Consider the following 144179-nt stretch of genomic DNA (forward strand, 5'->3'; position numbering starts at 1 on the left):
GAAGAAACTCCAACTTCCTTTGTAGGAAATGAAGTACCAGGATGGTCCATGTAGGCTGTGTTTCCTATGTTTTTATCCCTACAGCCACATTTTTCATGGAGGGACTGGCTGTATTTCATATATGCTAAATGCCCGACTGCTTTTTCAAACAGTAATGCTAATATAATTCTTTTTTTTTTTTTTTTTTTTTAGAAATGGTCTATGTAGTTCACTGTTCAATACCACACACAGGAGAGCCCAGAGGCAAAGGTCAAGGGCTTCACCTGAAGAAAGATCTTGACTAAAGCTTTACATTGATTCAGAGGGGGCTGGCTCATGTAAGTAGCTCCTAAATAACTCTCCCAGCTCCAGAATGTCCAAACCCACCTCAGGCCATCAGTGACCAATGGATGTGAATCCTTGTGTTCCAGAAGGGGAAACACTGGGTGATCAAGAGAGGACAGAAGGAGAAGGGGGAGGTGAAGAGAGAGAACAACACCAGCAGGGAAAACAACACCAGAAAAGAAGAAACACCAGAAAAGAGCAATGCCAGAGAAGAGAGACCAAGGCTGGTGAGCAAGAAGAGTGAGAAGGTGCCTGAACAGAGTTTTCTCTACATCCCATGGTGAGATGGCAGCTGTCCCCTTCACCCAGGGACAATCACAGTGGAGCAGACCTTGAAGGGCCATGGCAGAGCTGGTGGTGTGGACCTGGCACCCGTGTGGAATTCTGGTGAAGCAGCTGTGGACCTGCAGCTTGGTGAGGATCAGGGAGCAGAGGTTGTGTCCCTGCAGCCATGGAGGGGACTGTGCCCAAAGCAGTCTGTACCTAGTGGGAGGGACTCATGTTGGAGGGGTTCCTGAAGGACTTTCTCCCATGGGAAGGAGCCACGGCGGGGTAGGGGCAGATTGTGAGGAATCCTTCTCCCTGAGGAGGAAGGAGGGGCAGAAAACAACCTGTGAGATCTGGGCTGTAAACCCCACTGCCTGTCCCCCCATGCTGCTGGGGGGAGGAGGTGGAGATCCTGAGAACAAAGTGATTTGGGCTGGGAAAGAAGGGAGGGATGGGGAGGAAAGTATTTAAGCTATGCTTGTGTTTTTTATTTGCCCTGTTTTGGTTTGATTAATGCTAAATTAAATTGATTTTTCCCCAATTAGAGACTGTTTTGCCCATGTCTGTAACTGGTGAGTGGAACCCTCCCAGTCCATGTCTTGACCTGTAAGGTTTTAGGTGGGTTTCCTCCTCACCATCTCAAAACGGGGCAGGGGAGTGAGTAGCTGCCTGCTCCTCTCTTATCAGCCAGGCTCAAACCATGACAGTAGAGAAGAGGATATCACAGTCCTTCCCCTGTTCAAGTATTTATGAAATTTCTCCTCAATCCTAAACCTTCATCCCTCTGCAAACTCCTCAGTTCTTCATGCTTTCCTTTTTCATCTTGGGACAGTACTGCCCTTTTCAAGAAAAATACTCCTTGTAGTTTGCATATGAAAAGGACACGGTGGTAATTTTCAAATATATGGAAAGCAGATCTAAAAGAAGGAAGGATTAATGTGTTTTGCCTATCTGCAGTAACTAGGATATCATGTAATAAACTTCAGCAAGCATGCTGTTGGATACTGCACCAAAACCTTGGTCCTTGTCTTGACCCACAAGTTTCTAGGTGGTTTTCCTCCTCTCCATCCCAAAATGAGGGAGAAGGAGTGAGTGGCCATGTGGTCCTTTGTTATCTGCCAGGCTCAGACCATGACATTCACAGTTTCTGAAAGCCAGTGTCCCTTTGTGCTGCCTGCTAGAGGATTCTTCAGAATTATGTATCACCTTCAGCTATATTCAATTTGCTCCCCTATGACTTGTGTCTGACAACAACAAAAATGCGTGCTCTTAAAAGCATGGCTACTTTGGCATCATCTTTTATTGTCTGGTAGTTGCAGTGTGTTCTATTGCATTATATAAAAATGGAGCCTGCCCCCTTGATGCCTGGATAGAAAGGAAAGATGGGTGCTGTATTTTGTCAGAATTTACAGGAGCTGATAGAGGTAAATGAATAAAATATTCCAAGTGTTTACCTTGTGCCTTCCTTTGCCAACAACTGAGATCACTTCATATTCTTTCCTTTTAAATAACAGATGTAGCCAATAGCATAATCTTTACTGATCTTCATCATATTTGCTTAATGTGGAAAATTTACAGCAGGGAATCTACATCTCACAGTGGATGGCTGCTTTCTGGATGGGCTGCAGGGAGGATTTTTCTTTCACTCCTTGAAATGGGCCAGTTAACAAAAGGGTTACAACTGGTGACTAGTGTTGACACTTAAAATCATATAAAACCATCACTGAGGACCATTTTCCTCTGCTGCTCTATTCCTGTGTGTGGGAGTGGAGAAGTCCTGCAGTGGGTAAATCTAAGGGCAAGAAATAGAAGTGAAGATTTTCCTCCCCAGAGTTTTACCCATGTATCTGCTTCCTGTTTCTCAGAGGCTTTGGAGATCTTTCACATTAAAACTGCTGTAGAAAAACCACCATAGGAAAAATGTATGAGTAAAGCATTCCTGGTATCTGTTTCTAACTCCACTAAAAACCAACCAACCAACCAAACAAACAAAAATCACAACCCTAGGGAAGATCATGGTCTACCTTTCTAAAGGAGAACAGTAGTTTTGTGAGGCCTAGTTTTCAGACAGCAAATGCAAGTGAATTCTCTGAGAACCATTCTTGTCACCTCACAAGTCATCCATCTTCCTTTGGTCATGGGACACTTTTTTCAAGTCTGAAAAACAGATACAACTTTGGAAATGTAAGAACTTTGGTGCATTTGGGAGAGAAAGTATTCTATTCATGCAAAGCAAAGACAAATGAAACACTCCTCTTCGGATGAACCATAATCCATCTCTCCAATTAACATGCCAATATATCCCTAGCCTGACTTATGTCTTGGCTTAAACTCAGCAGTGCTAAAAGAGCATTCCCAATCTGCACCTCTTCCCTGTACTGGCATTCTTCTTTCCTTTTGAGTCATTCCAAAAAAGAACACCATGGTTCTTGTCAATCAGGCATGATATTCACCCAGATAGATTTCTCTCCATCACATCAAGCTGTTTTGAAGTATCACTGACACTCAAAAAAGGTAGAGATTTTCTAATCCATCCATCCGGTTAAATTGTATCCAGACCCTGAGCACCTGATGTCTCAAGCCTCAATAAACATACTTGGGTCTTATTGATGTCTATCAAGAATAGGGTGTGAAAAATAACTTTCCTACCATTTTCCTACCACCTAATTATATGATTTAGATCATATAATTAATTTCTGTATATTTCTTTAATAATTATGTGTCTTTTCTGTTGCATTAAATATAAGAAAGTTCTCTTTTTCATGGGTTTATGTAGCTCTCTCTATCTAACTTGCTGTCTCTTAAAAGTGAGAGATCTGCTTTCAAGCCTCTGCTTCAAGCACAGTGGCAACTCACAACTTTATTTTTTTTTGTTCTTTTCCTTGTTTGCAACACACACCCCCGAAGCAACCTTTAATTTAACATTAGTCTGAATATCAGTGGAAGTCCAGAATACCAATTTGATGCAAGTCAACAGTTGACTGATCAACACTGGGAAGATTGTGACCAAACAGTAACATAGATTATAATACCAAATTCTGGTCTGCTATGTACTACAGTGATTGTAAATGAAAACCAGTTCTAGAAACAATCTTGGACATAAATATTTTCTGACATTGAGGTTACTAGAATGATCTGGTTGCTATCAGTCTAAATCAAGAGCAAAAGTAAAAAGTATGGGGGTAATGAAACTGTAGGTTTGATACTCAGAGAAATCATTATTCAGTAGTTCTTAGCTGGCCAGCTGAGGTAAAAGGCTATGAAAAAAATTTAACTGATCTCTTAGTATAATTTAAATGTAACACTGTGCAGACCATCTGCTAAGCAATGAAGCTAAATTAAAATAACCAAATAGCATAAACTGTAAATAATTTGCAAGACCATGTCTTCCTTCTCCTTCATATTTTTTCTGATTTTTTTTTTCTGTGCTGTCTATAAAAACTTGATGACATTCAGATTAGTTGAGTGCTGCAAACCAATGCCTGTAATATCACCAGTTTCTTTATGACTGCTTTTTTTTTTTTTTCCATTTTCTGCTCACCTATTAGAAATTACCCACTTAAGTCATTCTGAAAAAGAAATATTTTTTTCTTTTATATTTCTACAGTAGCTGTAGGGACATCAGTAAGATTTTGGAAAAAGAATAGCTACTCTGCTTAAAAACCTTTCTAAAAGGCAACAGCTTTAAAAAAATGCTGTGAAACAGATAGCTCAATTCTAGTTAAATTCTAGTCAAATATCCAAGGAATCTTGTGAGTGCCATTCCAATCTTTCCTGAAGGTAATGATTTTCAGATAAAAGTAAATCTGAAAGCATTTAGAACCATCCTTCTCTATAAGACTCCAAGACACACATTTTAAGTGGGATCAGTGTTTACTTCTCATCTTTACTGAACTCATTATTTACTTTATTCCAGCTTGGTTACTCTGCAAAATGAAACTAATGCCTTTTAATAAGGGTTGGCACAAAATGCTGTGCTACTTGGACATTTTTACAAGAATTTTACATAAATTAATAAGTAAAGTAATAGTGGCTGTCAGTGTAGTATTTATCATTACTTTCTGAGCTGCTAGTCCCTAGTTTAAAGGACATCACTTACTAGCAATGTGAACCTGCACAGGTTTCACCAGCAAATACTGTCTGGGATTTTAGCTTCAGCTGCAACCTAGTGGCCAGTTGCATTAGCTGTAATTCAGCTGTCTGTAAAAATTGAGTTGTTCTGATATAAAAAGGTCTGCAGCCTCACTGCTCTTCAGGGTTGTATAACTGATCCTGTGCCAGAAGCACTCAGGCAGGGACAACTAAGTGAGGACCCAAGGTGGCCAGCAGCATCCTGGCTGAAATCAGCCATGGTGTGGCCAGCAGGACCAGGGCAGGGATCTTGGCACTGGTGAGGCTGCATCTTGAACCCTCTGTTCAGTTTTGGGCCCCTCACTACAGGAAGGACATTGAGGTGTAGGAGGGTGTCCAGAGAAGGGCAATGAAGCTGGTGAAGGATCTGGAGGATTCTTACAAGGAATGAGTCAGGGAACAGGGGTTGTTTATCCTGGAGAAAAGAAGGCTGAGGGGAGAACTTTTTCCTTTCTACAGGAGGATGGAGTGAGATTGTGGTTGGTCTTTTCTCCCAAGTTACAATTGGTAGAAGAGAAATTGGCCTCAAGTTGTGCTAGTGGAGGTTTAGGTTGGATATTAGGAAAAGGTTCTTCACTGAAAAGGTTATTAAACACTGGAGCAGGATGCCCAAGCCATCCCTGGTGTTGTTTAAAAGACATAGTGGTGTGGTGCTTACAAATATGTTTTAGCACTGAGCTGAGCAGAGTTAATGACTGGAGTCAATGATCTTAAAGGTCTTTTCCTATCAGAATGGTTCTTCAATTCTGTGTGACCCTGTCCCTGTGAATCCCTCCTGGAAGCAGATGCTGGAAGGCACCGATGTTCCATTGGGTCTCTGTCACATCAGCCAGAGCCAAGCGGGTGTTTCAGATGCTCCAGTGCACTTCTAAATGGGTTAAAGCCTGATGTGTGAGCAATTGTGTTGGGACACTGGGTTATATTTCACCTAAATTGTAGACATCTGTAATTGGATGTAAATCCAGACTGGAATACCATTTGAGAAGCAGAGAAAGGGAATCAGTTCCTCTTCCAACACAGGAAGGAAATGATCTCTGTACGTGCCTTAAAGCTCTTTCTATCTAGTTGAGCAGTCTGAAGTAATGACATAACAGTTACACATGTAAAATTTAGGGAAAGAATTACAGCACCATGCTGCCCACCCCTCAAAAAACAAAACAAAACAAAACAAAACAAAAAAAAACCCACAACAAAAAACCTAAAAAATCCAAAACCTCACAAACCAAGGAAATACAGCTCACAATTTTTATGTAATAAAACTTGACTGCTGACACAGAAATGGATATTAGTGGAGATCACACTCACTGAAAGTGCCATGACCCTATCAAATGGGCCGCAGAAATAGCTAAAGGGCCATGCGTGGCAGTCTGAGAATCCTGGAGCCTTTCTGCACGTGCTGAAACTCAACATAATACTCTTGTATTTGCTTCATATTGTTGAATTTCTCAGGTATTTACAGAAGTTTCTGAATGGGGACTGAGCTTGAGAAGTAATCCTTAGATCACAAGACATTCCTGACATACAAAAAAAGGTAAAAAAATCTACCATAAGGAGATTATTTCTGAATCTGCATGTGCACAATTTGAGGATGAGTGTGACCCTGACTCACCAGGTATGAATCCATCAAAATATGACAGAAATTGGTACCTGAACCAAACCCAGCCTCCAGGAACACAGTAAAACTCACTTCAGAGGGAAAAAAATATTGCTAAGTGAAGCCAGCTACCCATGTGGGGTTTTGTAGAATCATAGATTACTAGGTTGGAAGGGAGCACAGGGATCATCTGATCCAACCTTTCCTGGCATAAGCATGGTCTACACAAGACAGTTCAGCACCCTTGCCAGCTGAATCTTAGAAGTGTCCAGTGTTGAGGATTCCACCACTTCCCTGGGGAAATTATTCCACTGGCTGATTGTTATCATGTAAAAAAAATTGCCTCTTGGGTCCAATCAGAATCTCTCCAGGAGCTTGTACCCAATAGGCCCCACCTTTTTAGTCTCTTTATTTTCAGTTTCATACTCTAGTGCTTGGTACCTGACCCAGATCCCAGAGTATAGGTTTTCAGAACTTGATTCATTTTCCTAGACTTCTGCTATCCAGCAGCTAGCCAGATGGCCTAAGGTTGTTATCTTCATTTCTCCTGCATTCAGCACACTTCTGGGGATGGGTTTATCAAACTTGTTTTGACACCTGCCTGGGGACGGGATGAACTCATTTCAGGAGTTGCCCATCTCTCTCTGCTCACCACGAGGGTTTTAGACCAGGCATCCCACATGTGAAAGCCAAAGTCAGACCCTCCACACAAAAAGTCTTTTCAGCAATTGAAGCAGAGATGAACCAACACCTGCAGTTTTGTTTTAAAGTATATATTATCATGTAGGAAGTGACAAATAATGATAGGTTCAGACTAATAAGATTTCCTTTGGCAAATTTCCAAACTGCACAGCCCAGCATGGTGTCAGATCCCAAGCTTATGATGGTAACTCCACTGAGTTTCCTTTCCCCACAGCCTGTTCAACCCCACTAAATCTGCATTCAGCCTTATTGCTCAGGCTTAAGTTGGCTTAATTAGTGGCATTGATTTGAAGTAAGAACCATGGGGGTGGGGGAAACATACATAAAAATTATTCAGAACTTTTTCTTTATTAAATTCTGGGTTGCCAACCACTGGGAGGACAGACTGGGAGTCTCCAGCACAATAGAATGGATTTATAATTGGAACTTTGGAACTTGGCCCAAGTTCTACCCTATCCCTATATATATATATATAATATTTAATATTAGATGAATTTAATATTAGTTAATAAAACAGGAGCACTGTTCTAAAACAGCCTTGTCAAGGCAGCTGGTTGGCATGCAATTTCTTATATCTGCATAAACTGAAGCCCTCCTGGCTGTATGTCAGAGACACATTAGATTCTGGACTGGTCTGTCCTCTGGGAGGGTGTTTACATCCATTCAGAGCTTGTTGACTGAACAGAGCCGCAGTCTCCTCTTCTCCAAGAGAACTCTGATGACTTGGACTTGGTAAGGTTTTCTCAGATGCTTCCCTTGTATCAATGGACTTCAAAGTGTTGCTTCTTATCTATGAATAAAATCATCACAGCTACTAGGTTCTGAGTGGTTAGGTTTACAGTTCCAGTTCACACAAGAAATGTGCCTGGGGCAGGACAAAGGTTTTTCACCCTTCTCAGAGAGGAGATGCTAAAAAGGACTGAGTGGTAGACAGGCACTCTGTAATTTCCCTTGCATGCAAAGTGATCTCTGTGCTGAGGTGGTTTAGCTGAGAGATCACATTCAACATACAGAGCCAATGTTTGATTATGCAGTTTATCACACCCCTGAGTTTAAATCAGGAGGAACACTCCCCAGTGCTTAGCAGGGTCACTGTGCTGCATGTAAAACCCACCAGCACTCCTCCCCCATCAAGAAAAACTGTATAAACATCAGCAATCATGGTGGTAGACACAACTGTGCTACAGCTCCCTGATTAGATATGTAACTATAGCTGAAATATAACTATATTATATATATAACATTATGTGTTAAATGCCTGCAATATAAACTGCCTTTTCTCTGGGAAGCACCAGGAAGTTCAGCCTGGAGAGGAGAAAGCTCCAGGGAGATGTTAGAGGAGCTTTGCAGTGTCTAAAGGGGACAAAGGAAAGCTGGAGAAGGATTTGTTATAAGGATATGGAGTGATAGGATGAGGGGGAATGGTGTCAGGATGAAAGAGGGGAGACACAGGTTAAATATTAAGAAGAAATTCCTTCCTGTGGGGGTGGTGAGACACTGGCACAGGTTGCCTACAGAACCTGTGCCTGCCCCATCCCTGGAAGTGTTCAAGGCCAGGTTGGATGGGGCTTGGAGCAACCTGGTCTAGTGGAAGGTGTCTGGAGGAGGGTTGGAACTACATGATCTTTAACATCCCTTCCAACCTTAGCCATTCTATGATTCTGTGATATAATAATATAATATAATATAATGTATTCTGTCTATCTAGTTAAATGCAAAGAACATCTTCACCAGCTTTTTAGTTCACTCACCTACATACTTCCCATATGCTCTGGTCCTCAAGGGGCAACCATTTTGTGTTTCAGTCCAATTTGCACAACATGCACTGCTGTCTACAGCAGTTTTCTTCTGCAGAGATTGTGTTTTGTCATGATTTTCACTCCAGATAAGAAAAAACATAATTTTTTGAGATTCTCTGACTACTTTTGTGCACGGAGCAGTATTGCAATGATTACATTTTTCCCAATGACCCCTGAGGCAGCTGCACTCCCTGGAACAGCTGGATGTTCCACAGAGTGTTCCTGTAAAAAGCCAGAATAAATCATGAGATTCAACTGCTGGGGAAGTAACCTAATCAACAGACAAGGTCACATTCAAAAGCTTGAAGTTTGCTTCCCAATTAGAATTGTGAATCAGATGGAAAGCAAGAGATTAAATATTGATGATTTTCTCCACAGTGATCTTTTTGTTCCAGGGAATCATTTACAGTTTCCCAGCCCATGTCTATGTACAAGGTACATTCTTCCACTAGGTATTTTTTCCTCCCTTAAGGCAATAGAATAAATATCAAGTAAAACTTGAAAATTCTCAGAAAAACCCAAAGGTGGACTTTTTTTTTTTTTCCTATTATTCACATTGAGAACTGAAATTACAGAGATAACTGCCTGCATTCTGTTTCCAATTACCCCTATTTCTATTCCACTGGTACCATTAGGGATCCCTGAAGCAGAGGTGCTGCAGAACAGAACTAAGTATAAGTCTCTTCAAGGTGGTAGGTGCTTCCAGGTGATGGGCAGGTTGCTGGACAGGAGGTGTTTCTGGACAGGAAACATCAATGAGCAGAGCTTCTCCCTTCTTCTGCACATAAAGAGTGCTATGGCAAACTGTTTCCATGACCAGAGGAGATCTTCAGGCTGTTCTGTTCATCACACCTGTGCCCTGGATGTAGCTGTCACCCATCCCATGCATCCCTGGACTTGTGGTTCATTGTTGTTCTGTTTTCTGTTACCCCCAGTAACTCATTGCCTCCTCTCAATATCACATTTGCACCCCAGAAGACCTGGGCTGGATTTGTCAGTGAATTAGAAACTCCTTGAACAAAGACTCCAGAGCTGTTTGAAAGTTTGCACTCTGGAGAACAGTTGTTAGCTACAGATGTTGACATCTGTTTGAAACTAAGTTTTTGCTTTTAAACTGAAGTATCCTCAGCCCCAAAAATATTATGCTCCCACATCATTTGTTCTTATGAAATGGCCTGAGGGGAACAAAAAGAAAAATACTTAAAAGTTTCATGTCAAGTCCATCTCCACTGAAAATGTATCATAGATATCACAGGGCAGTAACTGAATTGAAAAGCACTTTTCGCAAGCTCCCATTCTTTACCTAGACTCTTCATACTTGTTGATTGCTGGATTTTCTTGCTATAACAACTGCTTCATTGTGTAATTAATTTTATCAGAGAATTCATTCATGCAGCTATTGCTTTACATTATTCAGTGATTAATTCCCTATAAACAAGTTCACATTCATACATATTATTCCTGAATTTTCCTAATTTTGTTCAGGTGACTGCAACAAACTTCTTCCCATCCCGTCCTTCTCTCATCCCCCTTTCTCTCCTTCAGTCCTTCCTTTTTTCAACAAAGACAATTTCCATTCCTTCCATCAAGCCAAGGGAAGCCAGCTCCAGGACACAGAAAAGCAGGAGCTCCAATGCTTTTTGGAGGATGGTTCCAAGTGAATGACTGGCTGGTTCTGGGCTTCTGAGCACTGGAAGGGTGGTCCCAAGGATGACCATGAAGTGGGCAGGAAGAGTTTCTGAGGTCTGATGTTAAGGACTGGGAAATAAGGAAACTCCTTAGATGCCAAAGACTTCAACTTGTAGGTACTGAAGGAACCTGAGAGGAGATTGCAAGGTGCCCAGTGAGGGGGAGCATAAGATGAGACCATTTAGTGAAGTTTCAGAGGGCTGTTGGTAGAAGCTTTTGATTCCATCCTATGATGGGTCTCATAATAAATAGAACAAATTTGGCAAGCTCGTGTCTCCTGGGATCCTCAGCAAAGATCCTTTGGTGTTTCTGCATCATAACACTCACACAGTATGCTACATTGTGGCTTGGTTTTGAATTCTGATATTCACAAAACTCACTTTTTTTTCACAAGTTTGTTCTTTCTCAAACACAGACTTATCTCAATACTGTTTTCTTAATTTCTGCACTGTTAGATTGTTTATTGTTGGTTCCCTTCCATTTGTAGTGCTTGAGCAAACAAATCTGTGGCTGGGAAACATTTAAAATAATTTTTTTTTGCGTGTGATACATTATGCTGATCACTGTAAATAAGTAAATGGCTTCTTGAAACAATTTTGACTTGGCAAAACTGAATGCAACTCTATGCTTTGTCATCTTGGAAAGAAGTTATACCAGTGGACTTTTTATACTCCTTAGGTAGATAAGGTTAGATGAGATGGAACCTCTGTATGGTCTCTTAAAAGAATTTCTTCAGTGAGTATTCATGTTTGCAGGTTTTTGAATTTGCTTTTGCAAATATTTTCTATTTCCCTTGATCTCCTTTTTTATTTTATTTTTTCATTTTTATTTTTATTTCCAAGTAAAATTTGTTCCACAAAACTCATTTACATCAACATTTTTCTAAAGGAAAACTCAAAAACTTAGCACAACATTATTAGTTAACTCCTTTGCTCAGTCCATAGGGAATAATCCCAACATTCCAGATGACTTCATTTGCCTTTGGATTAATTTCTGGCTGAAAACTTTGTTTTTCAGACACATTTCTGAAGTACAAGACACTGTTCAAATCAGCAGCCCAAAAGAGATCAGTGCTTCAGGGGAAAGCAGTCAGAGCACAATTAAATGGTGATGTCTGGATTTGTCAGGCTTATGGAGACTTTTTGCATCAGAGTAGAACTCACATCCTAATATGTCAGGGCTCATCTAACTTAAATAGTCCATGATATTCCAAATATTATCTTCTAAGTTGCTCATCTGAAATATCTCAGTAACCATGGTTAGAAAAGTAATATAGCCTTTAGGGAATAATCCAAACATTTCTGGAGTTGCTAGGAGCTTTACTTTTAATACATTGGGTCAGAGATACTCGTGATTAATCTGCTTTCAATCTGCTTGTTTTGCAGCTGATTTCATGGCTTTTTTTTTGCAGGCTGGTATTGGTTCATCCAACCCACAAGCTGCAGTGGCTGGAAGCTATTGATAATGGCAGTAGGACACTGACTTTGAATAACAAAATTTGCTTTTTCCTCCTTAGAGCATCTGAGCTGGTGTCTTGATGACCCTGACCATGCAGCGTCTTGTCACCTTGAAGTGTGGACACTGAGTGAGATCAGTGGCTACAGAAGACTCTGGCATATTGTCCTCCATCAGGATAGAACTCAGCAACAGAGGGAAAGCAAACATTTAGACCTCAGTCATTCAAGTTTCATCCTTTGAAAGGCTCTGGAAGGACAACTTTGTGACATTTGCTGAGGGTAACAACACACCTGATACCCAGCCCTGCTGGAGGCATCTGGAACCTCTGCTCTTTGTGCTCCTTACGAAGGCACAGAACATCAGGATCAGATGGGATGGACTCAAGATGGTCTTCCCTCTGCCCTTTTTTTTCCCTGTCATTAAAACAAGATTTAAACTTGAATTTGAATGCATTAGCATGCATATTTTGCCATTATTTCTTAATATTTTGTCATGAGAACTTGTTAAGATGGCTACATATAGGGTCTGAGCCTCTGCTGGATGAAATTTACCTGTATAATGCACTGACACAGGATTCAAGCTTCCCTCTCTGCCACCAGAAGGTGCTGATAATGACATTATATATCTATATTTTAACAAAGAATCAAAGACAGAGGTTTAGTGACCCATGGCTTCTTGCTATTGAAACAGAGAAGAAATTAACAGTTAGGAAAGCTTAAAAAAGAGAAAGAGAAAGGGAGAGGGAAAGGGAAAGGAGAAGGAGAAGGAGAAGGAGAAGGAGAAGGAGAAGGAGAAGGAGAAGGAGAAGGAGAAGGAGAAAGAGAAGGAGAAGGAAAAGGAAAAGGAAAAGGAGAAGGAGAAGGAAAAGGAAAAGGAAAAGGAAAAGGAAAAGGAAAAGGAAAAGGAAAAGGAAAAGGAAAAGAAAGGAAAAGGAAAAATTCTCAATGAAGTGACAGTTTCAATTTTAAGCATCAGTTACATGATAATCTGTTTGAAATTTTTGTCCTCAGTTATGATGAAAACATTTGATAAAATAGTTTCCAAATATGTAAATCTCAGTATTTCCCTCAGGATGAAACCTTAGGTTTAGTACTCGGTTACTGATTCCATCAACCCTATGGGCACATGGTTGAGAAGACCATGTCTTCAGCCAGAGAAAGAGGGAAATATCCTCACTTGGCTACAGGCCTAGCTCCAGACTCAGTATAGATCTGCAATGGATCTCCAGTTCCACACCATTTCTTGCTCCTGTGTCCATAGCCCATGGGCTCAGCCTGATGCTGGACTCACTCTGATGATGATATCTCCTGTGACCCTACATTATTTTGTGAACCAGTGATGGCATTCATTCTGATCCTTAAAAATCAAACCTTGCCAAGCAGTTTTCTGGTGACATCCTAATAATGAAGATAAAATATGTGCAAACAATGCTTCCCTTGGTGTTTCAGAGAGTTATTTCTATGAGATTGAAACTACAAACCATTGCACTTGAGAACCTCATGTCAGCTTTAACCTGAGAGCTGTGCAGATTTTATATGCTCAGCCATTTCTATCATCAGAGTTAATAACTTTTCCAGTTGCTGCTATTTAGAGTTTACAAGTTCTATAAGTTCTTTCCTTCTTAAGAAAGATCCTTTTGGGAAGAAGCCTATCGCGATGACTCTCTTCAATAATGCTTTTCCTGTGGAGGAAACTCCCACTTGCCTTGGCAATTGGGAAGCTATGTAAGCTCTTCAGAAGAGTGCAATTTTCAGGAGGGGATTATTTTCTTCACTGAAATGGATTGGTTTGGCAGGCTGTATTAACACTGATTCGATTGGATTCTATGTTAATGTTAACAAAGCCACGTATTCCAAAAGAAAAATTGTTCCTAGTAAAAAATGTTGATCAGCTTTGGTATTAGCTGAAGAAATGTATCTTGCTTTTAATTTCTAGATGGCTTTCAGGTTAAATTACTCATTCTTCCTACTATTCAAACCCACTGAATCTAAGAAGAGGAGCTGTGACCTCCAAAAATATCAAAACAAATATCTGCTTTGTTATTAAAAAAAATCCCTCCTTCTTACCTTTTCTTCTAATTCCCTTACATTTTATTAATATCTTATGAAGCTATTTGTTTTACATGTAAAGAAAAAATACATCTCACCCTCCTGCTTCTCTCCATCACTTATATTAAGTGTTGCTGTTCTCTTCCCTCAGTTTTCTTTCTGTCTTACATCTGCCTGCTCTTTACTTGCCATTACAAGAGAAAACTGATTTGTTATACTTAGGCTCACCACGAAGATATGAAAACTTATCATGGTTTATATTTTTGGCAAAAATGCTGACATAACTTTGCATCTGATTTTTTTTGACATGTATTCATCTGTAAGACTTGGTATTAATGCAACTGTCACGCAAAAAAAATCAGCAGAAAACAGGGATTGGTGGCTTAAAGCTAAATTGCATTCTCCCACACCTGCTTCCACCAGATTTGTTTTGCATTATGTACTAGGTTTGTTTTTTTTTAATGCACAGAATCTTTAATGTCACTGGAAAGTTAAGGAGGAAGAAAAGTGAACGTGTTTCAGTGTTGGATGGCAGCCAAAGTTTTTTTGGCAGGATTGAGTTATGAAAGCAAGAGTGAAGTTTTCAGAATCCCCTTTTGCAGATAGGTGTTCACCAAGATAAAACCATACCAGGTTACCTCACTGTATTCTAAATCATCAAAACTTTTAGAAGTGAAATCCTGACTCAATTGAAATCCCTGGCAAAACTCCAACCTGTTTCAATGAGGCAAAGGTATTTGTTGTAAACTCTCTGGTCTTGAGGGATTTTGGCTGATGGAAATGATTGCAGATGATCTGTTACAATCAGTTAAATGGGGAGGGACAGCATAATGTTCAGCAGCTGACTAAAAAAAAAAAACAAAAAAAACCCCCCAAAAAAACAAATCCCAAGTCAGGCAGGCTTGCTGTACAGGACAGGATTAATCTCACCCAACCTTTTATCTTCAAAAATCATTTCCACAAGGTTTTTCTCTGAGCTTGTTATAGAAAGCTGGGATTCAGCTCCAGCTTCAGACATCTACGTGCTGGCCCCCACATCTCAGTGGATTCATGCAAAGGTTTAAATTGCTACTCTGCTGGCTGGGAAATCTGGCAAATATTTGTGGCAGGCTCATGTGTCAATCAAGTTGATTCCTAATCATTACAGATGTGCTACTTGACTCCAGTAGCTTCTTGGCAAATAGAGGATCATGTTGGGATAATTGCCCAGGGTGAAATTTCTGGCTGGAAGAAGAAAAAAATGTCAGAAAACCACTGGCATTAAAACTTTGGGGTCAGTAAAGTAAGATGCTTGAGATTTCTGTGGATGAAATAAACCTTATTGTGGATACCAGCCTTGAGCACCATAGTCATGTGGCAGGATACCTGATGCATGGAAATATCTTTTGGAGAATGTTCTTGGCATGGGACTTTTTTTTGAGTTTTGACATCATCATACCTATGAATGATTTCTTAGTGTGTTTCGGAAGGGAAGATAACTGAAAATAGAAGGAATTCTGCCTTAAAAATAAGAAGGCCATTAAAAACAGGACACTACATCTTGGGGGAAAAAAACCAGGAATGGCTGTTTTTCAAAAGGCATTTCCTTTCCATGAGCCTAACATTCACAAGCTCTTCAAATCCAAAACTTTGGACATGACAGGATCATAGTGTAGAAAGATTATGCACTTTGAATTAAAGAGAAGGAAAAAATGGAAGCTAGATAATGATTTCCTGGTCATTGGAAAACAGCAGATTTTTATGTGTGTTATGGTGGCCGTATGTTAAATATTACCTGATATTGATCAACAACTTGTTTATATTTCTCAAAGAAAGTAACACAAAGCCCTTGGTGCCCAACTTCCTCCTTCCAGAGCTGCAGAGGAGCATTTTGGAGGTGATCAAAGAAAATGTGAGGCATTGGAAATTAGAAAAGATGGATGCAAGCACGGCAAGGTTGCCAACTTCAATACCATGAAACTCTAAAAAAGAAGAAACAACAAAGCTGCCTGATTGATACCTATGGCTCCTTTGCCACAGCTGCAAATCAGACACTAGAAATTCATTCCCTCAACTGGAAGTAAAGCCTTTTTAATAAAACTAAAAATTTTGCTTCTAACAGACATGGAAATCCCAAAGGTAAGGCTTCTGTTCTCCATGTAAAGGCTCACAGGAAGCTTTTATTCTTGGGTATGAAGGATAACAAGCAGGAGTCTTAGGCTACAGATAGAGCATAAATAAAAGTGGTCAAACTAGGAGTAGGATCCATTGTACAGGAGCTGTGGTGTGTTTTATAAAGGGAATTGAGCTAGGTGGTCAAAATGCTTCTACAGACTCTCAGCACTGAAATATTTTGATCACCTCTCTGTCCTGGAAATGGAGTCCATGAAATTTATTAATTGGCTGCAAAAAAGCTATGCTCACTGCTTTTCTTTTTATTACAATGTAAGAAATTATTAATTAGGCTAACAAGTGTGATGGTTGTCATGGATTTCTGGATACAGGACTTGTCAGTTCCCCTAAAACAATACATTTTTGATATATTGGGAAAGTGTCTCTGTAGTTTGTTCCAGGAAGAATGTACTTGAGGTGTTAGCAGATGACAAACTGTGGTTTTTGCCTGGATTTGAATTCTAATAAGTTCACTTGAAAGATTTTGCTTTTTTGAGGTTGGAAATACTACAAAACACTCTGGTGGAATGAACATCATTTTCATGTTGCATTTGGTTGGTTTCACTGCAGCTGTATCTGGTCTTAGAATCTTTATCTTCATACAGAATTAAATAGATATAAATTCACATGGGTCTGTTTATATTCTATTTTAAAATTTCATGTCTGAGCACATGCTTAGGGTGACAAAGGATATTACCAAGTTATTCTCTTACTTTTTTTTCCAGGAACAGTAGAAGAACTATTATCATCCTCTGATAATAGTGATGCTGGGGAGACAGCTTGTCCCATGCTCTTTGTCCATATAGCAAGCCCTGCTCAAGAGCAAGGAAGGAAACAGGTCTCTGTCTGTACAACTGACAGGAATTTTCCCTTCAGCATTTATTCTTCTTTACCAGGTACCCCAATGGTCTACCCCATGAATCTGGGAGCAAGCAATCCCATCACTTGTGTGTTCAAAGATCTTTCCTAATGTGTGTTGAGCCTTCAGCAATGTAAGGCTGGAATTATCCACAGAACTGCAAATTCAATACCAAAATTTACTTAAAAGATAATGTCAGTGCAATCCAAAGCTGTGACAGGATAATGGTCTCCTGACACAACACAACTGCCAAAAAGAAGCCAAGCAATTTATAGATAATAAGCATCAAGATGGAGATAGATGTTTTTATTCAGAGCATCACAAGCCTATTATCCTGTCAGACTCTCCTGTTTATATTTCTTTATTTCCATTATACTAAACGAATGAAGAACACTGAGGAACGGCATATCCCACAGGCCAATCATGAGCTCATTCAGCCCAAAGGCTCCAGCCAGGCATTAACATCACCAGGAGTCCTTATTGAGGAGCTGCACTGCTATGGGTCACTGACACAGGAGCTTCAGACAAACAGAAACTACTCTGCTTCTACCAGGAGGTTTCTATCTGCCAGTTACAGAGCTCTTGGGGATGTTAAACCACCTTAAGTTAAGTGGAAGAGAGGACACATGAAGGCAACAAGACATTTGTCCCTGCATTACACTGCTGGTAAATCTATCGTCATCTCCTACCTTGACATCTGTATCCCCAGATGAACATTTTGTATTGTTTGCTCATCTTTGTTGTTGCTGTTAATATTATTTAACAGTAATTATGTGATTTATGAAATGGAGTAAAAGGCAAATGACCCTCATAGGCTGTACAACTACATTCACCTTACCTGACTTCAGCCACCTGAGGGTTAGATATCTGGTCTGAACCAACCATCAAGGAGTTATCATCAGTTCCTGGAGGCAGACTGTCATGTCCAAGGGCCATTTCATCCCATCTAGAAAAATTTCAAGGGAAGCCTAACAATAACCTCCTGGAAAAGATGTCTTTTAAGGGACCAATCTCACCCCTTTAATTAAGGGACCTATCTCCTAGGTGAGAACCAGTACGTAACTGTCGCAGCGCGAGACGGGGACCCAGTTTGATGCAAACAAATGTCCAACTTTATTGAATTAGAAGGCAATATTTATACACTAATCTAAGAGCTAATGCCACGTATACATATTGCTGATTGGTGATTTCTACATCTCGTTACACACGTTTTAACTTGATTGGCTACAAAGCATTTAGCAACAATTAACTAACAAAGCTTATCTTTCACACTTTCATACTAAACAGATAACATTAAGTGGAGTGGAATCCATCACAGCAATTTCCAGACATTGCTGTAGAGAAACAAGACATCCAGGTGCCTCGAGTTGCCAATGAGTGGGTGTGAGTCCACCTGTGCCTGGTTAGGACAGGCTCCCTGTTGAGCATGAGCAAGACCAGGGGACCAATAAAGGTGGGACACACACCCACAGAGAGAAGCTCACTCTTGTGTGAGGCAATGGAGAGGCCAGCAGCTCAAGGAGTCTCAGGAGCAAGAAAGGCTCCTCCCTGCAACACATTGCATATTATTTTAATATTGCAATACAAAGTACACTGTATAAACTGAAATCACAGGGAAAATAGATAATAAGATGTTAAAAAATTAGTATCAGTTGAAATATTGAGATTTTCAATTATGTTTCTATTTCAATAATGTCTCCTTAATAGTTAACTTTAAATTACACCTCTGTTCATCTACTTAGAATAAAATAGAACTGATCATTACTACCACTTATATAAATAATTTAAATTTTTAAAATTTCAAGCAGTTCAGGGTTCTTGCCAAAGTTTTAAAAATATGAAACCATTTAACTTGTGAAAAGCACTGAGCAAGTAGCAGGTGGAATTTGTTAAAAAGCTAAATTAATGGTGATAACACTAAGCTCTGTCTCAGTGCATATAAATACCACTGATACAGTCAACTTGTTTAGGTGCTGGCATGTTCAAAGCAAAGAATTCAACTGGGAATCAAAGAAGTGGGAAAATTCTTTATTCCCATCTGGAAGGATGAGATCTGCTACTGTAAGGCGGTGGTAAAATCTTCTGGAGTTCTGAAGCAATCTGTTCAATTTATTTGTACAGATTATAGTTTTAACTTCCCCCTAGATGCAAAACATGTAGTTAAAAGCTCTCCAATGCTGCTTATGCATCTAGGACATTTAAGATAATTTTATTTAACTAAGAAAAATTATTTTAAAAACCCTTGGTTTCTCTACTTTAATTAAATTCCTGGATCCATGTGAAAGTTATTTGGCACTTGACTATGTGGGGGCAGGGAAAGTTAATTACATCTTTAGAAAATAAGAAGTTTGTCATTCACACTTTTTCAGCAAAACAGAAATTAAAAAAATAAAGAACATCAATGAGGTTATTCTAGGTTATCCTGTGTATTTGCCTGTGTAAATGTATATAAATAGAGAACAGCAAATATGTGCAGAAGTGTGTCCCAGATTCTGCTGACCGCTGAAGGTGAACATAAAAATGTATAAATTATACATGGGGGTTTTTTTGCTTTTCTCATTTTAGGAAAAAAATTCCATTCGAGTTTTTATTTCTTCAATTTCTGAGGAGGGTGAGGCTGGAAAAATATGATCTGCTCCACAGCTGATGAGATTTTCACCCATACTTCACTATTAGGAGGAATTTCAAAGTAAGGACTACCAGAAAACTCATAGCAGGCTCATAAAACCTTCCTGTGGGCACCCAGTGTCTGTGCTTATCTGTTCCCTGGGTCAGAAGATTTTCTTGCAATATCCAACAACACGTTTCCTGAAGTTTATTACATGATATCCTAGTTACCACAGATACACAAAACACATTAATCCTTCCTTAATTTATATCTTCTTTCCATATATTTGAAAAATAACAGCATGTTCTCTTTGTTCTTTGCCTTTGCATATGCCAAGTGCAAGGAATATTTTTCTTAAAGAGATCGGTACTGTTTCTCGAGATAAAATAGGTAAAGCATGAAGAACTGAAAAGTTTGCAGAGGGAAGAAGGTTTAGGATTAAGGAGAAATCTCATAAATACTTGGGAAAGGGAAGGATTGTGATATCCTCTTCTATCCTCAAAGGAATATGTTATATTCTATAAGTTGGTCCTAATATGCAAAGCACTTTGTGATCTTGGCATGGCATTCCTAAAAGAAAACCTCATTTTCTCCTTTTGGCAGGGTGGAGCCATTAACAGCAAGGAGTGGGCAATTGGTCAGCTCATAGAAGAGCCCTGTACAATTAGTTTACTGAAATTCTACTTCATCCTCCCTCACCATGGGACAATATGTCCCTGGAAGCAACTCAAAAAAAGGTAAAAAAGGCACCTAATGGGTTTCACAACCATTGACATTTCAGCTGAGCCACTTGACTTCACAGGAGACAGAACCAGAAATATTTGAATAGAGATAAGATTTACTTCTGCAAGACTTTGCTTATCTTTTATTACAAGTTAATTAAATGCCATTGGTAGCAAATGATGTGTTTTCTGGTGCAGTAAGTTACTCAGGTGATTATTTTCATGCTGATGGTGACAGAATCTTGAAGTCAAACCCAGTAATTAAAGTCAAAAAACGTCAGAGGTAAAATATTGACTGGACCATAAATTCATGCTTTGTAGAGGGACAGTATCTCATCCATTGCAGTGGAACCTACTTGTAGTGAAAGAGTAAGAAACATGTTGTTGTTTCTTATGGAAATGGTGGGCACTGATTTCTGAAACTTCTTATCATACAGATGGGAATTTGTGAGGGAGAAAGGAAGAGGGCACTATGGCAATGACAGAGATTTCCACAGCTGGAGGAAAGTATGGGGGCAGTGATGATTTATTTCCTCTCTGAGGTGGGAGAAAGGTGGGGGTCACATTACATAAAAGTAAATGTCAAACTTATCTTGTCTCCTTATCATTTCTAGTGTATAAGCAATGGAAAAGATCAACAAATGAAACAGAGATGATCTTTTTGGGGGCAATAGGTAAAAACTAAAGCTCAAAGCCAACAGAGCTATCATGAAACGGCACTGAAATAGGATCTTTCAAAAAGCATCTGGCCCTTGAGTTGTATCTTCAGGATTAAAACTTCAAGTTTTTAGAGGAGGTTGATGGGAGATTTAGACATTAGGAAGAAATTCTTTCATTTAAGGGTGGTGAGACACTGGCACAGGTTGCCCAGGGAAGCTGTGGCTGTCCCATCCCTGGCAATGTCCAAGGCCAGGTTGGATGGGGCTTGGAGCAACCTGGGCTGGTGGAAAGTGTCCCTGCCCATGCAGGAGGATTGGAACCAGGTGATTTTTAAGGCCCTTTCCAACCCAAACCATTCTATGATTCTCTCAAGTCTGGATGGCACTTTACACAGGTTAAGTATATTTCTGGTTCATCTCTTTATAACTTGTAACAACCATATCAGGGCTTCAAGTGTAAGCAGAAGGATTATGTGACATTTCTCAGAGTCACATCCCATATGATGTTTGGCTATTTTGGAAACTGCCTGATTTTGTTGAAACATGTCCAGATTGTGAAGCACTGAAAAACATTTTTCATTAGAAATACCTTTCAAGGCAGACATTCCATATCCTCTCTTAAGGTAATTATTATCTGACTGTACAAATGTGCATTTAGTTGAACCACATGCAATTTCTTCCACCCTGCTCTGATTTCTGTTCTCTCACCCCATTTGATCCCATTTGCAAGTGTAATATTCATATTCTATTTTTGATCACCAGCATAATTCAAAATATTTGGCAGATCAAAGAAGAGTCTTGGGAAATCCATCCCAGAACATCCATTTGGAAAATGAACCAATTATAATGGCATTCACACAGTCATTCTCCAAGACGTTTTCCACCCACCTTACTTTAGTTTTACCAGGACCATTTCTCTCCAGCTTGCTTGTGAGACAATAATATGAAGCAATGTCAGTAGGCACTTTAAGTCAACTATTTAACTACTTCTTCTTAAGAATCAACCTGAAGAGTGATGTAGAAGGAAATAGCCCCTTTATTTGCCTTAGCGAAACCACCTTACTTCTCATTTCTGTTCTGTGAGCTTTCAGGTAGTTATTGTTCCATTAAGTCTGGTTGGTTGGCTGGTCAGTATACTTTGACCTTCTATTCCTTCTTTTCCTTTTTAAAATTGTTCATTTTATTTGCTTCTTCTTATCTTGTGGGACCTCTTCAGACCTGCAGGAGTTCACAGACACCTGAAAATAGTGCCAAGATATTTTTCCAGAAATTAACTGAGAGTCCAATTTAAATTCACTTAACTGTTATCTGCAACTTCTATTTTTATATTCTTTGTTTTTGGCAATAGCTTTTTTAACCACTTGATTTGATTACAGTTGACCCTCTTGCTGAAAATGGAAGCAAAAATGCTATCAAATATTTAAACTTTCTTAAAGCTTTTAACATTTAAGGAAGAAAAGTGTTTTCAAAAAATACTCATCTTGCTGACGGATCCATAGGATCCAGCCTAGGAAAATATGGCATCTAGCAGTGTCCATTCTTTTTTTGGATGATGTAAACCATCAGAGATTTCCATTCTCCTGGCCAGGGATAGTACCAGACTCTTGCAACAGAGGATGTGGGCTGAGAGTAAGGACTTGGTCCTCATATACAACAGCTCGTAAAAACTTGAGGTCTTGGCTGAGAGCAAGGAGCTCTGAAAGGCAGAAGTTGGTTCAAGTTGGCAATTGTAGAGAACCACTAAATGCACATGTGAAAGGGAGAAGAAGGAAGGGGAGAAGCATTTCTATGGTGGGGTGGGATGTGACTGAAATGACCATTAAGTTTTCCATGAGTAGGCACAGTTCATGTCAGGTCATAATTGCCTGTTCATCTTCTCCCTGTTCCAGGTCTCTGTATTCCTTCCCATATTTCAAAACTACCAGGCTCCTATGGAACTGAAGTATTTTTCCTTCAGGTTCTATCTCTCTCCTTTCCTCTGATTCCTCATTTCCCACAGAATTTGTCTGTAATGACACTGATACTCAGCATAATCACAAAAAACTAGAGAGGCTATAAATCAAAACACTGGAAAATTTGCAGATTAAAGAAATTTTCATGCCCCAAGAGTTCTAGAAAAGCATTTTCCACAAGAAGAGAATCCAGGAATTGTTCCAAAGGCTGGGAAACCTGCTGATGTGTGCCCATAATAACAAATAATGAAGGATATCTCCTGGGAAAGCCAGTGTAATAGCAATAACAGATACAAGGGGAAAAAAGTCATCATTAATAAAGAATGAATAAGTAAAACTGAACATAATTAATACTAGTCACCACAATTTTGTGGAAAGCATGTCTCATAAAACAAATGCAATTTAAATATTTGATTATTTTCCAAGGCTGGCTAATTAAAGTAAAAACAAGTAATCTATTTAGGCTTCTGCATACTGGCTGATTTTTTGCTGCATAGTATTTTTATTTTACAATTAGTTCAACATAATAACAATAAGGTAGTTGTTAAGGAGATTAAGAAGAGAAGGAGATTAATTCACAAACCTGCAAAAGTGTTTGTCAATAGGAAACCATGAGAAAGAAATCTTAGTAGGGATCTGCAGAGACTGCCCTGGGTCTGTTGCTATCCCATGTTTCTGGCAGGCAGTTTGCAGTCACCATTGGCAGGATTTGCAGATAGCACAAAGGCTCTCAATAATGTATAATAGTATGATAATTATTATATATAATATATAACAGTATAATAATAAATAGTGCAGAGAATGGAGCCACACACATCAGTCAAAGAGTTGACCCCAGGTGAGGCTGTGAAGCTCACGAGCAGGAGGAGTAGGGGGAGGATTCTCAGGGCTCAGCATGTGAATGACCCAAGATGAGCAGTGACATGTCAGGAGAGGGACTGGCACCTCCTTTGGGAACAAGCTAATAAACAGAGCAGGAAAGTCAGTCTCTGATGAAGGACACACTTTTTTCCTTACACTGCCACCTCAGCTCTTGCATGGCATTTTTCTAATCTTTTCCTCAGTTTACCTGACTCTCTAAGCAACCCCTGTATTTTTGGCTCCTGTTGGAGCAGTCCTAAAGTACCCAAATTCCCAGGCAAGTAGTGCTGACTGATGATGCCTTGAAGGATTTAAAAGCCAGCTCCAGTTTATCTAATTTAGGTGAGGAACATCTTGGAGGCTTTCAGGCCCCTCATATCCCCACCAACCATGCAGGGAATTCCAGCTCTTCTTTTGAGAAGAACTTGGCACTGAGCCTGACAAGCTGGATCACATTCCCCGTGAAGCCACTTTACCTATGTAAATCTATATTGTCCCTTCTGATAGGGGAATCTGTCTTATTCATTCCCAGGCATTGGCTGAGCAGCCTGCCTTGCTATTAAGGCCATTAAATAGTCCTGTGAAAGAAAAACCTAACACCACACACAAGAACCACCCTTAGTCTATATAATGCATACACTGTGTCAAGAGTTAAGAGCATCCAGAGTTTCCATTAAGGTGAAAATACATCCTGAATTAAATTCATGCTTTGCCAGGAGTTTGGGACATGAAAATTGAAATCCCAGCCAGTGCAAATTGGGTCAAAATCACTGAGTTCCTGGTTTTATGGAGAAGTAATGGTGCTTCCTTTTTCTAATAGTAAGCTTTGCTTTCCTCTTTGCCTATCTCTCAGTGCCATTCATTCATAATCCACTATTGTATTTTTCTATTTTATAGCTATCCCACAGCAGTAATATGTGAAATATAATCAATCAGTATTAGCAAAGCACTCTGAGGCTATCAGATGGGAAGAAGTGTATAAATGCAAATTGTTACCATTGTTACCATTGTTCCTCTGTTGCTGCCAAGGGAGCTGCAAATGGGATCAGTCCCCCATATACTCAGATATACAGAGACTTAGTTACATCTTGTGTAGGCAGCCAGAAGATAAAACCTGAGGAAGCGTAAGAAGACAGAAGTGTAATAAAATACAAGTGAAGATGGTTCAGGGATTGGTTACGAATTTAAGGCTGAATCTTTGTTCTGCCACAGTTCACAGAATCATAGAATCACGATCCTGTGAACTGTGGCAGAACAAAGATTTAAAGTTTTAACCAATTTTTCTTCTAGCACTGTCTATATCATCTACATTTGGAGTATAATTTCTCTGGAAATTATATTGGTGTTCATTGTTCATCATCTTGTGACCTCATCTTTCTGGGATATTCCTATAGTCAGTGTTATCTAATACAGCTTTTATGGGGCAATCCATGTGACTATTACTTGGTAATAAATTGATCTCCTGTGATGAGAGATATTACAACTAAGGGTTTCTCTTCAGACTACACAGGGGAGACCTCATCGCTCTCTACAACTCCCTGAAAGGAGGTTGTAACCGGGTGGACATTGGTCTCTTTTGCCAGACGACTTTCAACAAGACAAGAGGGCACGGTCTTAAGTTGTGCCAGGGGAAATTTAGGTTAGATATTAGAAAGAATTTCTTTACGGAGAGAGTGATCAAGCATTGGAATGGGCTGCCCAGGGAAGTAGTGGATTCTCCATCCCTGGGGATATTTAAAAAGAGACTGGATGTGGCACTCAGTGCCATGGGCTGGTAACTGCAGCAGTAGTGGATCAAGGGTTGGACTCGATGATCTCTGAGGTCCCTTCCAACCCAGCCAATTCTATGATTCTATGATTCTATGATTCTATGATACACATTGTCTGGGGTAGACCCAGACAACTGTCTCAGAGGTAAGCATCTATATTTGATTAGCAATTCCCATCCTGTAATTACCTCTGTCAGTAAACTGAGCACTGCCAGGGAACATTCCTGAACACTGGAATGCAATCATCTGTATTCTAAAATTTTTAGAATGAGGCCTGGAATGATTTGGTCCCCAAATCATCATCACTTTCCCAACTCAATCCTGAGTGTGGGTCAGGATCCAGCACCAGCCATAAACATATCTGAGCTGTCAGTTTGGATACTGCTACTTTATCCCAGAGATACTATCAGGACATATCCAGGCTGTGCCAGCTGGCCTCAGGGTTAGAAAATGGGCCCTGGCATGGCTTAGTTTACCTCCAGAGTCATATCCACATCTCAACACCCATCACAAGTGTGGCTGGGAATGTTCAGTGGATGGAGCTGGAGGTCCAAGTTGACAGGAGACTTCCAGCCTTGACATTTGAGTAACATCCAAGAGGAACCATGTGGCAGAAGAAGAATTTGGACCAGACTCTCACAGCAAAGCATTCTAATACTTCACACTCTTGCAGACTCAGTCCTGGGTTTTGGGGTTTATTTTGCTTTGGTTTGGTTTTGTTTGGGGCCTTTCTGTTGTTTCATAGAATCATTTTGGTTAGAAGAAAAGATTATCAAGTCCAACCACTAACACAGCACTGCCAAGTCCACCACTAAACCATAATGTCAAACACCACACCTACATATCTTTTAAATACTTCCAGGGATGGTAACTCCACCACTTCACTGGGCAGCCTGTTTTAGTGTCAGACAACCCTTTCAGTAAAAAAAAGATTCCTAATATTCAAATTAAACCTCTCTTGGTGCAACTTGAAGCCATTTTCTCTTATGGTATCACTTGGTACGTGAGAAAAGATTTGGGCTTTTTCTTGTTTTGTTTTTGGTTTAAATTCTGCATTACTCTTTAAAAGACAGAGGGAAAGAAGCTAGACCAAGTTATTTTGCATGGACTCATAACCACGTAGGCTTGTTCTTCACAGAATGTCTTCAGGCAATGCAGCTTTTAGGAATAACAAACTACTTTATTTTGAAATTCTTTTCCTATATAAATTCCTTAGTTTTCATACTCCTCATTACTTCTTGTTGAAACTATCAAGTACTTCATACCATAAAGAGCCAACAACATCACTAAGTGAGATTTATTGTATGTGTCTTAACTTCATATCTGTCTAAAGTCCTGAAGCTGACAACACTTTGCTCCTTGCCATCCTTTTCTCTACCAACTTCTCCTCCTGCATTCAGCTCTGTCCTCACTCTCCTTTGCTTTTTTGAGCAAAGACCATCACAGGCCACTTCTGAAGAAGCAGACAAAGGATGACACAATTTGCAGCAGTAATCTGCAGTGAGGGGGAAGCAGGAAACCTCTTAGGAGGACCTTTTAGAATCATAGAATCTTATTGTTGGAAAAGGCCTTTAAAATGGTCAAATCCAACCATTAATTCAGTACTGCCAAGTCCACCATTAACCATGTCCCTATGCATCAAATCTACACATTTTTTAAAATACCCTCAGGGATGGTGACTCCAGCACCCTTGGGCAGCCTGTTCCAGTGCCTGACAACCCTTTCAGTAAAGAATGTCCTTTTTTTCCCTACTATCCAATCTAAACTTTCCCTGGCACACTTGAGGGCATTTCCTCTTGCTCTAGTGACAGTGATCTCTACTACAAGACCTATAACATTACCTTTCATCTCTGACCCCACCTTTGTAAACAGCAAGTAACACTGCCACTTGGTACCACCTTCTGATTTGGGCTAAATAATAACATTATCTTCCATTCCTAGTGAGGAGGTGAAGCAGTGCAATTGTTATCTGTATTCTTACTGGGATTCCTATTCTTTGGAGTGTCTTTCCCAGTTTCCTTTAGCTCTGTAGCATTAAAAATATATCTCAGTAGCTCCACCAGTCAGCTTGAAAACCCACAGGATAGATAGAGAGTCTCTCTCTATAAAGATCTTAAGGAGAGCATGAATAGCAGGTATAATTTACAGTTCCACAGATATCCACCCAAAAATGAGTTGTAGCAGACACCTTTGTTATCCAAATACTTTTCCAGTTAGGCAAGGACATGAAAATAAAGACATATGGTGATGGAGGATTGAATATTCATTGTGTGCCTCTTATAACAGTAGGAAGCTGAGGAACAACAGCTGACAAGATGGGATTTAATTTTTGGAGAAGTGATAAGGAGGAACACGTGGGAGTGTATTTGTTTGGGGTTTTTTCACTCATCTGAGGTAGTTTCCACAGTCATTTCCATTTTCTCCAGCTGAATCAATATTTTCTATCTCACAAAAGAAAACAAAACCACAACTTAACCTCCCCACCCACACAAAACATCACTTAGCTTGCGATGTGCCTGCTGCTCCCAGCTACCTCTGCAAGCCATCTGCTTTTTCTTTAATTTTTTAGACCTCTCAAGAAGTTTAATACATTAACATTAAGCATTTTATGATGCTCTTGCTTGTCACAGATCTTGCAGCTCCTTGATAACACTGGAGGCTTTTATCTGGTGAGAGTGTGAACAAGATACAGTTGCTTAGAAAAATGACAAGTATATTTTTGCAAATATAAAGCCACCCAAACAGGAGCAAAGCCAGCTTATTTTTATCTAAGGAATTTCTGATTTTCAGTGAAAAACTGAAATTTGAAAAGATTTTCAGAATTAAGCATGAAAAAAACCCACATTTCAAACCTGTTCCAGAAAGTTTGATCATAGTGATGTGGTTTTTTTTGCATTTCAAAGCTGAAAGAACTCCTTTGCTTCAGGAAAAACAAAACAATGCCATAAATGGAGACTAAAACAGCAGGGTTATGCTCAATATTTTTCAAAACCCATTTTTCATATGTGAAATATTAACCAGTTTTATTCAGCAAATGTTCAGCCTGGTTTGACAATCTTCATTTATGTGAACAGAATTTTATCAACCTCACCAACTGCCCTGTAGCTACTCATGGAAATAACAACAAACTGGGGTTAAAACTATTACAATAAAGCAGAAAATCTAAAATATCTAGAAATATATATAGAATTTGATACTTCCTTCTTTCTTCTCAAGAGTTTCCAAGACTCTTTAGCACCTACTCCTTTTGTTACTACTGCTACAACCTCCTGTGTCTTTACTATCTGCCTGACTGACCATTCTTCTCATACATCTCAGGTGTTGATGTTTAAGATCTCCAAAGTCTATGGGTGAGAGTTTCTGGTCCTCAGGGCCTGATGTCCTCCCCAAGGGGCATGAGGCACCTCAGTCTTTCACACCCTCCATTTCTCCAGGTGCCAGAGTTTTCTCAACTATTTTCAAAACGACCACATAGCACAAAAACATAAAACAGAAAACATAGCACAAAAAAGCAAAACAGAAAATTTAATCACGGTAACCACAGTTTTTGATGCTGAAGGGTTCACCCCAAGTCTTACATCTTTCATCTTGTGCCCTCATCCCCCAGTTCTGTTCATAGACCCACTGGCTCCTGTGTGGTGCTGGTCTTGTAGGGAAGTTGATACCTTAATTGAGAACTGCTAAGAAGCGATTTTCTTTTAAAATCCACATTTCTAAAACTAAAGTCACTGCCACATTAGAATTTTTCTTTCCCATTTTCAGGTAGTAAGACATGAACTGCCAGTCAGTCTGAAATCTGTTTTATATACTCTCATATACACAGCCTCTGTGGGTATTCTAAATTATTCTTCTGTTTTTTTCACTACTATATCTCTTTTTGAACTATCTGTTTTTTACTATAGCTACACAGCTATTAAAACAGAACTTAAAATCACTATGTCAAGAGTACAGTTTGTAGGTTTTCTTGACTGTGAATCAACATATGGCAATCTGCCTCTCTGGCATCCAACTCTACCTTCTTCAATACCCAATTAGTGCACCTATGCCAACCCCTTGAGCCCACTAATAATTTTTTTTTAAACCATGGGCAAGTTTACTCTGCCTCGGTGACCTCCCAAGCAGAGCAGAGTTCCCCAGTTCAGCCACAGCAGAGTTGCACAGAGGGAAGTTTCCTTCCCAGCTTAAGGAAATCTCCCCAAGTAAATTTGTATTGCTTCTACTTTCTGCTGTGTAGTGTCTCTTCTAAAATCTTGTCTGCCCCACTCTGTGCTGTAATCTGTTGGGTTATTTTTTACAGTTATTTTTTCCCAAAGTTGACCCCTTTCTGGGAGTTGGCATCTCCAGCTATTTTCCCCATCACAGCTGCATTTTTTCCAAGCTGAATCTTGTTTCAAATATTTCTGAGTGTTTTGAATCTCCGTGTGGTTTGTTATTTCTCTGGGCTCCAGTCTCTGTGAACCATTATTCAGTTCCCCCAGCTAACAAACCTGATACGTAGGTTATTCACCTTTAAAGAGGATTCATTGGATGACACTAGGGAAGAGATAAATATCAGCAACATTGTTCTCAGAAAAGATGCTGATGTTCTACTTGTTTCTAAAATGTACTTCAACCTGGCTTTTTAGACCCTCCATGGATTCTGCCATTTGAGCTGACCAACATAATGCACTTTATCATCCATGGAATCTGTGGGGAACTGATGCCAGATCACTCTTGGTTACTGTGTACTCCAAGGGAGAGGCAGGACCAGCTGCCTTTTGGTAATGTTGCATTTTTCTGCTCAGTGTGTGCTCAGTCACACTGTTCATTGCACATATTTCTTTGCCCTCTCTTTTCATGGTCTGTGCTTCAGCAGTGCCCTGGATGAATGCTCCACTGCAGCATCCTGGCAGACAGAAGTTGTCCAAGACTGGGAGAAGCTGCAAAAAAAAAACACCAAAAAAACAAAACAAACAAACAAACAAAAAAACCCCAACCACAACCCAAAAAACCCCCACATTTAACATATCTTAACATATCTTATTTAGGCATCAAAGAGACTTGCTCCAGACTGGGCCCCTCACTACAAGAAAGACAATGAGCTATTGGAGCAAGTTCAGAGAAAGGCAACCAAGCTGGTGAAGGGTCTGGAGAAAAAGTCCTTTGAAGAGAGGCTGAGGGAATTGGGAATGAATAGCTGGGAGATGAGGAGACCTTATTGCTCTCTGCAGATATGAAAGGAGGTTGTAGGGAGGTGGGTTCTGGCCTTGTCTCTCAAGTGAACAATGATAAGACCAGAAGAAATGGCTTGAAGTTGTACCAGGGGAGGTTTGAACTAAATATTAGGAAGAATTTCTTTACTGAGAGAGGACTCAGGCCCTGGACCAGGCTGCCCAGGGAGGTGTCAGAGTCACCATCCCTGGAAGTATTTAAAAACCATGTAGATGTGGCACTTCAGGACAAGCTCCAGTGAACATGGTGATATAGATATTTTTATTTGATTTGACTGTGAATGGGGGGTTGATGATGGTTGGATTCAGTGATCTTACAGGTCTTTTCCAACCATGGCAATTCTGTGATCCTGTGGTTCTGTGAGTGCTTGTGCTGTGCTCCTGAACTTTTGCTATGATCAGTAGGAAGTCCTGAGCAACAATGAGGTTTTTAAAGGGATTACTGGGCAAGGCCACAGCAACCAAAAGAAGTCATTACAGCTCTGTCACTGCCAGACCAGGTCCCAGCACCATATAAGCCACAGAAGAAATGAGCACCAAGGACACAGAAGCTTCAGGTAAAGCTTCTGCAGCTTGTGCAGAATCCCCCAGTGATAAGGTATCTCTGCCAATGTAGCACCCATAGTTTAGATAAGGTGACAAACTGCCAAACTCTGGCTGCGTGTGTGAAAATGAGGAATTAGGCTCTCACTTCCCACTCAAGGTCTTGTTGTGTGTGTGAGTACAAAAGCTCAATAAAGCTTTTGCATTTAGACTTTATTCACTGGGAGCATTCAACCATCAGTATAAGTGCATCATAAAGTAGACAAAGAGCTATAATTGGTACCAGTGGAGCTTAGTGTTTCCTGAGGTTGTTGAAGCAGATTTTCGTCATGGTCAATACTTTAAGATGAGCAAATAGGAGGCTGATAGGGTCTTTTCTACAGAATTTCCCACTCCCAACCTCTCCTTCCTGTTGCCTGTAAGAACTCCCACATTTGCAAGTCCCTCCAGCTCATCATTATCTAGGTCACTAAATAAAAACAGCCTCAATTTGGAAGGTGTGATGTGCTCGCAGCACCCATTCAAATGCCCAAAAATTAAGCCTGTTTTACCAAGGTAGTTGTGAATCTACTGATTTCAGTCTGGTAAGTTTCCAACCCAATGCTCCAAGAGTCTCTGTTGCATCCTTTGGAAGAATTCCATATTTCCACACTTCTGCAGGACCTCAGGCACCCAACCTGAACCACTGCCTCTGCAACCTAACCCAGGCCCCCCAAGCCCTCAAACATGGGCTCCTTCTTTGAATCTCTGCTTGATACACACAGTGTGTGAGGGGCTGTGAGCATGAAAGGGATTGCTGAATATTCTGGTTTTCTCCAATGTTAATAACTGCATCAAATTGAGCAGAGCCCACTGTTTGCCTAGACCTGACAGCCTGGAGCTTCTCTTATTTCCACTCTCACTCTTCTTGTTTCAGAAAGGGTTTATTATGAAAGAACCTCGTTCTCTCAAGCTTTGCACAACATCCTCGGCCCCATCCCAAAATAAATCAATTTCTGCTTGATCCAACTAGCTATAATACAGCAGGAACTTGGTGAAGGGGCAGACAGTGAGCAGAGATCTCCATCCTTCAGGGTTGTTTTTTTTAATGACATATCTGCAATTTAGACTTAGGAGTTAAGTATAAAGCTCCTGCAAAGCAAAACTGCCTTTTCTCCTGCCTTGCCTGCAAGGGGTTGGTCAGGTCTGCCAAGGCTGGATCTGCTGTCCCAAGCAGTCCTGGCTGAAGCTCCAGGAGGAGCAGAGCTTGCTGCTGGGGAGAGTTGGTGGGCAGGTCTCCTGCTGCAAATGAATGCATTTCCCTGCTGCTCTCCTTTTGGTCCGGAGAGCTGCAGAATTTTTCTCCTCTTATGTAATGGTCTGCTGGTATCTTTGCTCAGAAAACCTCTTTTTTTTATTTTTTTTTTTTTTTTCTCCATCTGGAGGGTGTCAGGACCCTCATTGTCTCTCTTGGGTCACTGCTCAGGGAGCTGCTGGCAGCAGAGGGGATGGGGGTAGAGGTGCTGCAGGACAGCAGGAGGGAGCATCCAACTCCCCCTTGTTCCCCTTACCCCAAACCCGGAGTCCCTGTCCCCCTCGTCGGAGCACGGATCAGCTTCCTTTGGGCCACCTCGGGCTGTAAATGAGGGAAAAGGAAGAGGTGACAATTCGGAGCTGGGAGTTTGCCCAGTGGGAGTTTGACGCTGGGGTCGGGGTACGGTAAAATGCAGCATCATCCTCCCTCCCGGGGCAAATTCCCGTGTGTGCGTGTGTGGATGGGGAGAAAAGCAAGAGGAAGGGGATGAAGGGGGGTGTGCTGGGGACCGCTGCCGGCGGTCACCGCCCCGACCCGCAGGAGCGGAGCCCTCCGCGGGGCTGTGCGGAGCAGCGGCGGGATCGGAGCGGGTACTGCAGAGCCGGCAGCAGCCGGTGCAACGCCTGAGCCCGGCCGGAGAAAGGGGGGCACCGGGGCGGGGAGGAGAGGACGGAGGGGGGGGGGGTGTGCGATGCCATCTGGGGGGGAGGAGAGAGGGAAAGAAAAAAAAAAAAAAGAGAGAGAGAAATAGAAAAAAAAAAAAAAAAGGCAAGGACCCCCCCACTCCTACCACCACCTCCTCTCCCTCCTCCCTGCTCTGCCCGGTCCCTTCCACCCCCGGCACACACACACACACACACACACACACACACACCCGCGCACACACACTCCCCATTGATCAATATTTGGCTGTCTTGCTGCAACTTGCTGCAGTCTTTTAAAGGAGTAGTAGAGAGAGAGGGAGAGAGAAAGGGAAACTGACAGGAAGGGGTAAGGAGCTACACATGTCACATGTGCTTTCTAAGACGGCCAGGAGCATCTGCAGGCTGGATCTGGTGGAGGATGCTGCGGCAGGTGATACACAGAGGGCTCCAGTCGTTTTTCTACAAGCTGGGCTTATTCGTGAGCAGGCATCCGGTGTTTTTCCTCACTGTGCCCGCAGTCCTGACCATCATCTTCGGCTTCAGCCTGCTCAACCGATTCCAGCCTGACACTGACCTGGAGAGCCTGGTAGCCCCCAGCCACAGCCTGGCCAAGATCGAGAGGAGCTTAGCCAGCAGCCTTTTCTCCCTCGATCAATCCAAAAGCCAGCTGTATTCGGACTTGCACACCCCGGGGAGGTATGGCAGGGTGATTCTCCTCTCCAAACCCGGAGGCAATATTTTGCATCAGGCTGATGTGATCCTGCAGATCCACCGAGCTGTGCTGGAAATGAAGGTGAACTACAAAGGCTATAATTATACTTTTTCCCATCTGTGTGTGTTGAGAAATCAGGATAAGAAATGCGTGCTGGATGATATTATTTCAGTGCTAGAGGATCTGAGGCAGGCTGCCCTCTCCAATAAGACAACAGCCAGGGTGCAAGTGAGCTATCCCAACACTAAATTAAAGGTATGCTCTTACTGCATGCTTTTGCCAATTAAAGAGGCAGCACTTCATTTCTTGTCCTAAACAGCAAAGAGAAATATATCTATCTCTCTGTATCTAAATGTGTGTGATCTGGGTTTTCCTCGGGGAGCATCTGAAACTGGTGCCTTGCTATTGTTCTGGATGAGAAGGGGTGCTGGGAGGGGGGGAATCTGTATGGGAATGAAGCAGGAGAAGCAGGGAGTGGAGAACAAGCTTGGGACCAGGAGACCTTGTGGTGCCTTGAGGGGTTAAAACAGGGGGGGAAAGGGACAAGAGGTTGGTGGGGACTTGGGATTTCACTGTCAGCTTTTCCAGTCTCACTGAGGTGGAGGGATAATTGCTCTTTAATACGGCCAGAAAAGTCTTTCCTGAAATGCACAGTGAGCTTCTGTATCTCCCTGCCTCTTTGAGTGCCGAAGGAGCAGCAGGAGGTTTGGGCCAGAAGGGATTTCAGGTGTTCTGCCTTCTTTTTCTTTCTCTGCATGCAAAGAAGGGGGAGGGAGGTGGAATTTTTCTCTCGGTGTGAAAATAATTAACTCTGCCACTGATGAATGGGCTGGAGTTTTGGGATGGATTCTATCAGCTAGAGGTTTCCAGCAAAGGCAAAACAAGGTAAAAGGTGAAAGAAGTTTCAGTTTCTCCAATTAATAGAATAAACAATTTAGCACAAATTATCTTGGGAATATTTCCTTGGCACATAATCACCCAAATGTGTTCCCTATCATCTGGAGCAATAGAGTTCACCAGGACTAACCTGCTATGAGCAGATAAGTTTGCAGGTGGCTGCTGAAAGAAGTTTCTGAGAATTACAGTAAATCTGTATTGCATTACATCAGAGCCAGAGGTTATTCAATAGAGTGTAACAAACAAGTGTAGTTACTCATGGCTCAGGTCATAGGGAAAAGGATATGGTACTTCTTGCAAACCAGAGAGGCTTCTTGGGGTTACCTGTCCACCTTTTTTCAAAGAGAACCTCTTTGAGGGATGAGAGAGGAAGTACTCTTGCAAGTACTGGCCAGATCTTGAAGTTATCAATTGCTTCTTACTGTTCATTTTCCAGGGGAAAAAAAAAATTAAAAAAAAAGAATAAATAAAACTGTTCCTGTCCCCAAAACTGCACCAGTGACATAGATTATTTGGTCTTTTTGGTTCAGTAAAAGGGCCAAATGGGACAACTGGTATTTGGTCCCATTGTTTTAAATGTAATTGTTTTGTGCAGACTTGTGGCTGTTTGAGTTGAGTGTGTGGAAATAAAAAAGTGTCCTTACTGGAAAGTCCTGAGTGCAAGGAGTGCTCAGGAGAATGAATTATTCTGGATCAAATGTCCCTGAAAAAAAAAACAAACCCTGTCTTTTAGTTTACTAAGAGTTTGCTGTTGCTATTGTAGAATTAAAGTGTTTTCTTTCCATTTTAATTATTTTCAAAGTCAAGATTAATCTGCTTCACTGGAGAACACTGATAATCTAGACTAACATAATTATACACCATTTTTATGCAGAAATACTCAATCCAGATTAATTTTCTTGTGTAGAGAAACTTTAACTGAGCTTGATAAAAGTAGGATGGAGTCACATGCAATGTGTGGTTTTTCACTAGGACAGTGCCTACAGCTCCACATGCAAAAAAAACAAACCAAAGGAAATAATAATCTGGTCTGGATTAGAGATTTATTGGAATAATTGATTGCTAGATAATTCATTGGAATAATTGATTGCTAGATAATTCAAACAGAGAAAGGTTTTCCCAAATCATAGATGTTTGACTTTGAGAAGTGCCAAATACCAGCCCAGGACCTCCAATCCCCCAAGCAGTTGTTGTGTACCAGCTTCTGGATAAGGGAATAAATGTCCTAAGTACCTACATTTAAAGTTGGATAGAGCAGGCAACTTTCTACTCACTTCTCAGTGAAAGGAAGTGAAGCCATCAAAATCTGATGAGATTTAAGAGAAAAGTGATCAATCACCACCCATTTCTGTGAAGAGGGAGAGAGCTCCTGGTGGTATAGAGAAAGAGGAACACACTTTACCTTTTTTCTGATATAGTATAATATATATAATATAATTATATAATATAATATATAGTAAGGGCTCTGTTGTGGGACTGTGGTCAGCTTTGAACCCTGACTGGGCTTCAGCTATGGTGTGTCCTCAGACACCCACCACCTCTGGCCTCTTTGGCTCCAGCTGCTGGGAATAAATTACTGCTGTGTATAAACTAATTCATCAGGTGAGCCCCACTCTGGCATCTCTGTTGTCTCATTTACCAAGCTACAGGGTTAGGAAGTTGTGGGCAAACATATCTTGCTCTCCTTCATGCCATGGCACAAACACTGATTTAGTTTAGGCTCCTGGGCTGTTTCCTGACCTCACTCTCCCTGCATCTCTGAGCAAAGACTGCAGAAACCCAGGCATTTGTTGCTTGTTTTGGGGTGTCTGTATATGTTTAACCAGAAATACCCCAGATGCTGCACTCTCTGGGTTCTATAATTTTCTGGGTGTCCAGCAAAGGGAACAATCCCTCTGTGGCTGTAGCTATGAGGATTTTTATTTCTTTTTACTTGAGTCACAACAGGAAGGAGTGGATGTGGCTTGGACCTCGTGAGAATGCAAACAAAGGAGTCAAATCTGGCTGCCCTGATTCAGTGTGGACCAGGGTCCATCATTCTCACCAGTCCATGTCCTTGGGAGCTTTCACAGATAAACTTTCCTGCAGTAGAATGACCCACCAGGATCTTCTAGGTTCCCTCACTTTCTCAAAGGGTACTTTCCTGGTTAAAACTGGTAGATTCTGCTCTCTTTTGTTCTTTTAATGATGGAGTCAGAATTGGAACTGAATAGAATTCTAAATACAATACAGTGGGTTTACAAACCATGAAGGTGTTCCTGATGCATCTAGTCTGCAGCTGACATGAGTCAAGTGTCACCCTGTCCCTGGTTTGGGACTCATGATGACAAAACTGAGCTGCTCCAGCTCCTGCTCTCCCGCTCCATCTGGGAGCTGCAAAAACATCTTGTAGTTTTTTCTCTTCTCAAATCCTGTGAGCAGCCCTCACTCTGTACCTCTTCTTTTCTCCTGCTGGAGCCCAGGCTGGTTCAATTCTCTCAGGAGAGGCTGACTGAAGAGCTGATATGGGGGAATTCTTGTCCTATCTTTCAAGGAGCCCTATGAGCAAGTTTCAGCAAACTGCTCTGATTGTGAAACAGCTGCTACTAGGCTGCAAAATCTAATGAAACCACTTGGCTTCTCCCAAGAAAATCTGGCTGTGAAGGGTAATGATTGTTTAATGTTACTTGCTGTAGTGTTGGAGAGGATTCTAACCTTGAACACATCTGCCTTCAGTGTCCCTAAGTCTCCACCCGCCAGAGAAGGAGCAGAGAGAAGGCACTTACATCCCAAGTGCAGACTGCAGAGTGGTTTCAAATGCCTGGCATAGGTTTAAAACCCACTGTGGCAATACAGGAGTCATTTTGGGCTACTTGACTCTTCTGAAAGGCCAGGTGAATGAGGCTGTATGAAAATGCCCCTTCCCCAGGCTTTGGGGACACTCTTTATCCCTTTCATAGTTATTGCTACACCACGCTGCAGTCTGCAGCCCAGCCAGAGGAATGACTTGCCCAAGGTCATACAGACAGACTGTGGCAGAGCAGGAAAATAAAGCTGGATGTATGAAGTCTTGATGAAGTCTTTTGAGATACATCCTAGAGCAAGTTTGTCTATGCTTTCCCCAGTCCAGGGGAAAAAATGTTCCTGTGTTTGGTATCGGATTGTGTCCTAATGGCATAGGCTGGGGCGAGTCCACACTGAGCACTGACTCTCAGACAATAACCTGTTAAAAATCAAATTTTAACAAATCCCAGCTTTTTTTTTTTTTGGTCAATTTGCATGTCCAGGACATTCTGGAAAATAGGAAAAAAGTCCATTCCTGGTTGGTGTATGTACTTTATTCTGGGCATAAGAGTGTGTGTTTCCTTGGATATGTTGTGCCCTTGCCACCAGGGTGAGTGTAGGGGCTAAACATTTTATTTATTGGTATAGACAGAATTATTTATTACATGGCGATTACTTCTTGTATTCTGTCAGTTATAGAGAAGGAGACTGGTTTATTGTCCTGAATTGCCAATAACCCCAGCAAATTTACTGTCTTTATCAGGAAAAAAAAAATCACTACAGAGAATGAGAATGAGAATGATTTCTGTATACAGTCCTTGCCTGAAGAAAAAGAAATAAAAATAATAATAATAAAAAAAAGAAAAAATAAAAGCAAAAAGCATTTTTTTCAGGTATTCCACCTTTACTGTTTTGGGTTTAGTTTTGTTTTTTTTTCCATTTGTCTGAGAAAACATAATAACTTTGAACTTATCTCTCCAGGATCAGAATGAATGTAACAACTTCTGGCTAAAAGGAGCTTTTGTAAGCAGATTGGTTTTTGTAATGCTGCCTTCAGTTAATTAAGTATCAGTCATTTATGAACAGTAGCATAAACAGCAGCCAGTGAAACAGACATCTCTATTACCACATTTGTGATAAGCACATCAGCTGGATATTGAATCCTTTGTTGCTGAGGCAGAAAAGTTACTTGAATTCACTTAGCATCTTGAAACCTGAAATTGCAGACTTGCTGCTGACCAGATTCTCTCTCTCTTTCTCACACCAATATTTGTACTTCTAAATTTTCTCTGTTTGCATCTGTGGACCCTTTCCCAGTGCCCTAAGATTAACCCTTCATTACATGACCCTGAGGCACCAACCACAGAGAGGATGTAAAACCAGAGCCCACCTACAGCAGAGAAGGCATCTGCATATCAATAATATCCACAGATATTTTATTCTTTCAGTAAAATTGGTTCAAGTACAAAATTGCTGTGACTCCAAGGACCAGCTGCTTCCTCAGAGGCTCTGTACCCATGTGTGACACCACCTGCCCCAATCCTGTGGCTCAGGATCCTGTGAAGTGCTCTGGGGCTGGCAAAAGTTCCTAAATCAAAGGAAAATAATAAAACATGAGCAGGGAGAGGATCAGAAGAGGCAGGCTGGAGGCTGCAGATAGTTTTCAGTCTCTCAGATCAAGACAGGATTGGTCAGGCTGAGGTCAAGATAGCTGCTGAGGATCATGAAAGCAAGCTGATAATGTCTGAAGGCAAATAGCCTCTTCTGGATCACAAGCTGGGAAAACATATTTAGAAAAGAAAAAAAAAAAAAACCAAAATAAAATCAACACAAACCACAACTCTCTTATTCTTCCAGGTGTGTTCTCATAGTGTCAGGAAGGACTGGGAAGGGGTCCTCATCCATCTTGGCCCCGGGGGGGCTGTCAGGGGGGGTGTTTGCAGCAGGTTTGCTGTGAACTTACTGGGGGATGTCCCTGCAGCTACCAGTTCTTGAGGGCATGTTCAGACAGCAAGAGATGAAGCAGTTCCTTGCATTTTTTAGGAAAATTCTCCTCTCCTTCTGCTTACTACATTAAGAACAGGTTTTTTTCTCAGCTCTTCTAGAGCAGGTGTTAAACCTCCTGCCTAAAAGGGTCCAGACTTGAAGCCCTGACTGCACCAGGGACATGACAAGAGGTTGACCCCTAATAGGACAGGCTGTCCCAACATAAACAGCAGAAAGAGAGCAGAAACCTGCCAAGGTGGGATTTAGGGTATTCTTTTTGCATCATTCCTCAGTTATGAAGCTAACTTTCTTAACCAGCATCCGGGGTAAATTTGACCTTCACTCTTTTCAGGTTTGTTGAGTGTGGGGCTCATTCCTTCCCAACAAACTGTTGGGAACTGAGAGCTGTGACCATGTCAGAGTCTGCATTCTTTGCAGAATGACCTCCTGGGTGACCTTGGTCAGCTGCTTCATGCCTTTCCCTCCCAGCTATTCCACTCTTCAGTTTTGTCAGCACTTGCTGGGAGACATGGCCTTTTATGCAGTGCCAGGCCTTCTGGAGACCCTGCCGTGCTGTGAATAATAATAAAGAAGCAATTGGAAGGTTGTTTGGGTAGACAGAAGAGGAAGATGCAATTGCAAATCCCTTCAGTCAGTAACGACTGCTCCTCACTGTGGACCTGAGGTGGATGGCAACCACTTGCTAAAGGCAGAAAGTCCAGTAGCACTTTGCCCTCTTCCTTCAATAGCTACTTCTCTGTGGACAGAAAAACAAAATTACATTTTGTTTACTAAATATTTATTTAACTCTTGGCCATGTTTCTGTGCTGACCTAACATCTCATCTCAGCCATCCCTGCACCTTTCCAAAATGTCTTTCAAGAGTCTTATACTGGCTGCTGTTGGAGGGCTCTGAACTGAATTAAAAATGGATGGGTATTCTTGTTATCTGTAACAAGATTTAAAACAAAATCTGATGTCTCTCTGCTGGCAAGGTGAGAGAATACAATCGATGAGCCCGAGTAAAGATGTGCCATCTTCCCAGCCAGAGAAAGATGCTGTAACAGAGGGGAGATACTTAAAACAGCACTAACTGATCACAAGTATGTGCTGTGGTAGAAGTGGAAGGAACTTTGTAAGGATAAAAGAAGTTCTTAAATTATTTAATGCCCTTTATGTGGATGTGAGCATGCTTACTACATGCTTATCTTTCTTGGTTGCTAAAAAACGATGTAGGTGAGGTTGATCCAGACATTTTGAAAATGCTAAATTAAGAACAAAACCTGTATTAAACATAAGAGCCCTATGCAGATCTCTACACAGTTATTACTACAAACGTTCTGACAAAAAAACCCATGATGACTGATTTTCCAAGAGGAAAATGAATTGAGTTATTAAAATTATTCTTGCATTTCTACAGAATGCCCTTAATTTATGCAGATGCCACAGATGCATTGCACACTCCTGGTGCAAACAGTGAGACACACTGTGCCTGGCTGGGACTGGAGCTGAAAAGCAGCTTTAAATACAGATGGAACAAAGTTTTCAACAGTGCAGGTAAAGTGGTCCTGCCTGTGATGGAAAGAGAAGGGAAAAAAAGGGGAGGCAGAAAGGGCAAGCTACAGAGTCTTTTATACCTCTGTGGCTCACTATACTGGTCCTGTCCTCCATTTTCCTGCTCACCAAGGTGAAAGACACTTATGTGGAGAATAGATAGTAAAGGGAGTTGTTGGTAGCAGAGCTGTGAAGGATCCTACAAAGGGAGAGGGCAGTGACAGAGCTCCTGAGCATCGTAGGGATGATCCCATGCAGTAGTACATGTCATTGCCCTGGGTGCACTGGATGTGAATTAGCTTCATTTCCACACAGGTTACACCACTTGGGAGCAGGGGCTTTGGGTGAAGTGCTTGGAGATGTTTGAGGCCATCAGTCAGGGTGATCTGGGTGCAGCAGCAGGATTTCCAGCTAAGAAGAATTACTGTGGAACCACCTCAAGGGAGAACAGGGAATAATTTGGGGGTAGGCGACTCTGGTATGGCAATGAGATTTTTCTGCAGCCTATTTTTTTCTCCTTAACCCAGCTCACACTTTGGGGGGTAATTCCTGCATGATGCCCATTCTGCATGCCCAGAAACAGCTTTGTGAGATGTCAGAAAAGCCCTTCCACAGCCATGAGCTGGCCAGATCAGGTTTATTCCCTTGTTCTGCATTCTGGCACCAAACACACCCCTCTCCAGCCCACTCTTGGTAACAAACTGGTACCACAGGCATGGAGCTACTGGGGGGATTACAAGTTGTGAGACAAGCATATCATTCCCTGGATAATGTTGCAGGAAGGTTTTGGTACAATAATAATCTGTAGCAAGGCTGGAAAAGTCAGCACCGTTGCTGTATAATGTTTCCTCAAAATATAACATGATAAATTTTTTAGCAACTCCCAGAATAATTCTCCTTTTAAAGCTTGACTTGGACAAACCCTAAAGCCCACTTGTTTTCTCTAAGGGCATACAAGAAAGCAAAGGGCAGTCTCAACTACCTATCCCATGCCTTGGAAGGCAATGCCACTGATGTCTCCGACCTAGGGTATGCAATTTGGGATTAAAGAGAGAGTTCCTAATTAACGATTAATTTCCTTGTGTGGCTGGGGGGAGACCTGGGAGGTAACATTGGGAAGCCCAAGCCCTTCAGTTCCATCCTCTTGCAATATATTAGGAACATAAACATCACCTATAGGACGCACTCTGTGGGCACCTAAAACTTATCCCTGAGTTAGGTACCTAAGCAAGACAGGAAAGTTGCTGGTGTGTAGGACAGGGTCTTCCTTTTCTTACACCTTGTGTAACTGTTTCCCCCAGTGTTACACAAGTGCTGTCAGTCTGGCAGGAAGGTGTTATTCCTACCACATTCATGGTGGATTTTTTTCACCTGTGTCAGCAGCTTCGTACGGGGTGCTACGATTCAGAAGTGGCCATGGAGCGTTGTGCTGCTTCTGTCACCTGTGCTAAACCATGCACTACCTGAGCTGGGCCCATAAAATTTCAACTTTTTCTATCAGAAATCATAGTATTCTTGAAATCAAAAGCATCTGTGAAATGATGTCTACCTTTCCCTTTTCTCTTGGAGGAAGAAAAGAGAAGTGTGTGTTTCTGTAGTTTCATTTTGAAGTGTCTGCCACAAAACGTTTCTGTTTTGGTGTTGAAATGATTCTTTCCAAGTATTCTTTCAAAATTCCTTCAAAATATTTTGCTCACACTTTATACTGTAGATTAGAAAATAAAGGTGAAAAAAAAAAAAGTCACTTTGAAACGAAGCATTTTCCCATGTAGAAACTTTGGGGCAGGAGAGGTCACGGATAAATGAAGTCACAGCATCAGCTCTGCCTGGCAGGGTCCCTGTGTGCTGGGGACACAGCCTGATCCTCATGGACACAAATTTATTTATTCCCCAGGAGGGTGCTCTGGCTCTTTTAATGCCATTTTTCACTCGTAATGGGCCAAGTGATCCTCAGTTCCAGCTTCCAGAGCAGGTTCACTTTGTAAAACAATTTGCAGTTCGTTAAGAGGAAAGATGCTGTGAGCTGCAGTTTGTTATGCAACACAATCTCCTGTTTGACAGGGCCTGTGACTTAAATCGGCTTTCCGAACCGTTTTATGGGATAGTTTCTTAGAGCAGATTTGGATTCTTTAAATAAATACAGCAACAAATTCAGTACTGAGCAGGCAACGACATGGAAAGTCCCATGTGCATTTTTTTGTCCTGAAAATCCACGCTTCAGTTTGCTCATGTTCTTCTTGGCTCCTGTCCTATGGAGTGATTTTTTTATTCACAAATAAGTATAAAACATCTTCTAATAGAAAGTGTATTTTGGATCCAGATGACAAACACACTTCTGTTCAGGAGTGGTTGGAAGGTGTGGTAATAAAGGCTCTACCAGTGGTTATTTCTTTGTTAACTAACCATAGCTCTCCTGTCCAAATCTTATTTTCTATTTGGACAGAAAAAACACTCCTCACACGATTTACAACACAAATTTACCTTTGTAAACTGTTTAGAATGTTGGGACACCAGCAAAGAAACATGAATCTTTCCAAATATTCACAAATGTCTCTCCAATCCTTTCTTTCCCCAAGCTTCAAGATTAGCACAAGTATTAGGCATTAGCTATATAGTAAAAAATAAATTCCACAAGCATGACAAGCATAAGAGCTCCTTTGGTCTCATAAAACATTTCATGATGTTTCATTTTGGAGAAAAAAATAATTTTAAAGAAAAGGGCCTTTTTTCTCCTAAAAGAAAAATGCTTCTAACCTTATAACTTCTACATCTTCTTGCCTCTAATATAAGATTTTGGAGGTGGGAAAAAGAGGACATCCTTGAATGGAAAAATGAATTATATAAATGACAAATACTGTAATTGCATATGCTCAGTGGCATTTTAATCAGAATATTCACCTCAAAAGGAAGATTAAAGCAGGTCATTTGTCACTACTTAATAGATCTGAACAATGCTCCTTTAGGAATGATTTTGATACTTTTTTTTTTAACCTTTTTTTTTTTTGTAGAAAGACAAATTACTCTGTGAAGTACCAAAAATTATAAGGAAAAATAAAGGAATATGACATTTTTTTCACTTCCTTTAGAGTAGCTAAATAAAAGGTAACTAGGATAGGAGAATTTTGGGGTGATAGATGGTGATTTTTGGTGCAGGACCATGTATTCAAGAATTCATATTCTGCTGTAACTCAGATCTTCCTCTTCCTTACACTGATTTTCCCATCATATCGGAGTGCTGGAGTGCAGCTGAAGAAATTCAGGCAAAGCACTGTTAGGGTGTTATGAGCAATCTCATGCCTCTTCCATGTAAAATCAAGAGGTCAAAGACATAAAAGGTTTATAAAATCAGTCTAGCAGATTCCCTGGCTTGTTCAGGATTATGAGGAAATCTTAATAAAAATATTAATTCAGATTGGCTTGAATGAGAAGCCAGTCATGTGGGTTGGAAACTGGCTGGAATATTTTAAATGAAGAACCATGAAAAATGATACTGTAACAAGTTTATAGAAGGTATCTTGCAGGGTATCTGGAGAATTTGTGTTGGGTCTGGTCTCAGCTAACATCTCAATTATCGGGAAGTGGAATTGAATTGCATAGGAATGAAATTCACAGACAGTATTAAACAAGAAGGAGATGTCAGCAGCAGCTGAGTCAGAAAATTTACACTGGTACATCCAGAGCAATTAGAAACCTGAACAGAAAACAAAATCATTTTCTGACGAGTTTTGATTGCATTCTGGTCCCCAAAGGGCAATCTAGGGTCCTCCCTTGGAACAGATTCCTGTGAGCTGAGTTTTTGCAAATGTCAAACTGAAGATTTGCTTAAATGATAAACCCAAGGTCAAAGAGAAATTTGATGTTAAAGCTGGGATTCTGCAGCAGAGTTTTACTTCTGGCTCTGGCACTGCTTTGCAAGTATGGATATTTCACTAACTGGTGTTGCCCTTCATCCTTCACCTTCTTCCAGATCAAGTACTGCAGGACCAAGACAGCTCCAGATGCTGAGTTTGAGTGGTGCTTTGGAGGCTGCAGATGATGTGATAAGCAATCAGTGGTGGTTGCCTTGCCTTGATCCTTTTCCTTTCTTTTCTAGAATGAAATCAGTCCTATTCTGGATTTTTGTCCTGTGTTGGTTTTGGCTGGGCCAACCCTAAAGCTGTTTTGCCATGTTGTGCATCATCTAATTGTTCCCCAGCACTTCAAATTTGAGTAGCTTCATACCCCTAATGTCACAAATTGGCTCAATTTTCACCCGGTTAAATTGTGTCCTTCATTAATTATGTTCTAGTTGTGCCAGGGAAAAATTCTCCTAGCAGACAGTCTTAAAACTCAGTTGATCAGGACAGCAAAAAAAAAAAAAAATGCTCAGCTGGATCATTCCTACAATTTTTTTGGCCCACTTGAGTGTGATTGCAGACCAAGTCTCTAGGAAGAGGCTGGTGGTGGAAACACTGGGGTCAATGATTTTGCATCTTGTGGATGCTCATACAGGCAGTCACAATCAGAAGACCCATGCCAGAGATGTGGGATATATTTCTTCTAATTTGACCCTTTTTACGTTTGCCATCTAATCTAAACTTGTCCCAGTGTGCAATCAGAGCAGAGAAAGGAGAAACTCCAGAAGCAATAAATTTCACTTCTTCTAAATAGCCACATTAAACAGGGATGAATTCAGCCTTTAAGATGTCATGGACCAGAGAAAAAATACTCAGTTTATGCAGTTGCCTTTTAACTGGGTAAAATCAGATGATCTGAATCCCACCATGCCTCAATTTCATATCACCAAAGAAAAAAATCCATAACATTTTCATAAGCATAGAATTTTAAGATCTTTATAGCAAATACTTATGTCAGGTGAAGTGTTTTGGAATGACCTCAGGTCATCTGCATTTCTACCAACATGATAAAAAAACTTTACTGAATAATTTCATGGGGAAAAATCAAAGCTTCTCCTCATTGCAGCTTTGTCTAACACAAAATCTCTGACAAAATTTTGAAAAACTGTTTTTGGAAATTATTGCTAGACAGTTGCAAAAGAACTAAAAAAACCATTAATATGAATAAAGAATTTGATTCCACTGAAGGAATTGGAATTAAATGCCATCCTCCTACAAAATAGATTGCCAGATATTGGCAGTTTATTGCAGCAGGGAGACTGAGATTTTGCAGAGTGCTCACAAGACAAATGCTGAAGTTCTATCCTCTGGAAATGCTTTACTATTTGGCTCTTTGATCATTTATCAGAATTTTTCTCTAAATATGTATTTTTTTTAATCCTAAGGTAGCTAGATTTCACGTGCTCCCACCATCAGCAGCACTTCTGTTTTAAAATTAGGAGCCCAATCCTTCCTGCTCTGTCAGAACCAAAATCTTTCCAAGCAGGTTACATCCATGTAAACTGGAAACTTCTGTACTCTGTACAAGAGACTTTGGAAAAAAAAATATATTTTTTTATCTTTATAAAAACCCAAAACATTAAAGCAATTGTAAAATATCTATTTGGAAAAAAAGTTTTGTTGCCTTGCAGGAAAACACCTCAGATAAGTCAAGATGTTGTTGCTGTATTATTACTATTATTATTATTATTATTATTATTATTATTATTATTATTACTATTATTTGCAATTGATATGCTAAATATTTTCAGAAGTGCTTTTACACAATAAATATGAATCCTTCTTGGTATCTTGAACTCACTCCTAAAAATAGCACTACCTTAACATATAAATCTAGGAACACGTATAACCTTGCTTTAAGCATTTAGTGAAGGTTCTTAAAATAGGACTTGGGTCACTGTAGGTTTTAGGAGGACTGAAGACCCTAAAAAGTAGATTAAGTTAATTTAAGACCAAATTTGCCCTCTGGAGGTGCCCCATTTTTTCTCTTCTTGAACAGGCAGCCCAGCAGTCCTGACATTTCTAACCTGGCAGCTTTGGTTCTCACTTTTCCTGTTTGGAGTCCTGTTCTGGTTGAAGAGGCAAATCCAACCTGGAAACTGCTTGAAGTTAATAGCTCCTGTGTAAGGAGCACAGGAAAGGACAAATGCTTGGCCCTGAAAATCAGGCACCTTGACAACAGAGGGGTTCAGGTGTCACCTAGCTGACACCACCACCAGACCACGGGGGCTGAGCACAGGAATTAAAGAAACTGAGCCAGCTGGCCAGCAAGGGGGGAATTAAGTCTTGTCTTTTCTTTTCTTTTCTTTTCTTTTCTTTTCTTTTCTTTTCTTTTCTTTTCTTTTCTTTTCTTTTCTTTTCTTTTCTTTTCTTTTCTTTTCTTTTCTTTTCTTTTCTTTTCTTTTCTTTTCTTTTCTTTTTTTTTCTTTTCTTTTCTTTTTCTTTTTTTCTTTTCTTTTCTTTTCTTTTCTTTTCTTTTTCTTTTCCTTTCTTTTCTTTTCTCTTCTTTTCTTTTTCTTTTCTTTTCTTTCTTTTCTTTTCTTTTCTTTTCTCTTCTCTTCTCTTCTCTTCTCTTCTCTTCTCTTCTCTTCTCTTCTCTTCTCTTCTCTTCTCTTCTCTTCTCTTCCTCTTCTCTTCTCTTTTTTCTCATTGACTTTGCCTGAGCCTGGGTTTTGCCTGAACCAGGCCATTCCAGCATGTGGCACAGGAACTGCTGCTCTCAGACTTGGCAGGGAAGAGCTGCAGGCTCAGAAAGGGAAGGGAAGGGCCCAGTTCATACTTTGAAATCCAGTCACTAAAGAAACTCCATCATCAGGTGGGAATATCTCTGGAGCATGAGCAGCTTCTCCAGCTGTGCAGCTGCACACTGAGAGCCTGGGCCATGCCAGAACCTCATTGCTGACCAGTGATTTAAGGTCTGAGCTGAGATTTAAGCATCTTTTGTACCTTGTGTGGGACCTCCCAGATCTCAACATCAGAAAGGCTCCATCAAGATTAGTTTCTTCCAGCACATGGAGCTGGATCAGCTGCAGCTGTCAGGAACTCTTGCAATCTCTAGGTGAAGGTTTTGGGCTAAAGTGAAATTTCCAGCTTGTCACATGCTGTTGTTTAACACTTGCTTATCATTGCAAATGTGCTCTGTGCCCTCTGAAACAGCATGAGACACCCTCTCCCACAGAGTAGGGGTGGAAAAAAGTGAACAGCTTGCCCTTATAATGTCAGCAAACGTCCAGTGGGAGAGTGATGGGAGGGAATGAGAAATCCAAAGTATAGATGATGTCCTGTGCTTTACTTTTTGGACTGGAATAAGAATTAAAGAAAAGGTGTTAGAGAATCACACATGAAAACACCTTCATCTCTGTGGCTTAAGAACATAAGATTTTATCATGAATGGCACAAATTACATGATCTTGAGGCAGATTTTACAAATATAAAACATACCCGCTGATGGTCATATGTGGTGGTGAAAACCTCTTTAAATATACAGAATTCAGAAGCACTTTGGGTGGAAGTCAGCTGTCTCATATGCAGATCTAGAACCCTTGCTGCAGTTATATTTTAATGCATAAATATAGGCTTACTTAAATGTCCACTTTCCCTTTCCAGATTCTGGTTCAACATTATGAAAAATCAAAAAAAGAAGGAAAAACCCTCTGAAACTAGACATACTTTTTGCTCTATCCAGTTAATGAATGGTCAAACTTATTAAAATCCTGTGTGTGTGCTGGAGAGATGCTTCAGGGTAAAGAAATTGTTTCACAGTGCTAAATTTGAGATTAAAAAAAAAAAAAAGAGGGAAGACTGACTAATTATATCTTAAAAATGGGTGTGTTAAATGTAAACATCCTTAACTATGATTGCTTTGTATCTAGTTTTAGCTTACTGAGCACCATGAAAGCTCCTGATAGGGCTCTGGTAAGAGTGCAGCAGCATCCTGTATTCCAAGGCTGAGCTTGGTTAAGACTTCAATCTGCTTAGCTGGAAGTTAACCTCAGGATCACAGTAGCCCTAAAATCTTGCCACATCGTGCTTGGCTCAGTCTGATTCTCAGTTATTCCTTTTGTTTGATAAAACATTATCACAACGTTTCAGTACTTCGGTCACTGAAGCAAAATGCACAATAACTGTGAGGCTCCCAAAAGCATCTTCCAAGTTTGTTATAGAAGACATTGTGTTGGTGTTTCATACCTTGGAAATGCACAGAGACTGAAAATTGACCTAGTCAGACCAAAGGCCTGCTCTGAAAAGAACATTTCTTGTCTTCTTACCCTCTTTGTGATTTTCTTCTTTTCCTTTCAACATTCTGAACATTGAGTTTGTTGGGGCTTTTTAATATGGAGAAGACTGAGAGAGGATCTAATTCATGTATATAAATATATGAGGGCTGGCTGTCAAGAAAAAGGGACAACCTCTTCTCACCTGTGTCCTGTGATAGGATGGGGGGAAATGGATTCAAGATAAAGTACAGGAAGTTTCACCTCAACACGAGGAAGAATTTCTTTACTGTAAGGGTTACAGAGACCTGAAACAGGCTCCCCAGAGAGGTTTTGGAGTTTGCTTCTCTGGAGACTTTCAAGACCCATCTGGATGTATTTCTGAGTGACCTGCCCTAGTTTTGGTTCTGCTCTGGCAGGGGGATTGGACTCAATGATCTTCAGAGGTCCCTTCCAACCCCTGACATTCTGTGGTTCTGAGGCTGAGCTGTGGTGCAAGCATAGAGCACTCTTTAATGTAAAATATTCATGCTATAGGTTCCTTGAGTTTGCCAAGTGTGAGAGATGGTAAGACTGCTCTGTCCTGCATGTGTTAGTGTGAATATTTATCTGCATTTATCCCAATATTGGTGTTTTGCATGTATCCCTTGAGACACTGCTTAGTAGTGAGGGATTCATTTGTACAATCCTTCTTGGCACAAACCAGATCCTATGGGATGAACACGAACAGTGCTAGGGAGACCCACTCAGCTTTTTGCAATTGGACCTGGGCATACTTCATCATTTAGGTCCTGGCAGAGACCTAGATGTTGTCCCAGTTGTCACAGGTGAAGGACCACAACTGTACCATGCAATGCTGAAGCTTGGCACCTCCTTGGGAAAGTCTGTCATAGAGGATTTGAATATATGAAAAATATGAACGATGTCCTGCTTGATTCTGTCAAGAAGCATGGAGGTACTGAGGTAGAAAACCAGTTTTTGAGAAAATTCCCACATTTTAGTGCAAAACTCCTGGTTAGGTGGATCAGCTCATCATGCTTTGGAACTGACCTGCAAACAGTGCATGTGGGGCAACCAAAAATCCCCAGTAATCAGGGCACAGTCTTGTGCATGGTGAGGGGAAGCCAATGAACTGCAAACCAAGAGGCAGAGATAGAGTCTCATGCTAACCTCTCCCTCTTCCCCCACTGCTCACCCTTTTCATGTCATAAAATCATAGAATTGTTTTAGTTGGAGAAGACTTTAAAGATCATTAAATCCAACAGTTAACCCAGCACTGCCAGGCTCACCACTAGTCCATGTCTCTCAGCACCACATCTCCATGGCCTTTAAATTTTTCCAGAGATGGTGACTCCACCACTTCCCTAGGTAGACCATTCCAGTGCCCAACAACCCTTTCAGTGAAGAATATTCAGTTTTTCTTAATATCCAATCTAAACCTTCCCTGACACAACCTGAGGTCATTTCCTCTTGTTCTATTGCTTCTTACATGAGAAAAGAGCCTGACCCACACCTTGCTACACCTGACTTTGAGGTAGCTGTATAAAGCAAGCAGCTCTCCCTCATTCTCCAATCCTTCAGGCTAAACAACCCCACAACAACAACCTGACCCATTTTAGGCAGTGGAGGAGACTTTCACAGCTGGGGATGGGTTTTGAAACCCCCTGTGCTGGAAGGGTCCCTAGGGCAGCCCAGCATGGCCATGCAGCCCTTCTAAACCAGGTGCCCAGGAGCAGATCAAGAAATAACATTTCTGCTCCCTGGGCTGAAAAATGACTTTTGGGTTGGAAATGTTTGAAATTTTCCATTCTTCTGGTGGTTTGGGGGATCACTTTAGGATAGCTAAACCCAGCCCTGAGGTAAACCCTACTCAGTGCTACAGCCTGATCCGGGTCCCTGTGGGGAGGTGGGAAGGAGGGAGGCTGGAAGGGGATGGGAAGGTGGTGAGAGATGAAATAGGGATTGCAGTGCAGGGCTGTGCTCATCTGCTGCCACCAGCACGGTGGCACAGAACACAGGGGAGAAAGCTCTCCTGCTTGCAGGAGGATGTCAGAGCAACTTTGCTCCCTCTTGCCTTCTGCCATCCTTCTGACCAGCAGAGTGCAGTGAGAACTGCTGCTTCATTACCCTCACCCTGTGTTTTCTCCTTCTTTTTCACACTTCCATTCTCTTCAGGGCACCCCGCGCCATTGCCCCACTTTCAGTCACAACAAACTCTGCTTCTTTAGCATCACTGACCACTTTCTAGCTACATAAATACCCCCACAAAGCATCCTTAGCTTGTCCACAGCCACCCTTTGGACAGGCAACCTTTCATGGATGGGCTGGGGAAGCCACACTGGTCTGCAGTGGTTATTTTTACCCTCATGCTTTATCCTTGGGGCTTTAGGGATTAGATGCAAATTGGGTTTTGTTCAGTGATACCAGGGAGGCTCCACAGGCAGGAACAAGCAGTGAAAAGCAGAGGGCTTAGACCAAGGTGACTGTCTGAGGGCTTTCATTCCTGGACAGTGATGAACACACAAATCAAAGGGCAATATAAAGTGGGGAGAGAGCTGTGGCTCTGTGCCTGCTGGAAGCAAGAGAACAGCAACATTTTAAGACCTGACCTGGTAGGTTTACTCACCTGGACTTACCTACAGCTCCAGAGGTCCTGTGTCCAGGACCTGTGTCCAGAGACACAAATCTCTTCTGGAAGGTAAACTGTTGTAAAAGACAGCAAGTTTTGCTGAGACACTCACTGCAGGGTTTCCTCTTCTGCCATCTTATCAGTCTCCAAACCACTGGGCACCCATAAGCCACCTGCACCCTTTATCCTTGGCTCCATCTCTCAGGGCATCAATTCACCTGCTGCTGCTGGAGCTGCCAGTGCCAAAACAGTGTCATTGCTGTGCCTGTGATCCTGCTCCTGCTGGAGCAGAGAAAAAGGATAAAAAGTTCTAGCTAGATCAACTGTGCCCCCAAATGACTTCCCAGTGCTTTTGGTCCTCTTTCTGATGTTTGTAACCTCCATCTCCCACCAATACCCTTCCCCACACTGGGGAGATGTGTAATCCCAGCCAATATGGGTACCACTCAGCATCTCCAAGGACACCACTGTGACCTTGGGTGCATGGATGCAGCTTAGGACAACCATGGAAAAAGCTGTGCTGGGAGTGACCAGGGCAGAAAATCCACCCCTCTTTCCCAGAAGAATTGGAGTGGGATCTGAGGACTGAATGGGCATCTGACCTTGAGAGTGAAGGAGTCAGTGGAGTGATGAAGAACTTGAAGGTAGGAAAAAGAACACAGGAGGCTTGAAAAGGATGTGAAGGTGAAATACAGCCTAGGAGGGAAGGTTTAGTGTGGAGTGATCTGGTCTGGAAGGGAGAGGGCTTATCCTGTGTTTTCATTCCTGAGGGTTGTGAAGGGAAAGCAAAGGTAGAGGATCAGCCTTTTCTGCTTTTCCTCCAGCCTTCCCCTCTCTTGACAGCTGAAAACCTGATGGGGTGACACTGCAGCAGCAAGGCTGGGACAGCCACTCAGAAATACAACATGTCCCACACCAGAAGCTTCTCCACACAGAGGGTGTCTGCATTAAGAATCACATTCTGCTATTGCACTCTTACGAATTCCTCCATAATTTGATTTTCTTGGAAGGAATAGATCTGTCTTAGGAACACCTTTCTTATTCTCTGTTATTAATCCTAGAGTATATAAATCTCTTGAAATACTTTTCTCCTGCTCTTGTCTTTTTTCAAATTACTTGATCAAAAACTAGAAACCCAAAGCAGTAAAGGAAAGGAGCATGAGCTGACTCATCAGAAAGAGGTTCCAGATGATTCTGATTGCCTTCTGAATGTTCTGGGTACACATCTCCACTTAAAAGTCACCCCAGTGATCCTTTGTTTCTCAATGAGGTGACCCAAGGTCTGCATGTTAATTAATGTGCAGGACATGCCTGTGGAGAAGCCAAGATGAGCCAGGGATGAGAAGACAAGGCAGCTAGTTTTGTGTTTGCATCTGCCACTGAGGGTGAGTTAATGTCTCTCAGTATTTCTGCCTGGTAAAACCTGGGATCTTGTGCTTATGCTGCAAGCAGGCACCTGCAGAGGGCAAGTCTGGTTTTTAGCTGTACCTTAGGATGGGGCAGATCATCCTTTGCTTGTGCCTGGCTCTTTCCAGTCACTATAAAATAAATCTGTTTTGCTGGTTGGTGAGCTGAACCTCCCCATTGCCAGATAGCTGGAAACAGCTGATTTCCTCCTTCATGCAGCAGATCCAGAGGATTATTCTTGGATAGCTTCTCACAGCCACTTTCATACATTTCATTTTTGCTGAGTGAACAGACCACAAGGCCATTGCTGGAGCCCTGTTCCCAGTCAGCTGAGGTGCAGTTTTATCCCAAATGTGTTGCCCTCAGGGCTCACTTGCCCTGGACTGTCTCTCCATCACTGAGCTGTACAGAATAGCTCCACAGGGACAAGCAGAGCAAGAAGTCTGGTGGGTGTGCAAGAGCACCTACACAGCTCTGAGGGCAAGAAAACTGCTGCCTTGACATAAATCAGTGTCTGTGAGACCATGTGAAATGGGTTATTCAGGAATTGTTGGTAATTCAGAACTGTGTATTAGGGATCAATTGGTATAAGGTCTCCATGGATAACTATACTAGGGAGACAAATCATTTCAACAGAGAAAAAAGAATAAACCCTCCAAAATTTTACAGGGAGGAGGAATCAAATGTCTTAAAGCTTAAATAGTGTCTCGAAGAAAAGAGATTTTTATTTTATGTAAGAGTTAAAACTTTAGGTGAACTAAAGCACCTGATTTCATCCTAACCTTCATGAAATTCAGTGTAATTCTTCCTATGACCTGCCCTTGGTAGAGTCAGAACGTCCTTGTCATGGGAAGAAGCAACTGCATCGATCTCATTAGGATGTTTATCACACAATGCATCTTGACAGACATTCCTGGTTGCCCTCTGCTGAACACCTTTAAGCTTTTAAGATAAAACAGAGTTTAACTAGGATTGCATACTTTATCCCAACATTTCTAGAATGTAGCTTGCTAATTACCCAAACCTCCAGTAGCTAAGAAGTAGCAGTTAAAGAAAAATAGAAATAGATATAAATTTTCTGGCAAAAGTTGTGTAGATTTAATTGGGTGTGAGTAACATGGCAGGACGGCACGAGGACTCCTCTCCTCCTTGTGAGTCTGAAAGCACTTTTAAACCTCTCCCCATAGAGTAGGATGTTGGGCAGACAGGAGTTATGCCATCTCAGAAATACCCTAAACCCTCTCTTTGTCCCTTGAGAAAGAAGTCAGTGGAGGCTGGTGCCATCCAAAGCAGGGAAGAGAAGGTGACCTGCCCAGGGGCTGGTGTGACAATGGGCACTGATCACAGAGAACCCCAAGGATGGGAGTCAGTGCTGCAGCAGATGCACTGAAATTATTAAAAAAAAGCCAAAACATTCCAGATCCTTTAGGGGGGATATGTCTAGTATTCCTCTGGGATGCATGCAGGGATGATCTATGCCTACATTAGCACCAGAAAAAAAAAATACTAGCTCAGTAGGAGCAGCTGGGTTTTTGTAACACAAAAGGTCCTGGACTCAGATGTTTGGAGCAATCAAAACATCCCCATCCCATTTCCACATCTTTTTAGAATATTGAGGGCCCAAGGATCTTTTACAGATAATTTTCTATCCTGAAATATGGTAGGGGTTTATTCTGCATCCATTCACTTACCTCTAGTGATTTTTGCTGCTGAACAGACAAAGTGTTTGGATTTTCAACCACATGTAAGTCTAGGCTGGCATAAACACAAGTGGAAAAACTCATCATCTTGAGGAAAAAGGCCAGTGATGTTGATGTCTGTCATCCATCGGTCCTCAAAGAGTCCTTAGTTCTCATTCTCCTCCTTTTCAAAGTCTAATCTACCAAATGGCTTTGGGGTATCTAGAAAAAGAGAAAGTAGCACACACAAAAACAATTTAGTAGTACCCATCAAAGCAAATATTTTTGTTTGGCCCCTGTTTAAGATCAAATATATCATGCCCAGCCACTGATGCATATTTCATGCCATTTTTAAAGATGCTCTGTTCTGGAGAGAACTGGCTGCCATTAGAATGGATGAGGGCCCTTTTTGTCCTCTGGGAGAACAGACACTGAAGTTTTCCCTAGCCAAAAAAAAAATTTAAAAAAAGAAAGAAAAAAAGATGAAGACACATAAACAAAGCCTTGAATCTGAAATTCAGGCTTTAACCATGTTAGTGACCTTGCTAAATGCAGTTATCTGCCTCCCACATCTTGTGTAGTATAGTATTTGGAGATATATGGGTTTAGAATGGTGTAGAACCAATAAATATTAGTCGTGCTCAATTTAGGGGTTTTCTTTTCTGTGTATAATATCAGAGAGTAACAATATTTGTATGTAAAATAAATAAGGGATCTATGGTCAGAAATACTGAACTTTAATTGTTATAAAATTTAAAATGTCATCACATGAGTTTATACCAGGTAGGACATACTAATTAACAAAAGAAAGTGTTGGTTGTTTTTTTTTTCTTATATTGAGGAACTAGAATGAAGGATTTAGCTCAAAATCTGCCTGGTTTTCAGTCCTCATTTATATAAGTCACTGTGGCCTCAGACCTTAGGCTTAGTCCAGGAGCTTAGCTGTTCATGCCTCATTCTCTCATCAAGGCCATTGGAGGATAATAGAGAAGTTGGAGAGATGAATAACACCCCAGAAGACACCAAGAGATAGGTCCCTGACTTGGAGGTCTCTAAGAAATGCTAAAAGTCACATTGGCAGCTGGGTCTTCTTTTTCCCACACTTCAGCATCCACCTCTAAAATGGGATGGAAAGCAATATTTTTTCCCGTTTGTCTTTCTTGCTGAGAAATTGTAAGCACAGATGTGACAGCCTTGCCTAGCATGACCAGACCTTTATTTCACTTGAAGCATTTGGCAAAACCAACACAGGAACTGTATTTAGAAAAGGGCCCCATTTTCCCAAATGCCATGGTGGCAGGTTCATGTTTCCCTGCTTTAAAAGCAGCAAAGTCAAGCCCCTCGGGTAGATAGGAAGGAAAAGGATGGACAAAAAGACCTCAAAACTATTCAGCACCAGTGATTGCTTTGATTCTATCAGAAAACTCACTCTTTATTTCGCCAACATATGAGCTGGGTGCCCTATTGTACACCAGTGTAACAAATAGCTCTTATCATCTGTTTCATGGGAGATATGGCAGAACATGATTTATTTGTGCTTGCTCTGTTGCCTCTGTTGAAATGTTGCCATTGTTTGGGGCACCTTCTGCAGGGGAAGGCAGATGGTCACCCTAAAGTTTGCCCTAACCTTGCCGTGCGTGCTGCAGAGTGAATCGATGCGATCTGAATTACAGCCCATTGCCTGCCTTTGGAGCTGTGCTGCTAAAGTATCCTGCAGTGGCTGAAAAGTGCTTGAATGTCAACGCTGAATATATATACATGGGGAGGAAAGATGACATTTCTCCCTCAAATTTCAAAGCTGTGCTAAAGGGGATTTTTAACTGCGAACTCAAAGCCAATGCGAGCAGGGACTGCATTGCTCAAACCTTAATTATCAGCTTGGAAATTTACCTTTTTGTGAGTGTCTGAGTGGTAGGTGTGACCCATCCTTAGAAGAAAATATAAATGATGAGTCAAAAGAGGATTCTAACACAAGATGCCAGAAGAGGGGTTTGTTTATGTTTGGGGTTTTTTTGAGGCTCCACAGCACCAGCTGCCCCTCCGTGCTGTCTCTGCATTTGCAATAAGGCTTCAGGTGATCTGGGAAGCTGGCACTAGGCTGCAGTTCACCTTTCATGTCAGCCTGTGCCAGGACACCTCGCCAGAAGCCATTATTTCACTGGGAAGTAACAACTGGGAATAGGGAAAAAATGAACTTCTGAAAAGCACTTTGTCACGTTCCCTGGGCTGTGGCAGGCAAATGCTGGAAACAGTGTGAGCTCCTGCCTTGAAAGCAGGAGCAGAGGCAGAAATTTCTCAGTGGGAGGATTGCCTCCTTTACATACCAGAGACAAGGCAAGGTGAGTATATAAAGCATTTTCAGTGCTCTCTCTCAATTCCTGATATTTATTTGCTCTCTGAGCAGACCTTGTGGAAGACATCTATGTTTCATAAAGCCTGCTTGGTACCCTGCTTCAGTGATTTTTCCTTAGGATGGGCATCATTATAGTGAGCAGGTCTGGCAATTTCAGATAAAGACCCATGTGCAGAAAAGGTGTTTCTAGAAATGGTTAATGTTGGATGTTATAGATGTCAAATGTGTCTCCCCCAAATGTTTCTGGCCTTTTGCAGATGACTGCTTCCATCTGTGTGTGTAGGGCAGAGTGTCTCCCAAATCCAGGCTGTCAGTCAGCTCCTTACCATGGAGCATCTAGGCAAAGAATGTTATCTTACTTCAGCTCATTGCTGCAAGATGTTCTTTACAATAAATGGCTTGATAATTTAATGCTTTTATAACATACAGGAGGAAAGAAATCTGAAAACTTTTAGCCCAATTTGCACAAAAAAGGCAGAATGTTGGATTCTGGCGTGTGACATTAAATCCCTGGGTTTAGAGTTTTGATCAAAGAGATTACTTGTGCTAGACATTTTTATCCAGTCTACGGAGTGTTCTTCCTCAGTTTACAACTAGGTTTGAACTAAATCAACACAAGCTTCCCCTGTCTTGAATCCACACAAGATAGCCCCCATCTCTGTTCTAGAGAACTAGAATAACCACTGGCTAAAAAGCAAGAACCTTTTTCATAAAACCTTTCTTACAAAAAAAGAAAAGGAAATAAAACCTCTAAATGGGACCAGATGTCTCAAAAAAAATTTTTAGTCTGGTCTTGTAAATAGATGGGGGATGATCCTGAGTGTATCTGATATATCCTTTACTGATTGTCATGGAGTTTTTATGTATATATAAATATACTGAAATAGGGGAGACCAGGGTATGGTTTGTATTCTTGAAATATAAAAAAATCTATCATGGCTAAACTGAGGTGTAAGGTAGCTTCTTACCTCAGTGTTACTGACATCAATCCATGAAAATTCAAATAAGTTATTAGAAAAGAGTGATTTTATTACATTCTTCTAGAAGCAGAGAAGCTACTAAACTGGATCTCCCTACATTTAGATCTGTGTACCAAAGAACCAGGCCTCCTTTTCTGTACATTTCCAGCTTTTTAAAAGCATTTCCAAAGTGTCAGAAAATCACAAATCTTTGAGAAACTGATCTTCATCTCAAACATTTCATACTTCAGTAATTGGATATTCGTCGTTGTCTAGCACAGTCAAACTGCAGGAAAAAAATCCTCTCCCATGGGGTGAGGAGCTTGCATGCTTCTTTTCAATTCCTGAACATCTGGGAACAGAGTGAGTGTCTGGGAAGTCCCTGAACTTCAGCAGAGAATTGCAAATGATTCTATAACAAGTAAGGAACAGGGGTGTGTCTCAAAGCCCACTGAACAGAATGGCACAAGTGCTGTTTACTGAAGTGGCCTTTGGGTTGAGCTCTTGGCATGTCTGTGAAATGGAGGTAGAGTCAAACATTATCAGTGTATCACATCTTAACCAGGATAACTACATGCTCATTTTTTTTACTTTTCCTCCCAGGATGGAAGGAGCAGTTTTATTGGCCACCAGCTCGGAGGGGTCATGGAAGTACCAAACAGCAAGGACCAGAGAGTCAAATCAGCCAGAGCCATCCAAATCACTTACTACCTCCAAACGTATGGCTCTGTCACCCAGGACCTCATTGGGGAGAAGTGGGAGAGTGAATTCTGTAAACTGATGCACAAGATGCAGCTGGATCACCAAGATCTGCAGCTCTACTCCCTAGCATCCTTTAGCCTCTGGAAGGACTTTCACCAGACCAGTCTCTTGGCCAGGGGCAAGATTTTGGTGAGCCTGATGCTGATTCTCCTGACTGCTACCCTCTCAAGCTCCATGAAGGACTGCCTGAGGAGCAAACCTTTCCTGGGACTCTTGGGAGTACTCACTATCTGTATTTCCAGTGTCACTGCGGCAGGGATATTTTTCATTACTGATGGAAAATATAATTCTACTCTGTTGGGAATCCCTTTCTTCGCTATGGGTAATTATTTATCTTCATAATAATAGGATTAACAGAGCTTAATGACAGGATTGTAAATTACATTCTGGGTTATAAAGTGCAGATTTTACCTTGAGTGAAAGTCTAAGTCATTTTCATCTTGTTAAATTGATCTGTGCCTTGCCAAAAGAGAAAAGAGAGAAAAATAATTTTTAAAAAAGCGATAAAAAAGAAAAAGGGAAACTAAACAAAGCAGTAGCAACAAGAAAGAGCAGATGACGTTGATGGAAACTTAGCCAATATGAGAGAGGGGCAGTTTTATTGATCTCTGTTACAAAACAAAGGAGAAATTGTTATTGAAAACTAGTCAGCTCAGCAAAGGAAATGGATTTGTGATGTGCTGACTTTGATGGGATGCCAGCTGAGAGACTCTGTTAAAATAGGAGGGTGCTGAGGAGAGAGAGCTTTTAGCACCCTTACTGAGGAGGGCTGCTCTTCCAGCTTTGCCTGAGGGTCAGAGGGGAACAGGTGGGTGTGTGAATAAGATTGATGGACATTATCTCAGAGAGCAGATTACTGTTGTGGTGTTTGCCAGGCTGTAAGTGAAGGGACCTGTCAGTATCTGTAGTGCATAATCCCTCCATTTGTGAAGTCCCAGATCAGCTGCAGAGATTTCCTTTGTGTTGCACTCTGGAAGGGGAAAGAGCAGACGAAGAACAAACACAAACTCCAGCTCTTTTAGCAGAATTATTTCCTTTCCTTCTGTTTTCCTTTCTGCTCCAAGCACTTTCAGTGCATCTGTGTGGTTAATGAGTTTTCTGGGAAGCTTTGGGAAGGAAAAGGGAAGCGTACCCTCAAGAGCAGCCTTGTTCAATGCAATCACATCCAAGATGCTCAGATTTTCACCATCTCCTGTGTCTGAACCCCCGTGATGACTTTATGAAAAATCTCAGCAGCTGTCTTCCAGCCCCAGGAACCTTCATGCTGGCTTTTTGGTGGCAGGAAATATTGTCTGTGGACAGAACTCTGAATCTTTACGGTTCATTTCTTAAACTACACTCATCCCTCTCACACTCAGTCCCAAGTCCATGGTGGGTGATAACTAAATATGCAAAGCCATTTGAGTCAAGGTTTAAAGAAGGGGCTCATATTTTTCTTAACAGCCTCCCAAAAACCTACTCCTCCTTGCTCTTCCCCTCAAGAAAAGTCCTGTAGGTGTATGAATCCCCCAGCCCCACCTGCTATTTTGTCTATCCGGCACCTGTGTCATTAACCAAGCTGTCACCTACTCAGTTCTGCATCCAGTATCCCTGGAGCAGCTGCCAAGGTGAGCAGGAGTGGGATGGTTGGGATTCCAGAAGGGAAAAGGAGGAATGAGGCAAAAGACTCCGAGGAATTTCGTGTTTGGTTCAGCCTCATTAATGCTGGTAAACAAAGCTGTGCCAAAGCCTCTAATGCAATCATCTGTGCTGTAAAATTGTGGTGATGGCCTCTGGCATGGGCTGTCCTGTGCCAGCTCTTCAGACTCTGTGCACAACTCTGACATGTAAGAGGAAAAAGTGCTGAGAGGGAGAAAGGAACAAAGGCAGCAGAGGAGCAGAGGATGTGCTGGGTTGTGACAGGGATGGATCCTCCTGACTGAAGGGTTGTGGGCTTAGAAAAGAGTTCTGCATGGCAGAATGGAGACAAGGGGGAGAGTGGGGAAGGGGAGGCTGCTGCTGGTTATCAGACCATGGCAGCCTTTCTGTTGGGTGTCAGGAGGTGCATGCCAAAGACTGGAGCCAAAGGGCACTGCCTTGCCTGTGCAGCAAGCTGAAGTAAAGGCAAGAAACCACTGAAGTGATGAAAAAGCACTAAAACCACTGAAGTGATGAAAAAGCACTCCCTGCAACTGTTTATTCCTCTGCAGGTGTCCCTTTTCAGACAGCTGTAGATATGGGTGGCACAGACCCTTTTCTTGACAGGTCCCAAATTTGTCACTCCCAAGGAACCCCAAACAGTGCCTGTGGGTGAAGCTCATCTTTGGGCTGACCTCAACAAATCACCATCCCTAGAGGCCAGGAGGATAAATGAGATGCTCCAAATGAGATGATGGTGCTTCAAATGCCCAAATGAGATGGCAGTAGCATTGTGCTTCATCTGTACCTAGCCCAGGGATGTGACAAGGGTGGGGGTTCCTGGAAGCAGAGTGGCTCAGGTTCCCACCTAGGTAGTAATAATCCCAGAGTTTGTTTGCTGTCTGAGGAAAAGTGATGTTTATAACTTTCTGTTGTGTTTTGCGCTGTCATTCTTGTCATAGCCACTGCCAAGAGCCAAAGAAAAGAAAAAAAAAACCTCTCTTGAAGTGAGATATTTGCAAGGATTACTTCTATAACATTATATTGAACCAACTCCAGACTGAAAAAGAAAACATTTCAGTAACCGTTCTAAAGAAATTTAATTCAGGCATCTCAGGCTGAATTGGAAATATCATTAGAGAACAGCTTGCAATGCATAGGAACTGCTGCAGGGAAATATTAGGCAACAGTTTTACAGTTTGGTGGACTAAAAGACAGGAATCATGTATTACCAAAGTCATTCTGGGCTACATCCTGCTAAGTGTCATGTGCGTTAAGTCCCTTCAATGGCAGAACCAGTTAATAATACACTATAATTATATTTTTATTTATTAATAAATTAATATATATATTAATTTATTAATAAAATTAATATAAAAATACACCCCAGGCCTCACAGATGTTGGCTTCTCAGAGAGCAGGATTTTCTTTTGAATCTGGTTTATAGTGAAACTGATCTGACACCTCAGAATAGATCAGTTGAAGACCCCAATGCTGTTAATTCTGTCAGTCAATATGTAACTGGTTCATGTTGCACCAGTGCTGCTTACTGCTAGCATTGGAGAAAATAAACCACACATCATTCATTCATTCATTCATTAGGTCATGGAATTCCTAAGCAAAATTACAGGCTGGGAGAGTTGGGAATGTTGAGCCTGGAGAAGGCTGCAGAGGAACCTGATAGAGGCCTGGAGGGGGCTTACAGGAAAGCTGGAGAGGGATTTTTTATGAGGTCATGAAGTGACAGGATGAGGACTGATGGCTTTAAATTGGAAAAGAGTAGCTTTATGAGGAAAGTCTTTCCTGTGAGGGTGATGAGACACTGGCACAGGTTGCCCAGGGAAGTTGTGGCTTCCTCCTCCCTGGAAGTGTTCAAAGTCGGGTGGGATGGGGCTTGGAGCAAACTGGTCTATAGTGGGAGGTGTCCCTGTCCATGAAAGGTGAGTTGAAACTAAATGACCTCTAGGTCCTTGCAACACAAATCACTCTGTGATTCCATGATAGATGGAAAAGTGTGCAAAGTGGCTTTCCCCAGGATTACAAATGCCATGTTTGCAAGTCAACCTTTCAAAGTCAAGTTACGTAGATTAAAAGAAAAAAAAAACAAACAAACAAAAAACAAAACAAGTAATAACAGCCCCAAAGTCTCTGCAAGTGCAATGCTACACAGGAAGCAGCTCCTTACTTTGGAACACATCAACCTGACATTTGCAAACTGTCCATTTAAAGTATATTTGTTTGGGGAAAAATATACAGTTTCTTCTGACATTGACTTTTCAAAGGATTAATTTTAATGGAAATTCTGTGATGTTACTTTGAACTTTTCCTTGCAGAGATGGCAGGATGCTGCCATGTGAATGACAGGAATAACCCTGGACCTGTATAAATGTTTAGAGCCATAATTCCTGTTCAAGTGCAGAAGTTCTGTGGGTTTTGGTAGGCGATAGAAGCCTATATGAAAGTGAAATGTTTAGTATTTTTGTAAATTTGGACAGAGTGACCTACACTAATTATTTACTGTAGTCCTGCTGTGAGAGGATGGTCTGCTGGGATAAAGCATCTCTCTGCTAGACTGGGGGAAGAATGTTAGCTTGGATTGGCTTTGTTCTTCTTTATACTTGAAGGTGAAAAACTTGTCTTAAGTTAGGCATGAGGACACTGGTTGAAAATCCTGCTTTCATCTGACTTCCTCTTCCCAACACCATGGTCTTCTCAGACAGCTGCTCCAGTAAAAGCATTTTTCCAAGTAGAGTGGTTGCCACTGATTTTATGGAGCCAGTGAGTAGCAGGTTTTCAGAAAGGTCCTGTGCAAATGATTCCCTGGCTGCAGGGATGTCTTACAAACACATCCTTTTTAGTTTGAGGAACTGAAATGGACCTAAATGTTTCATTTGTCTCTTTCTATTTTTATTTTTTTTTTAAATCAGGCTTTAGTAACCACCATGTGAAGTCAGAATATGGGACAGTTCTGCCTTGGATTTCTCTTCTGGGACAAATGTGGATGTTATCGATCTGGATTTTAGTAAAGCCTTTGACACTGTCTTCCACAATGTTCTATAGAAGCTTGTGGCTCGTGGGTAAAGTTTTAGGCCCCTCCCTACAAGAAAGACATGGAGGTGCTGGAGTCTGTCCAGAGAAATAAAGCTGGTGAAGGGTCTTGAATATGAGTTTTAGGAAAAGCACCTGAAGGAACCAGGGTTAGTTATATTGGAGAAAAGGAGGCTGAAGGGGAGGCCTTCTCACTTTCTACAACTACCTGGAAGGAGGTTGTAGTGAGGAGGGAATTGGTTTCTTCTCCCACATAACTGGTATAGGTTGAAAGAAAATCACAGAATCATAGAATTGGCTGGGTTGGAAGGGACCTCAGAGATCATCAAGTCCAACCCTTTTACCACCGTTGCGGTTGCTAGACCATGGCACTGAGTGCCACATCCAGTCTCTTTTTAAATATCTCCAGGGATGGAGAATCCACTACTTCCCTGGGCAGCCCATTCCAATGTCTGATCACCCTCTCCGTAAAGAAATTCTTTCTAATATCTAACCTAAATTTCCTCTGGCACAACTTAGGACCATGCCCTCTTGTCTTGTTGAAATTTGTCTGGCAAAAGAGACCAACCCCCCCCTGGCTCCAACCTCCTTTCAGGGAGTTGTAGAGAGTGATGAGGTCTCCCCTGAGCCTCCTCTTCTCCAGGCTGAATACCCCCAGCTCTCAGCCTCTCCTCATAGGGTCTGTGCTCGAGTCCTTTCACCAGCCTGGTTGCCCTCCTTTGGACCTGCTCCAGGACCTCGATATCCTTCCTGAACTGGGGGGCCCAGAACTGGACACAGCCCTCAAGTTGCACCAGGGAAGGTTCAGATTGGGTATGAGGAAAAATTTTTTTACTGAAAGAATGGGGAGGCATTGGAACAGGCTGCCCAGGGAAGTGGTGGAGTCACCATCCCTAGAGGTATCCAAAAAATATTTTGACGTGGCACTCTGGAACATGGTTTAGTTGGCATAGTGGTGTTGGGTTGATGGATAGACTTGATGATCTTAGAGGTCTTTTCAGTGATTTTATGAAACTGGAGTTTCTTCTGCAAGTTTGACACCAGCAGAGCTATTACCCCTGGATGTGTTTCATTTAGGAGCTAGAGGGCCAGATCACTGAGTTTCAGATTTGTTCTAGACATCAGAAATGGATGTTAGGTGTTCACATCTGCCTTTTTTTTTGGATTCACAACACAGTTTCAAAGGGATGTTATGAACGTGACTTAATTATGGTTTCCCATGCCTAATCATCAGTAATTAATATAACCAGAAGGTTAACTACATAATTGGGATATTAGTACTCCCATGATTTGCTTTTTAATGCACAGGAACCAGACTGATATAATCAGAGACAAAATGGTTTAACTCAGCTGAGGATCTGACTGTATATTTTTAAATGCAGCTATATTAATGGTGTCATTTCACTCTGTAATTATTTTTGGCCAGTCCATGAAGTACCTTTTTCTATAGATTAGTGTAAATCTTATGCTAAAAATGTAACTACAGTGTAATTAGAGTGTGATTATGGTTTTTGTGTTATAAAGTGTATGCATTTCTTAGAAGGCTGGATGTGAGAAATATTCCCTACTCTTTGTAATTCCAGACCTTGAGGACTATAGGATCTTCCTGGGAACAGCTGTTTCTCATTGAGTCTTCAGAGAACACCAAGCTCAGTGGATGCCCTAAAACACATTGCAATATTAATACTGCTACTACCCTTAACAGTACTGTTAGTAGTGGTGTTGGAAAGAGAAACAAATACTTTAGGAAGCAATAGGCTGCTTGTTTCCAGCATTAAGCCTGTGCCTCCTCCAAGACTGATGCAGAGATTTCCTGAATTGTACAAAGATGGATGGCAGCAATTGTACTCACAGTGCAGAATTTTCTGTTAAAATCCCCAGGTATTTCTTCCCCTGAGTTATTCAAATGGAAGCAAGACGAAAGCAGACAAGACTTCAGGCAGTTATTAGCATTTCAGACAGAAGTCATCTAACCTCTTTTTGGATACCAGTTGTTAAAAAAATGGCTGGTGATGAACTTAAATCAATTTAAGATGTCACAGTATTGCCATTTGTAGTAGCATTGTGGGAAAATACAGTAAATATCCCAGTGCAGATGAAGAAATTATTATTTTTTTAAAACTCAGAAAACAAATATGAGTGCTAAAGTGCATGCTATATCTAGTTTACCTGTACATGAAATATCACAGTGTTTCTAAACTTTGCTTCAAGCTATGTACTTTCTGATTACAGTTGCAGCTTAAAAATAGTTTGAGTGACTCTGACTTCTGTTTTTTCCTTTTGATGCAGTAGTAAAGCAAATTCCTTATGAATCTCATATTATATGATCATCTTTCTGCATGAGGAGCCACAGAATGCCTTTTAGAGCACAGATCTACTGAAATAATAACAATATCAATAATAACAATTAAGAAGAAGAAGAAGAAATTAATAAGAAGCTATTAAGATATCATTAAGAAATTATTCTTACTGTTCCTATTATTATTCTGATAATATTTTTATTTTTTCTTATTATTACAACTTTCTCAGTTCTCCATTTGCTATTAAAGGACTGGCAGCTCTTTTCAGATTTTCCTATTTTGCTGCAAGTTATTCTATAACCCTTTGGAAAATAGTGGCTTAATAAGAGAGCCTGTATTGAGCTAAAAAGTCAAAGGCTAAGAGAAATGACTTTCTTTTGCACTTAAAAATGGATGTTTGGTATTCTTAATCAGTATAAAAATTCTTTTCAGTTAGTAAAGGCTGTTTCCTCTTTGGATGCCTCATGCATTTGTCTGAACACCTCTTGCTTTCTTTTTCCTACCATTTCATCCAATGCTGATTCCTGGGATTGGGTTACTGAAGGTTCTCTATTGAATGCACCTTTCTCTGCATGTTGATCTAATTTAGCAGGAGTTTCATTCCATTAATTGATATGTATAGATGCAGATCACATTTACATCTGGCTCATTTGGGCTGGAAAGGAGCAGCACCATGGCAGAAATGATTTAGCTCCACGTATGTCACCCCTAACAGTGCAATGACAAATCCAGACTTGAATAAAACCATCACATGCAATTCCATAACCTACCTTGACAGCTTCTTCCACTGCTTAAACAGCCACACATTTATAAAAGCATTTCCTAATATTTTCACTGCTGCAATTTGTGCCTTTAACTTCAGATTCTGCCTGGCTTACTATGGAATGGAATTTTTCCCACTATCTCTGTATTTGCAAATACTTTTAGGATATTTTACAAGTAGGGCTGTGCTTACTTCACCTTGGGTATAATTTCCTACCAGAACTTTTTTTCCCAGATATTTTGCTGCAGTTCACACTTTTCTGTGAGCTCCATCCATACAGGAAGATGGATGGTGGCTTCTGGTCTCTGCTGGAGCACTGGGGATCTGCAGGAAAAAATAGAGGTGGGACAGGCTGATGAGTCCTGTGTTGTTTGGTGTGAAGTAGGAAAATACAATCTTGCTTTTTCCCTTCTTTTCTGCTGGACAGGAAAGGTCCTTGATGCTACCTGAGGAAGCATCAAGTGAAAAATCTTATGGTCTGTCAAGCATGTTGTCTGCTCTCCTTAGGTACTGTGTTCCTCTGTAGGGAAATCCAAAGTTGTGTCTCTGCTTTTTTAAGCAAAGCTGAAAGGCAGCAAATGCATTTACTTTCTGTTGGAATAAATTTTGTGTGCAAATAACCCTCAGAACACGTTGTTGTGAGACATGGTTGTGCCACAAAATTCATCCTGATTCGAAAAGGGTTGGATTTTGGCACAGCTAGCTAAAACATTTTTGTTATTTTGAATAACATTTCAGCACTAAAACCTAATAGTGAGGAAGAAGTATAAAAATTAGTGACCATGTTCAAAAGCCCAGTTCAAAAGTGGGTAAAAAGAAGAAATTTTCCTATAGCTGCCCTCTTCCAGCCTGATAATTTTGCACAGAAGGGTACAGAACTCAATAGACCATTTGCCAAATGTTCTAAATCAATCTTTATTTGCTGTATTCATCTGCAATATCAAAAACTTTGTATGGAATTAAAGGCTTGAAGAGCCTATTGCAAATACAAAACCAACTAAAATGAGCTTACTCAATATTGTATCATTTATATATCCTCCTTTGTGCAACCGCGAGCCAGCTCATGTTTTATTAGTTCCATTTTTAATTTCCTTTTCCGATCTGTTGGTTTTTGGTTTTTTTTCTGATTTTCTTTTTTTTTTACTCTATTTCTTTCCTGTGAAGTGACTTCTTCTTTCTGGTGAGTTAACTTCCTGCAGGGACAGACAGAATGCCAAAGCTCTACTGGCTCAGGGCTCATTGCACCATGAGTGGTAACAAATGATAGAACCAATGTATGTTATTCAAGAAGCATCTTCCATGCTGTTGGCATTTGTTGGCCCGTGTTACTGCCCTTCAGACAAAGGTATATTCTAGTATGACAGCAATGACTTCCCATGTCTTAATCCTGCTGGTTGTGGTGAAGCAGGTCATGTTTCATCCACACTTATCTGACTGCAGGAGGAAGAAGAACCTGCTCTTTTGGATGCCCAAACTTTTAGTGAGAGCTTCTGCAGCAGTAGATGTAGGCACATGGCTGCAAGTGGTACCACCAACTGGGTGAGATGAAAACCTCAGGCCTTTGCAGATTTGGCTCACTAAAGATGCTCTCTAATTTTTGTTCTGCAAGAGTAGGTATACTGTCCTGACTCTCTTGGCTGAATTTCAGCATGGATAATTGCATTTCTGTCTTCTTCACATTCCCCTTGCTCTGCAGGATGGATATTGGTGAGCAGTGAGCAGTGCCTGGCTCCAAGCACTGTGCAGTTGGTGAAACAGGAGCTGGTTTTTGCCCAGGCATGACTGTATTTTGCTGCTGAATGCAATGGCCACATTGTGTGGCTCTCTAAAATCCTTCTGCATTCCCTGGCAACATGTAGTTGTGTCTCAGGACATTCCCATTACATTTCCCTGCAGTAATATGTGATATTTCAGCAACAGGGAATTTTTGCCAGTAGTCTCTATTCCTAAAGGTCAAGGAAGGAAACTTTTCTTTACGTCCTGATATGCCCAACCTAAACATCCCAACCTGTATTCAGAGGCAAATTTAAAATGCTGCAGCTTTTCCTGGTGTTGTGAACTCTATTGCTGTTTGTACCCTGCCTATTAGGAATTATGCTAGCATAGTTATGAAACCAGTTAGTAGTAATATGATTTTGCCAACTTTACATAAATTCAGACACTGCAGGTATAATCTCCTAGAGGGAGTACTTGGATTGCTTTAAAATGAGGACCAAAGGGCATATAACTGCACACCCAGTGAGACCATAGCAAAGGAAATTTTCTATGAGTCTTTAAGTTCCTGGTTTATGTTTTTACTCTTACTGTTGAGAAATTATCCTCCAGGGAGGATAGAGTTGCAGAAGCTGAGAGTGGAGAGTTCTGCATACTGAGTGTAGAGCAACAAAACTTCTTGTCCCTCTTAAAACTTTAGAACAAGGTTTTTGGTTAAGGAAATTTAAACTTTCTGAAACTAAACTGGGAGCCTTTGGAATGAAAAGCTTGTTTGTGTTTAGAGTAGATTCCACAAAAATAAGAAACTTTGCAAAGGGCAAAACTGAAACCTTTCTAATCTAAAATCTTCTCATGGGAGAAGCTGAAAGAGGAAAAAACCCACAGAAGAGATGCCCATCTACACCAGTGGAAGCATTCTGAGAAAGTGTAGTGTTGGGGCTCTACAAGAGTTGAATATATTAGGAAAAAAATTATTATATTACCCCTCCCATCACACTTCTAGTCAACTTAAAGGCATCACTTTTATGGGTGAGAGCTCCTGGACTCACCTAGATGCTGGCTCCCTACTCAGCTCCTTTTGCAAGCTCTTATGTGGGCTCTCATCAGAGCTAAGAAAAAATCAGAACTTGATCATGCAGTTAGCCTGCTTTTAAATTAACAACCTTGGTAGCATACTGAGGGAGAGAAAGCTTTACTTATCACAGATAGAGATGTTCTACCTCTTTGGTAGGTTATTTGGAGTCAGGCTCTGAACGACTCAGTTGGTGAAACAAGTCTGAAAAGATCTCTCTAACATACATTTTGACCCCCAATATATTTATTCCTTCCCTGGGGGGGAAAATAATAGAAACTCTTTGTGGAGTATTTCCAGGAAAAAAAAGTAGAAGTTTATTAAATTTATTATGATTGAAACCTCCTCTGCTCTGCCACAATTTTTGAAATTGATCAGGAGGTGCAAAAGCAATTGCTAGTCAAGGACAGACAAACAAACCCAAATGAACATACAAACATGGATTACTGGGCAAAACAAGGCAAAAATGACAATCAGTTTTCATTGTATACAGTATGAAAGACGAAGTAAAACACTGTGCATGTGGTAAATAATCACAATGCAACTTTCATAGAAATGAAATCATTGAATCTGACTCACTCTTAAGTTTTTATCAGGTGGGTAAGACACTTTTTCAGCTTGAAATTGCAAAAATTGCAAGACTATGGTTTAGGAGACTTTTGCTTTTCTTTTGTGACCTCTTTTACCCAACCCTATCACATCTGTGTACCACTTCCCTAGGACTTGGCACTCTATTGCAAGACACACATCAAAAAATTCATTACTTATGAAGCTTTTTTTGTTTTAGATATCGATAAGATTTTCTTTGAGTTTATTCAGCATTTATTTGGAAAGATGAGGATACCTCTACTTTCATTAGTCAGTGACACAATTGTCCTGTTTAATGTCTTGTACTGGAACATGTTGAAAATTTTTGACACCTAAAGGGGATTGTTTGAGCTGAACAACAGTATGGAAAAATGAAAATATCACAGAAACAAATGGAAAACTGAGATATTTTTTATACCTGAAGATGAGGTTCTCCTATAAATTTACCCTTACCTGTGTGTGACTGAGTCTGAGCAACTTGAATAGGCAGAGTACAAAGGTCATATTGGAGCTCTCTTATCAAAATGTTTAACTTGAAGTCATAATAAACTAATTTCTCTCCTCATAGAGAAAATTGGATTAACTGTACATAAGAAAGCAAAGATGACATGTCTCAGGATGATACATTTTAGTCTAATAGCTCTCTAGTGAATTTGGTGTATTGAGTAATGAGCAAAATTAAAAGGAGCTTTAGGTCATTGTATCCATGACGTTGGGACTGCAAATCACCTGAGGATGCTTATATCTGAAGTATACAAGTATACATGAAGCTGACTTTAACCTTCTAAATTTGAGTGCCTGTTCTAAACTTTAGGGTTTATCATTAGGACAAAGAATTAAGAAGGATTCCACCAGATCAGGCCAAGTTTTCACCTAACTGAGCACACTCTTACAATACCTGGTAACATTACCAAAGTTATCTTAGGAATGGCAGCAGGACAGGGCAAGTGCAGAGTTCCTAGACTATCCCTCTGGTTCAGGCAGCCATGGATAATGTCTCTGCATTTAGCAGCTTTTCTAGGATTTTGATGAGCTGCTTTTTTTTTTTTTTTTTTTTTTTTATATGTGAACTTGTAGCATCCTCAAGTTCAGCTTAAGTAGATGTTGCTTAAAGAGTTCCCTCTTTGGATTTGTCATAACTGTATCACCAGTTAGCTTCTCAGATTACTTTAGTTCTTGTGTGGGAAGAGAGTGTGAACATGTCTTCCCTAGAGACCTTCCTCATATCATTCATGACTCTATAATTAAATTATCTCCTCCATAAGGCTGATGAGGTCCTATCTGTTTAAACAGTTGTCATATGAAGCCATGATAGATTCCCTTCTAGTGGCACCTGGAAGAGTTTTTTTCAGAAAACTCTTTGAAAAGCCAAACCCAAATACTTCTAGGAATATCAAGTTTATAAATAAAACAAAACAAAACAAAACAAAAAAAACTATTACCCTGCAGACTTTCACAGTTTAAGGAAAGGTAAATCTGCTCAAAATCAGAGTTCCCATAATTGCTATCCAACCATGTACAGGGAAATATCAGTTTGTCTCAGAGTTCCTTAAAAGGAAAAGAAACTTCACAGAACAAGAGATGAACTGTTGCTGTAACCTAGAAATGTAGCTGGAACTAAATTTTTATAAGATGCCAGTGGCTGCTGGCATCTAGGTAGCCACAGGCATCACGGAACATTGTCACAAGGAAATTGCTCAAGATTCTTGAAGATCTTGCTTGGATTTAGAGCCCTTGATTAATCTCTGCAGTCAGAAAACCCAAACTGACCCTTGTGGGTACCTGGATTAGTAAGAAGGTCTGAGCTTTCCAGGAGCTTTATTGACTCATCTTGATTGCCAAGGGGACAACTAACAATTAAAAATATTCCTCTATCATTTCATGACTGTCCCAAGAATTTGAGGTTTACCTTTCAAAGGGTCCTGCCCAGTCTCTGTTCCAGTGTTTGACCACCCTCTCAGTATAGAAATGTTTCCTAATGTCCAGTCTGAACTTCCCCTGAGCAACTTTGAACAATTCCCACATTTCCTATCACTGGATCCCAGGGAGGAGAGCTCAGCACCTCCCTCCACCCTTCTCCTCCTCAGGAAGCTGAAGAGGCCTATGAAGTCACCTCTCAGCCTCCTTTTCTCCAAAATAGACAAACCCAGTGTCCTCAGCTGCTCCTCATGGGACATTCTAGGCCTTTCACCAATTTTTTTGCCCTGGATGCGTTCAAATATGGTCAGGTTTTCAACTCAACTTTCAGTAGGATAAAGCAGAGTTAGATATTTATTTCTCATAAATGACTTTGAAAAGAAACTGTCAAATGCTATGTAATTGGCCCAAATGTAGGAAGCTTTTTATTTCCTGGGAGGAAAAAAAAAAAAAGTGATAATCTTTCCTAGTTTTCATAATTTTAAGTTCTTTACTTTCCACTCTCAAACCTCATTTTGCCTTCACTCTGAAAAAGAAAAAAAAAAAAGCAAACAGAGAAAAAGGAGAAGAAAAAAAGTCAGTGTGTGAGGAAATGAAGAAAGAAAAATATCAAGGAGTTTCTTTTGCTTTTAAAGTTGCAAGCATGCCATGAAGGGAAAATGGAATACATTTCAGGAGATAAAAGCTCTAGGTACAAAAGTTCCACCTAAATACTATCCCATAAAAAACCTTCTAAAGTAATGCAATAATTATTTCCATCATATGATGGGAAATAGGTTATCTTAGATACATCTGATTTTTTAAAAAATTAATTTCAGGTTAACAAAATAAAGGACTCTATTCTAGTTTATAATATTCAGATAATAGTAATTTGATTTACTGCTAGCCAACATTTTGATACATGCATGTATTTGTACTACATGAAAGTTCTGAAGCTTGTATTAATTATAATTGTGAAATATTAATTTGTAACTGCCCACTTTTTCTTTTGGGAAGACATAAAAAAACAAGGAATAAATATTCTTGTATACTGCTCAACACCTTCCTCAGGTTCTGGAGTGGATAAGAAATCTATAGTAGTGACATTCTCAGGTAATGAAAAGTTTGGCAGATAAAAATAATGAACATGCAGCCCAAGAACATTGTCAAGCAACCTCGTTTTGTCAACATGTGCTTCATCACAGTTAAGTGTTAGAAACAGAGAATGTATTCACAGCTGCAAGATGAGGAATTGCACCCCCTAAAAGAAAACCAATGAGCTCCCAGGAGATAATGCATTGAATATGAATTCCTAGAGTGCTGCTGTTGTTAACATGGGAAGATGAAACTGGAAATATGTGATAGAGAAAGGAGTTGACAGCATTTAGGTGAATAACTTTCAGAAGGTGCCAAGTGGCAATTTGAGTGGGATTCACCTGACAAAATAGAGTTGTCTACCAGATATGCAGTAGTGATGCATGAGTATGCAGAGATGCCTACCTGTGTCTCCATGGCCCTGTTGAGCCCTTCCTAGAGTATGTTTTGAAACAGACTGCAAGATTGGAGTCTTTTGCTGGGATGAATATGATGGTCATGATGTTTTCAACAGCAGGCAGTTGGATGGGGCAGGTGGAGATGACCTGACAAGACCCCATGTCTGGAAACCACTTCCAGACTGCAGGTAAATCACTTCATACCAGAATAAAGGTGTATTTCTTTTACACTGAAAACACTTGACCACTGGGACAATTTTTTAGGGTTTGATAGTCTCTGTATGACTAAAAACTTTCAGACTAGGATTGCATTTCTTAGCAAACAGGCTATACCTCTAAGCCTGTGTATTTGGAGCAGAAATTATAGGTTGCAGTGTCTTGGCATGTGATTATAGTAGTTTTCCCTAGTCTTAAGCCTTTGAAGTTCCTGTTATAGAAGAACAGAAATTTTTACTTCTGTCTGTGTGACAAATCAGTTTTGCTTTTGCTCATCCTAAATTTTTAGCTTCCCAATTTTATCTCACTATTCCCATTTCATGCCCACCCTTAGGGAATTTCAGATAATTGTCTCTACTCACCAGATTTCTACAAAGAGTCCTACAGAATAATCTCATGTTCATGCCCCTATGTTATTTATCTTTTATTTTGCAACACTTTGATGATAAAAACTACTGTGATATTTAATGAATTTTTTAAGACTGTCATATTACAACCAACACATCAAGAATCCAAAATCACTTCAAAAAATTTATTTTTCAGAACATTTTGACAAATGCCTGAACTGCGCTGGTCTGTTCACACAAAGGTTTTGCTGTTTTGCTTCTGTTCTAAAACATCTCTAGCTTTTAGGCTCTTCAGGGCAGTGATATATCTGATAAACTCTTCCAGACCTAGATGTCTCTTTACCCATATAAACCCAATGCATGTAAAGAATGCTGGAAATTTAGTATTGTTCACATGGCTCACTGGATTTGATTGGATTTATCTTGAATTCCTATGACAGTAGGACTGTGTCAGATGATGCATCACAAGGATTTTCTCTAGCCAAGGCATATTGCATCTCTTCTCTTGGTTTCTATTTTCATATTACTTCCAGCTAAACATTAGTTTTAACAGTATTGCACTTCCATAAACCCATCCAGCGTTTCTACCTTGTGATGAGTGGGAAGCCCCAACAGAGAGCCAGTGAAATGCTCAGATATCTGTTAAACCAAGTGGTGCCTCTCAGCACAGAGATTAATTTCACCAAATCCCCCTATCTGGTACCTTGTTAGTGATATTTCTCTTTAATGTTTATCTTTCCTTTAACCTTTGGCATGAAAGATAGTTTCAGTGCTTAACAATTGCTGTAATCTCTTAAGATCCTCATCATGATCAGTTCTTCACATCTTCAATCCTTCAATACCCCTTCTCATCTCTTTCCAATACAAACCAGCAGCAGCCCAGTGAAGCTGGTCAAGACCATAATTCCCTTGACACTGGTACAGTTCTTTGTTGGGAAGTCTGAGTATTTTGACTTTATGAAACACAGTGAAGTTTCATAACCTCAGCAAGAGCTGAAATTCAAGTTCTTTTTGCTTCAGGTTGTAGCCCCTCCTTCATACTACACTGAATAGTTCTGTGATAATCACAACCTGGATTTCACCACAGTGTAAAGCCCATTCTCAGCATCTCAGATTGTGACACAGGGCAAAACTGGACCACTTAAGGGTTTTCTCATCACAGCTATCCCTCATCAACTTCCTTTTGTCCACCTGCATTCCTCAGGTCACTGCTGGATACTGAATTTCCACTGTAACAGATTAAAGTAATATCCTCTAAATCCTTTGGGAACCTGGCACTTTCTGGAAACCAGAAACTGCTGCTTTATGCAATCTATGCTTAGAATTACTAGCAGGAGGGAGCAATTTATAAGGGAAGTTGAAGCGGTTATATTGCAATTTCCTTTTTGTCCCTATTATGGCAGTTTTACTTGCTGCTGACTATCTCCTAGAAATAGTGCTACATCATATCCCTGTTTCTACAGATCCATGTAATCATGCATTCTTCTACCAATCCATTTGTGCCTCCTGTATTCCAGGCTTCCTGTGGTCCGTGTAATCCAACAAACATTCTTTCAGCCTTTCTTCTCACAACTGTGTATGCTCTTGGTTCTTTAGCACCAAACTGTGGTCTTGTTTCTCTGTTTCCAGTTACACCATTTGGTTTCTGATCCCATAAAATTTGTGACAGGTGACCACGAGCTTCCTCTAACCCTCTGCAACTCTTGTCTTTAATTCCTAACAATGTTTCCCCCTTTACATCTTCTTTTAAGAGGCAGCATCCTCTTAAATCCCTCCGTGCCAGTGCAAACACCTCTAATCCCCAGATGAGGTGACATTGTCGAGCCCTAATCCACAGTCTCCTTGTTGCCTCTTTGTGTTTGCTAATTCTCCTCTTTCAATAGTCAAACAAAATAATCTTCCAAATGACAACTAAGGCCTCAGCTTATCTGCACACAACAGCAAAGGATTTTAGCAGTAAGAAAGGCTAGGAGGGGAATTTGCTTCCATCCCCATCCTGGGAACCCTGCAGTACTTGCTGCCTGCTCACCCAGGTCCTGATTTCCTGGGTCTGCCCACACCAGCTCCTTGGATCTGTGAGCTTTTTGAAGGGGCTGGGACCATGATGAGGAACAATGCAAAACCTGACTGACAAGAAGTTACTTGGCTTTCAACATCCTGGCACCTTTTCCTCCATCTTTTGAAATTATTTCACTGCTAATAAGAAAATGTATTGGTAAAATAGGCTACACTGCTCACCTGTGCTTTCTGCATTTACATGGCTGAAAATCTACTGTGGGCTCCATGAGATGTGTTGTAGGTTGTCTGAGGAGGGTCTGTTCATGCTTCTTCAGGGAGATTCCAGCTCAGAGGTTTTATTTGTTTCCCAGATGCCCATCTAAGCAGGTCAGAGGCAGTCAAGCACCTATAGTAAGAGAGCCTGTGTCAGGAAGGAGTTGTTGGTTTGGTCCTGTTATAAACAGAGAAACAGGAGAGTCATGAAACAGGAGAGGTGCTTGTAACAGATACTTGTGAATTCCTGTCTTACAGGTGTTTGTATTTTTCTCTTTGAAAACAAACGAAACAAAAAAACCCCAAAAACCCACAAAAAAAGAACCCCAAAATATGAAACTATATTTGGCTTTATAGTAAGTTTTATACAGAAATGTGCATCTGATGTGTTAGAGAAGGGGCTTCTCAACTTCACCCTCCATCAAACTTGCCTCTTCCCAAAACTCTTCTCATTAAATCAGTGTGGAAATGGCAGAAATCATGCTTTTTCTCCCTGGCTTCTCATTGTCATGGCTGAATTCACAAGATGAGTCTATCAAACTAAATGGAATTGCCTCAGAAATTAATTTGTCTGGTATAGATTGCACCAGATGTGCTGTTGGCTTCTGCTTTTATTATTTCTGTGCTCATACTATGGCCCTGTTTTTTGAGAACCATTCCAGGCCCTGAGGATCCTGCAACATAAATTCACTCCAGAGACTGAAAGTAGAGAAAACAGAACGGTTTGGCCAACTTCACAGAGGAGACCTGGCTTTAGAAATCCAGTGTGTTCCTCATGTCTTCTTTGCATGGTCTGATTTTGGACCATTCCACCCAGCTTCTATAAAACACAAATGGCAGTCACCATGGAGGAGGACAGATACCTTCTTGGGAAGGTGCCCAGGGCTTGCTATGACCATGTGAGAAGAGAGAAGAAGAAGTTACTCAAACTACTTGCTATTTTGATGCTTGTGATTGAAATATCTTCTCTTACTACGGCACATTTATTTGTGATGGGTGCAATTGAATTTGATAGGAATGAGGCCATGAGTTACTTGGCTAAGGGGTAGGGAGGGTTTTTTGCTGCAGAGGTGGATGTCCATTGCACCCCTGGGGTATAGATGTTTGCTCCAAATTTGGCCATCAACCACCATCAAAGTTCTGTTGAGAGGACTGAAACAGCTGCACTTGGGGACAGCATGCACTTGGGGACCTCCATTCAAGTTCAGTTTCACATTTAAGGTAAAAGAGGATAAAGAAGGGGAGCACTTTGCTCATTTGTTGCTCTGCACCCAGATATAACCACTCAAGGAGCTAAAAGCAAGTAAGAATAACTATATCCACTTAGGAGAGTCATAATGAAATTGGGAAGGTCAGAGTTGTGTAGGAAATACCTCAGACATGTTGGCTCACAAAGGAGAAAAGAGGAAAACTCATTTGCTCAATGAAAAGGTAAATAAACAACAGTATCAGCCATGGTGCCAGCAGAAATGCTACAGGTGTCAATTTCACCAGAAAATTAGCAAGAGCAGTGGCAAATAATTTTCATAATCCCTATCTAATACCAGCATCCTTCCTTTCAAGTATCTAGCTGAAGTCACAGCATAATTAACCTCGACTGGGTTATAAAATCATAGAATGACCAGGACTGGAATGGACCTTTAAGATCATCTACTTCCAACCCTCCTGCCATGGGCAAGGATGCCTCCCACCAGCCCAGTTTCTCGAGGCCCCATGCAACCTGGCCTTAGGGATGGGCATCCACAACTTCCCTGGACAACCTGTGCCAGTGTCTCACCATCCTCACAGTACACAATGAATAATAGTAATAATAAAAATTAACCCTCTTTTAGTTTAAAACCATTCCCTCTCATCGTATTACTTCATGCCTTTGTAAAAAGTTCCTCTCCAGCTTTCTGTAGCCCTTCCAAGTAGTGGAAGGTCCTCTAAGGTCTCCCCAGGGCCTTCTCTTCTCCAGGCTGAGCCCCAACTCTCTCAGCCTGTCTTTATAGGAGAGATGTTCCAGCCCTCTGCTCATCTTTGACTTCTCTGAACTTGCTTCAGCTGCTCCAGACCCTTCTTATGTAGGGGGCCCCAGCACTGGACACAGCACTGCAGGGGAGGTCTCAGCAGAGTGGAGTACAGGGGGAGAATTTAGGTAAAAATTTAGGAAAAAGCCCTAAAATTAGTATATAAGATTGGATAAGAACAGCTAGATTTTCTCCTTTTAAAATGTCTTCTGGAGAACATCAGGAGGTTAGAACTTGGAAAATTACAGACCAAGTTTCTGATCTGAGAACTGAGCCTGGAATAGAAGCAGCTGTAAGCACCGTATGCTCTCCCACCAGTAACATCTTCTTGCCCAAAAATGCAACATTTATCTAATATGGAAGAACTGTAGGGAGAAGAAATTTAGATGGAAGGATGTTTTTCAATGGATAAAGAGTTTCAGATGAGACTCAGAGAGAGAAAAAAAAATAAATAAGAGAAAGAAGGAAACAAACCCACTCCCACAAAGAAGACTACAGACCCCCACACTGAATCTTTTCTCTTTTCTGATGTAGTATTAATGACCTAAATCTCTTCTTTGTGTTAATTAAAAAATTTTAATATCTTTCTATAAAAATACATTTCTGCTCAGAAGAAAAAGCATAAATGATATGTTCTAAACCCTATAATTACACTTAGTGAGACAATAACACAGATACATTGCAGTTAACTTTGAGATACTTTTCATACCCATTTTTCACATAAGTGACAGTTAATCTATATGATGGAATTATTTATTTTTTTCTCTATTTCTCTCATCCTTAATAATTACAGTTTGTGGCACAGAAGTAGTAACAAAATCATTTTAGCCTAAAATAGAATTGTACAGAAAGAGCTTCAAAACTACAGAGTAATTGAAATTCTATTACTCTCTACAAGAAGTTTATATGAAGTCTACAATAGGCACATGAATGTGTAACTGGCAGTTTTTGAAGGTATCAAATATGACAGTGGCAGATCTGGTAGGAAACCAAAGACAGATGAGCTAAAAAACTTTACCAGGTTTTTATTCAGGTGGCACATGGGTTCCATGAAAGGGTCTCTGCTCAAAAGATGTTCACTCATCCTTATTTCTTTAAAATAGAATATTTAAAAACACAGTTTATGGCCTCCTGGCTTATCCAAGTGTTTTAATAAAATTTCAACTTCAGTTTTCTGTTCTTCTTTTGAAACCTTAACCCCAGCAGAGCTAGGAATGAGCTGAAAGGAGGAATCTTTGACTTAGAAATTGGTTGACTGTGAGACTGTGATTCTGATTATTAATGAATTACAGTTGCAGCATTGCTCTCTATTTTGAGCCAAATGAAATAAAGAGGCTAGAGGGATTCTTTAATAATACTAAACATGGAACTCTAATTCCTTTTTATTCTCTGTGATCACATACAAAAGATCTAATAAAAATAATTGCATTAGATGTCCTATTTTTGGAGAAATGCAAAGCTGGTATTTAGGAAGACTCTTATAGCTCTGATTTATCTATTAATGAAGCAAAATGAAGTAAAACCTAGTTAATTACCTAATTTACATGATATTTTGTATCCATGTAGACACTGGGATGAATGCTGGGGAGAGCTTTTGCATCAATCCATTTTAAATAAGGTAATGAATTTGGCTGGACTGACTCTGCAGATCAAACCATTAGATGTTTCTCTCCTTTTGGACTGGAAATTTGTCAGTCAAGGTACAGATCAAAGTTTTACCCCTCCACTGCCAAGTTCATGCTACTGCAATGGAGCTGCAAACCAGTAGCTTGTTTGAGGTTCCAAACTGTTGTCTGACAGTGTGGAGGCAGTGAGAGGATGGTATAGGATGTAGCTCCCTATCTCTCCCCTTAGCACTTGCCTACTCCACTGAACCATTGTCCTGAGGCAGGACATGACCTTGAAAGCTGCCAGAAATGGGTCAGAAACAGGCAGAAAATGGGAGGCCTACTGCTGCTTTTGCCTTCTTTTTATGAAGAAAGTGTCTGTGCTCCATGGGGTTTCTTCCCACTCTTTAGCTGTCACTGCTCTGTCCCCTTGTGCTGGGGTGCCTTTTCTCCATCCATCCTCCCTTAGAGGAGATGTCAGTGTGTGCTTGATGGATCTACACCTCATATACCGGTCAGGAGAGAGCCAATCCATAACTTGGATTGGCAAAAAAAAAAAAGATTTACACAATTTTCCATGAGGTCTTCCCAAGCCTTGTGCAGCAGAGGGTCTGTTTTGGCATGCAAAGATAACTTTTGCACAATTGGATGGTCCCTGACATTAGTTATTTAAAGCCAAGGCATTCAGTCTAAGGGAATCAGTTGTCCAAGCTGGGCCTGTGGTGTCCAGACAGAGCAATTCCTCCAGGGAACAGCTTCTTCCCATTCCGAGGTGGGAACTGGAAATAGGCTTGGATCCCCTCTTTGATGTTCTTTTCTCTCTGTGTTGACAAGAAAGGGAGCCAAGGACAACAAATTTAGGCTGTACACAAAACTCTACATGGCTAAAGTTAGAGGAGATTAATTTCATCCTTAGAGCCTTCTGAAAAACTCCCACATGCTCTGTGCAAGCACAGAAAAAGTGCCATTGAATGCAAAAACTCATGAAAAAAGCTAGGTCTTAAAATGCAAACATCTGCCATTGCATAAATGAGAGGATTTGGCAGGAAGGAGATCTCCAAAGAACAGTCCACAGTCTTCCCAACTCATCTGCTTCAAATAACAGCTACAACATCTGAACCATTTAATACTGAAACGAGAGCAGTCTCATCACTGGAGATAAATGACTGGTTCTCAAGACTCAGCTACAGCATAAAAGTACCAACTAGCTAAAAAAAAATATTGGCCTAAGTACTCTGGGTCATATACTGAAATATAGTGATTTGAATGCTGAGTCACCAGGAGTGCCAAGGAAAACTTTCTGCTATAAAACAAAACTGGTGAAGTCTGTGGTTTCCATTTTTAAAGCAACTGTTGGGAATAAGACAGATAAAACCAAATGGATGTTTTATCAATTAAGCACAATGCAATTGTGCTTAATTTTAATCCATCTTTTCTTACATTTGTAGTTGTATTCAGATAATTCCCCTCCATGCCTTAAATGAATTTAACAATTAACATGCCATTAAAGCTCAAAGAGCAATCTGAGTCCCTTACTTGCCAGAGCAGAAAGATGGTGGACTATCTCTGGACACACTGGAGAGACACCTACATAAAACTTCAGCCTGTCTATCTAACTATTCAAAAGTTAGGCTTATAGCCTAAATTAGAGCAGAGAAGTTCCACCTTCAGCACCAAGTGCTTGTGACAATATCCATATCATAAACACATCAACATCTGATGATGCTTCCCTGCTTGGATGTCAGGATCTTCCCTCTGTATTTTTACTTGGGCTTCTTTTCTGAGTTATAACAATGGCAGAGTGTGGGATAAAGAACTTGGTGTGCACCAGACCATTGTTCATCAGAGACTTTTCTGAGAATGATGGGAGATCTGTAGACCTCCCATGCTCATGAGACACTCCTCTCATGGCACTCCACCTAAACCTCATTCATGAAATAGACACATCCAAGAACTTGGCAACATTGAAAACTGTCCCAGCAGCTTCAGTTTCCCTAGCATTGTGCAAGGGAGGACATAGGCCCCTCTGAAAACACAAAAAGAAAACAAGATGATAGAAATCTCAGCTCAATTTTAAGGGTAAACCCCAGTCTCTCATTTTCTAAATGCCTCCCTGATCTTATTCCAATCATTGTCTGCAGGCATTTAGGAGATTTTAATCTGAATTGCTTAGTTTTGAGAAAGATAATGAAGTAGGGCTAGATCATGATAAAAAGGAAAATGTAACCCAATGGATTAAACTTAACAACTATTATCATAACACAAAAAACATTGGGACACAAAATTCACAGATAACACAGAAAACACTGGGACTCAAAACCACCTCTGGGATCCAAAATTCTTTAACAATGTTTCCAAACTCTCTTTTATATTTTAAATTCTGTTGTTCTTAGAGAATCATATAAAATTTTCCCAGTTTGTTTAGGCTGAAATTTCTAGCTCAAAGTAGCACAGAAATATGTGGTAGGGCATCAGTAAAAAGTAGCATCAGTCAGTCTCAGTTTTGAGACCTGAGAATTGAGCTCTGCTATTTCACCCAAGGATTCTTCCCTGAGCATTACTTTTGGCCCTGAGTCATGTGCTGATGGACACAGGGTCACAAACACCAGCACAGACAATATCAGCACCATGTTCACGGGTAAATCAGGGTGACATCACTACCAAGTATTGGTGGGCTTAATTATCTCAGCACAAAACTGGAAATTACACAGAAAAAAAAACAGGCAGTAAAAAAAAAAAAGTTGGCTACAAGTCCACTGCATTATGACAGAGAGAAGGAAAAAAGGCAATGGGCAGAGGTTGTGTGGGAATGAATGTGACCATAGGGAATAAAAACAATTGTGAGGAGGGTACAGGAGACAGAAGATGCCCTTGGCAGCAGGTGTAGCTCCCAGGAGCTTGTCAGAGAAGGCAGGACAAAGGAAACCTGGCTCTTGCAGAGGGGGAAAAAGCACCAACCAAACCAAAATAAAGAAGGAAGCTACATGAAGAGGAAAAAGGTTAAGGGGATGGAAAAGTGACTTTGTTTACAACTGGCTGTGATTCTGGAACAGAGATAGAACAACTTTCTAGTGAGATGAAGGTGATGACAGTCAGGAATACACATTCCAAGCTCCTCAGACACCTCATAGCTTTAACACTGACAACCAACAAACACATTTTAAAAAAAAAAACAAACCTTGACTGTTTGGATGTTTCCCAACTTCCAGCCCCTGTTGGTACCATCATCTTCCCTGCAGGCCTCCAGCCATACTGAGCAGAGCTGAGGCTGCACAGCATCCCAGCCATTGCTGGACATGCCTACCTACTCTCTGCTGTAAGTTCATTTCTAATTCATTTCTCCTTGCAGAGCATCCTGACTCACACCTTATTCCAACAGAAAAGCACCTCTTAAATACTCTGTCATAGCACAGGTAAAATGATGTGAGGATGATTCAGCAGGGTGATTTTGGTATGACCAGATAGTGCCCTTTTCCTGGTGTATATACTCCTCTGGTATTTACTATTGCATTCTTTTTGCAATATTTTTTATTCTCCTCAGTGCCCAATGTAGAAACTCCCTCCTTGACTGGGTTTTGAAGACAGAAAGTTTATGGGAATTACCTCTGAATTAGCCTTCTTTCTTCAGCTGATGGTTACTTTCCTGGGAAGGCATCATGTCTGTCTGACACCTTTCTCTGATGCACCCTCAGGCTCTCCCTGCTCTCTTCCAACATGAGACACCCAACTGAGGTGCTGGGAAAGAAGGATCTTTAGCTGGTGTTTTCATGATCTCAGCAATTTAGCTTCCCCCAAGGATTATAAAGAATCCAGGTGTGAGCAACTACGAGTGTAGGTACCCCTTAATTGGTCAAAATTAAGTGTGATGAAACCAGAGAGCAGCACCTAAAGCTGAACACCCTATTCCATGTAGCAGCATTGCAGACATCATCTCCCTCCCATCCCTTAGGCTATCTCTGACCTAACCTGGATAAACCTTTCTTTGAAACCATGCAATATAAATGCTACCTGCTTGATATGGTCTTTTTCAGCATTGACCAGCACTGCTTAATCTAACACTATCACATAAGGATCTTGTCTTCCTTTTTTTTATTAGATTGTGATTTTCAGAACCATTTTTATTCTGCCCATGAAAATAATTCTCTGGAGCTTTGCTGATGGCATTTCTGAGAATCAGCTCAGGCTAAGAGGTTGCAAAGAGAGAATCTGCTACACAAAGAGACAAAGCCCCCACTTACTCCTGGTAAACTGAAGGGGATCTCAATGTTCACTCTCTCCAAAATTTTATGTGCTCTATTTTGTAACTGCTGAATTCTGTGTACACCAGTGAGCAATGAAGCTGGTGCCTAGGGGACTAAAAGACAAGGAAAAAATCTCATCTAAACTTTGCAGTGGACTTCTGCAATAATTGCATTCAGCATCATTCACCACCACCAGGGAATATTCCATGATTTATCACTTTAATCTATTTCTTTGCTGCCAGTTTTTGCCAAAAGGAAAAAAAATATTAAAAAAATCCATGGATTAGCTCTTTGACTGACATGAATAGGAATGCTTCCAGTTAACTCTGTAGGCTTATGTTCTCTAACACCTGGAGGTGGATGTGGTTTTATTTCTCTCTCATGCAAGAATATATAAATGCACTCAAGTAAAATACACCTTGACACATCTGTGGTCCTGCAAGAGCCATGTTTCTGCAAAATTTCTTTCCTGGTGCAAAGTAGCTCAAGCCTTTGACTGTTCTATAATCAAATGACAATATTAGTAGAAGTCCAATCTTTTATACAGGTGAGAATATTTGTATCTGCTTCTTTTTTTCTTCCTATTTCTTTTTATTTATGCCAAATTGGATACTTAGAGAGTTCAAGCATAAAGTTCATTTTTTCTAGACTTGAAAGGAGGGTGGAAGTAATCATATCAACTTAGCTGGATCACAAGGGAAATTATTTTCTCTCTAGTTATTACTAGTGTGAACTTGTTTGTATATTTTGATAACCGAGCAAAGAAAACTTCGGAAAGCCTCTCTGTAAAAAAGTACAACTTTCTTTAAACTTCAAGGTGTTGGTGTTTCTCCTAAGAATAAAGCAGGCACATAAATTTCTGTTGTAATTTTATAACGGGTGTCTCTAGCAGATGGCACATTTTAACAAGGTTGGAAAATCCCTATGGGGTTGAAAGAACACATAAACATTTCAAGCAAGCTAAATCCAATATATTTAAGAAACAAAAGAAGAATATTTTTTTTCCCAGTAGCCAACATATATACTGAATGTTTTTATTTTTAGGGGTCTTTAAAACCAGAACAGATCCCAACCATTTTAAATGTGCTTGAAAATCATTTTAGTTTCCTCTAGGATGCTTCTCATGAATGTTTTACCTCTGATTTCCACCACAGGCATGTTTCCAGAATCCTGTGGAGAATTGCTAGAAGTGTCAGTTTATTTATCTTTCCTAAGGGCTGTGACAAAGATCACCCCTAATATCCACCAGACAGCCTTGTCCTTAGTGTAGCTCCTTAGATGACAAGAGATTTGCTTTGAATAAAATGAAGCTGAACCAATGGAGCTCATGTAGACAGGAGTGAATCCAAAGTAATTTAAGACATTTGAGCAGATGTACTTGGATTTAAGACAATATAATTAAAATGGCAATTCAGAAAAGTATTTAACCACAGATATAACTCCATCTCTGTTCATGCTCAGCTTTAAACATGTACTTAAAGACAATCACTGAACTTCATGCTTAAGTATATTTGAGGATGAGATACTTTCCTGAATCACAGCCTAGAGTCTAGAATGATGTTCAAATTTTATGATGTGCAATATATTTAGGTAATGTCACACTTATCAGGCACTCAGAATGAGAAAATTAAAGTTGTAGTAATGTTTTAAAACAACCTTACTGTTTATTATCCAGGCTTGGCTTGTGGTTCTGTGCTTAATCTTCCATTTTGATTTTTTCCTACTAAAAAAAAAAAAAAAAGATTTTAAATTGACAATTTAAATTCCTCCTTTTATTCTTTTTTTTCCACAGAGCTTCAGTTACTTCAGCATTATGTTCTGAACTCTTAGTCCGTAGATCTTGACAGCCTAATGAGAGGTGGTGAGAAAAATCAAGTCTTATGTGCATTATGAGAGACAATGTATGCAACATTTCACAGTTCTGCTGGAATACCTTGAAAAATCAAAAAAGTTAACAACTGAGATAGCCATTTTGTTTCACATCCAAGCATTTTAAAATTTTGACAAATATAGTATATCTTTTTTTTTCTCAGACTCTGAAGTGCAAGTTTTTTCATCTCTCACCCACATATCAGACTTCCTGAAGACTCTTTGGAGAGATTAATATCTTTAAGAAAATCTGTCATTACAAAGAAGAGGATGGGGAACTTGAGAGAAAAAAGTGTCTATATCCTCTATTTTCTAGCATGATTAATACTTCGAGTATCATTTTAAAATAAATAAGACATAGTTATCATCAAATCCCTTAATATTTCTCAGTAGAAATGCCTATCTTAGGTACCTGGAGGGTCTCCTTTCTCTTTCCAGTGACCAAAATGAGAGCAGACAAGGTCATTTTGAACTAGATTCCTTTCCCCTTGTCTGAAGATAGAGAAGATGACTCCCAACCACCCTCAAGGTCCATGATGTTATCTTCTCCATGGATGGATCTATTACTTTCTTAGAGGTATCTGCCCTTTACAGACATTTCTAGATTTTCTGAGACAGAAAGGCAGCAGCTGAGGAAATGTGACATAAAGTCAAGCTTCATGAGAGCATTTATGCAAGCCAGTTCAGGGGATTTGCATATTTTCTTTCTAAAGCATAGCTGATCAGAAAATAATTTTTTAAAAGCAATCTCAGCTAAAGAATTTCTACATGAAAGCACATGCTTCCCCTGGGGTAATGCCTGTTTGACAAAAGCAAAAGAATATAATTGATTTTCTTTTTCAGCAAAAACTTGGTTTTAGGCAAAAAGCAGCACATTGTGACTGATAGACATCTGGTGTTTTCCAGTTATCTGGAATTGATTAAAAGTTCCAGCTATCTGAAACTGGAAAGAGTAAAAAAGAAAAATAAGACCTCTTGAAAAACTTAACCAACAGATGAGCTTCCTCATAGAAAAGCTTTTTTCTCCCCAACTAATATTCTGAACTGTTTTTTTATAAGCTTCTTGAAATATTGTGCAGTCTTTTTCTGAATGAGATTTGCTGTGGGTGTGTAGCTAATTTTGGAGAAAAATATTTACTGGGTTCACCTACATCTGTTTAGATATCCTGTGTAAGAATAGAAAGTGGGCTGATATTTCCTCATGCTTCAGGCTCTCTGTGTTCTCTACACACTCACATTTCTGAACTGACAGAATTATTGGACCCACTACTGCTGAATATTATTGGCTATTTTTGCAATTAGATTTTTGTTTAGATGAATGTCATAGAAGATAACTCCTTCCTTCCCCCACATTTGAATCTCTTCAATGACATATATGATAGTCTTTGAGCTATAATAAACCTATGATAATGCATTTTTTATCCTGACAGATGTCTCCGGACAATATTTTAGTAAAATACATGCACTGCCAAATGGCTTTTCAAAGTTAATGGTCCATTGTTAAAAATGGTGCCTCATGGTAATTTGAGTTCCTTCTGAATATAGGACGTGTCTCTCTGCAAGAAAGTAACCTCATCAGAAAGAAAAATGAATTGATGTCAGTGATTCCCAATTTCCACTTTCTTACCCAGGACAACTTGATGTGTTTTACTGGAGAAACACACAATAAAATAAAATTTTTAAATCCAAAAAGTGTGTTTTCCACACCCATTTTTATTAAAGCTTGCCATATGTTTTGCTGGCATTATATCTGAGATAGAAATCCTTTGGAGTTGCTTTATCCACTCTTTAAAAAAAAAAAAAAAAAAAAGTTGGCAATCTGATTCAATAAATTAGGAAGAGCAAAAAGCACCAGAGAGGCTGCAAAGCTTTGCCAGCTCTGTGTGACACAGCACAGGCACAATGGGTTGTATATGGTTTTGGGACACCCTTTGTCACTTCATTTTCTCTCAAATTCCAGCCCCTCTGGTAAATTTGTGGCCTTTTGTGATCTGAGCTCATGTTAAAGCATAAAGCTCCTGTAAGATGCTGTAAACTTCTCTTCAAATTGCACTACAAGTTTAGAGCAAAGGAAAATCTTGCAGAAGCATGCTTGGAAAAATGGTGCTCCTTTAAATCTCCACCTCGTCTTTGCAAAGACAGGAAGGAGAAAATCAACATTCTTTGATCTCTTCTTTTCCACAGTTACAAATCAAGCAAAGAATGGATTATTTGAATTAATCTTGCCATTTATATTTAGTCTTTTTGTTCTTGATGTGCTCAATATTTGTTGACTTCAGAGAAATTGCCAAGGATTGAAAATCTTCACTTCTGGACATCTTAGTTAAGATGGATGCTGGTTTTATTGTAAGGTACTCAATACTTCTTTTTTTTTTTCTTTTTTAATTCCCTTGGGAGATTGTGACTTTATACTAATTTATCCTAGCACTGACAGCTCATCTTTATTCCTTCTTTTTCCAAGAAAATTAATTATGGAAGCTGAAGGGCAAGATCCAGGGGGGGAAAATGGAGGACTAAAGTCTTTCTTAGCTTTTGAGGAAGAAGATAGTCCTAATGTAGTTTTTTTTTCCCTGAGCTGCAGTGGTAGAGAAAAGCAGATAGCAGTGGCAAACATTACCTATGAGTGAACTGGCTAAAGAAACATGACTTATGAAACTTGATGCCTTTGCTTTTGAGAATGACTTCCAAATATCTGCAGATAATCCCCATAAGTCAGTGAGCACCTGGATCATTCCTTTCTTCTGGAAACAAGAGATCCTCAGTGATTTAGTATGGCATAAAAGAGTATGACAAAATAAAAAAATTCAACCACATTTACCTGTATTTCCTACTTGACAACCAGTGCTGTGAGTATTAATATTTACTTTATCTACTTATGCTCTTGCTCTTTCTCTAGTCATTGTCATACGTACATATATATTTTCCTATTCCTAAGTATAAAATTTATACATAGAGATCACATAAATCCCTCTCCAATGTTAAGTCTGTCATGGTAGCCTTGCTAAGGAAACTAATACTCCAAGTAGGATTTTCTAGGAAGAATCTCTGGGAATGCTTCCTGGTGGCCAAAAAACTCCAATGATCCAGCTGAAACAATTCAGTCTGGTTCCAGGTCTGGGTCTCAAAACATTCCAGGATTCTCAATGCCAATCTGATAAATGCCAGAACACAGGAGTTGTGAGATGGAAAGTTTCACCTGGCAGAGAGAGAACATAATGTGGATCTTCTGCTTTAGAGGAATACCTGGTGTTGAAGAGGGGGCTGTCTGGCACTGTGTGCAGGGATTACATGGAATTTTACTGCCAGACCATGGTATCTGTGTGGGAGATACCATAAAGAACATTTCTTGACATTTGAGGGGAATTGTGGCCAGCAAGAGAGGGAGGAGAAGGTCTGAAAATGGGAAAATGAAGCAGAGGGAAGAAAGTCTGGTATGAGATGGGATTTGCCCTGCTTGTATTCTAAAGGATAAGTGAGAACTTTCATAGAATCACAGAATCATAGAATTGGCTGGGTTGGAAGGGACCTCAGAGATCATCGAGTCCAACCCTTTTACCACCCTTGCGGTTCCCAGCCCATGGCACTGAGTGCCACATCCAGTCTCTTTTGAAATATCTCCAGGGATGGAGAATCCACTACTTCCCTGGGCAGCCCATTCCAATGCCTGATCACTCTCTCCGTAAAGAAATTCTTTCTTTCTTTAGTGCTCAAATAACTTTGAGCACTTTAGAGTCCTGCATCCTCTTTGCAGAAGATTTCACTTGTTTTTTTTCAGTTCTGTTAAAGGGACATGGCTAAGCTTGCAACACAGTTTAATTCATCAGCATGCAAGCAAAACATGTGAGTAAAACCTCTTCTCTTTCCCTTTGAGTCAGAGAGAAAATATCACTCAGTCCAGGCAAAGTTATTGAGTAATACAAAACCCCAGAACCTCCAAAAATGTTTTGATATCCTGTCCCATGGCTAGGTGAGAGTTAACTTCCTGTGCACTTTAGAAGATTTAGGAAAAGTGAAAGGCTTTTAGATTCGTAAGACACCTCTACCAATCTGTTACAGGAAGAAAAAACACAGAATTACTGAACTGTGTTAATTATTTATTTTGACAGTCTGAACAAGCAATTGAATTGAATTGAGCAGTTTGGGAGTCTCTGTTGACAAATAGTGGAGAAATATTCAAGAGCTTAAAGGCAAGGACTGAATTGAGAGTGAGTGTTTATTAATGATTGAACTTACTACTCGAAGGAGAGGTTTATTAGAATGTTGTAGGTCTTTTGTTTTCATCTACAGAAAAGGATGATTTGAAAAGACTTTAGAATTGTTAGGCACACTCTGAAACACAAAATCACTAAGAGAGTAAAAGTTAAAGGGAAGATCCTGAAGGAGAACAGGTAAAGTATACATTGATCATTCCTATGCAAAGTGTAAACTAGACAGACAGGAAAGAAATAGGATAATGAGATTAAGGACTTTTTTCTTTTTTATTTTTTTTTTTAAATGAAGACTGAAAAGTAATTACACAGAATAAGAGATTTACTATCACAGAAAACTAGAAAGACAACAGTCTGATCAGATCTTGTAATCTTATTTTATTTAGTGTCTCTTGGTTTCAGTATTATGATGCCAACCAGCCTTTGCTGAGCAGTAAAAGCTTTGTGAAAACTAAATTAGAAGGCAAAACTGGAACACTGAAACGCACAAAACTCAGAAGAAATAAGGGTTGGGATCCATTTGTCACAACTTTAACCACTCAGTGTAGCTGTCTGAGGTTGTTTCCTGACCAAGTCATCATAGGTTCCTTTTGTAAGCAATGGGATTAAACAGGCACTGCTGGGTCATAATTCATCTGTCCTGACTGAGAAGCTCTCCCAGACTAAAATGAATTGTCCCCTGAAAACAGTCCTGAAAACAGTCCTGAAAACAGTCCTCTTTCATGGGCTAAGATTGAACAGCTAGCTCAGAGTTCACATGAAACCCACACAAGATGCCTTTAAATGCATGAAATTCAAAGAAAGGAAATAGAGTTTATTTGACTAGAAGTAAAATCAATATGTAGCAGGAAAGAAAAATTATTATAATAATTTATAGCTTGGATTCCCATTTTCTTAAGTATTTATGCATCTAATAATTACTGGAAGAAATGGTTGTATCCATACCAGCTACCAAGACTGTGCTGTTGTTTATTTTTTAATCCTGGATGCCAGCTGGCTTTAGCTGACAACATCCATGTGACTGAGTTCTCTGGACTTCAAAAGGAAGCGGCCACATCCAGATTTCCCATTGGGAATACTTCCTGGCCAATAATGCATCCTAAACCATTCCTGGGAATTATCTGTGAGAATGGTATTTAGCCCAGACCACATCTGAGCCAGCGAATTCTGACAATCAGAAAAGGGATTTACAGTGACCATTCCAGGGTGGTTTTAGTGTACTGATGCACAGGCACATACTGGGAATTACCTTATAGCACAGCTTTAAGAATTTGGACTTCAATAACCTTTAACACACTACAGGAAGGATGGTGGAAAAAAAAAAAATCTCAGTGTACGTTGGATCCAGTTCTGTGTTCTCTTGCCTCCAATTTTAATAAAATTAAAAATATATTTGGAAGCTACAAAAGGAAACTATAATGTAGTGAGAAAGAATGACAGCCAGTGCTGATAAAGGGAAATATTTGCTGTATAACTTAGCTATATATAATTTTAGGAGATTCAATTAAAGAGAAATGGTCAATGAAGTGATCACTGTCAAATAACTGAAGCCAGAGAACTCTAAAAGAAAAGAAATTACTCCATGGTTTATTTCTCATCACTTTATTTAATGACATGAAGTAATTACAACAACACAGAGCTAAGCTTACAATTTACCTTTTAAGTCAAGAAGAGGATAAATCTGGAGTTCCACAACATTACACCTTGGTAGATGAGAAGTGAGTGGTCCAGTTCAATTGTGGGTGTCTCCTGACCACACACACTTGATCTCAGTGGGAAGAGGTGGAAAAAGGATGTCACCAACCACAACACTAACAGAATATCTAGAACAAGATGAAAATGCAAACTTTTAAAGAGTGCTTAGGTGATTAAACTGGGGTGGTTACCAGCAGGCTTTCCCTAGTATCAGCATAATTTAAAGTAATTGGTACAGTAGGATTATTGCAAAAGACAAGCTTTCTCTCCAGATTTAACAGAATTACAGTAAAAGAAAATGGTATTTGAATACAAAACAAAACCCCCCCCAAAAATAAAAAATATAGGGAAAAAATACAGGAATAGCAGAGTTGTTGACATATCTTGTGCAGCAGAAGTTGATTAAGTCATGTAAGCAATGATGTCTGCCACTGCTTGAATCATGGTAAAGGACATTACTTTAGAGACTTATGGGAAACTCAGGATTTCTTCAGTCACAGGTAGGAACCCAACAGACTGTCTACCCTAGGACATTTTTAATGGCATGAAATGCCTATCCAGGGATACCCGAATCAAGACAAGGCTTTTTTGATTCCCATTATATCAACAGAGGTCAAAGCTGGTATTCAGCTGCTTAAATGCAGGTATCTTGTGGTATTTAAGAAGCCCTTAACTATATTCTGTCTGGTCTCCAGCTGACAAATCAAAATGACATGAACAGCCCCTGTGTCATTCTGTCCTACTTTTGTCTGTGTATCAGATGCCCAAAGGTCTCTGACGTGTCAGTGGGTGTCTCAGTTTGCACAACTGGATCTCATCACTAATAAACAAATATAAACAAGAGAGAATTTATGTTGATCAGATTTATTTGTTCACCTCAAGATGAGCTGAACAGTTTTATAGATTTCACTGACCACTGAAAAGCTGTTCCACTGCCTATAAGCCCATGAACACCAACCTCCCAGCTGCAGACCTCAGCTGCAGATACTAAAATTTACAAACCTGAACCTGGATCTGAATACTTCTCCTACCCGTGTCTAAATCAACAAATAAATTCCACTTTCAGGACTCAGTTCAATTTTCTAAGACTGAATCCTGTCAGTCATGTCTGGATACCTTGAATACTCAAATCCTGGACACCTCTCTTTAGGCATCTGAATCAATTCCCTGGTGATTTTGGGTAAGTGTATATTGTCAGGTAAGATAAATGTTTTCAAACCAGCAGAACCTGACAAAATTTGTTTTCTAATGGTTCAAGGAACTATCTGGGATAATCTTGCAAAACTTTAGCTCTTTTTGACTTAGAACTTGTGAAATCCAGGGCTAGCCTCAGAGAATAGGAAGAGATAAATGCAGCACTTATCTTTAAACAGCAACAGAAAAAGGATTTAGAAACTTATAGACCAGACAACCTGAATATGAAAGCCATATGGATAGAAAAGAAGATGATTTAACAATCACTTTGCAAACACTGACAGAATAATAAGGTGATAGGAAACAGTTAACATCTATTTGTCAAAAATAGGTCACATCCACTAATCTGATATCCTTCCCTGAGGGAGTAGAATCATAAAATTTAATGTAAAGACATAAAGTGATTTATTTTAATGATACTTGTATTTATTTTCATTTCCCCATATATAATGGATGCTAGATCATGAATCTCTCTTTGTGTGCTTTTTATATTTTGCGTGTGGCAAATGCCTCTGTTTAATGTGTGGTACATTTCCTAGGAAAGTGGTCATCTCTGCAGTAATTGCCATACCTTGGCAAGAATGAGACATATGCAGCAGAATTTGTGATGGAAGTATTGTCACTGTGAGAAATTATTCACATCCTTGAGGGATTTCCCCTTCTTGAATCACAGTTTTACATCTGTGTCTATCATGGTCAGTGTTTCCTGGTTAATAACATTCTGCATTGATGTTATCAGCCTGGTTTCCCCAACTGGTATTTAGGATGTGAAGATCATTACACTGTACTGATGTAAAAAAGATATGTATTAGGCTCTTGAGTTACAGGAACAATATTAAATGGAAAAAAAAAAGCAAAAAACATTTAAAACAAAAAGTAAAATGATGTGTGAAGGTCCAAGGTCCTTAGGATTTAGTATGAACATTACTTACTAGCATTCTTGAAAGCCTAAGGCTTCACTCTTAACTTTCTTCTGATAAAGTTGCTGTAAGTTAAATGCCTACAATATTCAACCCTTTGATTTTCTTTTATTTTTTTTCCTCCAGTACTATCATGGTGGACTTCTCGATATGGACTCCTAATCATAATATTTAATTATATCAAACCTGCACTGAGTCTTCCAGTAAAGATTTCAGCAGCTATGAATGTTTATAAACAATAAATAAGCTTGGTGTATTCATCTTTGTATATAGATAGTCAGTAGTTTCTCAGCTTTTTTTTTAGTTTAAAATAGTTCTCAGAAAAATGGTTAGGGTGACATTTGTAAAGTTGAGCATAAATCAGGTTTTGAAGTGTTTGAGGGAAAGCTGACAGATGTTAATATGTCTAAACACCCACACATAGTGGCATTTTCAAAAATGCCCTTGAGGTAAATGGAGAAATTACTTAGATATCTATCAATCACTTTAGATTTCTACATACATTTTTAATTGCCTTTTTAATGTTATGATTTCCTGAAATCTGTTATCTCACCTACAGTTAGCAGTCTGCAAATTAGATTTCTAGATTCCCTTAATAGTCAGTGATGTGAGGTGAATGTCCCTAGAGTGCAATCCATCCCACCTATTTTAAGATCCAATTAATCAATATTTGACTAAAGAGGAAGCTCAGGTGCCTGTCTTTGGCTTGATGTCTTTGGTATATGATTGAATACCATGTATAACCTTGAAGAGAAAAACAGCTGGGGGTGTGCATAGAGAGACAACTGGGCTGGTTGTTCTTGTTTTACTTAATTATGGACTAAAAAAATAAATATTAACAAGCTGAAGTTGCAAGATGTTACAGTAGGACTGGATGTATTAAAGTATTTAAAACTTGTGGGAAGGTTGGTGTTTCCTGAGGCTGTTCTCTGCTATAAATTTGTCTAGGTTCTTCTTACAACCCTCTATATATGGATTTCTCCTCAAAGTTTGTTTGATATCTATCAACTTAAGCACCTAAGGATTTTCTATAGGACAATATCTTCATGGGTTTGTAAAATTCAGCTGCAAGGTGATGAGTCTCAGTCTGTAAAACTTGGATCTCACTCTCCGTCCTTTTCCTGTGAGACTGTTGGGAAGAAACATACTTTTACATAAAAATTTGATTCAATGGAAAGGGCACCTACACTTGTTTAGATCCATATCCAGGGTTAATTCCCCAGACTGCTGAAGACCATCAGTGCCCACTTGGTTTCCAGTCCATCCCAGTCTCCACATTACCATGAAACAAGAGCAGTGGAGGTGAGGCAGGACCCATTGAGGAACCATCAGTTTACCTGGACACTATTTGTTGAATGAGTGATTGAACTGAGATGCCACTGGCTCCAGTCCCAGATGAATGACAGAATCACCAGGCCATACAATCATTCTCTGTTCTCTCTTTGTCTCATCTCTCTTGGCTCATTCATTTAAAAGGAATTTTAAAAGCCAACTCCTAAAAACAGGGGAGGAAAGAATGATGCATTTCTACAAGAATCATTAGTTGGTTACATTTGTACTCTATAAATTTATAGCATACCAGAAACAGCCCTTATGGTATGAGAGAGCAAACATAGAGAAATATGATGGAAAGGATTCTGTCAATTACCTGAAAGAATAAGGATAGAAAAAAAATCCCACCAAGATTCATCATTGCTCCAAATCTGCTCTCAAATAAGTCTAAAACACTTTTGTGGATGCTGAATATTTACCAACAAAGGAAAAGTAATGTCTTTGTTAGTAGAATGAGGTGGGAGAGGGTGATTATTAAGACATGATGGGATACTTCAAGAACAGTGATAAAATTTTCTAAGCTTAGCCAGAATAAAATGGTTTGCAAAAAGCTCATTTTCACAGAATCATAGAATCACAGAATTGTCATGATATGAAAAGGCTTCTAAGATCACCCTATCCAATTGTCAACATTGCTTCCCTCCTTCCAAATAAAATCACCATGCCCACTAGAGCATATTTTTAAATGCTTCATCTACAAGGTTTTTAAAGAACTCCAGGGATTGTGTGTGACTCCATCATCTCCTTGATCAGCCCATTCAGCACCTAATTACTCTCTCAGAAAAAAAATTTCTTCCTATTCTCTAGTCTAAAGCTCCTCTGGTTCAACTTCAAATGATTTCAAGTCTTGTCATTATTATCTTGAGAGAAGAGGCCAACACTGACCTATCCAACACACACCATTTTACTGGGGACATCTTTGAACAGGCTGATCCTCTCCAGATAACAAAAGTAAAACAATAGCCTAGGACCCTAAGCTTCAGTAACTTCTAAACCAGTATTTACAGTCTGTGTGCTTTATCCTTTTAGCCCCAAACTATAAGATTATTACTTCTTCCAAAAAAGAATTTGTGATTTCCATGTGAAGTTTGTCTTTTTTTTTTTTTTTTTTTTTTGAGGCAGGGTCAGGGTTCTCTGACCAGCACAGAAAAAATGAAAAGTTGCAGCTGAACAAGCAAATCTGTGAAAAGAAATAGAGAATGGTCTCCAATCACCTATGCCAAAGAAAAAGACATAAAAAAGTGAGAATGAACATTTTGTGGTTTTTATTCTGTTCTTCTTCATTCAAATCTGAAAGCCCAGGAAGCAGAGAGGAGATATATGAGCACAACCTGCCTTCAACTGGACTGCTGGCAAGTCTGCTTGGCAGACCTCCCATTCTTGTGTTCCAGAAGTACTAAAATCTGCCATCATTGTTCTGTGAGTGCCAAAGGCAAAGAAGAGTTTTCTGCAGAATGGAAAACTAAGGAACGGTTGGATGGATGGATGGATGGATGGATGGATGGCAGGCTTCTTGGCAGCTTGCAACCATAATATTTGTACCATCTGCTGATGTCATGGTTTTATTCCCTGCTAATCAGATATTGCTCTTTTTACTATGCAAGGACATACCTCCTAGATATTGTTGGCATAGAAAATTCAGACCTTCAGTCAGTCAGTAAGTCTACAGCAACTTTCTGTTCATATTGGCAAATATTTTCATAAGGTCCCAGAACAATCCTCAGAAACAACCCCAATATATAACAGCCAAAATGTGACACTCTGCCTGCCCACCTTATGGTGCGAAATCCAGCTCTGCCAGCTGCCTTGGCTTCAATATTGATCTCCACTTCACCAAACAAGCCAAGCCCTACCTGATAATCTCAGTCTTTATTCACACACAGTTGGACTCATCCCATCTGATGTAACTGAGTTGTCTGCATCTGAAGCTGTTTTCTCCAGCTGCCTCTAAGTCAATGGAAGGAGGCACTGGTTGATCTCCAGATAGACAAGCTAAGTTGTCCTCTGTCTGCCTCCCTGTCTACAGGGAGAATTTAGGATCATTAGACACCCCAGATAAATACCTGAAGTTACACAGGAAAGACAGATAATTCAACTGAAAGAGATCTGCCTGTAATTAATATCCTTGGAATGACCTTCAGGCTGTGTCTATACCAGTAAAACCGCAGTGACAGAGGACAGGCAAGACAGGACAGTGGATCCACATTCTCTGTACAGTCACAGAGCCTCTGGTTTGCTTTTGGTAAGACATAAACCACATTTCCCTTATTCACTACTAGAAATAATCTGAGAGTCAAGAACTATTAGAGATTTTTTTTTTTATGGGTATATGTTTGTTTGGGTAATTTACTACTTCTCTTGAAAGATACACTTCAGAAGACACAGAGTACATTGTACAGACCCCAGATAATGTAAGAAAATTAATTGTAATTATTAATAAGTTTTAATACTATTTCCTGTTACATTTTTAACATTTTCCCTAGTGCTCTCATTTACATTAAGCAATTTTTTAAAGTTTTTTCACTGTAGTTAGAGCCATATGAATGAAAACACCACTATAACTCATTTGTCAGTCTGGGAGACATAAACTGAAACTGTACAAATTTCTGGCTCAGTCATATAATGATAACTCATAACAATATCTGAAATCACTTTGAGTTCTTTAAAACCAAAAGCAAACAGCAGTTTGCAGTGTCATAGTTTGGATGGATGGGCAAAATTCTCAGAAGCAATAATGTAAAATAAAATGACATATAGGTTCCTGTAGGAGGCAACCAATCTTAAAATTTCTTTTTAAAACAAAACATAACTTTGCGTTCCATTCCACATTTAAATTATGGTGATTTGTGTATATACTTTGTTCATTTTATATTTATTGTTATCTGCCTTTCTGATTAAATTCAATATACTGAGAGCACATTGTAAACCACTACTCACAAAGCTCTGCTGACATAAAAGTAATAAAAAGAAGTGTGCCTTGAGATCAGTGATTCATTGAGAACAGTCAGCACCTTATTTCTGGTGTAGATTATCATTTTCTTCCTAGCTTAGCAAGCAAAACTTGCTTTTGGTAACACACCACCAGGCTGCTCCTCTCCAGATTTTTTGTGTCTCTCAGTTACAGCTACCAAGCAACTGGGAATGTGGTCTGTAGCCTGGCCTCAGGTTATCTCTGCCTTACACCCATTGCAATGACTGACAGTGATAGAACAGAATCACAGAATAATTTTACTTGGAAAAGAACTTTAAGATCACCAAGTCCAGCCATTGACCTGACACTGCCAGCTCCACCCCTAAACCATGTCCCCAGGCACCACATCTACATCTCTTCAAACACCTCCAGGGATGGTGACACCATCACCTCCCTCAGCAGCCTCTTGCAGTGCCTGACAACCCTTTGAGTGAAAAAGTTGCCTCTAATATCCAATCTAAACCTACCCTGGCACAACCTGAAGCTCTTTCCTCCTGTTCTATTGCTTGTTACTGAGCAGCGTTCAAGGTGCATCCCCCAAAGTGCTGAGTGCTTACAGTGGCTCAATTTCTTCTCTAGTCCTGCTGGCCACCCTATTCCTGATAGAAGCCAGGATCCTGTCAGCCTGGCCACACTGTTGACTCACTTTAACAGACTTTACTCACTTTAACTCACTTTAACAAACTCAGGCTTTACTCAGACTTTAACTCACTTTAACAAACACCTCCAGCTCCTTTCCTGCCAGGCATCTTTCCAGCCACCCTTCCCCAAGCCTGTAGGGTTGCATGGACCATTTTAAAATGTATCAAAAGCACAAAAAACTACAGAGGCTGAAGGAGTTTTCTTATTCCTCTCTTTTCTTTCACATCCCTGGGTTTCTTATAAGGGGTAACCTCCTGTCTGTCAGACTGATTAGAGAAGAATAGCTGAATATACATATCAGATGAAAAGAGAAGCAGAGATCATCCCCCCAGTTCCATCACCATGAAAACCTCTGCCATTTTTTAATGTCTAAAGATATTACTTATTGCACATAATAAATCAGGTAGGACTAACAGGACCATGGTTTGGTCCTAATGCTCACACCAGTGGCATGTTGTTGTGTCAGATATTCTATTAAATAAGGCAGCCCCTCTCCCTCCCACTGGTGCACCCCTATGTGCTTTCAACCAGATGAGACACCTCTGTAGAAGTATAATAAACTGAATTAGCATCCTGTGTTTTCTGCCATGTCAAAAATGGATTGAGATTATAGATATAAATATGAAAATTAGGTACCTCAACAGAACTAGGAAATTCAGAATCAATGAAGTTCTTGTGCACGAAGCAGAGAACAGCTTCCTAGAGGCTGTTACCTAAAGGTAATATTACCCAAAGGTAATAGAAAAGGGCCAGGGCTGTAACTGTCTATATGGTATTAAGTTTTTACATGCTTTCTGGCATGTTTTTAGCCTCTTCATAGCTGTTTCCCAAGTAATTTTTACTTGTAAATTAGAGTTTGGGTGTGGCCATTCTATTTTTCAGAATAATGAAGTAGAACACCATAGCAATACTCACACTGAACCACCTGGCTTCTGTGACAGGAAATTAACCCTAGGAGTATTTAATTAATTGGAAAGGTTGTACATTAGGAATATCCAGTGGACTCTGTAAGGAGATATTCACACAAAAAAAAGGTTTAACAGAGAAAGCACTCCTGCTCCAGTCCTCCTCCAACTCTATTTCTCATTAGATGCTAGGAAAGTGTATAATCAAACTAAATTTATGGCCAAAGTTGCTCACATCTGAAATTATGGCCATTCAAAATTACACTGGGAAAATGGGGGGCAGCCAGGTGGCTCACTTTTCCTGGTATTTCTAACTAAAAGGTCCTCTTCCAAAACAGAAATGTTCCTCATATATTGTTTTAAGGCTGTGCTGAGTTTAACCAGCATAAAATAAGTGAAAAACGTAATTGCACCCCTCCTTGGACAGACTGCTAAAGGTCATGTTTCAGATACATTAATGAGCTGCTAAATGCTGCTAACTGGAAGAGGCTTTTTTTTTTTTAAAGTCCAAGCCAGCCCACTCAGATTTTTAATGCCAACACTGGGCATATCAGATGTCTGTGGGAGTTTTGCCATGAAAAGAAAGCAAATCTTGTGCTTTATTTACAACCATTTCACCAGGTTTTAGGAGAAGCAACTTGAAGATGAGGCCATGAACCCCAAATCTGGTGGTGAGAGCTTGTTGGTCCAGTTCCAATGCTTCATGGGGTCCTCTGGCTGGTGGGTCAGGGGTGAACCAGAGCTATTTAGGGACAGAGGACTTTGATGGCAGCAGCTCTATCTCTTTAAAAAGCTGAAAAGCAAGAAGAGAAGGAGCCTAGGGCTTGTGAAAGAGCAGAAGCCATGTGCTCTCTTTCAAACTGGGAAAATAATATATTTTAACAGATGCCTATTAGACTTCATGGTTTATTTCTTCTGTCACACTCATGAGTATGACATTCCTATACTGATTGACACCAAGGTTTAAGAATATAAGTTGTAATAAACATCCTGTGTTACATGAAAACAGCAAGGCCTGCTCAATGCTAAGCATTCACTCATGGGTCCTGGTGATATTTTAAAACTAGATTTCTTTTTGCTTTAATTTCCCTGCCACAAAACTGATGTAATAGCCATAATGATGTCACTGAGGTCGTGATATTCATTCATGTATGTAGTGCATCTGGGAACTGTTATATCAACCCATGGCAAAATAATCAATTTGTAATCAGTGCTGTGTACCAATGGTGAGGGTCAATAAGACCTGAGAGCATGCAATGAATGAAGCAAGTATCTGTATTAATTCAAAGACAGATTTCTTAATGGTGTTACTTTAAGAGTACAATTAGTAAAGACAAAAACTTAAATGTCAGAATTAAAGGCTGAGAGAGTTGCACATCTTTAATTCATTCTTCACATGCAGGTGGTTTTTAGTGCAGCCAGCCCCAGGAATACATAGGGAAGTAAAAGCATTCAGATGGATTCAGGCCAAAGGTTTTTTCTAGCTCAGCATCCTGTTTCTGATAGTAGCCAATGGCAAGTGCTTTAAAAATGAGGATATCAAGAGATCAGGCATGAAGTTACACTTTCCCTAAACACCCCCCCAGGCTCCAAGCTTGGCTCCCTGGCTTCCACATCCAAATATGTTATCTCTGACTTCCACAGCCCTTTCCATTCAGTTTTCTTCTATGAATTTATGCAAGTCCTCTTAACCTCCTGAATGGTCCAAGTGGGTGTTACAGGTTTGTAAACAATTCTAATATGAGTTTACTTGAGGGTCATGAAGCAGGCACAGCATCTGTTTGTTGCACCTGTAATTTTTCTATAGGGCTGAATAATTAAATATAAGGAGTAAGGGAGTTTTCCAGTCATTTGGTTAAGTCATTCTTTCTCTCTTTAGTTCATTTTGCTTTTAACTCTTTTTGTAATGGGAGGAAATTCTTATGTCCAGGCTTTTGCCTATGCAGAGGCATGCTGACAACCATTATAACAATTCGGCAGCTCAGCTGAATGAATTCCTTCATCCACCACACTCCCTGGCACTATCATTTGATTAATTGTATTTATGGAAAATGCACATCCTGGATCTGCAGCCTGAGATCCCCAGTATAAATTTAGGGGTATATGCTGGGGATATGGGAGAAGGCTGTTTCTTGCCTTCAATGTCAAGGTGTGGCAAGAGCAGCCGGGCAGTCTGCATTCTCTTTCCTCCACAGCCTTATGCACTGCAGAACCTGGGTTTTTTGGGAAAGAAAGAGGAGATTTAATGCCTTTTTTTTTTCAAATTGCTGAGTCAGTGCCTCATTTTTCCTTCTCTTCCTGCAAACAGAAGCAAAAAGTCCCTTGTTGCCTCCTGCTCTGCCTTCCCACCCCTTGTCTGAAGCAAAGAAATAGCAGCAAATCCTGCACTAACAGTGCTGTTAAAAATATCCCCCTCTCAGCAGATGAGTTCATTCCCTTCAGTCTGGAGATCTCTCTTCATTGCAGAAAAGGTGTGGTTTTACATCAAGATAAGGAGTTTAGATGGAAACTTCAGTGGGTTAGTGAAGAGCAGGAGTATGTTCTGCACCACAGTCTCACCAGCTGAAGTAATTTCCAGATATAAATTGTTAGGGAAGGGATGGGTTTGACCTGTATCTACTATAGAGAATAAAAGTTAGCTCAGCTTTTCTCAGCAAGAGCTGGGGCAGGCAGTAATAGAAAATGGGCTGCTTCAGCCAAGATGCAGTACTCTTTAGCATATTACAAAGCCCATGGACCAAGTAAACTATGAGGCCACATCTTCAGCCAGCAGGAGAAGATGGTATCCCATTAGGCTTTGGGGATATATAAGAAATATCTTTGATCATACAGCATATATTCTATTCAAAGGGCAATAAAGCCCCACAAAGTTTTATCCAGGAGAGCTTCCAACTATTCAAGAAAGGATGTCAGCTGGACAGATGACCAGTTTCACTGGAAAAAGTTAAGGGTGAGTTTTGTCCTGCTTATTGCCTGCCACAACCTGGCATCCTGCAGTTCAGCAGCTGCAGATTGCATAGACATGTGCATCTTGTCATTAAAGAGAAATCATTTTCCCTTTCATAACTCTGTCTTACCACAGAAATTGTTATAAACTTCCATCCTGGGTAACTCCAGAAACTTGTCTCAGTCTCTTCAAGTACCCAAGCACTCTCTTCCTTTTTACAGATTTACAGAAGCACCAGTCTTCAGAGATGCATTGTTTCACACTGTTTATTTCCATCTCCAAAGATTTAACTTTTTTGTTGTTTTTTTTTGAAGTATCCACAATTGCTTTCTCTTTGCCAGAAAGTAGAAAATTACCAAGCTCATTCTTTCTATAATGATTCAAATATAAATTGTTTCTTCTCAGTGCCAGAATCCACACCTGATCAAAGCATTTCCCTTTCTTGAGATTCACGAGTGCCTTATTCATCTGTTTTTCTTTTGGGTGTTACTGGATTAACAAATCCAGGTGATAAACAAAATTTCCTCTGATCAGTGTCATAAATCCATTTTATGCTTTTAGAATACATTAGTATATAACAGACTCCTTAATAGCTTGTTCTAAACTTATTCCTATCTTCTATATATCACTTAAACTCCTATCAATAAATAGTAATTTCCCTATGTGCAGTCCTTGTTCCCAATGTTCATTAAAAAGCTTCAATGAGAAACAGAGAAAAACATTTTAATTCATTGCTAAGCACAGCAGAAAACTAAGCAAGATTCCAGCTTTATATACGATTTGCAAGCAGTATATGGTAGCTGAAATGTAAATCTCAGATAATGAGGTGTGCAGCCTAATGACTAAGCCCAGCCATTGAAATGCTCTCTGTGTTTAGTTCTGTTCCAATGCATGGAGTGAGAGGAGCTGCTGTTTAATATTTCAGTTCCTGCTAATAAGAAGAATAAGAACTTCTAGGCATGAGAAATTTTAAAATTTGACCTTAAAATGAACTGCAGCAAACACAGCTTGAATACAAAGTGGTATCACTGTGGTTCAGTCAGAAACACTCTGGTATCTGGACTAGCAGGATTTTAGCTCATCTCCAGTGCTCAGACCTGGGCTTCTACCCAAGGATGCTTATGGCGAAGCTCTGAAAAGGCCTTTGCAACATGAAAGATTTAAAGCTGGATAAGACTCAAAAGCAGAGATGCCAAATTCACATTATCATTGTTTATTCTAATTTAAATCAAGAGCAAGGTGTAGTTACATTGAGAACAAGGGTAACAGAGCTTGCCTTGGAGAGTCTGCAGTCTGGGACATAAGAAGAGATGAAATATTGAGGATGTGTGAATGGGCTGTAGATGATGATCATGCAGTTTAGCCCAGTTCCTGTAGTTCTTTGCTCATGTCTATGTTTCTTTATGTTGTCTGGGAAATTTATTTTGAGCAGGATGAGAAAGGGTAGAGTGAGGGGGCTGTCAAAGATTGTGTGGCTGATTTCCTGAAGGGAGGAAGTCAAAGAAAGGACATCAAAAGGGCAAGTGATCCATCACTTCTCTTCTGTGTTTCCAACAGATTGGTATTAATATAATTTTCAGATTGACATTCCTTAGGATCTTGGAAGGCAAGGTCACAGAGGGACTTCACCATAACTGGTACATCATTATCTCATTTTCTTCTGCAGGCATGACTTCCCTCTGCAGTGGAAGGAATAAAGAAAACGGTGGAGAGAGAAGATATGGTTAATCTTATATGAGTTTAGTGAACTAGAAGTCAGGCTTCTAGGCTAAACTGGGGGTTTCAGTTCCCTTTTAGCAGGGAGGGAGGCATTTCATTGGAGAGTCTTGCAAGTAGGTAACCTCAGCTAAAGCAGCTGCCATCTCCTGCTGGGAGATCTGCTACCAGGATTTTATTTGACCAGTATTAGGCTGATAATGAGCTCTTCCAAAATGCCATTTCACAGCAGACAGAATCAAATGCTTGCCTCTGACCTCATTGCTGTCCTGCCAGGCTCCACTGAAATACCCATAAGGAAGCAAACTGGTTGATGTTTTGGCTGTGTCAGCAATTCCCAGAATTATTCAAAAGACTTTTATAAATGCCCATGCAAGCAGTAATAAATGCAGTCAGTTGGAGCTCCCATGAAGGCATCAGTCACAGTCTGTGTGTTTAATAGAAGTGCCCCATGATGCTTTGTTATTTCTTTAATGGCATATAAATAGCAATGGGGAAGCACCAAAACATGGGAGCTGGAAGCCACTAATGTGTTCAGGCCTGCAGAGTGACCACAGGCCAGCAGAAATATTTTGAAGAAAAAAATGAAATATTTTTTAGGCATATCTGAGTTAATTTACTATATTTGTGATAGCTTCAGAGGCTTTTGCTGTGTTTGTTAAAAGTGGTAAAATCTAGAAATGCCAAAATCCCTCATGTAGCACTGGAGATTTCCCTGAGATCCTTGTCACTATAAAATCCTCAGTTCAGCTGACTGAGGTTTCATTGCACTTGGTTAAACACTCCTGTTATAGAACCAAGCTCAATAAATTAGCTAATTTATTATAATAGGGAACTGTTATGTAAAAGAACAATTTTACCATGCATACTTTTTACTGTGGGAAGGTGCAGCAGGGTGTAAACCCCTCTGTCATCATGTCTGCATGAATCCTATAGAGACAAAGATGTGTATGCCATGGGGCCACAAGAAGAATTTGCCTAGAAATTATGTAATCACTCAGTTCAGATGATCTTTAATATTAAAAAATGCCATGTCTCAGATGAGATAAAGAATCGCAAGTTTAATGAAAAAAAATATGCAAGAGATTCATCAGCAGATCTTGGCTGGACTTGATATATTTGTTGTTGTGAGTTCAGTGACATTTGGAAGATATAAATACTGTATTATCACTGATAATCTCTAAGACTCAAAGAAAGCCCTCCCTTTGGAAAATGCTATTCAGGTACTGTAATCAATTTTCTTAATCTCTGGTTCAGTTTTCTAAATGTAAGTGGAGATACTGATATAGTGATTAAGCGGAAGAACAAATGCATCTTGTATTGCACTGTGTTGAGATGGAAATTTCCTCCTCTCTAAAGAAATTATTGCACTGAGCCCACACCATCTAAATTGGGTGTTTTTTCAACTCAGTAGGTCTGGATAAGTTCAAAGTTTCATAAGAAGAAGAGAATATTGGATAACAGCATACCACAAGCTATACACTTAGCTATACCACAGGCTGTTAAGCTGCACCTGAATAATCTATATAGGCTTAAGACTTTTAATTAGACTGCTTATTGTCCATATTAATATGCTACTTATGGCTGTGGCATTGACAAGGTAAAACAAGTCCATGTTTTGCAGGCAGTGAATTGGTTGAGGAAGAAAAAAACCTCCAGGTGCCTTGTTCATCTTCTCCTAGGGAAAAATAACCCTGTGATTTCCTCCTCAAGGAGTTATAGTTTGTCTAGATAAAATAAGGGAAAGGTCATTTTCTATAGACTCACAGCAAAGAATTTTAAGGTTAAAATGTACTTTCTGCCCATTGCTATGATTCCAAAGAAAGCTGCCCTTGCGTCCTCTGTATACATGGCAGCATTACAGGTGTGGTTGCTAATGAAAACTGAATATAATACTTGGGTTTCTCAGTGTAGTGATGTGGAGCAAAGCTGTGGCACTTTCTCCTAAGGCTTTTGTTTTTCCTGTTATTGAAATCCCTGTGATTTTTTTCCCCAGTCATTAAAAGCCTTGTTACAATATCCATCACAGTTTTAGTTTGAAATATTCTATAGACAACAAGGGGATAAACACATTGATGCCTGTCACCTGTGGCAGTAAACCCTCTTCTTTATGTCTTGACCCCAGAAATACAATCATGCAGGTTCTCTTTCATGAGAAGTTTACAAAACTGGCACCACCCAGCCACTCCATCAAGCAGTGCCCAGAGACTTCAGGGCAAGGTCTCAGCGGGTGTTATGTTGAGTGATAACTGCAGATAAAATTCCCAACCAAGAAGCTGATGGTCTGTGGTAGAAGCAAGAGATTAATCCTGAAGAGGGATGTTTTGGTTAAGACAGTACAGAAGGGAGGCTGGTTTTCACTCTGAAGCAATAGTAAACATCTGAAGTCAAATTTAGGTCTGATAGTAAGCATCATCTGCAAAAGCAGAGATGTAAGAGACCTCAAGAAACTGCACAGAAGTCACCTCACAGAACGAAGGCAGAGCATACCTAGGACCTCCAATGACATTTACCAGGCTAAGCTTTTTTTTTTCTTTTTTCTAGACTTGCAATGAGGAACACTTAATAACCTCCTCAGAGAGTTCTGTGTTCATGAACCATAGAGTGATAAAGCTTTGCTTTTTCTGGTATAAGAACCATATGCTTTTTCTACACATGAAACCAATGATTCCTTGTCTTCCTCCCAGTAGAAATGAGGGAGAATTTATTGCTGTCTTACTGATAGTAACTTTTTAGATGTCAAATGTTATAAAATTCCCCCTGACATTCTGGTCTATAGGGGGAAAAGCCATCTCGTTCAGCTTTTTTTTTTTTATGCTTTTCATATTTCATAACCAGGTCATTGTTTCCTTCTTTAATTCACTCTATTTTTTTACATTTTTTCTATTAAATGTCCCTGCCCACAGCAGGGGGATGGAGCTAGATGATCTTTGAAGGTCCATTCCAACACAGAGTGTTCTAAGGTTCTATGAAAACATCATCTTCACTTTCAAAACAGCTCCAGTTTATGTGTCCATAATATGAGAATAACCATAATTATGGCCTCCAGAACTTTATGTTACTATTTTTAGGTCAGCTTTCTACATGTTGTAACACAATATTTTTTACCTCTTCTTTCTGAAGTTCCACTTATCCTCTAAATTTTTGATTGACTTTCACTTCATCTGTTATTGCTTGCTGTGCATTTCTTTCACTTGATTTTCTTACACAAAGTGCCTCACGTTGTTCTTCATTAAATTTCATCTTATTGATTTCTGACCATTTCTCCAAGTATAAAGTCTTGCTCTGCAGAGGGTTTGAACTTCTCCTCTGCTGAACTTTACCCACAAATTACCTGAGTGTCCATATCACTATCTGAAAATATCAAAAAGAATTGGGCCCAACATGGACTTTTTGATGGAATTTCTCTGAAAATTAATAGATCATTGGAAAGAACTCTGTGTTAGATTTTTCAAGCAGTTTAATTCATGTTTCCCATGTTTTTCTTTAGTCAGTATTCCCTTAATTAGTTTGTGAGAATATTAAACATAATGGTATTAAAAATCTAAAATCCAATGGAACGATACTAAAAGCCTTAGTGAGATAAGTATCTTCTTCTTTCTATTTAATCAGCTATTTTTCAAAGCAAGAAATTAAGATTATTTGAGGGGGGTGGGGGGAGGCTGGTAAATTTCTATCATCTTTTTCTTATCACTCTCCTTCCTGTGGTGGTAAATTCATTTGCGATTGCTTATTATATTGTCTTTGAGATAGGAACTAAACAGATGGACATGAAGTTCTTCCTCTTTCTCGTTTTTGAAGATAGATACTGTTTCCATTCTTTTTGGGCCATCCTATCCACACTGATTCTCTAAGGCAATTTTAGTAGTTCAGAGGTTGCTTTGGCTCAGCTTTTAATTGATTTATTTTTCCAGGTTCTTGCAGCTTTAATGAATTTAACTGAGTCAAGTGGTCTTTCATCTGTTATTTCACTCTTCATGTCTTTATCTCCATCCCCTTCAAACTTATTTTAACTATCTGTTCATAATTAACTTTTTCTTTTGAAAATAGAGGCAGAAAAATCAGTATTTATTTTCACCTCATCTGCAGCCTTATCTGCTTATCCTTCCTTATCTGCTTTCCTAACCCCACAAGTCATGCAATAAAAATTTCTGTTGTTTCTTAAGTAGTCATAGGCCATTGCCTGTCTGGCAAATAAAAAATTGCTGTACTTCATTCATGTCATGTGAGAACCAGAGAAATTTGGCAGTTTTGACCCATAGTCAAAGACCCCGTGAACCTTCCTAGAACTGCTCAGTGAATTTAACTCCACTGTTGATGTTGTCAGTGACATTAGAGATGAAACTGAAAGAATAGAATTTTACAGACTGTGGTGTCTGATTCATCAGAAACGTCAGAAAAAGATTTTTCCAAAGAACAGCTTTGCATCCATGTTGGGAAAGGGGAATAGACCTTTTTATCTGGGGAGAACAACTGAGTAATGATGTAAGAAATCCAGCCAGGCAAATATTTCTTCCTGTGGCAGCAAGGGAATCACTGCACTCTTTTCCCCAATTCCTTTGTATTTGTGTGAGAAAGCTGAAGTTGTTTGTAAAAAGGGAATAGGGGGAAATTAAACATTGCTGTAATAATAGTAATGATAAAATCAGGGCCAATTTTCCTCCTCAAAGAAGTTAAAAGTATCAATATTTCATTTCCTTGCAATCCTGCTTCTTTTATTGGAAAGTTTTATTTCAGTATTTTAATGTTCAGTATTAACACGAGTTTGTGCATACAAATTAGTGTATACTTTTGGATAATCTTTGCATATGTGAATATTTCACAGTAAAACCTCTCTCTGTTAATCATTACCAACCTACGCCTAAGATTAAATGTACCCAGGTATTCATAACTGAGAAAGTGATAAACTGAAATTTATGCATTTATAAAAAGAAAAACATGGTAAAGATGCAGCTGTGAACACAACCTTGCACCTGGGCAGAAATGTGAGATTTGGTGATAAACAGAGAAAAGTCAATATTACTGTAAATTTTTGACAGAGGTGGTAGAGGATTGCTTCACCTAAGGTTTCTTTGGAACATGTCAATCCATAGCATAAACCATTGCTGCAAAAGGTCTTCTTTTGAGGAATTTATCATTTAAAAACTTACTATAATCCACAGTGCTTTAAAATTTTCAAAATCATTTTTATTTATTTGATTTTGCCAATCACTTTTAGCTGTGATTCCTCACAAGAGGCTTCCACATTTGTTCTCCCTGTACCTTTGCACATCTACAAACATGCAAACAGCCACACCTGGAAGGAGGCTAGAGATCTCAGAGACTACTGCAATCCCAGGAACATAGATCCCAGAAGGAAGATCACAGCATAGCACAGAACATGCACTGAACAGATTGTATTAAAGATGTTGCACATGGTCCAACAGGTTTACATATTGCTTAATTCAGCCACAAAGTTTTCCTGGCTGAGAGTCTTAAAGAAACAAAAGCCATTCTTCCCTTCAGCAAGTAATGAGGTTACAAAGATGCTGGTAGCAGGAGGATGTGGTCATCAAAAGTATGAGTGCATTTAGAGATGGATCATACAGATGAATAAAGGTCACTCGGTGCCTCCAAACACCATGTTGCAAGCACAGCTTCTGGTCCCATCAGGACTTCTGGATGAATGCAAAAAATCTCTGAAGCTGACATGAGAAGTAATTGCTCCATACATGTCCTTCTTCCAACATTTGAAAATCTATCCCTGGTAGAACAATCCTTGATTTGATCCAATTTAGCTACCGTCATGTTGTTAAAAGCAGATGATAAAAGTTAGAGGGGAAAGATGCTTTTGAAGTCCTACCTAGAGCCTAAATTAGTGTTTCCAGTTTGAGGTCTGTAGACCACAAATTCCCTTTATCTTAGATCACAGGAGGACACCTGGGAAAGTGAGAGGAAGAGAGGAAACTGAGGTAGAAAGCAACTTCTCTGCTCAGTGAGATCACTCTGACCTCAGTGGAAGAGTCTTGATGGGATGGGGAGACTGAAGGAATGACACTAAGATAGAACAGATGCTGTGTTACTACTCATCCCCTTACCCTTTCTCATAAGAGAAGAAAAGGAAAAGAGAGAGAGACAGAGAGTAGTTAAAGCTGAAAGATAAGGGGCAAGGGCAGGATCTGGCCTGGAAAGAAGGGTTTTATGGTCATGTGGGATATGAACATGTTTATATGGTAAAGTCATACTTTAAAGCTTTGTTGGGAATGTCTGGATATTAGCTATCCAAAATCAATTGGTAGATGGAGAGAAGTCATTATACTGGGGGAGGTCATTGTACTCTGCTGTCCCACAAGAGGATGAAACATCTCTAAACCATTAAATAAAGCCATGCCAGATAGCCTGGTCCACACTGTGCAGGGTGCTTATACATTAAGCATAATATAAAACTGTATATAAATCACTTGATTCTTCAGTCATACCCAGCCCAAGGGGCCAATTCTTTCTGCTCTATGGGTCAAAAGTGACAGCGTGCAAGAGAACTGTGCCTTGAGACTTTGAACAGGATCACCCTAAACTCACCAGGGGATTCAAGGTATCTCCTGAATGAAGAGGCTGATTCATAAGAGAGCAGCATTTCTACAGAGGCTTTTTGTCAACTGCAAGAATTCCCTAATTCTGCATCTTAATCTTCCACTGGAGACAGAGATTTGTATCAAACAGGTAGCAGTCACAGAAGGTGACAGTGTGGCCTGTCCTTTCCCCTGTCTAGAACATCTGCCAGGAGCCTTCTTTGGGCAGATGTGAATCAAAACAATTTAAATCTAAAGATAAATTGAACAGACTTTTTGCTCGCTATTGTACACTTTATTATTTGCAAATCTCCTGTTGTCATATTTCTGGCTTTGCCAGGAGAAAGTTATTTTTGTGAATTCTTTATCTCGTGCAATCCTTCTGCTGCAGGGAGTGAAAGCACATGAAGAGGGACAGGAGCATCAGCAGTCTGCTTCAGCTCTGACTCTGCTCAGTGCTGTGTTTCCTGGTCTCTGTGAATTTTGTCAGGGCTTGACCCAAAGTGCAGAAAACTTCCCTCTTTCTCATTCACACCCAAATATGTCTTTTTAATTTGTGACCAAAATTTTTCTTCAAAAGCCAAACCCATTTAGCTGTGCTTTTAATGTTCAGTTTTATGTTTTCCTGCAAATTGAATTTCTTTGGTGGTAAATAGAAGAATGTGTGTGGATATAGGTATATATCATTATTTATCATTAAATATATCATTATATCATCATATATATCATTATATAACATATTTAATCATCATCATTATTTATCATTATATATCATTTAAATTATATTAATATGTTGACATAACTAATAACTTTTATGAGTTAAACCTTTCCCTGTTATATACTCCCCCAAAGTTTAATAGCTGGACTGTGCCTTTGATAAGTAAAATAAAAGTTGTTCTGTAATAACTTTTAGTTTATTAAAAAATTACACCTCTAAAATACTTCTCCTGAGGGAATACAAAGTAAGAACTTGTCATGGTGCTCTGACCATGTCTGGCTCCTTTCTGAGTGTCCTCTCATGTGAGCTGATGGAATTCCTTCTTCCCAGGAGGACCTCTGGTAGCTGAGAGTGGGAAAGAGAAACAGAGGAAAATGTCATATTGAAAAAAAACCCTATATATTTTCTAGACATTTAACATGGACCAGTGATTTGTTCAGTACTATACTCCATTACTACCACCAACATTTCAATTTTCCTATACTGCAGAAACTTGCATACAATCACTGAAAGTTCTGATTTCCCTCAGTAGGCAGAGAATTATTATACAAATATTCTGGTTATTTGTATTTAATGGCATTACATTTTACCCTTTTTACAGGCTGAAGAACCAAGGTGTCCCTTTCTTAGCCACACATATTCATCCTGAAATAATGCCTGAAAAAAAATGTTGTTACTTGCATAATTGTTTCAGGCTGAATCCCTTTAGCACTGAAAGAGGTAGCAGGATGCCACAATGAACTTCAAGAATGAACCTCAGATTTTAACTAAACTTAATGTTCTTCTTTGCCCTATACAGGCAGTCCCTCTGGGAACTAATTCAATGTCTATTAAAATCAGTGAGGGTCTTTTTAAATGTATTTAATAATTTCGTTACAGTGCATGGAGAGCCTCAGTCTCAGGCTGTGAATGAATTCTGATATTTGACACTTTACAATTCTCCATTTGTTTAACTGGTGACAAAATCCAAACAAAATTTAGCCGACAAAATTTTTTGAGTACTGGAGAATGGAAAAACCTAGAGGATTAAGGGTTACTCCCTTTGTATATAGACATGTATATACTTTTTTTTCTCATTTCAGGTCATGGAACCAAAGGAGTGTTTGAACTTCTTTCAGGGTGGCGTCGAACCAGAGAGAATCTGCCATTCAAGGACAGAGTAGCAGATGCCTACTCAGATGTCATGGTCTCCTATACGATGACAAGCTCCTTATATTTCATAGCCTTTGGCATGGGTGCAAGCCCTTTCACCAATATTGAAGCTGTAAAAGTCTTTTGCCAGAACATGTGTGTGTCCATCCTGTTGAACTACTTCTATATCTTCTCCTTCTTTGGCTCCTGCCTGGTCTTTGCTGGCCAGTTGGAGCAGAACCGTTATCACAGCATCTTCTGCTGTAAAATACCTTCAGCAGAATACCTGGACAGGAAGCCTGTGTGGTTCCAAACCATGATGAACGATGGCCATCAGCACACTTCTCATCATGAGACCAACCCCTACCAGCACCACTTTATCCAGCATTTCCTCCGAGAGCATTACAATGAGTGGATTACCAACATCTACGTCAAGCCTTTCGTGGTGATACTCTATCTCATCTATGCCTCTTTCTCCTTTATGGGGTGCTTACAGATTAATGATGGAGCCAACATTATCAACCTTCTTGCCAGTGAGTCTCCAAGCGTCTCCTATGCCCTCATACAGCAAAAATACTTCAGCAACTACAGCCCAGTGATAGGTTTCTACATTTATGAACCTCTAGAGTACTGGAATGGCACTGTGCAAGAAGACCTAAAAACACTGAGTCAGGGCTTCAATACAGTGTCCTGGATTGAACAGTATTACCAGTACCTTCGAGTGGGTAACATCAGTGCAACCAATAAAAGTGACTTTATCAGCATCCTCCAGAGCTCCTTTTTAAAAAAGCCAGAATTCCAGCACTTCAAAAATGACATAATTTTCTCCAAAGCTGGAGATGAGAACAACATAATTGCTTCTCGTTTGTACCTGGTGGCCAGGACTAGTGAAAACACACAGAGAGAGGCAGTAGAATTGTTGGAGAAGCTGAGGCCTCTCTCTCTTATACAGAGCATCAAGTTCATTGTGTTCAATCCTACCTTTGTTTTCATGGACCACTACGGTTTATCAGTAACTATGCCTGTCCTGATTTCTGGTTTTGGCATCCTGCTGGTGTTAATACTGACCTTTTTCCTGGTTATCCATCCTCTGGGAAATTTCTGGTTAATCCTCAGTGTCACCTCAATAGAGCTAGGTGTCCTTGGCTTGATGACCTTATGGAATGTAGACATGGATTGCATTTCTATACTGTGCCTTATCTACACTTTGAATTTTGCCATAGATCACTGTGCACCCCTGCTTTATACATTTGTACTTGCTACTGAGCACACCCGAACTCAGTGCATAAAGAACTCCCTCCAAGACCATGGGACAGCCATTTTGCAGAATGTTTCTTCCTTTCTTATTGGGTTGGTCCCCCTTCTCTTTGTGCCTTCAAACTTGACCTTCACACTGTTCAAATGCTTGCTGCTTGCTGGCAGTTGCACACTTCTGCACTGTTTTGTTATTTTACCAGTCTTTCTAACCTTTTTCCCACCTTCCAAAAAGCACCACAAGAAAAAGAAACGGGCCAAAAGGAAGGAACGAGAAGAAATCGAATGCATAGAAATTCAGGAGAACCCTGATCATGTTACAGCAGTCTGAAAGGCTTAGGAAAAAATAATAGTATATTCTCTTTTTAAAAAAAAGCATTGCACAGAGATGCAGGGAAAATAGAGCAAAGATCTCAGCTGCTTGTGCTGGCCAGGTCTGACAAGGCAAAGGAAGATCAAGAAGGGGTATTCATGACACATCAAGGTGCAAACTTTTTTTACAAAAATAATGAAAGTAAAAATAATCTCAATTGTTTCCTTTGAATCCTCGTTCTCCACCAGGGCACAGTCTGTTGGCTGTTAAGCATTCCTGAATCTCAGACTATAGTGCTAATGGGAATTGCTTGATCTGGTGTATGCTGGACTGAAGTAAAGGGGAAAAAAGTTCTTTAAGCAAACAGCAGGGATAAAAAGGCAGATGTGTTTGATAAAATTGTCCATGGAAAAGAAAAAAACAACATTTCAAATGAGATAGAGGAACAAGACCAGGAGAGATTTAAAAACAACATTTCAAATGAGATAGAGGAACAAGACCAGGAGAGATTTAAAAACACCATGGTATTTTTTTCTAATTTTCTTGAGCAAGTTGATTAAGATAAAACCTATGCACTTGGGAAGCAGATGTTTAAAACAATCTAAGCCAAAGTACTTCCCAGTTCTGGTATACCATGTATATCTGTAAACCACAATTGGAGTGTTATTGTGAATTTGGATGGCAAAGCTATACTGCTACAGGATAGAGGTACTGTCTATAGAGCTGAAGAAATGATCATAGCCATGTGGAAATTTAACATTTCATTTCTTTAAATATGATTCATGACCTTTGTTCCAAGAGGTCACAGCTGGTAGGTAATACCATACACACGTTTTGGTATTTCTGGTTTGTGAAATTCCCCTTGAGCTAACAGATCTCATGAAACTAACCCAGGCCATTAGCACTGCAGCAGTATTTGCAGTTCCTGCAGTAGAACACTTCTGAATTCTAATTTCTCTGTGTTGACGTTAAATACTGAATATTAATCAAGCAGGCACTTAAAATGTGGGGATGGATTGCATAGCACAGGCACAATGTGGTCGTGTAACAGCTGAGTCAGCTCTGGAGCACCCAGTACAATTTTGTTATGTATTTGGTCCATTAGACAAAGGGAAATGTTTGCTGGTCCCTGCAATATGCTGCAGGAATTTTGCCCTTCTTTAAGGAAAACATCAGTGAAATGCTTGCCACACACAAAAGATGTTGGTAAGATTTGAACGGGGCTGGATCAACATCTCGTTGTAAAAAGACAGATCAGTCCCCTGTGGAAAGGGGAGGCAGAAATGTCTTTATTATCCTTATTCCTAAATTTCTGAGCAATGATCATCTGCAACATAAAGCTTTGTTATGCAATTGAAATTTCACAGGAGAGTGCAGTATATCCACAGTTAGGATGTGATGCTAAAAACTGTACTGTAAAGGACTCTGAATGACCTTCTCTGCTTTGTAAACTACACAGCTTAGTAGCCCAAGTCAGGGAATGAAAACAGATCTAGCCATTGCAGTTTGCTCTTGGCCCAGTTCTGCACTGGATCTTTCCATGTCCATCTCCCCTTTGAGTGTTTTAAAAGGGCTTGCTCTCTACTCTCTGGAGTATGTTATAGTGTCACCCACATGAACAATGTCTTCCTGAATATATAGTATCCATGAGGACACTATGTAAAGATATCACTATATGGAGTGTTTCTGTCTACTTAGTATTACTTGTGGGTAACTTTAAAAGATGTAAGGAAGCTCTTTTTTGCCTTCCAAAATGTGTATACAAGTCTATTTGTGGCTGTTTAACTCAGTCTTAAACCTGCAGAATCTGCTGGTGAGAGTGTGTACAGATGTTTTTCACTGAAAAGCTCTCTGCAAGCAGCTGATTCTTTGTTTTGTGACGTGTCTCACCTCTTCCTAATGTTTTGTGGCTAGGGAGAGCCAGAGAAAAATCACCTGCAATGCAAAAAGCCATTTAAATCCTAGTTCTAATGTTCATCAGCTCCTTCTATTTCTAAAGGAATGCAGTTTTGCCTCTTCTCTATCATTTCTGTTCTTCGCCATCACCATTTGCCAAAACTGACCTCTGTGTTTTAGGAGTGGTCGAAGCTCTTGATTTCTCAAGGGACCTTTTGCATGCAACATGTTTTAGAGAAAGATAAACTTTCTAGATAGATAAAAATTCCAACTTTTGAATCCAGTTCTAAACTTCAGGTGTCGCTAGATCAAGGTGACAGGTTTGATGTCAGATATTCAAGATCCAGTTGCAAAACTGGGACCTAAATAGTTTAGTAAGATTTGGAAGCAGGGAAGGTTTTAATATTGGATATGTCTCAGATGGATCTCCAGTTGGGAAATATTGATTGACCTTGACTTGTGTCTTGAAGACACTGTGCAATATTCATCCTGAAGTTTTCCTTACCTCTTCTTACACTTCCTTCACTGTCCATACACAACCAGGATATCCTTGGCTGTCACTTCTGGAGGTGCCCATTTTTGCACCTCGTCTATGTGGCACAGAGGAGTTTGTTGCTCTTCTCTTGTACCATCCAGAAGTATTCCAGGGATATCTGTCATGCACTGTATTGAAGAAAGTAGCATTTTCCAAAGCCATCAAAGCCAAGGGTCATCCAGCTTTGGATGCTGATATTTGTATCTGAGCTTCTTTTATGGCCATAGGAGAGGAACAGACACTTCTGGCCCATTTTACAGCTGTGCGTGAAGAGTAAATGAATCACAGCTTTAAAAATTTCAAATCTCTGTCCTTTGGGGATAAAGGAAGCTCAGAGTGATTAGTTCAAACACAGACATCAGCAATACAGACTCATCCAGATTTCATGAGATTAACCCCACTTAAAATGCCCAACTAGCAAGTGAAAGAGAAAAGAATAAAACCTTACGATCTTGCCTCCCAATAATCTATTTTAGGAATAAATCCCAGTAGTTACTCAACTCAAATTTGATGTTTGTTTTATAAGGTTTTTATGCAGAACAGATTGCTAGAAAATTGCCACTGGAATTCCCTAAGCAGAGAATGATGATCTAAGAAAACAGAATATGTAAATTTTGAGGGAGGGCTCTCATGAATTAACTATTACATGACAAGATGTCAAAACAGCTTCTCTCTCAATATCATGCATGTGCAGTAGCATTTGTATTTATAAGAGAAAATCATATGGATTAAACTCTGGGACTAGATTTTTTTTTAATTATTATTTTTACATCAATTCAGGAGTGAAGCAGAAAAAAATGACCCAGACCTTCCACGAATTCCATTTGATTACTTTATTTATCAACAATTTTTCCAGATCTACCAAAAAAGGTCATTAATCCTGCAGATACACCAGTGTCTGTAAACCAAGGAAAACGTTCATGTTGAGCTAAGAAAAAAAAAAAAATATTTTCTTCTATAATTCAGTTCACACTGGAATCATTTGAGGACAGGGAATCCTTAATTTTTAATTCCTTCTCTCTTTTTTGCTTTTTTTAATTTCAGTTTGTTTCAATAAATTCTACCCTTTTCTGCAGCACCTGTTCAGCTCAACTGGAGCTACAAAAGGACCTATGAAGTAAGGACATAGCCCATGCAAAGCACTTTGACACTCTGATCCATGATGCATATTGGATCTTAAATGTACAATTCTTTCTATTTCTCATAACTGCCCTGCAAAACTGTGCATATTCCTTGAATGTTTGGTTTTATCTATGGTCTACATCTGCTGCCAAGGATCCTGTGCGTGTTTTCCTACGTGATTCAACTTCATTCCCACAAAGTACACAGCTTTGAATTCATTGTTGAGATATAACTGTTGAAATCAACAGATTGCCATGGTATATCTGGCTTTGCATGCTTTCTATCTGATAAGAAGTGAAATCATGACCAATCAGCCTCTTACATCAATATGTTTATTGAGCAATCTATCTGTCTATGCATTGAAGCCATTGATGCATGCTGCATTCAGGAGGTTGCAGTGAAGGTATATTTTCTTTCAGTAATTTTTTTTTTTTTTACACTTTCCTTTGCAGACTATTTTAACCCCAATTAATCTATTCCACTCTGTTTTTTATTGGAATTCAGTCTTTGCCTCTGTAGTCCAGCAGCTGATGTTTTGTAAGTTTATTTGCCTAACAAAGCAACATAATTCTTCTGGCCAGGGTAGGAATGGAACCATGACACCTTGCATGTATATTTTTAAGAGATTATCTTCAAGGTCATAATTCCCAACCTTTTACTCCACACAATTCCTATTTAGGAATTTAGCTGCCATATCCCAATATCTATTCCAGCTCATTTTAACTGTAGTTTTGAAATGTTCTCCAGTAGACAGGGAATGAACTAAGGGGGATGAAAGAAATATGAAGTAAAGTAGTTGTGTAATCAGTGCTCTTTTTCCCCAAAAGGCTCTCACTGCTCCACTCTTAATTAAGTCACACTGAGTAGCAACTCTACTCCAGCATAATTAAGATTTATTTCAATGGAGTTATTCCATATTTCACTATGACAAGAACTTGGCTTATCGTCTTTGTGCAAGTACCATGCTAAGCCACTTTGATTAATTTTTCTGTAATTTTAAACTTTAATACCTTCTTTTTCACTGCAACACTAGGTATTTGAGTACCTCGAGCACTCGTTTGATGAACTGGGAAACACTGAAAGGAAGCATAAGTTAGGCAGGTTAGTGAACAAGAAAGATGTTGTTGTGCTGGGGAAAAGTGATACTCCACAAAGAGGTAACACATCCTCCAACAAGGCTCTGTGTGAAAAATGACAGCAAGGCTGTCCCAGAGGATGAAGGTGAAGTGGCATCCAAGTGAAACATGTTGTGTGGAGGGTAGGATAATCAAATTGTAGATAGGCAAAACTTTGATTCTCTTCCATGCCACCTTACACAACCAAAATTTGTTTGAACAGGGAAGGAACCTGAATATGGAGAGAAGCTCATCCATCACCTAAAATGCTTCTTTCCACCATAGCCTTGCATAATGCAACATCACAGAATAAGTGAGTTCAGATTCCCTCATCTTACCATGGGCATGTCCTTGACCTGTTAGCTCTGCAGCAAGGAAGAGATCCTATTTTGGGTTTCCCACACTCTTGGGGAGGAGATTCAGAGCTGCTTAACTTGACGAAGATGTGAATGAGAGATGGAAAGTGCACGCCATGCTGGAATGGTCCCTATTGTTTGCTTTCTGCCTTCTTACCAGCAGCAGCATCACAAACTCCAGGAGATATGCAGAGGTACCCAGTGGTGTGAATACCACTGAGGGCTGGAATTCAGTAATCTGGAATTTGTGATCACAGCAGCTCACAGACATAAACTCCTGAGCAAGAGGAGTTTAGTAAGTTTCTTTTTAGAGATGTTCTTTGAGAGATCCCCATTTCTCACGACAGAGCCCCATACATCATCTCACCTGCCTGAAACTGGAGAATTGCAACTGCTTCCTCTGACACAGCAGTCTGGTAGAACAAAATTTTGGGGGATATTTTTCTTTTAATCCTCAACATTTTATGTTCCCTTAGTTCTTTATCTCCTTCATGACTTAGAAGTGAAGGATTTAATGTGAAACTCAGAACCTCATCCTACCAACAGCGATGGGAAAACACATTGCTTAACCACAAGGTTGACATAGATTGTGGCTTTTCAGCCCAAACATAGGCATCTGTCCTTCTGGCCCAGACAGGCAATCAAAATCCTGCTGAAAACAACCATGAAGCAGCTCTGAACATGGTCTTCCCTTGCTTTTTTTATTTCCTCTTTGACCTACCAAGTGTTGCTGTGCCCCCACACTATTCTTATTTTCTTCCTGCTTCCTCATTAAAGAAAATACAGTTCCTTTTCCCCACTCCCTGAGGCTATCTTTCCTTTGCAGCTCAACTTATTTTGTACTTTAATCTTCTGTGTGTGCTCTCAACCTCTTCAGAATTTTCCTGTTTATTTTTTATAGCTCTGAGACCAGAACCCTGTTGAAATAAATGGAAGATGCTTGGATGCATCAAAGTGCAGACTGTTACAGAACAAGCTAATTTATAACAACACACAAATAGCTAAAAAAAAATTCCTTCAGACAGAAAAGTGTCTGTTAGAAAACTCAGAAAAATAATTAAGCTTAAATTTCCACTTTTCTGCACTTTTTATCTCATAAATTTCTACTCTTTCCAGATCGTTTTGCTGCAAACTTTTTTTTTTTTTTTTCCAGCATGCTTTTATCACAGAAACAGCTCATTTTTTCAGTACTTTTCTCTCTCATACACAAAAATAAATGGGTATGTCTTCATGCCTTCAAAAAGGAAATATCATCCCTGCTTGGAACACTTTGTGCCAAGTTTCTGTTCAGAGAACATTTTTTCCAGGATGAATTATGCAAGCCCTTGGAAACAATACAGCCTTAACTAGGGGAAAATTAATGGTACCTCAACAGGGTCCCCTTCTGCATCAGCCTGCTGGATACTCCAGGCAGTATTTCTAACCCAGGCTGATAATGGTCTCCCCATCACTTGGAACAACACAATTTCAGCAATATCAGCTCTAGAGTTCTCCTAAGCACACATCAGAGTCTACACTGCTTCTGCATAAAAATCATGAAGAGATCAGCACAGTTTCTGCTGGAGAAGGGATATATCCAAGGGTAAGGCAGTGTGGCAGCCTTCTATGAGCCTGCTTCTGTTTCCCAGCTGTGTGTTGGATGTTGCACTGAGTTTCTCCTTCAAGGCAAAAAAAGCATCACTGTTCTTTCAACAAGCCACTTGAAAATAAGCCATGAAATATTTTCGATTCAGTCACAAATAGAAGATTTTTTACATGGGAATTTGAATAGGAATATGAATTGAATTGATGGTAAAAGTCTTCATGAATAGAGGAATCTTGGTTCAGAATGTCTGGGGTTTTTGTTCAATTCCTTTCACAATTTTGGCATGATAAGTCTTTGATCTTACTTGCTTTCATCAATAAGGTCTGAACATTTTTCATACTTGTCACATTGAAGATAATTCCTGGCCTACACAAACATCTTGTCTGCCAGAAGAAGACTTTCTCTTGGACAAAACCACAATGGTTTCATCTCTGTGTTAAGGGAGATATTGCAGCATCTTGCAGAGCAGACATATTATTCAGACACAGGCCCTCATTCCCACCATGTACACCCAAGTGCTAGTATTGCAGGATTTGTGGAATTTTGTGTGATTTCCCTCTACAGAAAAAAGAAGAGTTAGAAAATGTAGTTTTCACCACAAGAGGGAAAAGCAAAGAGTGACCAAGGCTCCAGCCTAGATGCAATTATTGTACCTGTGTGAGAATTTCAGAGGGATCATCTACCTTTTAAAGCCTAAACAGTGATAGGATTTAGCCCTGAAAAAGATTTTTTTCTCATTTCACTACCTCAGGATATAAAAACAAACTTCTACTGAACAGCACCGTGAAGCCTGATCGGAGTCCTGGGCATAATAAAGCCCAGGCACAGAATTTAGGGTGCAAACTTGTAAAAAAGCAGCAATTATCTTCAGAGGTGGTTCCAGATTGTGGCATGAATCACAGATGTTGGAATTCAACCTTTTAAACTATTAAGTATCCAGGGAAGTCCCTGGCATGGCTTTGGTCCAGAAAACCATCTCTCTGCTATTCTTGGGCACAATCTGGGTGCTGGCTCATGGACCATTCCCACCAAGCAGCTTGTTTATAATTACCACCTCTTTAGACTACAGGAGAATTTAACAGCTCAAAACACTGATTTATCATGTCAATCTCCATCAGACCACAGAGAAACCCCTGATATTACCTGGCTTACCAACCAAGTTACAACTTTTGACACTGGTGCAGTCTGCATTCAGAGTGGCATTTTACTTCTGGAGATCTTAATCTGACAAAGCACTGAAGTGAATCATTTAGTTTCATCAAATTCTTAAGTCTCATGGATTGGGACATCTTTAAATTTAAGCATGTGTTTAATTACTGAGCTAAATAAGGGTGCACTTATCTCTGTGCTTCAAGTTAAACATGAGCTCTGCAGAGAAAGAAGCCTTAAAAGAAAAGGCTTTTTTGCTGTAACATACTAAATCCTACAATTATACTGACCATTTCACAACATGTAGAAAGACTGTGCCAAGCACATAGATTTTTCAGGGTTTCAATTTCCCTGATGTGAGACATCTCAGGGACATTTCAGTGATTTGTTAATGTCATACAACACTCAGGCAAGAACAAAACCTTGCCAAGCACTTTTCCTGGAATAATAACAAGAAGATATTTGACTAAGAGTGAAGAGACAGTATTATATTGAAGCTCATTTTTTCAAGGAATAAGATGAAACTTTTCATTTAATATAATTAATTTTTTTTTCTTTCAAGTGATATTCTGTAGAAGTGCTGGATGTGCCTCTATTAGAGATGAGAGAAATTGCTTGATGAAGTTAAATTCAGCTTCGCTGATAAAATAATCCCCAAAACCTGGCTCTGTGCCTAGTGTAAAACTACTTGCCATGGCATCATCTGTTGCTTTTTAATTAAATTAAATGTGGATGGTGACATGGGTGGGGCTGAAGTGGAGAATCACACCATAATGTCCTTGGCCTGCCTCTGGTGAGGAACAGTTCTGTACATGAGGAGAAGAAATCAAGTCCCCACTCCTGCACAATCAGGTGTGTTTTTGTCCAAGTGTTAAGATTAAATATTGTGACTAACCCCACTGGGTTCAGTGGAGCCATCAGGATATACATAAAGATATGTTCATAAATCTTTGCCAGTCTGAGGACTGGGAAAACAGATATTCTAATCTGACAAGGAGATAGTCTTAAATAAGACATTTCCTCAACATCCTTGGCTCGGTATTCTCCATTTCTTACAAGAACAATGCTTGTTTTAAAACTTTGCCCTAAAATCTGAATTTGATAGGAACACAGACACTACAATCATTTAAGAGTCTAATTACAATGTTTCTGCATGAAATATCTTCCCATGTGTTATCTGTAGCCAACACTTTAAAGAAACACCTGACCAGATAGAAAGGGACATGTAAAAATCAGGGATCAAACACCTGCCCTCCAAGGTTATAGTCAAAGAAGAAGCTGGGTTGTTAGGGCTTGAGGATGGCAGCTGGGTGATGGGAGCCTTACAAACAAGGCAGTTGTGAGCAGCCAAAGGTCACTACAAAAAGGACTGAATTAAACTAATATTCTGGGGAAGATGAAGGTAATTTTTCACAATTATAATTTATGTCCATTTGCTCCCTAATTTAATGGAATATTTGTTCAGGTTTTTTCTGTTTTTTTTCTTTTTGCCCATAACGATGAGTTTTTCTTTCTCCTTTAAGTTGCAGAATTTGCTTAACCTTTCTTTGTATAAATTTGGCATTAGATGTTTGATTACTGGAATTTCTCAGGTGCAGGTAATTTTACTATGCTACAAATAGACGCCATAAGTCAATATTGGTTTTCCTCCCTCATAAAGCTCCCTTGCTGCTGAAAACTGTTAATATTTTTCAAGATTATACCATGACCATATTTGTATAATAGCCTTTTACTGAGCTTGAAAATTCTACACCAAATACTTATTTCTTTGAAAGACTGAAATCAGCAATAAAATACATTACTCTTAAATATTAGAATTTTCCCTTTCTTTAATAGAAAGAAATGCAGTATCAGTGTTGAACAGGATCATTTTGTCAGCTGCCTTTTCCTGCATGTTGAATATTAAACAAAAAAAAAAAAAAAAAGGGTTTCTTTTAAGAGCAAATGTGGAGCTGAGGCTTTGGGCAGCAGTAGGCACTGGCACCTCCTTCCTGGCAAGGGCATCTCAGGGCTTGGGAAGAGAAGGTCAGAGCAATTGGCAACCCTGAGCTGGCATATGGTCCCTCACAGACTAGAAGCAGATAGACAATTTGTAGGTGCCCCAAAGCTATGCTGAACGCAACCAAATGTTTAAATTTCACAGACAGAGCTGAGACAGTGGCCTCTGGAGGGCATAACCCAATTGCTTTCTTCATCAACAGCTCGTGCCAACACTCCTTTCTGAACAAGTTCTCTCTTGCTTTCACATTCAGGCTTCTCCCCTCTCCTCCACAACCCTGGAAGCTCTCAGCTCCTCTTTCCTGAGGGTAGTTAGAAGTTCAAGCCTCTTCCCTGCACAGATTTTCTCTGAGCCAGGTGTTTCTCAGGTTTTCTCTTGGAAGACTGAGGCAACCTGTCCACATCGTGCTCAGCATTGCCCCAGGACTCCGAGATCTGCCCCTTCCTCTGTCCTATCACTTCTCTTGCTCTTGATAATGAAGGGACCAGCATGAGCATCTCTCAGGCCCTTGAGTAAATAGTGAACTTCAAAAGATGCTTTAAATCATACCATAGCCACTTATACAGTCTTGCTTGGGACCAGACATAGACACAAGCCAAGATGAATGAAGCAGAGAGCTACTGTGCCCTCTGATGCTCTACACCTGCATGAAACTCCATGTCATTCCTATCTCTCTTGCCCTGAGCCAGATGCTGCCCTTCCTACTTGTGTCAGTCCTCTGCTTCACTTCCACATGGGAGGATGCAGATTTGGCCCAAAGTAAGAGAGATGCCCCACAGAATTTTGTCCCCAGTGTTTTCTGAGTTTCTTAGTCCAGAAACTTCATAGATTACCATGATTAAATCAAGATAGCCCAGAACTGGGGCATGAAATTCTTGTCTCTTCATTGGCAAGGAAGTAGAAAAGTTGGACAAAGCTTTCTGTGCAAATAAATGAATTAGAGTCCCACTTTAATCCCAAAGACATAAACTCTGCTGGGCCCCAGAAAACACAGGTAATGTGTGCCTGGCTATAAGTGAGACATCCCAAAGACTTGGGACTGCATTCAAGTTTGGTAGTGGACATGACATGATGAGGTCCTCTGCAATTAAATTTCTATTAAAATTAGAGAAAAGCTCAAATTTTGCAAAGGAATTTTGCTCATGGAAGATTTCTGACCATGGAAATTTTCTGTCTCTCCCAGCCTGAGTCTGATCTGGGAAATCTGAATAATAAAAAAACCTGATGACAAGAAAACCATCTTTCTGTCTTCCATTGGCAGATCTGATCTGCTTCCAGCAGGATCTCTTGTACATAACTGATCACTGTAAAGAAGCAGAATTACTGCTCTGGTAAACAAAGTCACTTAGTTGAGGATACTGGGGTTTTGCTATTTTAGCCTATATTGGTACTTATGCTGCCCTCCAGTGATAGAGACTGTTGTTCCAAGCTGTATTACAGTCTTTTGTACTAGTTTATTCATAAGCTTTGCTCAGTTCTATTGAACATTGCAGTTCTGACTCCAGAATTTGAGCCAGTTCTTCACTAAAAATAGATATAGCTCTAGTTATTTTTATTTTTAATCTTTTGAAAACTAAAAGTAAATGCTGATCAATTTATTGTGAGAAATAAAAGGTAACATAGATGTGAATATGGAAAAAACATAAATATGTAATCTTGTACCTACTAAAGTTAAACACGCAACAATCAATGAGATTTTCAGTTAGTTCTTTTTTTATAATACATATTTACAATTCAGTTTTATTTCTGACAAAAAAGAAATGGCCATTTTCATTGTGTTTATTCCTGAAAATAACCCCCTTATAGTCTCAACAATGGATCCATATGGATTTTGGTGGTGTGTTGACTGATGGATCATAAATCTTGGCTCCCTCCCATGCAACTCAGAAACTGGTGCATAGTGTGACAGACAGGTGGGATCTTTATGGCAGCACATGGTTTTTAGCATTTGAAATTTCTAGGAGTTCATGGCATCATCAAATAAAAATCTGTATACAGGCTTGCAGCTCACAGGTTTGGCAAAGTTTCCTTCAGCAAATGAAATGTTATGGAAATATTTTTGTATTGCTGCTAAAGAACCCATCATCTGCAACGAGCTGACCTACAGCCTGGCTGATTGGGGTGTATGTAGATGCAGTGGAAAGAATTCCAGCTTATTTTAATCAGCCTAAACCACTCATGATCACTGCTGGATTTCCAGCTGTAACATTTCAGTTGTGAATGCTGCAGTTGTGCTGATGGCTACTTCTCCATCCCTTTAAAGGAATGCAGCTCCTTGGTGCTCTTTCCTAAGATGCATTGCAGAAATATGACTGCAGCCCATCCAGAAATATCTGTTTCAGAGTGTGAAATGAAAACAAAATGTTTCTGAGAAGCTGAGGAAGTGCCTGAGTGACTGCCTTGTGCAGAAATCCCTGTTGCCCCAATTATTGATGTTAACAACCTTGTTGTTCTTAATATTAAATTAAACTGGGGCTCCCAGACATCTTGAACACTCTGATTTTGTGCAGCTTTTGACAAGACAGGACAGGTCAGCACTCCTGTGATTTGAATCTGAAGGAGGTGTCTTGACCTTCCCTACCTCATGTCAATGAGAAGCAGCTCCTGCATTTGTTAGAATCATAGAATGTCAGGCTGGAAGGCACCTCAAAGATCATCTGGTCCAACCTTTCTAATGTTATTGTTTATATGTGATGTCTCAGCACCCCAGTGAGCTGAAACTTAAAACTTTCCAAAGTGGGGGAAGGTATCAGGTGTAACATCAGCACAGCCCAAGCAGCAGTTCAAATCCAATTGCAATGCTCAGAGACCCAACATGAGTTGGTGTGTTCACAAGATGCCAGTTTATAGAAATAAATGGTTTCTTGTTTTTTGGGGGTTTTTTTTTGTTTTGTTTTTTTTTTTAGAAGTAATTTTACCAGTTCTTTTGATCTAGATTTGTCTGCAATAATATTGAACATGAACTTGAACAGGACTGTGCAACATCCAAGCAGAAAAATTGCCATATAGATTGTACTCACCAAAAGAGTTAAAATCTGCAAAGGTTTGCACAGTATCATCAGGGCTTGCTGGGTTTAGGTCTGGTTTGCAGCAACCATTTTAGGAAATGATTCTATGTTAACAGATGATGTGCCTTAAGGTAGCACTGAGGAGCAGGTCCAGGGATGGAAAAATAGAAGACCTAATACTACACTAGCAGTTTTTGCATCCCTTCCACAATTGGAGCTGCCCTCCTAATCATCTTAATGTGTGCCAGGTTAATTGGAGCCTTCCCAGCTGTGAGTCAGTCACACATTTTCTGCATGTTTGCTAATTAAGAGAATTTCCACCTTTTATAGTTGCTTTAGTATTCAGAGCAGTTTGCCATGGGATAATTATAATCACTGAGTGATGGCTTTAGAATTTCATGTTTGTGATGACATTTTATGACATTAGATTGGAATCCCATAATGCTTCTTGAGCTGTGGTAGCCAAGGAGGTAATTTCTATCCTGCATTTTATCTGTTCTCCACTGATGCGCACCATCTACTACACTTTCATTCAGACCCATTGCAACCTTTTCTCCTCTTCAAAGGAAGAGATTGGAAACCCAGCTAATTCCTGACAGAAGAACACAAAACTACTGAGTTCAAGATCCAGGGCAAGAACCCTTTCATCCTGCAGATGCTCTTACTTTGTGGGATTTGGACAAATAGTCAAAAAAGGGCACAAAGGAAAAGAAGGATCACAAATGTAAGCATGTTTTGCTTAGACTCATCCTACAGTAGGCAAATGAATATATTTACTGAATCTACAATCTGTGCAGATTTGTAGCATTCCAGAGTCTTTCCATGCTGAGTAGTGTTGCAGTAATGAGAAGACAAAGCAGCTCTGCCAGCAGGGATGCAAAGCCATGGCAGCACAGAACTGTGTTTGACCTTGTCATTCCTGCCCAGAAATCATGTGAGTAACATCCCACCAGCACAACTATGCCAATTTTTAAATGAAACGAGTACCTTTACACAGATCCCTACAACTAGCACTGGTATCTCTAAGCTGGCATAGCTTTAAAAGCATGAATATTCTCACTTTTGCTCACATCTTTCAAGCAGAAGCTCACAGCTCACTGGGATCTCTGGGAGAGAAGCTTGAGCTGATGATCTTTGTTCACATGGAGTTTGTAACTTGCTGGATATTTAATTCCTTCTAAGGCTAGTATAGAGACCAGCTGTAAATGGGATTTTCTTAGTTCTCAGCTGAAGGAAAAAGCTACAGGGCTAAAAATGAGATTTAGCAATGGAAAGAAGCAATCATAACAACTGTGCTGCCATTCCTTCTTGGCTTCTTTTTAGAAGACTGTATCTTTCTGGATATAGATGATAAAATTAAGGAAACAACTCTGAGTAAATCACAATTTAATGAAGTGCCTTCTGAGTTCCTGTGATGCTGGAGGCTGTTTAAGGGTTTTTCTTGTCGAGGAAATAACGTCAAAGATAATGAGTAACTTCAACTGCAAATTGGAAGCTTATGACTGTTCATATACATCAGTCTCACATTTTTTCTATCTGCAGATAAGGTAATTATGGCTCATATCTCTCTGCCTCTCTTCTGTTGTACTGTACAGGTCACAGTCAATTCTAAGTAGTGGAGAAAATATAAATCCTCTGTGTGTGTGGACCAGCTCAAATTTTACCTGACTTGTTTTGTTCCTTATGTGCAAAAGGGCCATGAGATTTTGGGAACTCAGTGTTTTCTTGTGTCAGCTCGAAGTCATGATGCTTGAGGTGTAAAAACTTATGTTTGAAAGTACCAATGTCATCAGAGGCCAGCAGAGACAGATTTGAGCAAATCTCTGAAAAATACTGCCAAGTGTCTACTTTCAACTCTTCAATGAAATTGCACCTGTGGCAATACCAAACTGGAATTCTAGAACAGAGAAAAGACAAGATTTTCAGAGTTATGCAGCATTATCTTTCAAAGATGCTTGCAAACAAACATCAGCAAATGGCTGGAAGTTTGCAGTCCTAATGATTTCCTCAGAGTACATCTTCAAAAAGAGGATCTCTGGAGGAGTCCATAGCCCTCAAATTATTAGTAAATCTACAACTGCAGAAGGCAGGGGAAAACTCACTCCCTTCCTACATATATAATATCTGACACCAGCCAACAAAAAGATTAATAGATATTGAAAGGACTAAATCTATTTTTAGAGCTTTAACTTTTTATTTCATTCCCTTCCTGGCAATTATCCATATTCTGGAGGCTGCAGTCATTTCTCTTGGCAGAAGAAATTGGTGAAGAATTCAGCTCTTATGTCCTCTTCTGTCACCTACAAGGCTTGTAGAGGATGCAGCCTCCAGGCAGGAGGAAGCAGCTCTCTTGGCTCACAGAAAATCCCCTCTTTTCCCCTGGTTCAAACTAAGGACTTCCCCCTAGACAGTTTTCAGAACCATGTACTCAGTCTGGCTGTATTCTTGGTTATTTTCATGTCTCTGATTTCCTGGTGTCTTGTCCAGCCTTCCTATCTATCTTTTCCTCCTACACAGAGCTTCAAGCACCCCAAAGCAGTCAAGTGACCCCTTCCCACACAGCTCCTCTGCCCTCTGGATAATGTCACAGCCTAATGATGGATGGAGATGCATAAATTGTTTCAACCCCCTGGCTCTGCAGGTGAGCTGCACACTTCATTTCACAGTCTCAGCCTGCATTTTCCCTTTTCTCTGAGGCATATCCTAGAAGATCAGTTATTAAATAAGGCTGGGGGTGAAAAAGGGGCAACACCAAAAGCATCTGTTGCAGTATGTGACACAGTTAGTAATGCTGAAGCTCAGCCAAAACATTGTCCTTGACTTATAGGTCAACAGAGAGCAGGGCTTGGCCTCTGAAAGCTCTGAATGAAGCTGAATTCAAGATTTGATATTTACAGAGTTCAGATCAGAGCTGCAATTGGGAGGTACTGTGCTACATCTACCAGGAAAAATAATTAGTCTTTCATTAAAGTGCTTCTATCCTGATATTAGCAATGATTTGGCTATTGCTGTAAATTAAGATTATAACTGTGATCATAAAAATGCAGTTACACTGCCACTTATTTCCCATCCATATTCAACTACAGAGATGACAGACAATTTTCTAAATGGCAAGGTATCCATTTCTGTCTATAATGCAGTATTACATTAAAACTTTTCACAAAATCAGTCTGCACAAGGGTGGAAAACAAATAAGGGTTCCTTCATCATTATTTTTTCTGACATCCTTATAATGCAAAAGCCTCAGTTTAAAGAGAATTTAATTTGTAACAACTGACAGCACAGTAATGATTTTTGTGTACTTCTCAATGTTATTTTTTTTCTCATTTTCAAGCATTTAATTAACTCCCTGGCATTCAAATATAGGTGGCCTTCCCTTCTTTAAGACTTCATTGGGACCTCTCAGCCTGAGCTGGTCTGTGACTGATATTTTGCTGCAATGGCTTTTACCCACCAGAGTTTTTCCTTGTCAGCTTGGCCATCCTGTTATTAATAGCTCATCTCCCCAGCATAACTTTGCACTGATGTTCTCAGCTAACCAAGTGGCTATTTTTAATTCCTCTGAGGAATCCCCCAGAGGAGCAGCTCTCTTAAGAACCCAGAGGTGTAAGGGATCTCCTGCTCATAAAATCCAACAAGCAGCCCCCTGAGAGCTGGTTCCTGGAAACTTGAATCATGTGTTGGGCTGCTAAAAATAGATGTGGCTGAATCACAGTCGAAGTTCTATTGTTACAGAAACCCCCTTGAAACTCTGACAGAAATATAATAAAACATCCAGAAAGCACAAATGACCGACGGTGGCCAATATCTACAAAAGTCAGGAAGTGAGGCAGAGTTTTTAAGAGATACCTAAAGTTGGTGCTAAGCTCCCATTGAGGCTCCCTGCTTCAGAGCTTTTAAAAATCTAGCAAAAGCATCCTTTTATAGTTGTGAAGTCTTTGAAAAGCCTGGCTGTGCAGCATCTTTGGGATTGCCTCATTAGTGGAGCTCCCCAGACTGAGACCTTCAAGAGGCTCCTTTTTCAGAGCTGATTCTTTCACCAATTTTCTACCCCCTAAGGAATATATCAAGGACTTAAAATTATTAGATAGGCTTGAATATCCTAGTGGTCATCCTAGTGTTAATGAGAGAACACAAAATATATGAAATTGCTTAGGAAGTAAACTGGAATAAACCAAGTCAGTTGCACTGGTTTTGAAGAGTGCACCACAGAAGGAAATGGGAAACAAAGCCAGTTCAAGATGCATTAATCTTTTAAAAATGCATTCATTACTAATAATCTAAGGTAATTTCCACTATTGATGCAGATAAAGTCAATGTAAAGAGGCTTTTTCTTTTTTTTTTTTTTAAATCTTGCCATAATTCCTTTAATTTCTCAACCTTCTCACTTTCTTAACTGGAAACAAAAGCTCAGACCTAGATCCAGGCAGGGATTCACTGAACTCAGTCACATTTCACAGACCTCTGACCCAACTGACCTACTTGCAGGATCAGCTACTCCAAAACAGTAAGTCTGAACTCTGGAAGATAAATCCAGGCAAAAATTAAATCCTAATTACATCACAGTTTAAGACCTCAAAATGAAAATGTTTTGGGGAATGGTCAGGATATATCTGTGGAAAACTCATGTAAGTGAAGCAGAGGTAAGGGGCAGTTGATCCTTCTCAACATATACAGTTGAGAAGGAATTAAATTTTCTTTAAAAAAGCCTCTTCTGAGTGAGCTAAAGCAGAGAAGCCCTGCAAATGACGGCTTATTAAGATTCAGGTAGTACATTGCCCTCCTCTCCTCTGTTCTGCACATGCCCAGAACTGTCCTAGAAGGTCTCAAGTCACCAGGACTTGTTCCAGAGATCTCATTGGTGACTGAAAATCACTCAGCATGCAGATACAATCTTTGGATGACACCTTAAAATGACAGGGTTGTTTCTCTGGCAAACAAATCGCACCCTAAATTTTCATTTAGGTCATTCCCAGGTTTGGGATTAGTGTAAAATTCTGCCCTTGTATCTATCCTTTGTGCTTCTGACTTCTGTTGTGCCATTTGGGAACAAATGGACCTGAATGCCTGAGAGAAGAGAAAAACTAGTTCTACACCAACACCATCAAGAATATATTTTTAGAGGCATCTCTGGCATAATTAACATAATAAACTAAAGCTCTGGAAAAATAAGGTTCTAAAAAACTTGATGACACTCTAAGTACATCCACAAGGTTGTGAGGAATGGCAGGGAGAAGAGCTATGATATAGTGCATTGCTCTTGGTTTATTATGTCCAGATACCATTAATTTCTCTAAGAGCAGCAGAAACAAAAGCATGCAAAATTTCCAGAGTGTGTGAAAAGCCAGATCTGAGGCTTTGGATATGAGCATATCAGAAATTTCTTTCTTTTTAAGTGATGTTAGCAGCTGTGAAAATTATGGACTAGCAGCCCTAGGAACAAAATGCCTTGATGTAGCCAGGGCAGAGATAAAGCATGAAATGCCAGATAATGTGGTGAAAAGTGTATTGAGCAGATCAAGGAAGATACAGCAGATAGCAGCAGGGAAGGAGAATAGATACATCAACAAAGAATGAGAAGGCGTTGTTGGATTTTTAATCTGCTTGAGGAGTTTCTTAAAGGAGTTGTGCTGAGTGGCTGCACTGAATTATTTTGTTATGTGAGAGATTATGCCTCTTTGCAAGATATTTATGTGCTCTTCAATGGGCAAATCTCTCTGCTTTTGAACATTGCCCATGGTGTTATATTTAGATGAAATGTATGGCTGTACCTTTGTATGGCTGTAGGTATAGTATAAATACTGAAACAAGGTCCTCCTAGAAAAAGAGGAGCTTTTCTTGTCTCAGTTGAAAACTGCATAGAAGAATACAACCCTTTCTGTGCTGAAAGTGCAAATGTTTCTTGACCTGAGAGGAGGGTGTACATGTCTGCATGGGTATTTGCACACAGCCATGGCCAATTCTTTGTGTAAAGAGGTGCTGAGAGCCAAGTTTTTCATTTACTATAAGTATGGAAAGGAGATTGAAGTGAGGAGGGGGTTGGTCTCTTCTCCCAAGTAACTTGATAGAAAAGAGAAGATGGTCTCAAGTTGTGCCAGGGGAGGTCGGGATTGGATATCAGGAATAATTCTTTACCATAAGGGCTGTAAGGCACTGCAACAGTATAGCCAAGGCACTGGTGGAGTCACCTGCTTTGGTGAGTTTTTATCCTTATTTTTTTGTCCTGGTGTCTTTGTCCCTGGAGGATTTAAAAGACAGGTAGATGTGGTGCTTGTGGACATGGCTTAATGGTGGACTTGGCAGTGCTGGGTTAGTGGTTAGACTTCATGATTTTAAAGGTCTTTTCCAACAAAAAAATTTTCTCTCATTATGTATCTTACATCATACTGCACTCAGCAATATAATCTGCAAAGTTTGAACAAATATAAAATACTAAATACTGTGACTACAGGTAGGAAGACTCCTTGGTTGTCAGATTCTCAAGATATCAATGGGGTTTCTCGCCCCATTGAGGCTTTTAGCCATGAGCAGAGCTGCCAGGATTTCCCAAATCCCATCCAGTAACCTCCATCCTCAACAGCAACTCAGTTTTAAACTCAATTTACAGATGATACTCAGTACTCTTTAAGACTTATTGTACAAAGCTCTGTTTCTCCACGTTGTATTGGTGAGGCTCAACAGCTAAATTGAATATCTTGTGCAGTGCCAAGCTGGTGGATCTCTAAGTCCCCTTTAAGAAAGGAGTGACAGGAGCATTGAATCTCAGGGGACACACATTGGAATGGTGGGAAAGGTATCCCAGCTCTAAGCCAGTCTGGATGATCAAATTCTAATGTCTGAGAGGAACTGTGACAATTGTGAGTTGTGTCATGACAAGGGAATATTGCTTATTGCCCCAAGGACAAGAACTGAAAGAATGGGAGGAAGTTCAACAAAGACAAAATATTGCAAGGCACAAATATTAAAATGCTTCATCCCATTTCAGATACACAAGAATGAAATATTTATTTCAGAAAAGAATTAACAGAAATATGTACTGAGAAGTAAATAACAATAGGAATAGTAATTCAACTTTTAGTATCAACTTGTAAGAAAGTAAAGTGTTGATAAAAAAACATTTTCTAAGGATCAGAAACTGTTTTGTGCTGAACTCTGAGCTGCTCAGCAGAGCTCTGAGAGCTACACCAAGGTGGCTGCAGCTCTGGGGAGGACAGATGGATAAAGACACACAGGCTGATGCAGCAGAAAAAAGGAGGCAGAGCTGGTGATAGTCACCCAGTATTGACAAAATTTAAGATAACAGCTTTACAATTGATTTATTTTGGAAAAAAATAAACTGAACAGAGATTTAGCCCTCTCATTTCCTTCTTACTTTCAAGATTTTCTTGTGACAAGTAGAATTAGACTATGCTCAACAGAAAAACCTGAAGAGAAAAAAAAAAAAAAAAAAAAAAAAAAAGGATTATAGTAAAGGAGCAAGACAGTGTTTCTCCTCTGCCTGAAAGCCTAGATGAGGAGTACCATGTGTTTTCCCATCTGTGCAGCAGTTTTGCTGGTTGTTCTCCATCAAAATTTAAGGGAGGGAAAGACACCAGGGGTTTTATTTCAGAGCATGGTGCTGTACAGCACGAACAAGAAAAGTTTCAGTGAAATTTTGTATCCCTATCCTCGATTTCCACTGAAGGGGTAAATCATGGATGAGCAACCTCATGTTTTATTGTTAAGTGTAAATAAAATATTAATTTCTTTAAATCATATGTGGGTATATATATATATATTTAAGCAGGTGTTTGTAAACAAATGATAGATTCTGCTAGTTCATGACCCAGAGTTTAGTTCATGCTCCATGAAGCTGAAAGCTCTAATTGTCAATCAGCGAAGAGTTCTGCATTTTCAGCACATGCACTTCAGATTGTGACATCTCATGCATCATTCCTACAGCATGCAATGCACACCATGAACCTGGAACTCCTCATTTGCTGTTTCCATGCTCCAGCATTTCCTAAGATTAGGTCCCACTCAGCATTAACATGACCCATGTTTTAGTAAAATTATTTACATCATCCTCTCATATATGTAGTGGGTCTGGTGCTTGCTGAACAGACATTTTTGTAGCTCTATGCAAGATTTCATCACTGGATGCTTATGAACATCAAACAATTCCCATCCTGCAAATGTTTATGAGAGGGCTACTTATTTGGTAGCCTTTAAGACTTGAGTCCCTTTGTGTACAGGCTGGCATTCTTGTTCATCCTGCTACCATCTGTATTTTACTTGCTTGCACTGAAGGCTGCTCCCCAGCCTCCTGAAGCTGCTGGAAAAACTCCTGTTGACTTCAGCAGGTTTTTTGCATCAGCTTCAGTGGGGATAGGAGTGGTCAAATTCCAAAATTGTTGATATTAGCTGATTGAAATATGAGACCACAGCCTTTTATACCCAGGTGGACAGACTGACCAGCAATACCAGGACACAAGCTAACATAATCTCCAGGATAATAACATTTCCACCAGTGCTGTGTTTGAGTCCATATCTTTCAGAATATCCACTCAGCTGTTAATGATATTTTCAGGAGAAAGAGGAGATAATGACATACTTTGTGATCTATTTTACCTTCACTTTTCCTTGTTCCTTTTGAATATTGGACACAATTTAGGAAGGGATTCTGTGTGGCATTTATTACCTTCTGAACTCAAAACTCTTCAGCTCCATGTTTGAAGCTGAACAACAGCCCGGTGGAGCCCAAACTGCAGTCTCATTAACATCCAAAGTTTCAATATGTAATATTTGTCTTTTTTGTTTTAAGAATACAGGACTTTTACCAAACATTCAGCATTTTCAGATATACAGAAAAGTTTGAAATGTATCCATAGGTTTAGCCAAACCACCTGTAGACCACAATGTTGATTCTTTTGATGATAATTAGTTATAAAAGGAAAGATTACCCTGGTTTCATTTTATTTGCTGGATGAAATCTCTTATCCATCTGTATTTTTGTAGCTAAGACAAATTCCTCCTCCAGCAAAAGACAGAGGTAGGAACCTATGTGCAATTTCAAGCTGACATTTAATGAAAAGAAAGTTAAAATCAGACTTTTCAGTATGTTTGAGCTAAACAACTTCACAGGTTTCTACAGTTAAACTTTTCTGACCTTGATCAGAGTTGACAAGTAAATGATGACTGCTTTTAAAACTTCCAACCCAAGAATATAAATATGAACCAAGGCTCCAACATGAGAGCCTTGTGATTCTTCTGACCAAAAAACGTTTTAAGTAATACCCCATTTGGAAACTCCAGGTTCATCCAAAGGACAGAAGGCGGCATTTTCTGGGCAAAATCCATTGTATCATGGAAAAGGTGAAAAGAAACTGGGACAAATGAATTGTGCCCTGAATGTTCCTGCTTCTCCCTGATGATGAACAAGGGAACTTGGAAGGTCTAACTCAGGCAGAGATGTTGGCATTGCAGAGGTGAAGGGAATAAGTCCTCTGAGATTCTGAAGGGACTCTTTAAAAGAGTCCAAGTCCTCTGAGGATGGAAGCCAACAGACAGAACAAGGGGTACAGCCAAGTATCTAGCACATTTTCTGAGTGTGTAGGAGTAAAACTACAAAGATCAGGAGGAGGAATATACCTGCTTGAAGCCTAGTAACATGAAGAGTATTTTTAAGAGCATCAGTGAACTTCAGAACAAGCCTGCCAAGGGACAAATCTGAGAATGTGTTGACAAATGCACCTCAGCAGAGGTATGGATATATACAGAGGATTCAGCAATGAAGTGTCTAAAAAAGAACATGTGCATTATTGCTCTGCTGGTTGCTGATCCTGACCTTAAGTGTGACAACAATTAATTATTTTCCATAGGGCTTCCATAAAAATTCAAATTTAAAACTTTCTATTTATTTGTAGCTTGCGAGGACAGAGCAATATCACAGAAAATTATCTAGACATTGTCTAAAAGTTGGTAATTTAACAGTGACTTTTTTAAACAGTGCAATATACTTACTCAGCCTAGTAATAAATTATGTGCAGTTTGCCAAGTAATTTATCCAGCCCTCTTTTCATCATTTCAGCTTCAAAATGCTTTAAATACACTGTGGCATTATGTAAATGACTGTGTATTTGTTTAACTGTTTCTCATAGACACTAATCATGCAAGCAAGAAAATACTGGGTATTAAATGGACTATGCAAAACACATAAAAAATCCCAGACTTTAGACTCTGTTCTATCAATTAGACATGAAAGATAAACTGTTCATAATTTTAATGAGGAGCATAAGTTAATGTAGATAACTGTATATTCATTTTTCACATGAGATTTCATTTCATCTCTTGGGCACTTTTTTTTCCAGGGAAGCAGCTGCTTTGTAAACATACAGTAAACAAACTTTGGGCTTTTTTCAAGAACCCTTGCATGTAGGTGCATGGTTAAGTAACGATCACGTCATTTAGTGCAGCTCCCTAAAAACATCCAGGTAACAGTGTTGCACCTTTAGTCCAAGTCGTTTCATGCCAATCCTATGGGAATAGAAGCCCTACAGTGTTTAGATGGAGAATTCTGGTTCCTGGGCATGGCCACACCTCATAGACAGCACAAGACACCAGCACAATGTTAGCAGCACTCTGGTGCAAAAAAAACTGTATGTAAAAATGCAAGCTTTACTGTGTGATCAGTTTTAATGTTTTGAAGCTAATGAATCTCTGGGTTTTTCTTTTTAAAAAGGCAGTGTTATAATCATTAAATTTGATTATTTGCTCCCCTGCAAATATTTGGTTTGCTGAGTTCAGAACATAAAAATTCCACGTGTGGGTTAAGGTTCAAGCCTGCTGTGTTTCCGCTCCTGCCAATCAGTCATGGAAAATTATTAATAAATCATCAAATATTAATATCATCCCTTCAAGTCATGAAAGGCTGCAATATACATCTATGATTTTTAAATAAAAGTTGATGACTATAGGCTTTTTTGTAATAGATAACATAGTAGGGGGGGAGAGATAATTGGGTGAATGCTGTTATTTATTTTGACTTTTATATTAGGTTCAAAGAAAAAAATATTCTCTCTATAACCTACAGCAATTTATCAGCCTGTGAAATTTTATAATAAGAAAAGACTGATTTTCTAATTAAAGATTTGTCAAATAAAGCAAATAAGTGTGCATGTATTTTCTCTCTTTGGGGAAGAAGTCATGTGAAATAAAATGGTCAAGTTGCACTTGCAAAGTCCCGTGTCAATGCATTTCATTGCTCTGTCTGCACCCATTCACACTTCTGGAGACTGAAAGTGGTTGTTGATGCACGTGTAGGAAACAGAGAACAAGGGCACCTTGCTGAGTGCTTAACCAGGCATTAATTTCAAATTTACCCCTCCCATTTTTAGATGCATGTTTCCAAGGTTCTGAAAGCTCCATCTGTGCCAGGGGGGTTGGATGGTTGTTATGTCAATACACAACAGATTATTCTGTGGTTATCTCTCTCCACTGACTACCCAGAGAGACTAGATAGACAAGGCTTCTGAATAAGGGCTTGAATTTTTGTTCTGCATGAGCTGAGATTAATCTAAATTCTTAATTTCCATGAATGAGGGGAAATTAATAAAGTCCTAAGCAAAGACCTAACTCAAATAGGATGTGTTAACGCCAGTAAAATAGAGTGAATCCCATCACTTGCTAGATAAGGTGTATGGAATAAACAGAATTTCAGCATTCAGGATCTTCTTGCATGTTTTTGTGAAGGGATTTGCCAAATGTGTTGCGGGCTTAGGACTTCAGAGTCTTGATGCTCTTGGGTCCAGTGAGCAGAAGTTCTTTGTCAGACCTGCATGAAAGGGAAAAGATACGGTGGAATTGTAGATCTCAGCAAGGGGAAAGGAGGGATATGAATACTGATTTTGTACTCTTAAGATCAAAAGTAAAAGCTCCTCTGGATCTTGATTTAGAAATACAGAATTGGCATCCAGTGATTTTCTTTCCAAAGCTTCTTGGCCACTTTCAGAGAGAAATATTAGCTCCATGTGATCAGTTAAATGGAATTTAAGAGCAGTTTTTTATTGCACTGAAAGAAAAAGCATACAGAAAGTCAATTATATTTTTAAGTCTCAATCTCTGTGTCTTGCTCCACCTCTCAAAAATTCTGGCCTCAGATTTTCCATCCATTTGAGCATGAAAAATATTTTTTTTTAATTATCCTTCCATTCCTCCCCAAAGAAATTGCACTCATAAAGTAAGAAACATTAAATTTTTTTCCATCACATTGGTCAAACCCCCTATGAAAATATCTGCCTTCACTTAATGGAAGTAAAGTCATTCACTGTGCAGATCTAAATGATCAAGCAAAAAATCTCTAAAGAGTCCTCTTCCTGACTCCAACAACTTCTTCTTCACTCTTGAGCCAGATAATATCTGGGTGTCTGTGTATAAATCAACACATTATCTTCACTCAAATGCCATAGGAACCAAAGAAGTTCAGCCTACAATACAAATAAAATATCTTGTCTAAGGCAAAAGTTCCTTCTTTATGTTTGTCCATATTCTTGACAATCCCAGAAGAGCAGGCACTGACCTACAACCAAGTTGCATCTAACCACATATTTTGTCTAAAAAGTGCCTATGGCAGGTATTTATAGAAAGAATATAAGAAAATGAATCTATATATGGGAAGTATTTCCTGTGTACACTGTCACAACTTCTACAAGTTTAAGGTCTTACAAAGAGAGTCTCAACACTCCTGTTCCTCTTGAGAACACAAATTCATCTGCTACTTCTGCAGGGTGTCTGGAAGGTATTTCTTGAGGCTCCAAACTTGCCTAGATCTGTTTGAATCCATCTCCATGATGCAATACTCTTTACTTGCCCACCCAAGCTCTTACTACTTGCAATATCCTTCTTTTTGGTTTAGATCCAGTCCTGACCTGCTGCTACCCATCAGCATTTTTCTTCAGAAACACAGACCTCTCATACTGAGTCATTTTCCAGTGCCTACCTGTTCACATCCACCAGCTCTCAGTCCTCCTGTATTCATCCTTTGTCCTCATGTTGTGTCCATAAACACTTAGATCAGGCTGTGTACTGGGTCAGTCCAGCATTTAGCACAATGGGTTTATGGACTAAGGCCATTTCCTAAGTGGTGCAGCACTGATCAGAAGTTGATCCTTTGACTGCACAGACAAAAGCACAACACTGTAAATCTGTCTGATATCTTTTTAAATCTGTGTCAGTCCAAGCAAACTCTGTTCCTCAGAATAAGTCAACAGCAATGTTTCCTAATTCTGTGTTGCCATCAGAACACTAATATGCTTATTCAATGTTATATCCATTTTAAAATGTGAAGCTCCACTAAGTAAGAACATATAAAGTTCCTTAGTTAGGTGTGACACAATGGACAATAATTGTTTTGAATTCACCCCAGCAATTTATGATGTGAATAACCTATAACATAGTTCTGCATCGTCTGCTATTCCATTAGAACAAGCACCATAGGCCAACCATTAATCCTGGGATACAATTTATCATTAGATCTCAAGGGCAATTATTCTCTTGGAAATAGAAAGCCTTTGAGAAATTTGGAAACTGAATGGAGGAGAAACAAAAGGCAAGGAAATACATCTGCAAAAAAGCACTTTGGAACGTTTAAACACCAGACTGGGGTAAATGCATTAAGGCAGGTTCCAGAGTTGTCCACCCTTTAGACTGTTTGCTTTGGGCAAGTGTGTCCAGCTGAGAAAAAGATGGAAAAAAAATCCCAAACAAACCAACAAATAAAAACCAGCAATAAAAACGGAGGAAACTAAAGTGCAGTACTCTCCCTTAATAAAATCTCTTCTGGATTCTTATTATTTAAATAAAAATTGGATGTCTGGAAACCACAATTCCAAACCCCTAACAAAGGGGTTTTTTTTGTTCTTTGTTAGAATTTCTCTTGACATTCTTGTTATCTTTGCAATCACTCAGCCTCTCCTTGAAGGTCACTATGGTCCACATAGTACTGCTGAGAGCGTGAATTCCACTGACCATAAATCATTTTTTAAAAAAAATCCTATCACAAAGTGTGAAATTTGCCACTACTTGATTTCATTGATGATCTTGTTAGCCTTGTTCTCTACAGTTTTCTTTTGCTGTCCCTAAATCATCCATTACCATGCATGCCCCTATCAAGATTCCTCTTATAAGCAGATCTAATGCTCTGGCATTAACAATACATGTCAGAAATTCAACCTCTTTTGTTGGGATCATGTTAATGACAAAAAAAAAAAATTAGAAAAAAAAAAAAAAAGCTATTTATTTCTATCCTTTCAGAGGTATAGAAAATCCTCCAGTCATTCCTGTGGCTCCTGACATTGAGATGTAATTTTCAGAAAGCACCTATATATTTTAAATGTCTTTCACACGCTTGCATTTTTGTCCTCACAGAGCAAGGACAATCATGGTGTCTATTTTTAGTTTTGCTTTCCCTTCTGCTCTGTTGTTTACTTCATCTTTGAAACATGCAGGGTGGCCCTTGTTAAGAGTCAGCCCTTTACAGGCACAGATAATACATTAAGCCCACTTTGGGAATTTTACTGTCTCTCAAGTCTGTAAAGCATAACTGAGCAGGGGTCACAACATATAGTCTGGGCCACAATTTATAACAGCTGCAATGCTGAAAATCAGTTTTCTGGCATCCTCTCCAAATTGATACCACAAGGTAATTATAGCAGGCCTAAAATGTGAGATAATGGCAGAAAATCAGCATCATCCAATACTTCCTATATTGCCTGTTTCATGATCTTGCCTTTGCTTCCACCTGGGGCAGATCAGTGTCTTGCAAAAAGTTCATCATTTTTTTTTGGATTAGTTTTTGTCTAGAAACTGAGAATTTTAACTGGGATATCTGCAGCAAATGTAACCAGAAGGTTTTTGTCTGTGGGGAATAGGAAAAGTACTCAAAGGGTGGAATGAGTTCTCTATTCAGGCGTCTATGTCATGACTGATGTGTCTGTTCTAGGGTTAAGATTATCTACAGATAATCTCTGCTGTAGTTCCATATGTATAGACACCAGGTAGGAGGCTGAATGTAGAGATGAGTCCACCCTGCAAAATTAGGTGTGATGATTCCTCTAAATTGGTCCCTAAGTCAAGAGAACTGATTCCCATCAAGTCCATTTAAGTGAGAGAGCATCCAAACAACACCAAATGTTAAACATTTACAGGTTATGAGTCAATGTGCATCACTATAAGTGAGGAAGGATTTTGTGGTGGTTACAATCCTGCTTCATCTTTATTATCTGGGATGGACATAAGGCCAAGGGGCTGCCTACAGGAATGCAGCGACTGCTCAGTCTACCCTGCCAGCTGAAACACTTATTGAAATGCACATCCTTCAAAAATGGGATGCTCACCTCACACAGTGTTCTGCCTTCTGCATTTATTAGTGTCAGTTGAGTAAATGCAGAGAAAAACTGACACCAAGCATTTGTTTTCAGTACACCAGATCACACTGTCTTTAGTAATACAGGTTGCAAATTAAAACCAGCTTCAGTGACATTGCTCAGTACAGCTTTCCTGTGCTGACTAAACTCTCTGGGATCTCCAAATGATTCTAAAATCCATGTTTTCCTTCTATACATTATGTATAAATACGAATTTCTAAGCACTCTCTTCCTGGCATATACAGTAGAATAGTCCTGAGTTAGTAAGAAATAGCTTTCTGCTCTCTTAAAAATTCAGATTCTTCTCTGGTGGGTCTTTAAATCTTTGTTCCAGGAATGGATCATCCTGTTTTGACGTCAATGGCCAATTCTGAAGTTATTGAGTGCAGCAATTTTACAGCCAGCTCCTCTGTTTTCCTTCATGTTTTACAATTAGCCAAGGTTTTAGCAGAAATATCATTTGGGAAGAAAGCTTCTTGTCGTTTTAGATTCATCAGCTTCACAAGTTACCAGGAAAGGTCAAAACCAAAAGCAAACATATGTCTTCATATTTACATTTAAAACAGGCAGCACAAACAGCAGAGAGCTCTTTGCATTGGTTAAGCACAAACAGAGCATCCTCTGTAGTCAAGTGTGAAGGTGACTGATAAACCAGCCAACAATACTTTATGTTAAGTTTTTACAAAAAGAAGTGTTTAGGACAGAAAATGCCAATTATCCCTTGGGAATATGCTTAGCCATGATTTCACCTTAAAAATGGCTCCACATCAAAAAGAAGAACATGAAATCTAACTTAGCACTTTAATTTCTTTGCTTCCATTGTTCATTTCTCCACCAAATTTTCCTTTTATTCCAGCTTTTTGCTCCTCTGAAGATAAATCTTCTTTTTAGTTGTTGGGTTTTTTTGTTTGCTAACACATCTTCCTAGTGGCTCAAATTGCAGAGCTGCCCAGGTGATAAATCAGAGCATCCTGGTTATTATTTACCTCTTTCTTTTCATGTGAACTATCCCCAAGCTAAATCTCATGAGTTTTCACTTGAAAAATCAGCATAAACATTTTATAACCTGAGATCAAGATTCTGCAGTGATCCAGACTCTGACAACCATATTAATTTTTTTCTCTCTATGGTAACAGAGCCCATTGCCTGAACCATTTGCTCTGTGGGTTACACAGCCCTTCCCTTTCTGATCCACAGGACAGGTTCAGCCTTCTAGCCACAGTGAAGGATAAAAGCATGGTGCCTCTTAACTACCATTTCAGGATGAATTTTTAAAATATGTTCTTCTCCAAACTGTCCATTTCTAAAATAGCTCAAAACTCTGACATTTTAAAAGGGTGAAATGTATGTACAAAGTACTTTTCATAGAACAGAG

At 39.8% G+C, this 144179-nt stretch overlaps 1 protein-coding gene across 2 annotated transcripts; it reads left to right on the plus strand.

Annotated features, from left to right (window-relative positions):
* The first annotated feature begins 33497 nt into the window (after positions 1 to 33497).
* PTCHD4 (patched domain containing 4) lies at positions 33498 to 114656 on the plus strand. 2 transcript variants are annotated; one of them, XM_030448196.1, is made up of 3 exons: positions 33498 to 34077; positions 58936 to 59416; positions 113023 to 114656. In XM_030448196.1, exons 1-3 carry the CDS (start codon positions 33652 to 33654, stop codon positions 114654 to 114656), a joined length of 2541 nt encoding a protein of 846 aa, XP_030304056.1. In that variant the 5' UTR covers positions 33498 to 33651. The 2 variants fall into 2 exon arrangements, with proteins under 2 accessions (XP_030304056.1, XP_030304055.1); XM_030448195.1 differs by having other exon boundaries at positions 33652 to 34251.
* Positions 114657 to 144179: the final 29523 nt, after the last annotated feature.

This window comes from Calypte anna, chromosome 3 (assembly GCF_003957555.1).
Source record: "Calypte anna isolate BGI_N300 chromosome 3, bCalAnn1_v1.p, whole genome shotgun sequence".
Lineage (NCBI taxonomy): Eukaryota > Metazoa > Chordata > Aves > Apodiformes > Trochilidae > Calypte > Calypte anna.

Bases quoted from the DNA above. Each gene is read 5' to 3' on its own strand.
- PTCHD4 (XM_030448195.1), top strand. From the start codon at position 33,652: ATGTGCTTTCTAAGACGGCCAGGAGCATCTGCAGGCTGGATCTGGTGG. The intron at 34,252-58,935 runs GTATGCTCTTAC...TTTTCCTCCCAG, and splicing joins ATCCCAACACTAAATTAAAG to GATGGAAGGAGCAGTTTTAT. The intron at 59,417-113,022 runs GTAATTATTTAT...TTCTCATTTCAG, and splicing joins AATCCCTTTCTTCGCTATGG to GTCATGGAACCAAAGGAGTG.